General features: G+C 41.8%; 4 protein-coding genes and 1 pseudogene across 6 annotated transcripts; 2 read left to right on the top strand and 3 right to left on the bottom strand.

Moving 5' to 3' along the window:
* The first annotated feature begins 24,687 nt into the window (after positions 1-24,687).
* Positions 24,688-101,179, top strand: LOC120028829 (endothelial cell-selective adhesion molecule-like). 3 transcript variants are annotated; one of them, XM_038974075.1, is made up of 7 exons: positions 24,688-25,101; positions 87,463-87,608; positions 92,129-92,330; positions 92,696-92,851; positions 99,297-99,419; positions 99,517-99,646; positions 99,827-101,179. In XM_038974075.1, the coding sequence occupies exons 1-7, from the start codon at positions 25,047-25,049 to the stop codon at positions 100,728-100,730; spliced, it is 1,716 nt and encodes a 571-aa protein (XP_038830003.1). In that variant the 5' UTR covers positions 24,688-25,046; the 3' UTR covers positions 100,731-101,179. The 3 variants fall into 3 exon arrangements, with proteins under 3 accessions (XP_038830003.1, XP_038830004.1, XP_038830005.1); XM_038974076.1 differs by lacking the exon at positions 24,688-25,101 and adding an exon at positions 85,265-85,621; XM_038974077.1 differs by lacking the exon at positions 24,688-25,101 and adding an exon at positions 85,700-86,158.
* A 1,636-nt stretch (positions 101,180-102,815) lies between these two features.
* On the bottom strand, positions 102,816-118,101 carry acad8 (acyl-CoA dehydrogenase family, member 8). The gene is made up of 11 exons (XM_038973866.1): positions 117,945-118,101; positions 106,660-106,760; positions 106,267-106,436; positions 106,017-106,126; positions 105,823-105,899; positions 105,587-105,724; positions 105,230-105,365; positions 104,523-104,620; positions 104,288-104,440; positions 103,766-103,868; positions 102,816-103,598 (listed from the first exon to the last, which is right to left on the bottom strand). Exons 1-11 carry the CDS (start codon positions 118,057-118,059, stop codon positions 103,540-103,542), a joined length of 1,260 nt encoding a protein of 419 aa, XP_038829794.1. The 5' UTR covers positions 118,060-118,101; the 3' UTR covers positions 102,816-103,539.
* Positions 118,102-119,585: 1,484 nt separating this feature from the next.
* Positions 119,586-120,813, top strand: LOC120028443 (annotated as a pseudogene).
* On the bottom strand, positions 120,728-124,298 carry LOC120028713 (vacuolar protein sorting-associated protein 26B-like). The gene is made up of 6 exons (XM_038973937.1): positions 123,521-124,298; positions 123,187-123,343; positions 122,746-122,910; positions 122,379-122,554; positions 122,145-122,287; positions 120,728-121,920 (listed from the first exon to the last, which is right to left on the bottom strand). Exons 1-6 carry the CDS (start codon positions 123,741-123,743, stop codon positions 121,783-121,785), a joined length of 1,002 nt encoding a protein of 333 aa, XP_038829865.1. The 5' UTR covers positions 123,744-124,298; the 3' UTR covers positions 120,728-121,782.
* Positions 124,299-130,377: 6,079 nt separating this feature from the next.
* Positions 130,378-143,640, bottom strand: LOC120028442 (junctional adhesion molecule 3B-like). The gene is made up of 9 exons (XM_038973660.1): positions 143,571-143,640; positions 137,208-137,276; positions 136,970-137,083; positions 136,704-136,856; positions 136,150-136,352; positions 135,906-136,005; positions 132,891-133,023; positions 130,878-130,929; positions 130,378-130,727 (listed from the first exon to the last, which is right to left on the bottom strand). The coding sequence occupies exons 1-9, from the start codon at positions 143,638-143,640 to the stop codon at positions 130,692-130,694; spliced, it is 930 nt and encodes a 309-aa protein (XP_038829588.1). The 3' UTR covers positions 130,378-130,691.
* Between the last annotated feature and the right edge of the window lie 539 nt (positions 143,641-144,179).

Raw genomic sequence — 144,179 nt, 5'->3', positions numbered from 1 at the left:
TCCACGTTGTTACAAAATTTGGAGGCACATGGCGATGCGGAACGGAGCTCAATTAGGCCACCGCAAGCATTCGGAGGATCCACAATTGCATCACACCCTCCGTACTATATTACAAGAGCAAGGATAAATTAGCTTTAAAGCGCATGTGCCAATACCTCACTAAATAAACGCAACATTTTTTTGTGTGAGAAATGCATCAGCAGAGCTGAAAATGCGATGGAAACCCATTTAACTTATTTTTTATTCTGTACATGGGAATTTAAAGGAAAAATGTATTTTTATGTGCACTACGTCATCACACACAGCCTTTTATCTGCAACAAGTGAATTTGATGGTAACATCTCTGCTGGGAAAATGTGCCATTGTTTTTATGCAGATTTTAAAATATTCACATGAACATCTGTCTCCAATTGAATGGAAACCTAGCTAGTGACATGAACATATTCATTTCCTTTTTTATCAGTGATATAATTTATTTTTGGCTTGCAATAACTTTATATTAGTTTTTGTTTACAAATATAACATTTTGTCTATAATTACTGTTTTCCTCTCAATATGTTTAGGACTTTACAATATATTGAATGTTCCATTTAAAAATGAAAAAGTATTTTGACTCATGAAAAATAACTCACAATAATGTTTTAAAATCAAATGTGATTCCATACACTTCACACTGTAGAGCTATGTTTTGGATAAAAGCAGTGTTTTACAGTATAATACAGTGATTTGCATAACCTTGTGATGCATACCCTTGTGATATATAGCCTTTTAAAATAATAAATATAATGTAAAACAAAAATGAAGAGAAATCAACAGCTTGCATTACTGAATATTAATACCAATCAAAACATTGTTCCTTAGCCTAGCCTACAGGTAACTGCCAAAATAAGGTTACCTGTACTTGATGCATCGGCTACACGTAAAAGTTGAAAAGATGGAAGAGTTCATATTGTAGTTTCTCTCTTACCCAAGGCGGTACAGATGATTGATACCGCCAATAGCAAGATATGCGTGGTATGTGTCTCCAAATTCTTGTAGTTGGTCATTTTTGCGTAGTGACAGGTCTGTCTATGTCCAAACTGGTTTTCAACCCTCAGTCACATTCAGTATCCACATTTATCAAAGGTAAACAATTACAGTGCTTACTACGAGCTCAGCTGAATTTTATTCTAACGGTTAAAATTACCCCACAGAACTTCTTTGACAACAGCTCTCCGGACCCGTGACAATTTTGCCCGAAGAAATACATCGCCGCATCACTTCGCCCCGTACATTATGCACGCAAAATCACAATGAAATCATATTGTAGCGAAACGTCCTCAGCAAAACAAGAAATCGATACGTAAATATATTAATCTATAAAATATAAAGAAGACAGCTTCGTCAGAGAAGTTGCGCTCCCGCTCGCATCTCTGTATGTGTGCCTGGAATAAGAGACCACCACTTTACGAATGGCACCCGAAGCACATGCTGAATCAACTGCGTACACAGCTCTCAGCTACAAAACCACAAATACAAGGATGTATTCTTAAAGAGACAGGAGCGACATCTGTGCAGGCTCTGACCTTGCCACTTCATATCCCTCTGCTGCGCTACGCATGGCTAGATGACCGTGAGATGATTCACAACCTAAAGGTCTGTGTTTCAGCCATGTCAATCTTTACAGTAATTGCAGGTGTCAGTTTCCCCAACTCATATGGGTCTAACATCGTATGGCAAAGCAATTATAGGTCATTCAATAAACATAATCCTAGCCTGTCAATTGGCTGAAATGATTAATGTCATGTGTTGCCTTTAAGTAGGCTAACACAAATTGATGAAAACTACATCACAGAGGGCATATGTTGTTATTGACCAACAGAACTGTAATCAAGGGGATAATGATGAGGATTATTATGGTTGTGACTTTAATCTTTTACTGTTATCTCTGCTTCTCCTCCTGTTGAAGAGAATTATAATCATAATGATGATGATAAAGGATAATGATATTCTGCTGCTGCTACAGTACATGTACTGCTGATGATGATGAAGATAGCCTTCCACTGTGATCCACAGTCCAGAGCAGCTCAGCCCTTTAACACTGTCTGCCACCGAGCCTCCACAGACCCCAGATTCCATAGTGATTTATTAAACAGGTGCGGGTTCACACCCACTCCTCCTCTCTCTCATTGATCTGCAATCTGCCTCTCGCACAGCCTCTGGTGCCTGTACTCTCTGGGGAGAAGGACACCCTGCTCCCCAGGGCAGGCTCCATTTCTCTGCCTCCACCCCAGCTTCTGTGTGCCCCTGCCCCCTGCCCTCTCAATGCATTGTCTCCGTGTCTCTTACTGAGAGCCCAACATGATGGAGAGTGCTCATGGACAACCAGGCGCCTACTCTCCCTTTGTCCCCCTGAATTGGGCTGGAAATTGGGCAACAGAAGTGGTCCAGACGCCTGTCCCGGCAACAGCAGCATTAACCCCCAGCTCCAATGGAAGCGTGGACCCTATCAAAGTCTACAAAGCTAAATAGAGCAAATGGAAACATCTCATCAGGAGTCTTAGTGGCATAATTGGGTGTCAGTCAATATTTAAACAACAACAAATGGCACCAGTGGACACTGTCTCTTCAGGTGTTGGAGGTTATCCATGCACTCATGCCCAATTCTTAGGGATTTCACTCATGATGCAGTCAAAATAAATGCATTACTTTTTGTGCCTTTGTATATAATGTATATCATGTATATAAATGTTTATATATATATGTATTTTTACCTGAGAGCAGTTGTGTTGTTTACTTGGAATTCAGCAATGTGCATTTAGGTAGAGGCCATTGATGTATTTTCGATTTATGATAAAATAATGTTGTTCATTGTAATAACCAACAAGCTATGTTTAAAGTCAATTGATCCCTCTGCATGAGGTAGAGTATGTGGATGGTGGGGAAAGTGTGGCGGGGTACAGATGGTGGTGGGACAGGCTAGTGAGTTTGACTCCGGTAAAGAATGTGAGGTTCAGCTGTCCACCCTGAGCCCTGATCTCATGTCTCTCAGATCATCGTCTGGCTCCATACCATAACCTGGAAACCCAATCCAGAGATAAGACTCTACAGACAACTACATTTTCCCTTTTACACAAACTCTTCAGTATATCCCCCCAAAAAGATGGCGCCGACAGAGATGGTCGCCTCGCTTCACGTCCTTACGGAACTATGCAGTAATTCGCTTTTTTATGTATTATTTCTTACATTGTAAGCCCAGAAAATCTTAAGTGTTATTACATACAGCCAGGAAGAACTATTGAATATAAGAGCGACGTCAACTTAAGAACATTACGACCAGAAATACGACTTTCCCGAAGCGGATCCTTTGTTCGGACCTCCCCCCTGGACGTGGGATCTTATCCTAGAAGCCGACCCAAAACAACGTTGTTGCCGCAGGAGAGGCAGACGGAGCGGCCTCCTGGTCCGACTTAGAAGGCGAGCACACCATCCACCGCTTCTTAGCATATTAGTAGAATATCCAGTCTTTAGACAACAAGGTGGACGAAATTAGGGCACAAGTTGCCTTCCAGAGAAACATCAGAGATTGTAACATTCTCTGTTTCACGGAAACATGGCTCACTCGGGATATGTTGTCAGAGTCGGTACATCCACCGGGTTTCTTCATGCGTCGCACCAACAGAAACGAACATCTCTCTGGTAAGAAGAAAGGCAGGGGTGTATGCCTCATGATTAACGACTCATGGTGTAATCATAACAGCATACAGGAACTCAAGTCCTTTTGTTCACCTGACTCAGAATTCCTTACAATCAAATGCCGACCTCATTATCTCCCAAGAGAATTCTCGTTGATTATAGTCACAGCCGTGTTTATCCCCCCCAAGCAGATCCCTCGACGGCCCTGAAAGAACTTCACCGGACTCTATGTAAACTGGAAACCATATACAGTATCCTGAGGCTGCATTTACTGTAGCTGGAGATTTTAACACAGCTAATTTGAGAACAAGGCTACCTAAATTCTACAAGCACATTGATTGTAGTACCCGCTCGAGCAAATAACTGGACCACTGCTACTCTAACTTCCGCGATGCATACAAGGCCCTCCCCCGCCCTCCCTTCGGCAAATCTGACCATGACTCTATCTTGTTGCTCCTCTCCTATAGGCAGAAATTAAACCAGGAAGCGCCCGTGCTTAGGTCTATCCAATGCTGGTCTGACCAATCGGATCCAACGCTTCAAGATTGCTTCGATCACGTGGACTGGCATATGTTCCGGGTAGCCTCAGACAATAACATTGACGTATGCGCTGACTCGGTGAGTGAGTTTATTAGGAAGTGCATTGGAGATGTTGTACTCACTGTGACCATTAAAACCTTCCCTAACCAGAAACCGTAGATTGATGGTTTAGCAAAACTGAAACTGAAAGGGCGAACCACCGCATTTAATCATGGCAAGGCGACTGGAAACATGACCGAATCCAAAAAGTGTAGTTATTCCCTCCACAAGGCAATCAAACAAGCAGGCGTCAGTATAGAGACAAAGTAGAGTCGCAATTGAACGACTCAAACACGAGACGAATGTGGCAGGGTCTTCAGACAATCACAGATTACGAAAAGAAAACCAGCCCTGTTGCGGACATCGACGTCTTGCTCCCAGACAAATTAAACAACTTCTTTGCGCGCTTTGAGGACAATACAGTGCCACCGACACGGGCCGCTACCAAAGACTGTAGGCTCTCCTTCTCTGTGGCCGACATGAGTAAAACGTTTAGACGTGTTAACCCTCGCAAAGCTGCCGGCCCAGACGGCATCCCTAGCCGCGTCCTCAGAGCATGCGCAGACCAGCTGGCTGGTGTGTTTACGGACATATTCAATCAATCCCTATCCCAGTCTGCTGTCCCCACATGCTTCAAGATGGCCACCATTGTTCCTGTTCTCAAGAAAGCTAAGGTAACTGAACTAAATGACTATCGCCCCGCAGCACTCACTTCTGTCATCATGAAGAACTTTGAGAGACTAGTCAAAGATCATATCACCTCCACCCTACCTGATACCCTAGACCCACTCCAATTTGCTTAATGCCCCAATAGGTCCACAGATGATGCAATCGCCATCCCACTGCACACTGCCCTATCCCATCTGGACAAGAGGAATACCTATGTAAGAATGCTGTTCATTGACTACAGCTCAGCATTGAACACCATAGTACCCTCCATAGTACCCTCCCACTCATCATTAAGCTTGCGACCCTGGGTCTTGACCCCGCCCTGTGCAACTGGGACCTGGACTTTCTGACGGGCCGCCCCCAGGAGGTGAAGGTAGGAAACAACATCTCCACCCCGCTGATCCTCAACACTGGGGCACCACAAGGGTGCGTTCTCAGCCGTCTCCTGTACTCCCTGTCCACCCATGACTGCGTGGCCATGCACGCCTCCAACTCAATCATCAAGCTTGCAGATGACACTACAGTGGTAGGCTTTATTACCAACAACAACGAGACACCCTACAGGGAGGAGGTGAGGGCCCTCGGAGTGTGGTGCAAGAAAAATATCCTCTCACTCAATGTCAACAAAACAAGGGAGATGATTGTGGACTTCAGGAAACAGCAGAGGGAGCACCCCCCTATCCACATCGACAGAACAGTAGTGGAGAAGGTGGAAAGTTTTATGCTCCTCGGCGTACACATCACGGACAAACTGAAATGGTCCACCCACACAGACAGCGTGGTGAAGAAGGTATAACAGCGCCTCTTCAACCTCAGGAGGCTGAAGAAATTTGGCTTGTCATCAAAAACACTCAACACTTAAACACTTGTCATCTAAAACACACAAACTTTTACAGATGCACAATTGAGAGCATCCTGTCGGGCTGTATCACTGCCTGGTATGGCAACTGCGCCGCCCTCAACCGCAAGGTTCTCCAGACGGTAGTGTGGTCTGCACAACGCATCACCGGGGGCAAACTATCTGCCCTCCAGGACACCTACAGCACCAGATGTCACGGGAAGGCCAAAAAGATCATCAAGGACAACAACCACCCTAGCCACTGCCTGTTCACCCCGCTATCATCCAGGAGGCGAGGCCAGTACAGGTGCATCAAAGCTGGGACCGAGAGACTGAAAAACAGCTTCTATCTCAAGACCATCAGGCTGTTAAACAGCCGTCACTAACTCAGAGAGGCTGCTGCCAACATACAGACTCAAATCACTGGCCACTTTAATAAATGGATTTAATAAAGGTATCACTAGTCACTTTAAATAATGCCACTTGAATAATGTTTACATATCCTACATTACTCAACTCATATAACTCAACTTGTTGTTCAGGGGTGGCAGGTAGCCTAGTGGTTAGAGTGTTGAGCCAGTAACCGAAAGGTGGCTAGATCAAATCCCTGAGCTGACAAGGTAAAAATCTGTCGCTCTGCCCCTGAACAAGTCAGTTAACCCACTGTTCCTAGGGCGTCAATGTAATTAAGAATTTGTTCTTAACTGACTTGCCTAGTTACATTAAAAAAAATATGTATATACTGTATTTTATACCATCTATTGCATCTTGCCTATGCTTCATGGCCATCGCACATCCATATATTTATATTCTTATTCCATCCCCTTACATTGTGTGTAATGTAGTGTAACTAGTCGTTGTGAATTTGTTCGATTACTTGTTAGATATTACTGCACTGTCGGAACTAGAAGCTAAAGCATTTCGCTACACTCGCATTAACATCTGTTAACCATGTGTATGTGACCAATAAAAATTTATTTGATTTGAACCAGAAATGTACAACTCTAATGACAAATTAAACACAACTCTCAACCGCACTACAACTCTAAATGTGAGCCTCTGATCATGGTTGGTTGTTCCCTGTACAGTGTAGAAAGCTCCTTTAGGGATCCTAGTTTCTCTCTACCTGCCTCTCCTGGGCTCACCTCGTCACATACAGTACCTCCCTGTTTTTCTCCTCTCCCACAGAGAGGGTCCTTAGCTGTCAACCTCTGTGGTAACTGATCAGCCAGACTCATTAGTCACTGGTGTAGACCCTTTGTCTTCCCCTGCCTGCCTGCCTGGCTGTGTGAGGGACCTTCAGTCAGCCTGGAGGACTCAGGCTACATCCCAAATGGCACCCTATGCCCTTTGTAGTGTCCTACTTTTGACCAGGACCCATAGGTCACTGGTCAAAAGTAGTGCGCTACTGTATATAGGTAACAGGGTGACATTTGGGACACAACCTCAGCCTGGGGTTTATTTATAGACCTGGTGTCACTGCCATGCAGGGCCCTACGGCAGGCCATTTACATCCAATACAGTACAGTGCTAAGGTAAGCAACTAATTATACAGCTGCATTTGGCGGCCAGCCCATCTTTTCTCATTTCAGGCCTTTCAATATAGACAACGTGAAAGTACACCCTCTTATCATGCCCTCAAACATCAGTGGCAAATTGTAGGAGAGTTGTACTTGTATTGAGCCACCCCGGAGGGAATGAGGTGGTTTGTATTACTAATTATTCTTTCTCATCAGTCTACCTGACCAGGAGTGCTGACTGCTATTGGATCTCCTCCACTAAGTGTTCATGAGCCAAGGAAAACACTTACTTGCTCTTTCTCTGGCACAACTGACTGGCACAAGTCTTTCTCTGCTATATAGAGTGCCTTAAGAAAGTATTCACAACCCTTGACTTTCTCCACAAGTGGGATTAAAATTGATTTAATTTATGTTTTCTGTCAATGAACTACACAAAATACCATAATGTCAATTTTTTTAATATATAATTGGAAAATAAAACACTATCTTTATTAGATAAGTATTCAACCCCCTGAATCAATACATGTTATAATCACTTTTGGCAGCGATTACAGCTGTGAGTCTTTGCACACCTAGATTGTACAATATTTACCCATTATTCTTTAAAAAATTATTCAAGCTGTCAAGTTGGTTGTTGATCATTGCTAGACAGCCATTTTCAAGTCTTGCCATAGATTTTCAAGCCGATTTAAATCAAAACTGTAACTATGCCACTCAGGAACATTCAATGTCGTCTTGGTAAGCAACTCCAGTGTATATTTGGCCTTGTGTTTTCGGTAATTGTCCTGCTGAAAGGTGAAAAGTTTTACTCTAGGATTTTTTCCTGTGCTTAACTCTATTCCATTTCTTTTTATCCTAAAAACTCCATAGTTCCTGCTTATGACAAGCATACCCATAACATGATGCAGCCACCACCATGCTTGAAAATATGAAGAGTGGTACTCAGTCATGTGTTGTGTTAGATTTTCCCCATACAAATGTGTATTCAGGACAAAAAGTTTATTTTTTTCCCACATTTTTTGCAGTATTACTTTGCCTTATTGCAAAGAGCATGCATGTTTGGAATATGTTTATTCTATACAGGCTTTCTTATTTTAAGTCTGTCATTTATGTTAGCATTGTGGAGTAAATACAATGTTGTTGATCCATCCTCAGTTATCTCCTGTCGAAGCCATTAAACTCTGTAACTGTTTTAATATCACAATTGGCCTCATGGTCAGTCGTGGGAAAAGTACCCAATTGCCATACTTGAGTAAAAGTAAAGATACTTTAATGGAAAATGACTCAAGTAAAATACTACTTGAGTTAAAGTCTAAAAAGTAAAATAAATGTAATTACTAAAATATAGTTAACTATCAAAAGTAAATGTATAAACACTTTCTAATTTCTTCTATGAAGCAAACCAGATGGTACCATTTTCTTGTTTTTTTATTTATTTATGGACAGCCAGGGGCATGCTCCAACACTCACACTGTTTAGTGAGTCCACCAGATCAGAGGCAGTAGGGATGATCTCTTGATAAGCGTTGAAAATGCAACGAGTACTTTTGGGTGTCAGGGAAAATGTATGGAGTAAAAAGTACACTATTTTCTTTAGGAATGTAGTGAAGTAAAAGGAAAAGTTGTCAAAAATATAAATCGTAAAGTAAAGTACAGATGCCCCCAAAAAACTACTTAAGTAGTACTTTCAAGTATTTTTACTTAAGTACTTTACACCACTGCTCATGGTGAAATCCCTGAGCGGTTTCCTTCCTCTCCGGCAAATGAGTTAGGAAGGGCGTCTGTATCTTTGTAGTGATTGAGTGTATTGATACAAGTGTAATTATTAACACCACCATACTCAAAGGGATATTCCATATCTGTTTTTGTTTTTTTACACGTCTACCAATTTGTGCCCTTCGCGAAACCATTGGAAAACCCTCTGGTCTTTGTGGTTAAATCTGTGCTTGAAATTCACTGCTTGACTGAGGGACCTTACAGATAATTGTATGTGTGGGGTACAGAGATTGGATAGTCATTTAAAAAGCATGTTAAACACATATTGCACACAGAGTGAGTCCATGCAACTTATTATGTGACTTAAGTACATTTTTACTCCTGAACTTATTTATGTTTGCTATTACTAAGGGGTTGAATACTTAGTGACTCAAGACATTTCAGCTTTTTATTTTTTATTAATTTGTAAACATTTCTAGAAACATAAATCCTCTTTGACATTATGGGGTCTTGTTTGTAGATCAGTGACACAATCTAAATTTAATCAATTTTAAATTTAGGCTGTAACAACAAAATGTGGAAAAAGTCAAGGGGTGTGAATATTTTCTGAAGGCGCTGTAGTTGTTCCAGCTTTGGGAGTCTAAGTCTAAGTCTTGCTTGTATTAAAGATGCACTCTCAAACTTTTGTATAATTTCAGCCACTAGTTTTGAAAGTGGTGTTCAGGAGCCAAAACGGGTCCCAATATTTGTGTACTACGTCATCAAATTGTGTACTACATCATCTAATTGTGTACTACATCATCCATTTTGTGTGATATGTCACAAATTTTACAATATGTATGATGTGTGATTTTTTGCAATTAGTGTGATATGTTACGAATCCAATGTGTGCAATATGATACGAATTTGTTGTGCTTAAGATCCCGGAGTGTATTTTTAAGCAAGTGCAGCATACACCCAGGTGTGATTGAATTGCAGCCTCAAACATGTAATGGTTAAAGGGCTGTACTTGATTTTGCAGCCACAGTGCTGGAAGCAAGGCAGCTGAGGCTGTATAAGAAAACAATTATGTTTTTGTCACATACACCAGTTAGGTGCAGTGAAATGTGTAGTACAGTGCCTCTGGAGCTAATTATGATTAAGTGCCTTGCTCAAGGCACATCGACAGATTTTTCACCTTGTCGACTCGGGTGTTCAAACCAGTGACCTTTCGGTTACTGGCCCAATGCTCTAACCGCTAGGCTGCCGGCTGTCCCTAGAGAGAGAGATTGGATACATGGGGTTATAGTCGGTTATAGTCATTGTCACCATGTCCTTTCACACTGCTCAGATAGATAGACATATGTGCAGCACGTCATACCATACAATGCCATATGGGGCTAGTCAGGCCCAAACATATTACAACAGTTGAGAAAGATGTAGAACGTGATAGGGAGCAGGAGGGAGGGAGAAGGAGGGAGGGAGAAGGAGGCAGGGCACAGATAGTAGTGGAGGGGGAATAAATCACTAGGATCACTCTCAAAGGATTTCTCTTACGAAGTATATATGGCTCATAGTGCCATCTACTGGCCATTCTGCCCACATGCAGTCCTCTCATGGTAAATTCAACACATTGCCTTGTCATGAAATGTGAATAAGTTCCATATTATATGGAACGGTCCTAAAACAGTGTATATGGTAGCTTAATAAATGTACTTTATATTACAGTTCCCTTATTACTGTGTAATTATAATTACATTAACAAGTTTTGTAATTACCCATTGTTGCGCCGTACTTACATTGTATTTAGGGTTAGGTTTGGGCTAAGGTTATGGTTAGGATTAGGGTTGTGGTTGATGCTAGGGTTATGGTTGAACCAGGATGTGGACATGAAGCTAGGGTTAGGGTTAGGGTTGTGGTTGAAGCTAAGAGGTTAGGGTTGTGGTTGATGCTAGGGTTATGGTTGAACCAGGATGTGGACATGAAGCTAGGGTTAGGGTTAGGGTTGTGGTTGAAGCTAAGAGGTTAGGGTTGTGGTTGATGCTAGGGTTATGGTTGAACCAGGATGTGGACATGAAGCTAGGGTTAGGGTTAGGGTTGTGGTTGATGCTAGGGTTATGGTTGAACCAGGATGTGGACATGAAGCTAGGGTTAGGGTTAGGGTTGTGGTTGAAGCTAAGAGGTTAGGGTTGTGGTTGATGCTAGGGTTATGGTTGAACCAGGATGTGGACATGAAGCTAGGGTTAGGGTTAGGGTTGTGGTTGAAGCTAAGAGGTTAGGGTTGTGGTTGATGCTAGGGTTATGGTTGAACCAGGATGTGGACATGAAGTTAGGGTTAGGGATGTTGTAACAATGGGTAACCCCACTAGTAATTGTCTAACCTGAACAGAGAGAGATATGTTATTTTTTCACCGCTTTTTTTATGAGCCATCAGCGAGATCAACTCACCTGTATTATTCCAGTCTACCACTAGAGATCACAATAACACAATGTTTGGGAACCTTTCCACTAAGGGTTATCATCACCAGAAGGATCAAATTTATAAAGGCTTGGTATAATGTTTCCATTGTATGAATAAAAAAATAATATTATTATGTCATACACAAGTGGCAAAACAAAAACTGTAAACAGTCATGGACCTCAGTGCTGCATGCAACAAATTTCTCGACTTTAGAGGCCTGAGATGCACAGGAGGTTGGGGGCACCTTAATTGGAGAGGACGGGCTCATGGTAATAGCTGGAGTGGAATAGGTGGCATTCTTTCCAATATATCAAACGGTTTCCATGTGTTTCATGCCATTCCATTTGTTCTGTTCCAGCCATTATTATGCGCCGTCCTCCCCTCAGCAGCCTCCACTGCTGAGATGATAGGATTATTTGAAAATAATATACACTACCGGTCAAAAGTTTTAGAACACCTACTCATTCAAGGGTTTTTCTTTATTTTTACTATTATCTACATTGTAGAATAATAGTGAACACATCAAAACTATGAACTAACACATATGGAATCATCTAGTAAGCAAAAAAGTGTTATAGGAATCTAAATCTATTTTATATTTGAGATTTTTAAATAGCCACGCTTTGCACACTCTTGGCATTCTCTCAGCTATCTTCGTGAGGTAGTCACCTGGAATGCACTTCAATTAACAGTTGTGCCTTCTTAAAAGTGAATTTGTGGAATTTCTTTCCTTAATGCGTTTGAGCCAATCAGTTGTGTTGTGACAAGGTAGGGGGGTATACAGAAGATATCCCTATTTGGTAAAAGACCAAGTCCATATTATGACAAGAACAGCTCAAATAAGCAAAGAGAAACAACAGTCCATCATTACTTTATGTCACGCCCTGACCTTAGAGATCCTTTTTATGTCTCTATTTGGTTTGGTCAGGGTGTGATTTGGGGTGGGTATTCTATGTTCTTTAGTTCTATTATTTGTATTTCTATGCTTTGGCCGGGTAGTCAACCTCCCACAAAGACAGGTGGGAACAGGCTACCTAAGTATGGTTCTCAATCAGAGACAACGATAGACAGCTGCCTCTGATTGAGAACCACACACAGCCAAACACAAAGAAATAGACAACATAGAACACCAGACATAGAATGCACACCCCAACTCACGCCCTGACCAAACCGAAATAGAGAAATAAAAAAGGAACTAAGGTCAGGGCGTGACAGGTAAGGGACCCTGGAGGCAGGCTGGGGAGTATCGCCGTCCACGGGAGGAACTGGAGGAAGCGAAAGCAGAGCGGCAGCGTTACGACGGAACACGGCTAGCAAGGAAGCCCGAGAGGCAGCCCCAAAATGTTTTTTGGGGGGGCACACGAGGAGATTGGCTGAGTCAGGTTGGAGACCTGAGCCAACTCCTCGTGCTTACCGTAGCGAGCGTCGTACTGGTCAGGCACCGTGTTATGCGGTGGAGTGCACGGTGTCTCCAGTGCGCATTCACAGCCCGGTGCGCTACATCCCAGCTCCCCGCATCTGCCGGGCTAGGGTGAGCATCCAGCCAGGACGGGTTGTGCCAGCCCTGCTATCCAGACCTCCAGTGCACCTCCTCGGCCCAGTATATCCTGTGCCGGCTCTGCGCACTGTGTCTCCGATAGGTCTGCACAGCCCAGTGCGTCCTGTGCCAGCGCCCCGCATTTGCAGGGTGAAGATAACCACCTAGCCAGGACGGGTTGTGCAGGCTCTAAGCTCGAGACCTCCAGTGCGCCTCCACGGCCCAGTGTATCCAGTGCCTCTGGCAAGAACAAAGCCTCCTGTATGTCTCTCCAGTCTGGTGAGTCCTGTGCCTGCGCCCAGAACTAAGTCTCCTGTATGTCTCCCCAGCCTGGTGAGTCCTGTGCCTGCTGCCAGAACCAGGCCTCCTGTATGTCTCCCCAGCCTGGTGAGCCCTGTGGCAGATCCACGTACCAGACTGCCCATACGTCTCCTCACTCCAATGATGATCCATGGTAAGAAGCCTCCAGTGATGATCCATGGCACGAAGCCTCCAGTGATGATCCATGGCACGAAGCCTCCAGTGATGATCCATGGCAAGAAGCCTCCAGTGATGATCCATGGCAAGAAGCCTCCAGTGATGATCCATGGCACGAGGGTCCCCAGTCCGCGGTCGGCGACGAGGGTCCCCGCACCAGAGGTGCCACCAAAGTGGGGTGAGCCAGTGGTGGAGCGGGGTCTGCGTCCCGCACCTGAGCCGCCACCGCAGATAGATGCCCACCCAGACCCTCCCCTATAGGTTCAGGTTTTGCGTCCGGAGTCCGCACCTTTGGGGGGGGGGGGGGGGGGGGGGGGGGGTACTGTCACCCCAAATCACACCCTGACCAAACCAAATAGAGACATAAAAAGGATCTCTAAGGTCAGGGCGTGATTTGGGGTGGGTATTCTATGTTCTTTGGTTGTATTATTTGTATTTCTATGTTTTGGCCGGGTAGGGTTCTCAATTAGGGACAGCTGTCTATCGTTGTCTCTGATTGAGAACCATACTTAGGTATCCCTTTTTCCCACTTGTCTTTGTGGGAGGTTGACTTTGTTTGTGGCACATAGCCTTAAGCTTCACGGTTTGTTTTGTATTGTTTATTGTTTTGTCTGCGCCATTTCTAATAAAAAGAAAATGTACGCTCACCACGCTGCACCTTGGTCCACTTCATTCAACGGCCGTGACACTTTAAGACATGAAGGTCAGTCAACGCGGAAAATTTCAAGAACTTTGAATGTTTCTTCAAGTGCAGTCGCAAAAACCATCAAGAGGTATGATGAAACTGGCTCTCATGAGGACCGCCACAGGAATGGAAGACCCAGAGTTACCTCTGCTGCAGAGGATACGTTCATTAGAGTTACCACCCTCAGAAACTGCAGCCCAAATAAATGCTTCACAGAGTTTAAGTAACAGACACATCTCAAGATCAACCGTTCAGAGGAGACTGTGTGAATTAGGCCTTCATGGTCGAATTGCTGCAAGGAAACCACTACTAAAGGACACCAATATTAAGAAGAGACTTACTTGGACCAAGAAACATGATCAATGGACATTAGACCGGTGGAAATTTGTCCTTTGGTCTGGAGTCCATATTGGAGATGTTTGGTTCCAACCGCTGTGTCTTTGTGAGACGTGGTATGGGTGAACGGATGATCTCCACATGTGTATTTCCCACCGTAAAGCATGGAGGAGGAGGTGTTATGGTGTGGGGGTGCTTTGCTGGTGACACTGTCTGATTTATTTAGAATTCAAGGCACACTTAACCAGCATGGCTACCACAGCATTCTGCAACGATACGCCATCCCATCTGGATTGGGCTTAGTGGGACTATCACTTGTTTTTCAACAGGACAATGACCCAACACATTTCCAGGCGGTGTAAGGGCTATTTGACCAAGAAGGAGAGTGATGGAGTGCTGCATCAGATGACCTGGCCTCCACAATCCCCCGACCTCAACCAAATTGAGATGGTTTGGGATGAGTCGGACCGCAGACTGAAGGAAAAGCAGCCAACAAGTGCTCAGCATATGTGGGAACTCCTTCAAGACTGTTGGAAAAGCATTCCATGTGAAGCTGTTTGAGAGAATACCAAGAGTGTGCAAAGCTGTCATCAAGGCAAAGGGTGGCTACTTTGAAGAATCTCAAATATAAAATATATTTAGATTTGTTTAACAGTTTTTTGGTTACTACATGATTCCATTTGTGTTATTTCATTGTTTTGATGTCTTCACTATTATTCTACAATGTATAAAATAGTAAGAATAAAGAAAAACCCTTGAATGAGTAGGTGTTCTAAAACTTTTGACCGGTAGTGTATACTGAACAAAAATATAAAACGCAACAATTTCAAAGATTTTACTGAGTTACAGTTCATATAAGGAAATCAGTCAATTGAAATAAATGCATTCAGCCCTAATCTATCGATTTCACATAACTGGGCAGGGGCGCAGCCATGGGTGGACCTTCGAAGGCATAGGCCCACCCACTTGGCAGCCAGGCCCACCCACTGGGGAGCAAGGCCCAGCCAATCAGAAGGAGTTTTCCCCCACAAAAGGGCTTTATTACAGACAGAAATACTCCTCAACATCTCCTCTGGCTGCCCTCTCTGCTTCTGAGATGTCTCTTTGGCTCTGGGGAATAGGGCTATAATAGATAGCTAACAGACGGATGTATGCTGCCGGTTCCCCATAGACTGAGAGTGTGGGGGCCAATTCTATGTAGCTTATTATACACTGAACAAAAATATAAGCGCAAGTGTTGGTCCCATGTTTCACGAGCTGAAATAAAAGATCCCAGAAATTCTCCATATGCACAAAAAACGTATTTCTCTCAAATGTTTTGCACAAATTAGTTTACATCCCTGTTAGTGAGCATTTCTCCTTTGCCAAGATATTCAATCCACCTGACAGGTGCAGGTGTGGCATATCAAGAAGCTGATTAAACAGCATGATCATTAAGCAGGTGCACCTTGTGTTGGGGACAATAAAAGGCCAGTCTAAAATGTGCGGTTTTGTCACAACACAATGCCACAGTTTTGAGGGAGCATGCAATTGGCATGGTGACTGCAGAAATGTCCACCTGAGCTGTTGCCAGAGAATTGAATGTTAATTTCTCTACCATATGCCACCTCCAATGTAGTTTTAGAGAATTTGGCTGTACATCCAACCGGCCACACAACCGCAGACCACGTGTATGGCGTTGTGTTGAGCGAGCGGTTTGTTGATGTCAATGTTGTGAACAGTGCCCCATGGTGGCGGTGGGGTTATGGTATGGGTAGGCATAAGCTACGGGCTACGGGCAACGAGCATAATTGCATTTTATTGATGGCAATTTGAATGCACAGAGATACAGTGACGAGATCCTGAGGCCCATTGTCCAGCCAGTCATCCGCCACCATCACCTTATGTTTCAGCATGACAATGCACAGCCCCATGTCGAAAGGATCTGTACACAATTCTGTACACAATTCCAGTTCTTCCATGGCCTGCTTACTCACCAGACATGTCACCCATGGAGCAAGTTTGGGATGCTCTGGATCGACGTGTACGACACGGTGTTCCAGTTCCCGCCAATATCCAGCAACTTCGCACAGCCATTGAAGAGGAGTGGGACAACATTCCACAGGCCACAATCAACAGCCTGATCAACTCTATGCGAAGGAGATGTGTCGCGCTGCATGAGGCAAATAGTGTTCACACCAGATACTGACTGATTTTCTGATCCACATCCCTACATTTTTTTAAGGTACAGTATCTGTGACCAACAGATGCATATCTGTATTCCCAGTCATGTGAAATCCATAGATTAAGGCCTAATGAATTTATTTCAATTGACTGATTTCCTTATATGAACTATAACTCAGTAAAATATTTGCAATTCTTGCATGTAGCGTTTATATATTTTTTCAGTGTAGCACAGCAACTGGACAGACACACACACACACACACACACACACACACACACACACACACACACACACACACAGACACACACACACACACACGAACACACACACGAACGAGCATGCACGCATGCACACACGCCTAAACTGAAACAGAATAGTTGTGCTTTATACAGTCCACACTAATTAGGGTCCCACAGGAAACACTGACCAAAACTTAGGTTCCAACCCTGTCACAATAGGCTTGTTCGACATTGCAGCTGACAGTGCCAACTGATTAATCTACAAATCACTTTCCATCATAAATAACTACTCATAAGTAGAAACACAACCTTATGGAATAATCATTGGATAGCTTTTCAGAATTCATCGATAAATTGGCCCACATGGAAAAATAAAGGCATAGAAACCGTAAATGACTTGGTAATAGGAAATACATTTATTTCCATGACAGAGATAAAAAGTTATTTTGGACTGATCAATGTAGATAGTTTCAAATACATGCAACTTAAAAGTTACATATCACACAATTTTGATTTGAAATCTTTTGGATTTGAGTCAGAAAAGGATGTTCATATGATAGGGAAGTTCTACAAAACCTCGTAGAAAGCATATCCAAGTGAAAATCTCTTAGAAAAAATGATATACTATTGGAACCAAGACTTAACTCATAACTGCTATTGGCATAAGACGGCGGGAAAGTTGGAGCATAACTAACGAAGTTACAGTTAACAAAAATGTTAGCTTATTCCAGTATAAACTAATGTATAGAATTCATTATACAAGATACGCAATTCACAAGTTCTACAGCACGGCAGAGTCATGTCTCAAGTGTAAAACAAAAAATGACTCAATAATCCATGCTTTCTGGGAATGCTATAAAGTTTGGAAGTTGTGGGCAAAGCTATAAAAATTGTCAGAAGTATTACAATGTAACGTACTTTTAATCAATCTCTCTGCATATTTCAAGACATGACATATGGGGGTGTAGTGAGATACCCAATGGGCTGAACTATTCTTTTCTCATTACTCATTTTGAAAAAGCGTATACTAAAAATGTGGAAGTCAATCAATCCGCCATCATTGACACAATGGAAAAATCAAATGATGTATTATTTAAATATTGAAATAGGATGGGCAACCAAGAAAAACAAATTGGTACAATTTAATATCAATTGGAAAACAATAATGCAGGCAATAGGGATGGAAGTGTGAGCATGCGGGTCTGGGCAGATGAGATGTAGTCATTGTTTTATTTGTCTGTAAGTTATCGTTCGTATGTATACAGTACATTTGTTTTTGTTTTTGGAATGTAAAAAAAAAGAAAAGAAAAGGAAAAAGAGCTACTCATTATTATTTGTAGATCAGTCAGTCAGTCACAACACCCATGATACACTACAGTTTGATCCTCTCGAACACGGCCATTATCTCTCCTCTGGTGATTGCTCACAAACAGGGAGGCTACAGTCGTCAGGAACAGTAGTACTGTATATGTACAAGTGGGGGAGATATTGTATACATTTAGAGCACAGGGGAACATGATAAAGTGGATTGATGACAGAGAAACAGTCAGAGGTGTGAACATTGCGTTTTTCCCCTCTGTCCGACCTGTTGGAATGAGGGCGGGAAAAAGTGATGGTGGAAGGGAGAACAAAGATACACATATTTAGAAGGCTGTGCATTGATATGTATTGGAGACATAGAACCAGCCCATCCACTCTCCTAATAATCCTGGTGTCTCATTCATAGTCAAGTCATTCACATAGTCCCCTTTAGGGATTCAAGCACAGGAGGCTTTTGAGGGGAGTATGGCTCATAATTATGACCGGGGAAACCATGTGTTTGATGTATTTGATACCATTCCACCCATTCCGCTCCAGCCATTACCACGAGCCCGTCCTCCCCAATTAAGGTGCGAACAAACTCCTGTGGATTCAAGTATTGTGACCCTACTGTGACTGTGGGATCTGTATATTACGGCATAAAAGTACTGTCTGTGACTGTGATGCTGTACACTAATACATTATGAGGGCGCAGTTAAATGCATCACCCTAATAAATGCCACAGATGATGAGAGATATGGATATGATGCATTAAAATAGGTTACAATTCTAGTATGTTTAAAATCAACAGATTATTTTTATGTAATCACGGAATCCCGAACCAAATCTCACGTGTGCTGGACATGATAGTCTGTCACGAGAGACTGGTATTTACCTCTTTGGCATCTGTCTGTGTGAATAAAATACATTTTTCAGTGAAGAGATGCTTTTCAGAGAAAGATGTTGAGACTGAGGGTTCACACAACGAGATGATTGGGGGATATCCTCCTTGTAGATTATGTTTCTAGATTGAAGTCACCTCTCAATTTTACATTTAAATTAAAATACTGCAGACTATCGTCTGGTTGTGAAAACGAATACTCTTCACCTCTTGACCACTAGATGACACTAATCAATCATACATTAATAACAAACTAATTGGTGATAGATTCTCTGCTGCATTTGAGTTCCACTTGTTTAGAAAACGAGAAAGTAAACTGAGGAACAAGGCACAAAGAGTTGAATTGAGTCATTAATCGTGCCAGACCAGACACACTATCAAAGCATGGACACCACAGGTGAGGACAGAGAGGCCCATATAACACCTGGAATTGAGATCAGGGGTTATTCGCACATGAACATGTTTAACAAAGAACTTCTTCAGGGAGTCAACTGCAGCTCAAAGTGAAAAGATACCAAATAATTAGGGAGTACATGCCATTGAAATAAGCTATTATACAGAATGGATGGACAACAAGGAAGTACTTATTTAACCTCTACAGGATCGGTGTCGTCGTCGTCGTGTCGCACCCCCCCCCCCCCCCGCAGGAGATTGTAAGTAACAAGAACATTTCCCAGGACATAGACATATCTGATATATGCAGAAAGCTTAAATTCTTGTTAATCTAACTGAGCTGTCCAATTTACAGTAGCTATTACAGTGAAAGAATACCCTGCTATTGTTTGAGGAGAGTGTACAGTTATGAACTTGAAAATGTATTAATAAACCAATTAGGCACATTTGGGCAGTCTTGATACAACATTTTGAACAGAAATGCAATGGTTCATTGGATCATTCTAAAACTTTGCACATACACTGCTGCCATCTAGTGACCAAAATCTAAATTGCGCATTGATTCCTAAGTCATATATTGGCCTGTTTTTTTTGTTTGTATTATCTTTTACCAGATCTAATGGGTTATATTCTCCTACAATATTTTCACATTTCATCAAACGTCATAGTTTTTCCTTTCAAATGGTATCAAGAATATGCATATCCTTGCTTCAGGTCCTGAGCTACAGGCAGTTAGATTTGGGTATGTCATTTTAGGTGAAAACTTAAAAGGACCAGTGCAGTCAAAAACATGATTTCCTGTGTTTTATATATATTTCCACTCTACTTGGTTGGAATAATATTGTGAAATTGTGAACATGATGATAATGCTCTTTTAGTGTAAGAGCTGTTTGAAAACGCCTGAAAGTTCTGCCTGTTTTGGTGGGATGGAGTTTAAGTCTTCTATTGGGACATCATCCTGAGGAGAATTAGTTAACAAATGAATAAGAAAGACAGTTCCAAACCTCTCTGCCAATAACAGCTAGTTTTCAGTTTCCCCCTCCCCACTCAGACCACTCCCAGATAGTCCTAGCTAATTTCTTGCTTAAGAAACTGCCCTTTGCTAAGAAGCTATTTTTGTTTTTTGTATTTTACCCCCTTTTTCGTGATATCCAATTGCGATCCAGTCTCATCGCTGAGCCAAGTAAATCATAGTTGATCTCACGTGGGATATAGTGTACATTTTATGGTTCCTTAAACAAAGTAACAGTGATATAGAGGCCTACTCTACAAAGCTTGCCACACAATTTGAAAATCTGTTCTGGGAATATATGTGGAGTGAAAAATAGTGCAGGCTTAGAATGTTCCCACTGTGCAGTTTGAGATTAGTGCCTCTCTCCATATACCCACCATTAATTATCAATAATTTACACTAGCCATCAGCATAAAGTTTTCTTGGTATGTTAGTGTGAATAAGCTGGGGGGGGGGTTCAAATATTAGCTAAATCTTTTCAGTAGGCTTTTCAGATATCTTTGGGTTTTGTTCCAATCTAGTGAGAGTAAAATATGAGCATCAATTACATAGACAGGTCATTGTGAGGTCATGTCAGGGTCTCTCTCATTTACCTATACCTGTCTACTGGAGGACGATGCTCAGAGCCTCAGACAGTCACATTTGACCTCCATTCAGACTAGCTAGCGACTCTGTCTGGTGTAACATAACAACTCATGTTATTAATTGAAGCTCTATTTTATAGCCAGTGAAAATCTTCTTCGTAAGCTATGACCTCTGTCAAATTGGCTGGCAATGTTAAAAAGCAGGAAAAGCAGGACCGAAAATATGAGGCCATGAAAAATTCAAGAGTCTGCCAGTCAATTATTAACTCTAAGTCCTGGAACACACAGGTCTGATGTGATGAGGTAGTGGGGTGAGGTTAGCAGTGGTGGCGGTCATGGTCGTTGTGTACTTCACTGCAGGTCGAGGTGAGGACAGATCAGTCTAAAAGATGCTGGATATGATATCATGTAATAAATCCATTACATCCAACAACTAAAACAACACATTGGCCACGCAGACATTAATATTTCACCTGACAACCCATTTATGAGCTGAGGCAGGACCTCAGACTTACACTACAACTTAAAAGCCTAGCTCGTGCTCCTATCTGTCCTCTCACACAACTATCTGTTAGAGTTTCCTGGGGATTTTTACATGCGAAAGAAGTGTGTCCTATATGTAAACTTTAAAATGAGACTAAGGTAATGCACTTTAACTGATTTCGCATCTGTATAGACTTTATCTGGAATAAATTTCAGTATGAACTAAATCCCTGAAATGTTTTATCTATGGCATTGACCTGAATATACATTTCAGTACAAATCAGGAATAATCTTCTCCATGCTCATTCACATCATTATTCCATACACACTATCCCTTCAGAAGACAGGCCACTGCCATGCTTATCTTCTTAAATCTTTGACAAGCCTGTAGGCCAATGCTTGTATCCCCTTAGCACTTGACCTTAAAGGTCCAATGCAGCCATTTATATTTCAATATAAAATCATTTTTGGGCAACAATTAAGTACCTTACTGTGATTGTTTTCAATTAAAAGGGTCAAAAATAAACAAAAACAGCTTCTTAGCAATGAGCAATTTATATAGAAATAATTTTGCTAGGACTGTCTGGGAGTGGTCTGAGTGAGGAGGGGAAAACTGAAAACTAGCTGCTATTGGCAGAGAGGTTTGGAACTCTCTTTCTTATTGGTCTATTAACTAATTTACCACCCGGTGATGTCTGGTGATCCAGGTTGAAATTTCAGCTGGTCTTTTCAAACAGTTCTTACACTAAAAGGGCATTATCATCAATTTCACAATTTCACACCTACTCATTCAAGGGTTTTTCTTAATTTTTACAATTTTCTACATTGTAGAATAATAGTGAAGACATCAAAACTATGAAATAACACACATGGAATCATGTAGTAACCAAAAAAGTGTTAAACAAATCAAAATATACAGTGGGGAGAACAAGTATTTGATACACTGCCGATTTTGCAGGTTTTCCTACTTACAAAGCATGTAGAGGTCTGTAATTTTTTATCATAGGTACACTTCAACTGTGAGTGACGGAATCTAAAACAAAATTCCAGAAAATCACATTGTATGATTTTTAAGTAATTAATTTGCATTTTATTGCATGACATAAGTATTTGATACATCAGAAAAGCAGAACTTAATATTTGGTACATAAACCTTTGTTTGCAATTACAGAGATCATACGTTTCCTGTAGTTCTTGACCAGGTTTGCACACACTGCAGCAGGGATTTTGGCCCACTCCTCCATACAGACCTTCTCCAGATCCTTCAGGTTTTGGGGCTGTCGCTGGGCAATACGGACTTTCAGCTCCCTCCAAAGATTTTCTATTGGGTTCAGGTCTGGAGACTGGCTAGGCCACTCCAGGACCTTGAGATGCTTCTTACGAAGCCACTCCTTAGTTGCCCTGGCTGTGTGTTTCGGGTCGTTGTCATGCTGGAAGACCCAGCCACGACCCATCTTCAATGCTCTTACTGAGGGAAGTAAAAGACCAAGTCCATATTATGTAAGAAACAGCTCAAATAAGCTAAGAGAAACAACAGTCCATCATTACTTGAAGACATGAAGGTCAGTCAGAGGTCAAGAACTTTGAAAGTTTCCTCAAGTGAGGTTGCAAAACCCCTCAAGCGCTATGATGAAACTGGCTCTCATGAGGACCGCCACAGGAAAGGAAGACCCAGAGTTACCTCTGCTGCAGAGGATACGTTCATTAGAGTTACCAGCCTCAGATTGCAGCCCAAATAAATGCATCACAGAGTTCAAGTAACAGACACATCTCAACATCAACTGTTTAGAGGAGACTGTGTGAATCAGGCCTTCATGGTCGAATTGCTGCAAGGAAACCACTACTAAAGGACACCAATAATAAGAAGAGAATTGCTTGGGCCAAGAAACACGAGCAATGGACATTAGACCGGTGCAAATCTGTCCTTTGGTCTGATGAATCTAAATTTGAGATTTTTAGTTCCAACCACTGTGTATTTGTGAGATGTAGAGTAGTTGAACGGATGACCTCTGCATGTGTGGTTCCCACCGTGAAACATGGAGGAGGAGGTGTGATGGTGTGGGGGTGCTTTGCTAGTGACACTGTCAATTATTTATTTAGAATTCAAGGCACACTTAACCAGCATGGCTACCACAGCATTCTGCAACGATACGCCATCCCATCCGGTTTGCGCTTAGTGGGACTATCATTTGTTTTTCAACAGGACAATGACCCAAAACACACCTCCAGGCTGTGTAAGGGCTATTTGACCAAGAAGGAGAGTGATGGAGTGCTGCATCAGATGCCCTGGCCTCCACAATCCCCCGACCTCAACCCAAATGAGATGGTTTGTTATGAGTTGGACCGCAGAGTGAAAAGCAGCCAACAAGTGCTCAGCATATGTGGGAACTCTTTCAAGACTGTTGGAAAAGCATTCCTAATGAAGCTGGTTGAGAGAATGCCAAGAGTGTGCAAAGCTGTCGTCAAGGCAAATGGCGGCTACTTTGAACAATCTCAAATATATATTTGTTTAACACTATTTTGGTTACTACATGATTCCATATGTGTTATTTCATAGTTTTGATGTCTTCACTATTATTCTACGATGTAGAAAATAGTAAAAGGAAAGAAAAGCCCTTGAATGAGTAGTAGTGTCCAAACCTTTGACTGGTACAGTATATATATATACCGTATACCAGTATACTTTTTTACTCTTTATATATATATATATATATATATATATATATATATATATATATATATATATATATATATATATACCGTATACCAGTATACTTTTTTACTCTTTATATATATATATATATATATATATATCGTATACCAGTATACTGTACCAGTATATATATATATGAAAAAAAACACAGGCAAATCACTTTTTTTGAACGCACTGGGCCTTTAATAACTTTTTTCCACAGTTAATAAGGCTTCATTACAAGCCTTAGTTCATAGTAATTAGTACTATAGATTATGAATCTTGTGTAGAGATGTTACAGAGTAGAAAGTATAAAAACAACCAGTGCAAAATTAAACCATGCCCATAATGATAGGGGGCGGGGCGTTTCATGTACGCACAGGTGCAGTCGGGCAGGTGACCCGTTATAACGGTCCACTTCGAGGGTAAGGAGGGGAGACTACTGTCTACATTTCAACTCTGGAGAGAGAGGGGCCGCAGCACATATGTAAGGGTTTCAGGAGTGACGGGTAAAGTCAAGGGAAACAGAGCGTCGATTTCTCGACAAATGTACGGTGTACGGTGGAAGTGTACCAGCGCCAGTTCTCTGCAATGTTTGCTCGGCGGACGGGAAAACTGAAATAATTAATAAACCATTACCTTTCTATACTGTCTAAGTTCTGCTTCCCGCGTTCACTTTGGCCAGAAGTGGAGCGGATGAGAGCCCACTGAACAGGAGACGAACTTCAAAAAGACAACAGACGCCCACTCCCTTTAGACAAGTTTGCTGTTCGTCTTGCACCGGGCACGTGCGGTTCATGTTGGGCAATGGCGATGTCTGGGAGAGTCCGAGCGCTCCTGTTGTTGTTATGGATTTTTCAAGGTAAGATCATTTTGTGCCGCAACTATTCTATTTACTCTTTTGTTTTTTTGGATTATGTAAACAAGTGACACATTTTCCACTATTTCAATCATTATTGTCGTTCCAGGCTCTATGCGTCATTTATTTACACATACAGACTGTTAGGTTACGGTCTTGTGGTATACGTTATTTTTCACATTTAGTGGTTCTGTGTAGCTTTCAGAAGATGCGGCATTGGAAAATTCCTCAGGCAATTTCACATTGTTTATAAGATGTCGAACTGCTATGGCTATACGGCAGGCTACCACCTGTTTTATAATTATGATGTAGCCAATGAATACCTAAAGCATGTGTGAAGACCTCGCTCTCTAGTGTTCTAGCATGACGAAAAACAGATCTTGGCTCTAAATCGGCAGTATTTGATATCAATAGATATATGATATTGATTAGACATGTGGGATCCACTGTCTGGCCCAAAAGCATGTGCATGTTGTTACAATAGTGTTGTAATGTAGTTTGTAGAAATTGCCTCCTGAGATGTGGCCCCTGAAGTGAAAATGTATCTAGTACAGGGAATAATAAGATATATCTACATGTTTTTTAGGTGGCTATTATTTTTCAAAGCACAATTGAACCAGGTGTTGGTTTCTTCAATAGTGGAGGGGAGAAAGGTGTGGTGTGCTCATAGGTTACTACATACATCCATTCACCTGTCAGGACAGTTCAAACTATCAAATTGCATTGTTATTCTGATGGTAGAGATGTCGTTTTTAATCAGCTAGATTCAGACGCAGGCCGATTTTGTTTTCTTGAGCGGATGGTTAGGGGACCTGAACATAATTACAAATAATTTTGTGCAAATTGACCGCAATAACCCCAAACAGATCATATTTGATTAAAACAATCACTTGAAATATTGTTAAAATTTGTGTACCCTCACACACATCTCTGTGTGGGAATACTTTGGAAAATATTTCCCAAATAAAAATAGCTTGGTGCTGATTTGCTTTTTTTTTAAATTTATTTTTTTTTTAAATTTTGTTTCTCAAGCTTGGGGAGCCAAGTGAAATCACCTGCATGCCACCAGTTGGGGAACAAAATAAACATGTTTTATATTGTAACTTATTTTGTGTTGAGGAAACCCCCATACTAGATTGACTTCTAGCAGCAGCACAGTGAGATGAGCATTGTGGTTGTCGCTAAGCTGTCCAGCCCACGCTGCTGAAGTCAAAGGAGGTTGTAATCCTCTGATTTGCCCTGGCGTTTTAACAAGGCAAGGACAAGGTACAGATTCACCGGCCGGCCCGGGTGGCGGTCTTGGTTGATGAGATTAAAACGCGAGTGATGACGACAGACTGGCTAAGGGACTGGTTTCACGTCAGGCTGGGATTAAAATGGCAAACATGGAGTTGGAGTGTGTTCATCATGACACTATCCATTCAGCCTGGAGTAAACCCTGTGTTGAAGGATAGGCCACGGCCAACATGAACTCATCAACTCACAGCATTATTTTACTTCCGTCTGTCCTACTTCCATAGGATGTCAGGGGATTGACAGCAACCATTGGCTCCTCCAGTCAGAGAGGATTTATCATCTATGCCGTAGGACAGGACACCTGGGTGGAGTTTGATCAATTAGGATAACAGTATATAAGGGTGGACAACTGAACTGCATGAGCCAAAAAAGGCATTTCCCTTTTGTTAGTCTTAAATACATCCCTCAAATTTAATTCTGGACCTCGAAGCCAGTTCCACTGCTTTGTTCATTCGTTTTTCATTCTGCCCCTCTAATCATTGACTGATGTAGACCTTGGACACTAGGTGGGAGCAATTCATTATCAGGTAAAACAGAAAACTAGCAGTGCTCCAGACCTCTTAGGGTAAGATTTGAGTACTCCAAATCAGTCCTTGATTAGAGGGGAAGAACAGGGGGGAGAAACAGTGGAACTGGTTTAGAGGTCCAGATATGAATTTGAGGGCTCAAGGCTAGGGATTTTAAAACCTCTCCTCGGTGACCCCCAGCCGTTCCATGTATTTTAACTATTCCACAGCTAGCACACCTGATTCAACTGGTCAACTAATCATCAAGTCCTTGATTAGGTGAGTTAGTTCAGGGCTACAACAAAATGGTGAGACGTTTGGTGGTCGCAGAGGATATTTTTGAAAACCACTGCTCTGGGCTATCAGTTATAACCGCTCAACTCGGCCCCCATAACGTTCTGCAGATGTCAGACCATGATACTGCAGTTTGCTGCTAGATAAGGAAGGTGATTACACTGTGTTGCTAGTTTATGGGTGTGTATGGGTATATCTCTGTGTGTGTGCTTAATGCGAGCACATGATGGGGCCTATTAAATGCTCACCCAGCTGAAGCTGTTGCCTCCTAACATTAACTAAGCCTACTGTCAATGGAGAGCTTCCATTTATAAAACAAAATGTCATTAAAGTTTTCATTAGTTTTTGCATGTTTTTATCACCGTTGCTATGCTCAGATTAGGACAGAATGATCTGTGGAATAGTATTTCATACCCAAGCTATTTAGAGGGAGAAGTAACAAATCCTGTTTCTTTGTATTATGATGCTACTCTGTGTTAGCCATTAGTGTCTCCTGTCGCTGTATCTGTACCTTGTGGAGGAGCAGGCGTTAATGTGATCTATGAGCTTCTTTTTTCCTCGCTGGGGAGGAAAAGCAGTAAAATTAGGCTAGGGGTCTATTGGATTGAGGAAGCCTCTTGTCAATAAACACACTGACAGGGTTGACAGCTAGTGCAAATGTCACATTTTAACTTAAACTGGCCAATTAGGCCTGACAGAAGAGATATGACGATAACATTGCTATGTGACAGTTTTCTTTGTTTGAGACAGCTGATTCGACAAACATTATCTCTATGTAAATACACTGTTAATGATATGTTAGAGAACGACCTCAATGAACGAGTCAGAACGTGAAGAATTATATTTGTCTTGGTAAAATGTATTTTATAACATAAGGAAGTGAAATTTCATCACCAACGTGCATTTTCACCCACTCTTGGCAGACCCAACTCTTTCTGTCAAACCATAATAGGAGATACACTGAAATATGTGAATTTATGTTGGGTCCATGTGAGCAATTAATCACTAAGTAGTGCTTTATGGTAGGCAAAACTCTTTGGTATTAAAGTTGATCGAACAGTAGTACTGTCCCCACCCCCAGGGGTTTTTACTTGTGTTCACTATTGTCTAAATGTGAAGTTAGCAAAATCACATGTGTTCCATAGTAACAGTGGGCACGGAGGGAGCCAGTGCCTCGGAGTCGGCTCCTCTCTCAGCAGAGATCATTAGCAAGGCTAGTGCCAAGCTAGCTGGGGCAATTTATTATTGTTATTATATATATACCCCCCACAATGCAGCCAGGACATGTAGCACCTACAGTCAATATTTCACCTCATTAACTCCTACTACTGACAGTGAATGGGTGAACATGTTACACTGAGTTTTAATATTTGAATATGTATTGTAATATAGACTCCTGTGTTTCTTTCCATTCTGTTTGAGCTCCCTTCAGAATAGCATACAGTAACCTTTTATACACTGTCAATCTGCTGATGGGTCTGACCTGAATTAGCAGCAAGACAAAAGTAGCATACAATGGTTGTTTAATGGGTTGAAAATAGGCCTGTCTTTGTGGCACGATAATACTCAGTCAAACATACAGTACAGTGATTTCTGATTGTATTTTACTACGGTACAGTGTGACTCTGTGGGGAAGGAAACAGAGCGGTTCTGATGATGAAGCCGAGTGTGGCAGTGAAGCGAGCTGAGGCACACAGACTGCAGTAAAGGTGGCGGTGTGGGTGCTGCCACAGCTGCAGTTTGACAGGAGCACTTCACCACCAACACATCTAGATCCTGTCCTTATGTGACTAATGATGCAGGGGTGGGAAGGTGGAGGAGAGAGGGCAGGTGAGAGGGCAGGCATCAGGCGGGGGAGGTCAGGTATTGAAGGCAGGGGAGTGGGGGGAACGGAAGGCTTAGGTGGCCAGTGAGAGGAGTTGGAACACAGGCCAGTGAGGCCACGCCACTATCACCCCACTGCCAATTACTGACTGAGACAGTGGAGGCTCCTCAGGGGAGGACCTTCCTCCTCAGTAAATTTCATAAAATTTGGAAAACATTTAAAGTTATCCTTTTTAGATAAAACTATATATTCACATGTCGTCAAATAATTTATTAAAACACGCTGTTTTTTAATGAAGGTCTACAGTATCCTCAACAGCACTCTGTAGGGTGGCAATTTGGTGTAGCCGGAGGACAGCTAGTTTCCGTCCTCTGGGTACATTGACTTAAATACAAAACCTATGAGGCGCATGGTTCTCACCCCCTTCCATAGACTTACACAGTAATTATGACAACTTCCGGAGGACGTCCTCAAACATATATCAGAGCTCTTGCAGCATTGACTGGCATGTTGTCCACCCAATCAAAGGATCAGATAATTAGTCTATCACTGAAACCATAAGCTTCAGCTAACACTGCAGTGCAAAAAATGTGGTGAGTAGTTGTCTCAAAGAGAAAGACAATAGTTTAACATTTTTGAACAAATTAATTTATTCAAAAATGAAGGAGAAGCAAGAGTGGTGGAGAGATTTAATAATTCTAGCCTATTTAGCCCTGGCTCAAACAGAGGGATGCTATGTTAGCTAGTTGGCTATATCCAACAGAACACTGGTACTCTTCCAAGTCAAGGTAAGCTTTTGGTTTTACAAATGTATTGCCATCGGGGCCCGCTGGTGTAACTGCCTGCTAAACTGCGTACTGACTATACACTGTAACATTACTGCATAATTGTAGCGGCTTTACTAACGCGTTAGTTCTATTAGCTATGTTGACTATGACGTTACTTTAACTAAAATGGTGACAACAGTGTAGGCTGTGTGTAGTGGTTATGATATGGTTTGGGAAAGGTTTTCACCTGGTCACATACAGCTGAGATATTGTGCATTTGAAGTTCACAAACAAAGGGTAAAGGTGAGAGGAGGGGAGTGCATAGATGCGAGAAGGGATACAATGTGGCTGCTATGAGAGTGAACTGTGTTTGTGTGTTCAGGGGTGTATTCATTCTGCCGATTCTGTTAAAATATTTCTTAAGCAGAAGCAAAGGGGATAAACATACCTGAATTTGTCCAATAGAAACTGTTGTTTACAAATGTTGGACTAATGATTACACCCTAGATCAGCTAGATGCAGGCAAGGGTGTGCAAGGCGGTATTGAATGTGTCACTGTCTGTAACATCAAATCTTTATCTCGACCTGTGTGCATCTACTTCGTAAACTTTAATTCATAGGCTAGGTTGTAGCAACCTCATAGTGGGTATAGGGAAAATTGGAAAATAATTTACAGTAGTAGCCTTAACCTATCGATGTTACTTCGAACTGTGTGAATAAAATATGAATGACAGTCATCCAATAATCTGTAATAGATATAAGGCCGTGCTCATAAAAAAAATTAAGTCCTCCTTGCTTTGGCCTCAAAAGTTTCAGTTCACTTATTCACCTTTTTAGTATTGACTTTTATGTCGTTTGGCTCAATTTCACTTTCATACAATGCATGTCAGTTGGAGTACTTGATGTCCAGGGGTTAACGGTATCACGGTGTCAATCATAAATGGCAGATCTCTGAGCAAGCGACGTGCCATTTGCTCCCTGGCTTCGGGTGGTGATTTAGGCCAGGTGCATCCTGGGAAAATAACATGCACTAATGGGGTAGAATCTCCTTTCGCTCAAACAGACAAACTGACAGCAGTGTGGGATTCAGAGATCGAAACAATCAATGGAAGATCACAAACCAACACATTTTTATGAATCATCCCTGTTAGTGTATACTACCATACATGTCATGAACAAATCCACATTCTGCACATAGTGTTGCATTTTCTTTTGCAGTTCATCACAATCAGGTTGAGCCTAGTGGGAGGCTGTGGTGGTCTAGTCTCAGCTGTAGAACTGTTATTCCCCCTCATGTACCAACACAAACAGCCCTTTGTTAAAACCGAAACCTCTAAAAGCATCTTTCATTGACATTTTAAAATGGCTTGCCATTGATTTCCGAGGTAGGGTATAAAGGCGTGGAAAGTGGTGGTCTGTCCGGAAAGCCTACCTTTATTCTGTCGGCTTTGTTGTGCAAGTAGGAGACGGGTTACCGGGTCGAAGTGAAGAGTTTTGTAGTGAGCGAGTGGAAGATTAGTTGTTTGTGTGTAATTGTAGAGCGACGTGATCCGGGGGTGTAATGGCAGAGGATGGGTCTGTGTTAGAGAGCTGTTGGAGATTGGTTTGCTCTGTAATGATGGATGATAGGCTTGCAGAGTAAAGCTAGATGGGTTTGTCAGGGGAAAAGGGCAGAAGATGGCTGTGTTGGAACGGAGGAGGGAGATTGATGGTTTTGGCTGTGGGGAGATGAGAGATTAATATTCATTGAGGAGTGAGAGCGAGGCATGCTTCATCCTCTCTGCTGGCTGCAGGCCTTGGGCCAGGTGGATGGGGTAAATCAGGAGGGGTGTGACCTGGTCTTAGAAGGTGCTGTCAGGCTTTAGCCTCACAACCTGGCTTGTAAGGTCTAAGGACCTTCTAAGGAGGCTACTGCAAGGGATTGATCAGCACAGGGTATGGCTGTTGTCCAATGCCGATTACAGCCAGCTAAGTATGCTTCTCTCTCATGAGTGAGACTTCGTGGCAAACAGTTATTCTGGGGTCAAAATTGACGACAACATGTAAATAGGATAATTTTGGTCATAAAGTCAGTCTTGGCTTAAACTGAGTTTGGAACATCCGTGTGTCACAATGGGTAACTGAAGGTTGGGTTTTGATTTAACGATGTCCATTTGCCAACTAACATGGGGTGAACAGCTACAATGATTGATCTCTGTCCAATAGCATAGACAGTGAGACAGACCTGCCCAGCAGCTCTAAATTTGTTTACGTAAGACAACACGTCTTACTTGAGAAATACTGCACCAAACACCTTCAACTCAGATGTGAAATTGTGCAACTAAAACATCCTCTGCAAAAACATCAACTCAAGAAATCTGTAATTCATTTTTATCTTAGATTCAATCTGGGGATTTTGAGAAAGGGAAATGGGCTTCTATAGTGCCTCGTGGGGGGAAAAACATAATTAACCAAACGCACAATCGGTCAGGAAATACAGCTCAGACTGAAATCTTGTTTTTCTAATGATCAACAGAAAAACACATGCCAATCGGTGTGTTCAGTTTTAAGTGGGATGCAGCTTTCTTCCACAATATGCTTTTCATTAGTCGTCTGCAGTTTCAATTGACCTCTTAATAAAGACCCTTTACTTCTTAATTGGACTGACTCCCTAACAATGTTCTCTAAGTCAATAAGGAATTACAGAATATAAACATGTTAGATCTCAGATCAGGGAATTGGATACAACTTGCTCTTCAATTATCCTGTCTCCAGCGGTACGTAATCATGGAAATCAGACCAATAGATTTATAAGTGCCATTCCAGGCAACCTGCTTTGGTAATTACTGTTGGCTATTGGAATTACCAGGTTTTAAGTCCCCCTGAGTCAAGACATTTGACATTACTAAGAGCCTTACTAAGTCCTGGTAGATTATATTACCTTTATGGACGTGCAACACAACCTTATTGGCTGAATGGAGAATGTCTAATCAAACCAAATACATTTATTTGCGCTGTCATTGGCTCCTAGTAACGTTTCATCAGAGTGATATATATGATAACAGGAGAAATTAGGTTACATATCGGGGGAAAATAAACAGTGATTTTTATTAGATGTTCTTGGGAGTGGAACTTTTGAGCTTTTCTCATTTCTATTTCAAGCCCTGAGGTCGCCTGGTTGGCTCTCTAAATTGATGCGAGCAGGGCTGCTTCTCAGAAACCTGCTTCGACCTGATAAGCCCAGTAACCATTGGCATTTTCAGAGGGCTTGCTCAGGCTCCCTTAAAGTATTTTCCGGTTCAGGTGCTAAGATGTCCTAGTATGCACTCAATTCACGTGGTATGGCATCTACCATACCTCAGGTCCATCAAATATGGAACTCATTTTGAAAATATAGGGACATATTTGTTCGTTTGATAGTTTCAAATCTGAAACTGACGCCATTTTTCTGTTCAGTTGTCTCAAATCATTCTGTTATTTAACAGGCTGCAATTATTCTAAATGGCTTTACTTCTAAAATAATTATCTCAGTGGGTATTCTGCTCTCTGATATTTCTAATGGATCACTACTATTAGTCCATGTTTTCAATACAGAATGAGGCATCATGTACTCAGAGTAGCAGACGTCTCCTTTGTCAGACATGGATAACCAAATGTACATTTTTGGGTTTGATGATTCAGATGCATACAGAGAGTCTGTTATGTGTAAAATAGACAATTTAAGGGTTGTGGGGAATTGATTTACTGGTTCTGAATGTCTGTGGCCAGTCAGGCCTGACACAGATCTTTAGGTTCTGTATCATAGTCAGCGGCATTTTCAGACAGGCAGGTTCAGGTCACATACTGTAAAACCAGTGCCACGTTCAGTTGCCAAACATTGCAGATAGAAATGCCGTGAACAAAGCCGACATGATTCCTTGTTCTGCATGTTGGAAAGATGTTTGTTCTACATAACATATTTCCATCTGAACGTTCCAAAACAGTGTGTCCTGCTGAACATGCCCCAGGTCTAGAGGCTCGTGATCTGCATAAACAGAGTCTACCTCTGTGACTGGTGTTTGAAGCCCCCCTGTATTCTTTCAAGGGTGCAGTCACACAAACAATTGCACTCACCGAGCATGTCAGTATTTATTGGCGTTTTCATCCACCATATAAATGGAGCAATTGTCTGAAAGCAGATACGGATTGTGGCTAGGCATTCATAGAATTTCTCATACTTTAGTGGAGATCACTACCATATTCATCAGCCATGTGCACTGCTATACTAGGATGTCTGGACCTATTGGAAATGACTGAATTGGTCTCAAGCCACAGACAGCTGGTCAGAATTCTCTGCAGCACTTTACCAGCAATGGATTCTGAAAATTGTATATAAGGTTGTCACTTTCTGTCTCATAACTTTCAACCAGTTTCTTCTCACTCTTTGAGAAGTCACATTGGAATTTTACAAGGTTAATGAAATTCTTTGTTCAAATTCCACACCTGGAGTACCTATCCACAGCAGAAAGTCTTCAAGTAACTTCCATCTCAAACCTTCCATATCCGAGGCAGCCCGCAATCCTAGATAACCATTCCCTTGCTGCAATCCACTGAAGCTATTCCAGTGTCTTTTTGGTCTTGTCTCCTTCGCTTCTTCTGTTCTGTGTACACCTTCCTACACATACACCAAACCTCTCAAATCAAATTTATTTGTCACATACACATGGTTAGCAGGTGTTAATGCAAGTGTAGCGAAATGCTTGTGCTTCTAGTTCCGACCATGCAGTAATATAACCTAACAATTTCACAACAACTACCTTATACACACAAGTGTAAAGGAATGAATATGTACATAAAAATATATAAATGAGTGATGGCCGAACGGCATAGGCAAGATGCAGTAGATGGTATAGAGTACAGTATATACATATGAGATGAGGAATGTAGGGTAAGTAAACATTATATAATATGAAGTGGCTAGTGATAAATTGATTACATCAATTTTTCCATTATTAAAGTGGCTGGAGTTGAGTCAGTATGTTGGCAGCAGCCACTCAATGATAGTGATGGCTGTTTAACAGTCTGATGGCCTTGAGAGAGAAGCTGTTTTACAGTCTCTCGTACCCCGCTTTGATGCAGCTGTACTGACCTCGCCTTCTGAATGACAGCGGGGTGAACAGGCAGTGACTCGGGTGGTTGTTGTCCTTGATGACCTTTATGGCCTTCCTGTGACATCGGGTGGTGTAGGTGTCCTGTAGGGCAGGTAGTTTGCACCCGGTGATGTGTTGTGCAGACCTCACTACCCTCTGGAGAGCCTTCCGGTTATGGGCGGAGCAGCTGCCGTACCAGGCGGTGATACAGCCCGACAGGATGCTCTCGATTGTGCATCTATAAAAGTTTGAGTGTTTTTGGTGACAAGTTGAATTTCTTCAGCCTCCTGAGGTTGAAGAGGCGCTGCTGCGCCTTCTTCACCACGCTGTCTGTGTGGGTGGACCATTTCAGTTCGTCTGTGATGTGTATGCCGAGGAATTTAAAACTCTCCACCATCTCCACTACTGTCCTGTCAATGTAGATAGGGGGCTGCTCCCTCTGCTGTTTCCTGAAGTCCACGATCATCTCCTTTGTTTTGTTGACATTGAGTGTGAGGTTATTTTCCTGACACCACACTCCGAGGGCCCTCACCTCCTCCCTGTAGGCCGTCTCGTCGTTGTTGGTAATCAAGCCTACCACTGTAGTGTCGTCCGCAAACTTGATGATTGAGTTGGAGGCGTGCATGGCCACGCAGTCGTGGGTGAACAGGGAGTACAGGAGAGGGCTGAGAACGCACCCTTGTGTGGCCCCAGTGTTGAGGATCAGCGGGGTGGAGATGTTACCTACCCTTACCACCTGGGGGCGGCCCGTCAGGAAGTCCAGGAACCAGTTGCACAGGGTGGGGTCGAGACAGAGGGTCTCGAGCTTAATGACGAGTTTGGAGGGTACTATGGTGTTAAATGCTGAGCTGTAGTCGATGAACAGCATTCTTACATAAGTATTCCTCTTGTCCAGAGGGGTTAGTGCAGTGTGATGGCGATTGCGTCGTCTGTGGACCTATTGGAGTGGGTCTAGGGTGTCAGGTAGGGTGGAGGTGATATAGTCCTTGACTAGTCTCTCAAAGCAATTCATGATGACGGAAGTGAGTGCTACAGGGCGGTAGTCATTTAGCTCAGTTACCTTAGCTTTCTTGGGAACAGGAACAATGGTGGCCCTCTTGAAGCATGTGGGGACAGCAGACTGGGATACGGCTTGATTGAATATGTCTGTAAACACACCAGCCAGCTGGTTCTGCGCATACTCTGAGGATGCGGCCGGGGATGCCGTCTGGGCCTGCAGCCTTGCGAGGGTTAACACGTTTAAATGTTTTACTCACGTTGGCTACAGTGAAGGAGAGCCCGCAGGTTTTGGTAGCGGAACGTGTCAGTGGCACTGTATTGTCCTCAAAGCGAGCAAAGAAGTTGTTTAGTCTGTCTGGGAGCAAGGCATCGTGATCTGCGACGGGGCTGGTTTTCTTTTGTAGTCCGTGATTGACTGTAGACCCTGCCACATACCTCGTGTCTGAGCCGTTGAATTGCGACTCCACTTTGTCTCTGTACTGACGCTTAGCTAGTTTGATTGCCTTGCGGAGGGAATAGCTACACTGTTTGTATTTGGTCATGTTTCCGGTCACCTTGCCCTGATTTAAAAGCAGTGGTTCGCGCGTTCAGTTTTGCGCGAATGCTGCCATCAATCCACGGTTTCTGGTTGGGGAATGTTTTAATAGACACTGTGGGTACAACATCACCAATGCACTTGTTAATAAACTCGCACACTGAATCAGCGTATTCGTCGATGTTGTTCGGCGCAATGCGGAACATATCCCAGTCCACGTGATCGAACCAATCTTGAAGCGTGGAATCCGATTGGTCGGACCAGCGTTGAACAGACCTGAGCGCGGGTGCTTCCTGTTTTAGTTTCTGTCTATAGGCTGGGAGCAACAAAATGGAGTCGTGGTCAGCTTTTCCGAAGGGAGGGTGGGGGAGGGCCTTATTTGCATCGCAGAAGTTAGAATAACAGTGGTGTAGGGTCTTGCCAGCTCTGGTTGCACAATCGATATGCTGAGAGAATTTGGGGAGCCTTGTTTTCAGATTAGCCTTGTTAAAATCCCCGGCTACAATAAATGCAGCCTCAGGATTTGTGGTTTCCAGTTTACAATGAAGTTCTTTCAGGGCCGTCGATGTGTCTGCTTGGGGGGGAATATACACGACTGTGATTAGGATCGAAGAGAATTCTCTTGGTAGATAATACGGTCGGCATTTGATTGTGAGGAATTCTAAGTCAGGTGAACAAAAGGACTTGAGTTCCTGTATGTTATGTTCACACCGCGTCACCTTAATCATAAGGCATACACCCCCGCCCTTCTTCTTACCAGAGAGATGCTTGTTTCTGTCGGCGCGATGCGTGAAGAAACCAGGTGGCTGTACCGACTCAGATAGCGTGTCTCGAATGAGCCATGTTTCCGTGAAACAAAGAACGTTACAGTCTCGGATGTCTCTTTGGAATGCTACCCTTGCTCGGATTTCATCTACCTTGTTGTCAAGAGACTGGACATTGGCGAGTAGTATGCTCAGGAGCAGTGTGTGATGTGCCCGTCTACGGAGCCTGACCAGAAGACCGCTCCGTCTGCCCCTTCTACGATGTCGTTGTTTTGGGTCGCTGGCTGGGATCCGATCCATTGTCCTGGGTGGTAGGCCAAACCGAGGATCCGCTTCGGGAAAGTCGTATTCCTGGTCGTAATGTTGGTGAGTTGACGGGTAACCTAAGATTACCTGGGGTAAGAAATAACACGTAAAAAAACAAAATACTGCATAGTTTCCTAGGAACGCGAAGCAAGGCGGCCATCTCTGTCGGCGCCGGAAGTTACTTTTTTCCTCTTCCTGCCACTCAAAACAACAAAGATGAAAGTTAACTTCTTTTTGACACAGTTTTAACTCTGTTTGCATTTGAGGTTTTGTCAAATATAATCGGTCATTTGGACACCGAAAGACATTGAGACAATATTTCTCTGTAATAGAGAGCATTGTCATATATTTTTGCATTGTAATTTCACAAAATCTCCATATATCAGTAGTAATAGTGGAATGTTCACACCCCAAAAATATGTTGGTCCCATATAAAAATCACATTCTGAAAATGTGTAACGGTTCTCTTCCGTTGGTGAAGGAGAGGACCAAAATGCAGCGCGGCTAGTGTTCAACATGTTTAATACACAAAGAGACGATAACGTGAACACTATACAAAATAACAAACGTGAAAACCGAGACAGTCCTATCTGGTGCAGAACACAAAGACAGAAGACAACCACCCACAAACCCCAACACAAAACAAGCCACCTAAATAGAGACAACACAAAACACCTGCCTCTGATTGAGAACCATATTAGGCCAAACATAGAAACAGACAAACTAGACACACAACATAGAATGCCCACCCAGCTCACGTCCTGACCAACACTAAAACAAGTAAAACACACAAGAACTATGGTCAGAACGTGACAAAATGCAGCATTTCTATTTGACGATTTTATTGGTCCATCTTCTGTTGTCAAATGGGAAAGCTGCACCCTCCATCTCTTCCATCGGCGTCACTGAGGCGTGGACACCTCCTTGAGCAGAAATAGCGACGTGAAGTTTGGCTAATTTTACTGACTCTGATCTTTTTGACTAAATGCAAATTAACTACTTAAAAATCATACAATGTGATTTTCTGGATTTTTGTTTTAGATTCCGTCTGTCACAGTTGAAGTGTACCTATGATAAAAATTACATAGTGGGGCAAAAAAGTATTTAGTCAGCCACCAATTGTGCAAGTTCTCCCACTTAAAAAGATGAGGCCTGTAATGTTCATCATAGGTACACTATGACAGACAAAATGAGAAGGAAAAAATCCAGAAAATCACATTGTTGGATTTTTAATTAATTTATTTGCAAATTATGGTGGAAAATAAGTATTTGGTCACCTACAAACAAGCAAGATTTCTGGCTCTCACAGACCTGTAACTTCTTCTTTAAGAGGCTCCTCTGTCCACTCATTACCTGTATTAATGGCACCTGTTTGAACTTGTTATCAGTATAAAAGACACCTGTCCACAACCTCACACAGTCACACTCCAAACTCCACTATGGCCAAGACCAAAGAGCTGTCAAAGGACACCAGAAACAAAATTGTAGACCTGCACCAGGCTGGGAAGACTGAATCTGCAATAGGTAAGCAGCTTGGTTTGAAGAAATCAACGGTGGGAGCAATTATTAGGAAATGGAAGACATACAAGACCACTGATAATCTCCCTCGATCTGGGGCTCCACGCAAGATCTCACCCCGTGGGGTCAAAATGATCACAAGAACAGTGAGCAAAAATCCCAGAACCACACGGGGGGACCTAGTGAATGACCTGCAGAGAGCTGGGACCAAAGTAACAAAGCCTACCATCAGTAACACACTACGCCGCCAGGGACTCAAATCCTGCAGTGCCAGACGTGTCCCCTTGCTTAAGCCAGTACATGTCCAGGCCCGTCTGAAGTTTGCTAGAGAGCATTTGGATGATCCAGAAGAAGATTGGGAGAATGTCATATGGTCAGATGAAACCAAAATATAACTTTTTGGTAAAAACTCATCGTGTTTGGAGGACAAAGAATGCTGAGTTGCATCCAAAGAACACCATACCTACTGTGAAGCATGGGGGTGGAAACATCATGCTTTGGGGCTGTTTTTCTGCAAAGGGACCAGGACGACTGATCCGTGTAAAGGAAAGAATGAATGGGGCCATGTATAGTGAGATTTTGAGTGAAAACCTCCTTCCATCAGCAAGGGCATTGAAGATGAAACGTGGCTGGGTCTTTCAGCATGACAATGATCCCAAACACACCGCCCGGGCAACGAAGGAGTGGCTTCGTAAGAAGCATTTCAAGGTCCTGGAGTGGCCTAGCCAGTCTCCAGATCTCAACCCCATAGAAAATCTTTGGAGGGAGTTGAAAGTCTGTGTTGCCCAGCAACAGCCCCAAAACATCACTGCTCTAGAGGAGATCTGCATGGAGGAATGGGCCAAAATACCAGCAACAGTGTGTGAAAACCTTGTGAAGACTTACAGAAAACGTTTGACCTCTGTCATTGCCAACAAAGGGTATATAACAAAGTATTGAGAAACTTTTGTTATTGACCAAATACTTATTTTCCACCATAATTTGCAAATAAATTCATTAGAAATCCTACAATGTGATTTTCTGGATTTTCTTTCTCATTTTGTCTGTCATAGTTGAAGTGTACCTATGATGAAAATTACAGGCCTCTCTCATCTTTTTAAGTGGGAGAACTTGCACAATTGGTGGCTGACTAAATACTTTTTTGCCCCACTGTACCTCTACATGCTTTGTAAGTAGGAAAAACTGCAAAATCGGCAGTGTATCAAATACTTGTTCTCCCCACTGTGTATGTGTGTATATATGTATGTGTGTGTGTGTATATATATATATACATACACACACAGTGGGGAGAACAAGTATTTAGTCAGCCACCAATTGTGCAAGTTCTCCCACTTAAAAAGATGAGGCCTGTAATGTTCATCATAGGTACACTTTTTTTTGAGCAGTGTATATATATATATTGAGTAGGTGTCCATTTTTGACTAGTACTGTATAGCCATTTGTCAATGTTTCAACAAAATCTACAAAGCAAAAAAACACTAATGGCATATGTACACGTTCACCCTTTCCCAGAACAAAAAAAGAAACCCAATTCAGGCATGTACCGAAATAATATCTAGCAGTTTATCCATACCATCTGCTTTGTGCTGTTTCACAACACCAATAGCTGCATGGTTCGGTGAGGCCATTTGAGAGCCCATTTTAAAATGCATCACTGTTGCGCACGATGAAGGCATAGATAAGAGTTGTAGCTGGTATGTGCTTTTTATATATATATATATATATATATATACTGCTCAAAAAAATAAAGGGAACACTTAAACAACACAATGTAACTCCAAGTCAATCACACTTCTGTGAAATCAAACTGTCCACTTAGGAAGCAACACTGATTGACAATACATTTCACATGCTGTTGTGCAAATGGAATAGACAAAAGGTGGAAATTATAGGCAATTAGCAAGACACCCCCAATAAAGGAGTGGTTCTGCAGGTGGTGACCACAGACCACTTCTCAGTTCCTATGCTTCCTGGCTGATGTTTTGGTCACTTTTGAATGCTGGCGGTGCTTTCACTCTAGTGGTAGCATGAGACTGCGTCTACAACCCACACAAGGCTCAGGTAGTGCACCGTGCACCAGTCACCATGACTGACCCACCGCCAAACCGGTCATGCTGGAGGATGTTGCAGGCAGCAGAAATTTCTCCACGGCGTCTCCAGACTCTGTCACGTGCTCATGTGCTCAGTGTGAACCTGCTTTCATCTGTGAAGAGCACAGGGCGCCAGTGGCGAATTTGCCAATCTTGGTGTTCTCTGGCAAATGCCAAACGTCCTGCACGGTGTTGGGCTGTAAGCACAACCCCCACCTGTGGACGTCGGGCCCTCATACCACCCTCATGGAGTCTGTTTCTGACCGTTTGAGCAGACACATGCACATTTGTGACCTGCTGGAGGTCATTTTGCCCCAGTGATGTATTGGGTCGTACGCACTAACCTTTGTAGTGCCTTGCGGTCGGAGGCCAAGCAGTTGCCATACCAGGCAGTGACGCAACCAGTCAGGATGCTCTCGATGTTGCAGCTGTAGAACCTTCTGAGGACCCATGCCAAATCTTTTTAGTTCCCTAAGGGGGAATAGGCATTGTCGTGCCCTCTTCACGACTGTCTTGGTGTGTTTGGACCATGATAGTTTGTTGATGTGTACACCATGGAACTTGACTCTCTCAACCTGCTCCACTACAGCCCTGTCGATGAGAATGGGGGTGTGTTCGGTCCTCCTTTTCCTGTAGTACACAATCATCTCCGTCTTGGTTACGTTGAGGGATAGGTTGTTATCCTGGCACCACCCGGCCAGGTCTCTGACCTCCTCCCTATAGGCTGTCTTGTTGTTGTCGGTGAACAGGCCACTGTTTGGTCGTCTGCAAACTTAGTGATGGTTTGAGTCGTGCCTTGCCACGCAGTTGTGGGTGAACAGGGAGTACAGGAGGGGACTGAGCACGCACCCCTGAGGGGCTCCAGTGTTGAGGATCAGCGTGGCAGATGTGTTGCTACCGAACCCTCACCACCTGGGGGTGGTCCGTCAGGAAGTCCAGGATCTAGTTACAGAGGGAGGTGTTTAGTCCCAGGATCCTTAGTGATGAGCTTTGAGGGTACTATGGTGAACGCTGAGCTGTAGCCACTGAATAGCGTTCTCACGTAGGTGTTCCTTTTGTCCAGGTGGGAAAGGGCAGTGTGGAGTGCAATAGAGATTGCATTATCTGTTGGGGTGGTATGCAAATTGGAGTGGGTCTAGAGTTTCTGGGTTAATGGTGTTGATGTGAGCCATTACCAGCTGCGCAAAGCACTTCATGGCTACGGTCGTGAGTGCTACGGGCCTGTAGTCATTTAGGCAGGTTGCCTTCGTGTTCTTGGGCACAGGAACTATGGTGGTCTGCTTGAAATATGTTGGTATTACAGACTCGATCAGGGACAGGTTGAAAATGTCAGTGAAGACACTTGCCAGTTGGTCAGCACATGCCTGGAGCACACATCCTGGTAATCTGTCTGGCCTTGTGAATGTTGACCTGTTGAAAGGTCTTACTCACGTCGGCTACGGAGAGCGTACTCAGTCATCCGGAACAGTTTGTGCTCTCATGCATGCCTCAGTGTTGCTTGCCTTGAAGCAAGCATAGAAGTGATTTAGCTTGTCTGGTAGGCTCGTGTCACTGGGCAGCTCGCGGCCTTTGTAGTCTGTAATAGTTTGTAAGCCCTGCCACATAAGACAAGCTTTGGCGCCGGTGTAGTATGATTCAATCTTAGCCCTGTATTCGCACTTTGCCTGTTTGATGGTTCGTCGGAGGGCATAGCAGGATTTCTTATAAGCTTCCGGGTTAGAGTCCCGCACCTTGAAAGCGGCAGCTCTACCCTTTAGCTCAGTGCGAATGTTGCCTGTAATCCATGGCTTCTGGTTGGGATATGTACGTACAGTCACTGGAGACGACGTCCTTGATGCACTTATTGATAAAGCCAGTGACTGATGTGGTGTACTCCTCAATGCCATCAGAAGAATCCCGGAACATATTTCAGTCTGTGATAGCAAAACAGTCCTGTAGTTTAGCATCTGCTTCATCTGACCACTTTTTTTTATTGACTGAGTCACTGGTGCTTCCTGCTTTGATTTTTACTTGTAAGCAGGAATCAAGAGGATATAATTGTGGTCAGATTTACCAAATTGAGGGTGAGGGAGAGCTTTGTACGCGTCTGTGTGTGGAGTACAGGTTATCTAGATTTTTTTTTTTAAATCCCTCTGATTTTGCATTTAACAGGTTGATTGAGATTAGGTAAAACTGATTAAGTTTCTCTGCATTAAAGTCTCCGGCCACTAGGAGCTCCGCCTCTGGGTGGGTGGTTTCCTGTTTGCTTATTTCCTTATACAGCTGACCAAGTGCGGTCTTAGTGCCAGCATCCATCTGTGGTGGTAAATAAACAGCATGAAAAGTATAGATGAAACTGTAGACCAAACGATTTGCCAAGAGTTATTATAAAATACTCTACTTCAGGTGAGCAAATTCTAGAGACTTCCTTAGATTTCGTGCACCAGCTGTTTGCAAATATGCACAGACACCCCACCCCTTCATCTTACCGGACGGAGTGTGCTGTTCTATCTAGCCGGTGCAGCTTATATCCTGCTAGCTGAATATCCATGTCATCATTCAGCCACGTTTCCGTGAAACATAAACTGTTACAGTTTTTGATGTCCCGTTGGTAGGCTATTCGTGATCGTACCTCGTCTAATTTATTGTCCAATGATTGTACGTTGGTGAGTAATATTGACGGTAACTGCAGCTTTCCCACTCGCCTTCTGCGTATCCTTACGAGGCACCCCACTCTGTGTCCTCTGAACCTGCGTCTTTCTCTTGCCATTAACGGGGATGTTAACAGTATGTCCTGCTTGTTGAAATTTTTTTTGTTGTTGTCTAATCTGAGGTGAGTGATCGCTGTCCTGATACAGTGGCAGAAACATTATGTACAAAATAAGTTACAAATAAGGCAACAAAAAACACATACTAGCACAATTGGTTCGGCGCCCGTAAAACTGCTGCCATTTCTTCCGGCGCCATTTTAAAGTGTGGCGCCATTTTAAAACAACCTCATTGATGGGGCTCTAGGGGAGCAGGTCGAGAGCTTTGAGTTCCTCTGCGTTAACACGGTCCACACACACAGTTGTAAAGAGGGCACGTCAGCACCTCTTCCTCCTCAGGAGGCTGAAAATATTTGGCATGGGCCCTCAGAGAGATTAGGGCCTGCCCACTTTATCTCCATATTAGATCTGACCAAGGGGTACTGGTAGATACCCCTGACAGAAGCTGCCGAAGAAAAGTTGGCTATCGCGTCCTTCTGTTCGGGGGGGCACAGAGCTCCATGAGTATCCAGCAGCCTAACTGGCTGACATAATCATTCATAGTTCAGAATGGACCACCCATCTATCATGGCTGGATGCAGTCTTGAGGGCCCTTACAAGAGGCCAGCTTCATGGCCAACCCCAGAAAATACAGGCTTGGCCTAAATGATATCTGAATATCTGGGCTAAATATCTGGGCTACACTGAATATCTGGGCTACAGCTGAATATCTGGGCTACACGATTGGCCGGAGGAGCGTACAAACCTCTGCAGCGAAAGGTGGAGGCAAATTTCAACCTGGCCGAAGCCCACCACAAAGAAGCAGGTAAACTTTCCTTTGGTTGGTGGAGTATTATCAACGGTTTATTCCCCAGTTTGTCACAACTGCTGCCCCTCTCCATGACATGACCAGACAACACCTGCCCCACCACGTCACTCGGACCAGGCTTTCTCGACCCTGCAGCAGGCTCTGTGTGTGGAACTGGTACTCGTCACTCCCAACTTTCAGGAGCCCTTTGTGGTCCGTACCAATGCCTCAGAGGTGGGCCTTGGTGCCGTGCTGTCTCAGATTCGAGGGGGCAAGGAGCATCCCGTGACATACATCAGCCGTAAGTTACTCAAACATGAGAAACTATTCGACCCGAGAACAATTGTCTGTCTATAAAATGGGCCTTAATGAAGCTCAAGTACTATGTACTGGGGAGGAAATGTACCTTCATGTAGATCATGCCCACCTCAAATGGATGGCCATGCCCAAAGATGGTAATGCCTGTGTCACTAGATGGTTTTTGGAGTTGCAAGCCTTTAACTTTATCGTGGAGCACAGGTCCGGGAAATCCCATTGGAATGCCGATGCCCCGTCCAGGAGGGATGCAATGGGCCACCCTTGTTCCTGTTCCCAAGAAAGCTAAGGTAACTGAGCTAAATGACTATCGCCCTGTAGCACTCACTTCTGTCATCATAAAGTGCTTTGAGAGACTAGTCAAGGATCATATCACCTCCACCCTAGACCCACTCCAATTTGCTTACCGCCCCAATAGATCCACAGACGACTCAATCGCCGACCCCCACCCTGTGCAACTGGGTCCTGGACTTTGACAGGCCACCCCCAGGTGGTGAGTGTAGGAAACATCACCCCGCTGATCCTCAACACTGGGGCCCCACAAAGGTGCGTTCTCAGCCCTCTCCTGTACTCCCTGTTCACCCATGACTGTGTGGCCATGCACGCCTCCAACTCAATCATCAAGTTTGCAGACGACACTACAGTGGTAGGCTTGATTACAAACAAAGAGCGCCTACATGGAGGAGGTGAGGGCCCTTGGAGTGTGGTGTCAGGAAAATAACCTCCCACTCAAAGTCAACAAAACAAAGGAGATGATTGTGGCCTTCAGGAAACAGCAGAGGGAGCACCCCCCCATCCACATTGACGGGACAGTAGTGGAGAAGTTGGAAAGTTTTAAGCTCCTCGGTGTACACATCATGGACAAACTGAAATGGTCCACCCACACAGACAGTGGTGAAGGCGGCACAACAGCGCCTCTTCAACCTCAGGAGGCTGAATAAATTTGGCTTGTCACCAAAAACCCTCACAAACGTTTACAGATGCACAATCGAGAGTATCCTGTCGGGCTGTATCACTGCCTGGTACGGCAATTGCTCCACCCACAACCGTAAGGCTCTCCAGAGGGTAGTGTGGTCTGCACAACACATCACCGGGGGCAAACTACCTGCCCTCCTGGATACCTACATCACCCGATGTCACAGGAAGGCCAAAAAGATCAAGGACAACCACACAAGCCACTGCCTGCTCACCCCGCTATCATCCAGAAGGCGAGGTCAGTACAGGTGCATCAAAGCTGGGACCGAGAGACAGAGGCTGTTTTTCAATCGCAAGGCCATCAGACTGTTAAACAGCCATCAATAACATTGAGTGGCTGCTGCCAACATACAGACTCAAATCTCTAGTCACTTTAATAAATGTACCACTAGTCACTTTAAACCATGCCACTTAATATAATGTTTACATACTCATATGTATATACTGTACTCTATACCATCTACTGCATCTTGCCTATGCTGCACGGCCATCGCTCATCCACATATTTATATGTACATATTCTTATTCATCCCTTTACAGTTGTGTATAAGGTAGTTGTTGTGAAATTGTTAGATATTACTGCACTATCGGAACTAGAAGCACAAGCATTTCGCTACACTTGCATTAACATCTGCTAACCATGTGTATGTGACCAATAAAATTTGATTTAGTTGATCGACAGCCCACCAGAAGGCTATGAGCTTGAGGTGTATGTGGCAACCTGGGGGCCAGGAGGGAGCTACAAAGGAAGGAGAAGGACCTTGGTCAGCTCCAGAGTGCTAGAGAGGCCAAGGGGAGTCGGCACCATGGACAGCTCTACAGGCACCAACTGGGGCTGGTGTCAACACCAATACTACCCTGTCCAGGTGCTGCAATCAATTGGCACCTGGAATTGGTCTCACCTGTCCCCCGTTTCTCCAAATGGGTATAAGTAGAGGTGCAGTTACTCTGGCACTTGGGCAGACAGGCAGAGGGTAAGCTTAGACTTCAGAAGAACCGGCGTGCATATGATGGGCACCTCGATCAGACGCCAAAGAAGATACTAGGCAATGTTTGACTCGTCTGTCTCTCGCTCTCCCTTTTCTTTGGGCCAAAGGCAGAGGACCCATTCCCGGGCAGCAACACCCCTGGTGCAAGTATTGAAACCCCAGACTCATCGCTCTCTGTTTTGTTCATTAACACCGACGGTCCAAGGAGCCGCCACGCCAGACAGTGACTCACCCGTTTCAGTTGTATTTCTCACCAACCTTTATTAAAGATAAACTTTTGTTTGAGCATCACAAAACGTTCTCCCGCTGTCTTATTTAATTGGGAGTTTCACCTCGTGACCCCTGGGCTGCCACAATACATTCAGTGACATAATAAGACTATTCCTGAAAAGTGTGGGGTCAGCACAACATCAGACCAAAAAATTACAAGGGTTTGAGTCAGGACTAACCGGTGTATTTGGAACACAACCTTGCATCCCCAGCCATCACACACTTACTGTTTACTCAAGCCAAAAAGCAGTTAATTTATTAATCTCAATCTGGGTCATGTGGGCATGATTTGAAAGCTTGTCCTATTGTCAACATGACTAGCTAAGTTATAAAATACAATCTTTATGTTAGGCTTTCACAAGGCAATTGAGAGAAACGCATTGTATTTTTGGTGCGCGTAGAATGGAATCATGAGTGCATTCAGATGCGTGCATTCACTGGTGTTTGGCTTGCTTGCGCTGTTTTATTATAATCCTCAGTCTCATCTTTAAAAATACATTTAGTCTTTTATTTACAGCATTCCCCTTACTCAGACAAAACATTAGCAAAAGTTGCCCAATTGCCAGGAAAGATGGGGCCAACTTCTTATTGCGCATGGTGCTTAAGTTCAGAATGGCTGTCAGTCAAACCCATACAGAGCTGTGAAGTGCAGAATCGGAGCTCTGATATGTGTAAGCATGTTACAGTACAGGCATTATGTTCTAATTTAGACGCTTTATTAGGGCCGTTTTTCAAACCGTATACCATACCCTTTTTGTCTCCACTCTCAAAATTGATGGAGAGCAGACCCTACTAAAGCGGGAGTATCAATTCTGGCAAATGTATTCTCAATTTCTGTCGTACATGGCAGCATTTTAGCCACAGAATGTTATGTGCTGGCAGTCTGTGTGTAAAATAAATAAATTCACATTTTATATTGGCAACTTGTTCTCATTCTAAGAAATAAACATATTCTTATACAGGTACAGTAGGCCACTTGAAGCATCTTAACAAAGTGGACAGGCTAGTATGCTGTTCAAACATTTGAAGACCGGCAGGAAGGTTTTCATCAGTTCTACTTTGTTAGCTAGCAAATAGTTGGCTAGACTTGAAATATAAAGATTAGCTGGCTACGTAAAAGCTTGAGAGCTTGTTTGAGACGTGTGTTCTTTTTCTATGCCTGCTATTGGTCATTATTAGTGGATGTGTGGTTCTGTTAATTTATTTGACAAAAAAGCCATTTTTTTATAGACTTGAAAGCCAGATGAGTGATTTATTGTTAAAAAAAGCAGCTTAAACTATTTTGATGAAATGGTGGGAAAGAGAGAATGGCGCCGGAGGAGAGGGCTGACATTTTACGGGCTCCTAACCAATTGTGCTATTGTGTTTTTTGCATTATTTGTAACTTATTTTGTAAATAATATTTCTGTCACGGTCTCTTATGACCGAAAAGAGCTTCTGGATTTCAGGACAGCGATTCTCACATTGTAATGGATGAAGTTTTTTCTTTTAACGAGTTGGATGTGAAGGATTTACTTCAGACACCTGACAAGGCCCAAATCACCGTCATTCGCAGACCGAGATATCGGAGATGTTGGTCGTGGTGCCTTGTAAGGATCTGACGGCGAGTGAGTAATCCTCCTCTACCATCAGTCCTATTAACCAAAGTGCAATCATTGAATAACAAAATGGATGAGCTCCGATCAAGAAGGAGCGGGACTCTAACCCAGACACTTATAAGAAATCCTGCTATGCCCTCTGACGAAACATCAAAGCGTCAATACAGGACTAAGATTGAATCGTACTACACTTGCTCCGGCGCTCGTCGGATGTGGCAGGGCTTGCAAGCGATTTACGGACTACAAAGGGAAGCACAGCCGAGAGCTGCCCAGGGACATGAGCCTACCAGATGCGATAAATAACTTCTATGCTTGCTTCGAGGCAAATAACACTGAAGCATGAATGAGAGCATCAGCTGTTCTGGATGACTGTGTGATCACGCTCTCCGTAGCCGACGTGAGTAAGACCTTTTAAACAGGTCAACATTCACAAGGCCGCAGGGCCAGACGGAATACCAGGACGTGTACTCCGAGCATGCGCTGACCAACTGGCAAGTGTCTTTACTGACATTTTCGACCTGTCCCTGACTGAGTCTGTAGTACCAACATGTTTCAAGCAGACCACCATAGTTCCTGTGCCCAAGAACACGAAGGCAACCTGCCTAAATGGCACTCACGTCTGTAGCCATGAACACGACCCATGGCACTCACGTCTGTAGCCATGAAGTGCTTTGAAAGGCTGGTAATGGCTCACATCAACACCATTATCCCAGAAACCCTACACCCACTCCAATTTGCATACCACCCCAACAGATCCACAGATAATACAATCTCTATTGCACTCCACACTGCCCTTTCCCACCTGGACAAAAGGAACACCTACGTGAGAATGCTATTCAGTGACTACAGCTCAGCGTTCACCATAGTACCCTCAAAGCTCATCACTAAGCTAAGGACCCTGGGACTAAACACCACCCTCTGCAACTGGATCCTATACTTCCTGACGGGTCGCCCCCTCAGGTGGTAAGGGTAGGTAAAAACACATCTGCCATGCTGATCCTCAACACAGGGGCCCCTCAGGGGTGTTTTGCTCAGTCCCTTCCTGTACTCCCTGTTCAACCATGACTGCATGGCCAAGCACAACTCCAACGACATCAAGTTTGCTGACGACATAAGTGGTAGGCCTGATCACCGACAACGACGAGACAGCCTATAGGGAGGAGGTCAGAGACCTGGCACTGTGGTACCAGGATAAACGCACCCTCAACATGATCAAGATTAAGGAGATGATTGTGGACTACAGAAAAAGGAGGACCGAGCATGCTCCCATTCTCATCGACAGGGCTGTAGTGGAATAGGTTGAGAGCTTCAAGTTCCTTGGTGTCCACATCACCAACAAACTATCATGGTCCAAACACACTAAGACAGTTGTGAAGAGGGCACGACAATGCCTATTCCCCCTCCAGGAGACTGAAAAGATTTGGGATGGGGTCCTCAGATCCTCAAAGTTATACAGCTGCACCATCGAGCGCGTCCTGACTGGTTGCATCACTGCCTGGTATGGCAACTGCTCGGACTCCGACCGCAAGGCACTACAGAGGGTAGTGCATACGACCTAGTACATCATTGAGGCCAAGCTTCCTGCCATCCAGGACCTCTATACCAGACAGGAAGGCCCCAAAAAAGCTTCTACTCCCAAGCCGTAAGACTCCTCAACAGCTAATGAAATGGCTACCCAGAGTATTTGCAAAGTACCTTGTGAATATGCTGGAGGAAACCGGTACAAAAGTATCTATAGCCACAGAACCTGAAAGGCCGCTCAGCAAGGAAGAAGCCACTGCTCCAAAACTGCCATAAAAAAGCCAGACTACGGTTTGCAACTGCACATGGGGACAAAGATCGTACTCTGGTCTGATGAAACAAAAATAGAACTGTTTGGCCATAATGACCATTGTTTTGTTTGGAGGAAAAAGGTGAGGCTTGCAAGCCGAAGAACACCATACCAACCGCGAAGCACAAGGGTGGCAGCAACATGTTGTGGGGGTGCTTTGCTGCAGGAGGGACTGGTGCACTTCACAAAATAGATGGCATCATGAGGGAAAATGGTGAATATATTGAAGCAACAGCTCAAGACATCAGTCAGGAAGTTAGAGCTTGGTCGCAAATGGGTCTTTCAAATGGACATTGACCCCAAGCATACTTCCAAAGTTGTGGCAAAATGGCTTAAGGACAACAAAGTCAAGGCATTGGAGTGGCCATCACAAAGCCCTGACCTCAGTCCCATAGAACATTTTTGGTCAGAACTGAAAAAGCGTGTGTGAGCAAGGAGGCCTACAAACCTGACTCAGTTACACCAGCTCTGTCAGGAGGAATGGGACAAAATTCACCCAACTTATTGTGGGAAGCTTGTGGAAGGCTATCTGAAAAGTTTGACCCAAGTTAAACCATTTAAAGGCAATGCTACCAAATACTAATTGAGTGCATGTAAACTTCTGACCCACTGGGAATGTGATGAAAGAAATAAAAGCTTAAATAAATAATTTTCTCTACTATTATTCTGACATTTCACATTCTTAAAATAAAGTGGTGATCCTAACTGACCTAAGACAGGGAATTTTTACTAGGATTAAATGTCAGGAATTGTGAAACTGAGTTTAAATGTATTTGGCTAAGGTGTATGTAAACTTCCGACTTCAACTGTAGGTACATTGTTTACCTAGCTAGCAAGCTATAGGTCTTAAGCTAAAGTGTGATGTTAGCTAGCTAGCTTTTGTTAGCTGTCTGGCTCCCTAGCTGACATTATTTGTTTCCCAGAGCCGTGTGCTGTTCTAGTTAGAGCCTAATGTTAGCTAGCTAACATTGAACATGGTTGGTTAGCTCTCAGCACTGTGGCATTGTTGGCACTGTTTATTGTTTAACTAGCTAACGTTGCGTGACGTGTGTACAACACCTGTTGAATATGGCTGGTGTCAGTAAACTTCTGCAAAACAGCGTAATGAAATTGTTGCCAGCAGAGCTGGTTCAGCTGTTTTCATTTTATCCAGAGTTTAAACAAATAATCGGCCAGTGCGTCAAGTGTGCGCCTCGAGTGACACGAGATGGGTGAGGTTAAAGCTTAGGGTGAAGGTGTGAACGATGCCGAATGGGTGTCGGTAGACAAAGAAGAGCTCTTCACTAGATAGCAAAACATTCAAAGGTAATTTTCTCAAAATTGAGTTTACAAATTGATCAACTTTCAAAGCAAAATTACTTTCCCATTGTTCCTCAAATACAGTGTATTATATACCATTTTGTAGCTGTTCTGAGTCTCTACTTTTATATAATGTAAAAAAACATTTCAAATGTTGCTTCATAAGACCGAATCCAGGTGGTGAGTCATCCAAACTCAGCAAAAAAAGAAACGGCCCTTTTTCAGGACCCTGTCTTTCAAAGATGATTTGTAAAAATCCAAATATCTTCACATATCTTCATTGTAAGGGGTTTAAACACTTTCCCATACTTGTTCAATGAACCATAAACAATGAACATGCACCTGTGGAACGATCAATAAGACACTACCAGCTTACAGACGGTAGGCAATTAAGGTCACAGTCATGAAAACTTAGGACACTAAAGAGGCCTTTCTACGGACCCTGGAAAAACACCAAAAGAAAGATTCCCAGGGTCCCTGCTCATCTGCGTGAACGTGCCTTAGGCATGCTGCAAGGAGGCATGAGGACTGCATATGTAGCCAGGGCAATAAATTGCAATGTCTGTACTGTGAAACGCCTAAACAGCACTACAGGGAGACAGAACGGACAGCTGATCGTCCTCGCAGTGGCAAACCGTGTAACAACACCTGCACAGGATCGGTACGTCCGAACATCACACCTGCGGGACAGGTAGAGGATGGCAACAACAACAACTGCCCGAGTTACACCAGGAACGCACAATCCCTCCGGTGCTCAGACTGTCTGCAATAGGCTGAGAGAGGCTGGACTGAGGGCTTGTAGGCCTGTTGTAAGGCAGGTCCTCACCAGACATCACCGGCAACAACGTCGCCTATGGGCACAAACCCACCGTCGCTGGACCAGACAGGACTGGCAAAAAGTGCTCTTCACTGACGAGTCATGGTTTTGTCTCAACAGGGGGGATGGTCAGATTCGCGTTTATCGTCGAAGGAATGAGCGTTACACCGAGGCCTGTACTCTGGAGCGGGATTGAGGTGGAGCGGTCCGTCATGGTCTGGGGCGGAGTGTCACAGCATCATTGGACTGAGCTGGTTGTCATTGCAGGCAATCGCAACGCTGTGCGTTACAGGGAAGACATCCTCCTCTCATGTGGTACCCTTCCTGCAGGCTCATCCTGACATGACCCTCCAGCATGACAATGCCACCAGCCATACTGCTCGTTCTGTGCGTGGTTTCCTGCAAGACAGGAATGTCAGTGTTCTGCCATGGCCAGCGGAGAGCCCGGTTCTCAATCCCATTGAGCATGCCTGGCCCCCCCCCCCCCCCCCCTCTAGAAATGTCCAGGAACTTGCAGGTGCCTTGGTGGAAGAGTGGGGTAACATCTCACAGCAAGAACTGGCAAATCTGGTGCAGTCCATGAGGAGGAGATGCACTGCAGTACTTAATGCAGCTGGTGGCCACACCAGATACTGACTGTTACTTTTAATTTTAACCCCCCCCCCCCCCCCCCCTCTTGTTCAGGGACACATTATTCAATTTCTGTTAGTCACATGTCTGTGGAACTTGTTCCGTTTATGTCTCAGTTGTGTAAATATTTGCATGAAAATAAGATTCAGTATGTTAAGTTTGCTGAAAATAAATGCAGTTGACAGAGGACTTTTCTTTTTTTGCTGCGTTTATATCATTAATCGACCATGAATTGGAAAAAATCTATGTATTTTACGCCATATTGCCCAGCCCCAATTTAGAGACTGTAAAACAACATGGGTTGTTTTGGAGACATGGATATAACTGTTCCATTAGGTTCTCAGAACTAATTAGAACTGCCTTTTCCTTGAATTTGCTACAAGGGATTGATAGACAGGCAAGTTTAATCAAATTAGTAATGGCACAAGGTACACTCTGTGTGTGTACACACTATGCCTTGGAAGGTAGTCACATGATCTGTTTGCATTTCCCACTAATACTATATATTTGGATTGTCTCCCAACCAAATCAAATTGTCTTTCTGGACTACAATAGTTAATTTTGTATGAACTTGAATGTATTTGGACTTGATGGTTCCAAGCTGATGTGTTATTTGAATGGGGGCTGCTTTCTCCAAGGTAAACCATGAATAGCGTAGATTACATGACGTAAAACATTGGTAATAGCTTATGAAAAGGGTATCCACCCACCCACGCAGCCAGCCAGGCCCCGTTGCCTAATGCAACTGTTGGGAATCAATGCGCAGCGCAGTGGCCAGATTAAGACGTGTTCTCTGTACAGTTGGGATCAGCCTGTCCCAAACTCCCTGCCTCTCCCTTAAAGCCAGCTTGGGCTGAAAATAAGATTAGAGTGTGGAGAGACAGCTTAGCGACCTGGACTAAGATACATCAGCCAACCCTCATCTCTGAGTGGCACAGGATCAAGCAGACTGGCTGGGGATGGGTTGGCTCAGAGATGGAGTTGGGGTTAAGAGCAGTAAACCCCTCTACTCAGCCTTTACATACAAGCATATGCTAATGTAGGCTTGGGCGATATACCGTACCGTATACTGGGGTATTTGGAAATAGACACAGGATGTTTGTGCAGTACCGTGTAATTTTTGTTTTTAAATCAATACATTTTTATATTTGTTGCTACTTTTAAATTTTTTAAAGTTTATTTTTATTTTTTAAGTACGCTATACAAAAATGTAAACACAAAATGTAATGTCTTGGTCCCATGTTTCATGAGCTCAAAATAAAAGATCTCAGAAATGTTCCATATGCACAAAAAGCCTATTTCTCTCATGTTGTGCACATTTGTTTACATCCCTGTTAGTGAGCATTTCTCCTTTTCCAAGATAATCCATCCACCTGACAGGTGTGGCATATCAAGAAGCATGATCATTACACAGGTACACCTTGTGCTGGGGACAATAAAAGGCCACTCCAAAACGTGCAGTTTTGTCACGCAACACAATGCCACAGATGTTTGGAGGGAGCGTGCAGTTGGAATGCTGACTGTAGGAATGTCCACCAGAGCTGTTGCCATATGGAGAAATGAACATTCAATTATCATAAGCCGGGGCCAACATAGTTTTAGAGAATCTGGCATTACGTCCAACCGACCTCACAACCGCAGACCACGTTCATGGCGTTGTGTGGGCGAGCGGTTTACTGATGACCATGTTGTGAACGGAGTGTCCCGTGGTGGGGCTATGGTATGGGTAGGCACAAGCTACAGACAACAAACATAATTGCATTTTATTGATGGCAATTGGAATGCACAGATACTGTGACGAGATCCTGAGGCCCATTTTTTTTTTTTTTAAGTTATGTGATCAACAGATGCATATCTATATTAGAGGTCGACCGATTAATCGGAATGGCCGATTAATCGGGGCCGATTTCAAGTTTTCATAACAATCGGAAATCGGTATTTTTGGGCGCCGATTTTTATTTTATTTAATAAAAAAAACAAAAAAAAAACATTTACACCTTTTATTTAATCTTTATTTAACTAGGCAAGTCAGTTAAGAACAAATTCTTATTTTCAATGATGGCCTAGGAACGTTCTGCCTCGTTCAGGGGCAGAACGACAGATTTTTAACCTTGTCAGCTCGGGAGATCCAATCTTGCAACCTTTCAGTTAACTAGTCCAATGCTCTAACACTGGTTACATTGCACTCCACGAGGAGCCTGCCTGTGCCGCGAATGCAGTAAGGTAAATTGCTAGCTAGCATTAAACTTATCTTATAAAAAACAATCAATCAATGACTGTCATTGCTCCAATGTGTACTTAACCATAAACATCAATGCCTTTCTTAAAATCAATACACAAGTATATATTTTTAAACCTGCATATTTAGCTAAAAGAAATCCAGGTTAGCAGGCAATATTAACCAGGTGAAATTGTGTCATTTCTCTTGCGTTCATTGCACGCAGAGTCAGGGTATATGCAACAGTTTGGGCCGCCTGGCTCTTTGCGAACTAATTTGCCAGAATTTTACGTAATTATGACATAACATTGAAGGTTATGCAATGTAACAGGAATATTTAGACTCATGGATGCCACCCGTTACATAAAATACGGAACGGAATAAACGTTTTGTTTTCGAGGTGATAGTTTCCGGATTAGTCAAAGGTATATGGTTTAGAGAGAAATAGTCGACGCGTTATAATTCCTGTAATAACTTGCGGCTGAATTTGAAAGGGGTTCCTTCGTTATTTTACCGTTCATGTCTTCCATAGAGAATGTCTTGATCTACTTCAAATAAGGTCTGTGTTTCGTGCAGGCTTAAACCACCTCGACATTTTGATACCCGTGTAAATCTCACTAGGATAAGGAAACGTTTGTCAACATATTTTCATAAATCCACTCTACAAAAAAAAATGATCTTCGCTTATATTTAGCCAATATTGATCAGAGTTACCTTGTCCTATGGATATCTACACAGTTATAAAATTGGCAAGGTGGTGTAAGCCTACACGAAACACAGACCTTATTTTAAGTGAATCTAAAAATATCATATGGAATAAATGAAGGAACCGCTTTTCAGATTTTGCTAGAAGGTGTCATGGGAATTATGACTCGCACTTTGGTCGTCAATTCTTACCATGCACATTATTAAAATAGGATTTCCTGCATATAGAAATTAAAGTTTTTGTTTTCAACATTCATCACAGGTAACTTAAACTCTATTTTTATTCAAACAGTTGAGAGTGTTTGTCTCCTAAGCAGACTCTTCAGTATCATTGTCACTTCAGAGCTGTGTGTGTGTATTTATGTATTATATTATTTAAAATAAAAGTGTTCATTCAGTATTGTTGCAATTGTCATTATTACAAAAATGTGTGTGTTATATATAACTTTATATTTTTATATAAATCGTCCGATTAATCGGTATCGGCTTTTTTTTGTCCTCCAATAATCGGTATCGGCGTTGAAAAATCATAATCGGTCGACCTCTAATCTGTATTCCAGTCATGTGAAATCCATAGATTAGGGCCTAATGAATTTATTTAAATTGACTGATTTCCTCATATGAACTGTAACTCAGTAAAATCTTTTAAATGGTTGTATTTTTGTTCAGTATAAATGCCGGCAGTCAACTTGTGCAATACGTTAGGAGATAAAGCATTTTTCATTCATGGCCCGTGCTGGGCTCGGTGGGGGCTGGTCCGTGCTGGGCTCGGTGGGGGTTAGCCCGTGCTGGGCTCGGTGTGGGCTAGCCCGTGCTGGGCTAGACTGTATTGATCTGATGTGGGATTGCTGTGGTGTAGTCCCTGCCTACTTACCCACCAAATACGGTTTCCACTAGATAGCACAGCCACAAAGTCAAAATGGTCTATATCGTAAAAATAGCTTTTTGATCTTAATTTAAGGTTAGGGTTAGGCAAAAGGTTAGCAGTGTGGTTAAAGGGAAATTTCACCACTGCTCTTTCACTATATATACCTTTTTTTATTTACCTTTTTATTTAACTAGGCAAGTCAGTTAAGAACAAATTCTTATTTATAATGACGAACTACCAAAAGGCCTCCTGCGCTGGGATGGGGGCTGGGATTAAAAATAAAGAAATGGGACACAACACGACAAGAGACAACACTATCATCAGGGTTCGTCAACTAGGTTTGGCCCCGGGCCACTTTCTTCTCTGAGATAATAGTCAGCAGGTCAGAACATTATTAGTACAATTTAATTGACCTACACTACAAATAAAACATTTTTAACACATACGATTAGTACATAAGAAATTCAGTGACCATAACATAATACTTTCGATCTGGTTACTCTCATAAAATCGCCATGTCTCTCTTCAAATATTCTTTTCTATTTCTCTGTGCATTGATTGGTGAGAAACGGGTCTACGTAGCCTACTGTAGGTTACACTACTTTTTTATAATGTCAACATTCATTCAGAACAATTATCTTGATGGCAAGAGAATGTCGCTCTCAAAAAGTATCTAAAGAAAGGTGGATAATGAAAATAGAAGTTTCAGGGAAGAATGTACAGAGATGCGTTCATCTTATATTTTCCCAATGCCAAGCCACTGTCTTATTTGCATTGAAAATATCGCTTCTTGCAAGTAATTTAATCTCAGACATCATTACGAATCTAAGCATAGAACTTTCAAAGTTGCCTTCCCGCCCCAGACAAAGGCCAGACGCAGAAACATTTAAGTGTTAATTTAACCCCTTAGCGCAACCGTCCTATACCGGGACGGTTGCGCTAACGTGCGCTAATGTGATTAGCATGACAGTTGTAAGTAACAGTAAACTTTCCAGGACATGGACATGTCTAATATGGGCAGAAAGCTTAAATTCTTGTTAATCTAACGGCACTGTCCAATTTACAGTGAAAAATACCAGAGTGCACAACAACATAACGTGTCACTGCAACTGGTTTGATACATTCACCTCTGAAGGTAAATAATGTAATTACATTCAGTAATCTTGCTCTGATTTGTCATCCTGAGGGTTCTAGAGATAAAATGTAGCATCATTTTGTTTTAAAATCCATTTTTATAATCAAATGTAGGAACAGGGTTCTACAGTTTGAACCCCTGCGGTCTGACTCCACACCCACCCCACCCGGCCATCTAGATGTGTGAAAGTTAGTGTATAAGCTAATCCATCATGTATGATATTCCTGGGAGTGTAAACAAAACAAAAATATTACCATATTGTTTTCGTGTGTTCTCTATAGTTATGTACTTGAAAATGTATCAATTGACCAATTTGGCACAAAGAAAATAGAAAACACATGTTTTTTTTACCAGATCTATATTAATTTCACATTTCCACAAACTTCAGTGTTTCCTTTCAAATGGTATCAAGAATATGCATATCTTTGCTTCAGGTCCTGAGCTCCAGGCAGTTAGATTTGGGTATGTCATTTTAGGTGGAAATTGAAGAAGAAAAAGGGATACGATCCTTAAGATGTTGTAACTGCAAGCTACACACACACACAGCTTTTTTGGCTGACATTCTGTCACTTAAAACTTCTTAGGGCTGCAATGGGATCGATATGACAACAGCCAGTGAAAGTGCAGGGCGGCAAATTAAAACAGAAATCTCATAATTAAAATTCCTCAAGCATACAAGTATTTCACACCATTTTAAAGATACACTTCTTGTTAATCCCACCACAGTGTCCAATTTCAAAAAGGCTTTACAGCGAAAGCACCACAAACGATTGTTAGGTCACCACCAAATCACAGAAAAACACAGCCATTTTCCCAGCCTAAAACAGGAGTCACAAAAAGCAGAAATAGAGATAAAATGAATTACTAACCTTTGATCTTCATCGGATGACACTCATAGGACTTCATGTTACAAAATACATATGTTTTGTTCGATAAAGTTCATATTTATATCCAAAAACCTCAGTTTACATTGGCGCCATGTTCAGAAATGCCTCCAGAATATCTGGAGAAATTGCAGAGCCACATCAAATAACAGAAATACTCATCATAAACTTTGATGAAAGATACATGTTTTACATAGAATTAAAGATAAACTTGTTCTTAATGCAACCGCTGTGTCAGATAAAAAAAAAAAAAAAAAAAAAAGAAGCTTTACGGCAAACGCACAATATTCAATAATCTGAGAACAGAGTTCAGCCACAAAAGCAAGCCATACAGTTACCCGCTAAATTGTGGAGTCAACAAAAGTCATAAATAGCATTATAAATCTTCACTTACCTTTGCTGATCTTCATCGGAATGCACTCCCAGGACTCCCACTTCCACAAGAAATGTTCGGTAATGTCCATCATTTATGTCCAAATAGCTACTTTTGTTAGCGCGTTTGGTAAACAAATCCAAAGTCACGAAGCGCGTTTACTAAAAGCAGACGAAATGTCAAAAAGTTCCGGAACAGTCAGTAGAAACATGTCAAACGATGTATTGAATCAATCTTTAGGATGTTTTTAACATAAATCTTCAATAATGTTCCAACCGGAGAATGCGATAGAACAGAGCTCGCTCTCACATGAACGCGCATGGTCAGCGCATGTTCAGCTCATGATAACCTTTACTCAATCCCCTCCCCTTCGGCCCCACTTCACAGTAGAAGCATCAGACAAGGTTCTAAAGACTGTTGACATTTAGTGGAAGCCGTAGGAAGTGCAAACTGACCCATATCCCACTGTGTATTCGATAGGCGATGAGTTGAAAACCTACAAACCTCAGATTTCCCACTTCCTGGTTGGATTTTCTTCTCAGGTTTTTGTCTGCCATATGAGTTCTGTTATACTCACAGACATCATTCAAACAGTTTTAGAAACTTCAGAGTGTTTTTCTATACAATACTACTAATAATATGCATATATTAGCAACTGGGACTGAGGAGCAGGCAGTTTACTCTGGGCACCTTTTCATCCAAGCTACTCAATACTGCCTCTGCAGCCATAAGAAGTTAAACGGGTTAAATCTCCAGTTCCAAGGAAGAGGGAAAACGGTCCTGGACATGGAGAAAACTTGGGGCCTTTACTAGAAGCTTGAGTTGTTAGATTTGGACTTGTCATCTGAAAGGCTACTGCACTTCAGGACACTGAAGAAATGACAGGCAATTGTAAGTAGGCCTAAAAATCCCTCTTCTATTAAGTAATATTTTTTTTTCTTGTGAAAGATGCTGTTCAGCCTCATAGCCAGTTAAATTATTTAATATAGGTTTAGGCTCGGAAGAAATAGTCTGGTGAATTACTTGACTGGTGTATAGTTTTTTTTTTTTCATCTGTTGCTGTTCAACACTTGCATAACCAGTTATATTCTCTGTACCAGGCACTGTTGACCTCCTATTGATTGCGCTGCGATTGCGGCTTTACGTTTCAGCACCACAAAATGGTCCGCTGCCTGCCTTATTAGTTGACTGTCTCCGGCATTCTCTCTCCTCATGAATGATAATTTTTAATTCATTTTGGGAGCTTTGGGGGGCCACATAATATTGCTGGCGGGACAGGTTTGGGGAACCCTGCACTATATATACAAAAGTATGTAGACACCCCTTCAAATGACTGGATTTGGCTATTTCAGCCACATCGTTGCTGACAGGTGTATAGAATTGAGCACACAGCCATGCAATCTCCATAGACAAACATTGGCAATAGAATGGCCTTACTGAAGAGCTCAGTGACTGTCAACGTGGCACCGTCTTCCAACAAGTCATTTCGCCAAATTTCTGCCCTGCTAGAGCTACCCCGGGTCAACTGTAAGTGCTGTTATTGTGAAGTGGAAACGTCTAGGAGCAACAACGGCTCAGCCGCGAAGTTGTAGGCCACACAAGCTCACAGAGCGGGACGGCCGAGTGCTGAAGCGTGTAGTGCTTTAAAATCGTCTGTCCTCGGTTGCAACACTCCCTACCGGGTTTCAAACTGCTTCTGGTAGGAAAGTCAGCACAAGAACTGTTCGTCAGGGGAGCTTCATGAAATAAGTTTCCATGGACGAGCAGCCGCACACAAGCTTGATCACCATGCGCAATGCCAAGCGTCGGCTGGAGTGGTGTAAAGCTTGCCACCATTGGACTCTGGAGCAGTGGAAACGCGTTCTCTGGAGTGATGAATTACGCTTCACCATCTGGCAGTCTGATGGATAAATCTGGATTTGGCAGATGCCAAGAACACGACCTGCCTGATGCGGAGTGCCAACTGTAAAGTTTGGAGGAGGAATAATGGTCTGGGGCTGATTTTCATGGTTCGAGCTAGGCCCCTTAATTCCAGTGAAGGGAAATCTTAACGCTACAGCATTCAGTGCGTTTGGAAAGTATTCAGACCCCTTCACTTTTTTCACATTTTGTTACGTTGCAGCCTTATTCTAAAATGTATTAAATGTCGCCCCCCATCAATCTACACACAATACCCCATAATGACAAAGTAAAAACAGGTTTTGGGAAATTTTGGCACATTTATTAAAAATAAAAATCTATCACATTTCCATAAGTATTCAGACCCTTTAATCAGTACTTTGTTGAAGCACCTTTGGCAGCAATTACAGCCGTGAGTCTTCTGAGTATGAGGCTACAAGCTTGGTATTTGTTCTGAGTGGCATAATTGACAGATTCTGCCTGCTCAGGGACAGTGTTAATCTTTTTTTTAATTGGATCTTCGTAATTTTCACTTGCCTTGCATATATTTTTCATATTAATTTCATGTATGGTGCCTGGCACCAGATTTGACTGAAGAGACGTTGCAGGCTTTCCGTCCTCGCTCATTTGTTCCACTTGTTTGCGTTTATCCGACAGCGATTATATTGTCCTCATACCTTATCCTCTTTTCCGTAGCGCTTGGCTTTGGGTTCATTTCTCTGACACCATGTTAATGTGAATAACTCTCGTCGGAGAGTTAGATGAGATGCAAGCATAATCCTTTACTCAGGTGTTACCGGTCACGACATCTTAATCAGACAATCATAATGCACCTGTTTATCTATCCTAGATAGGTGCCCCCACTAGCACCATCTCAGGATTGGCCTAATGCCGTTATCTCAACACTGACCAATGCCCTTCTTCCCCATTTGGCCGGGCGACCAGCTTTAGGAAGAGTCTTGGTGGTTCCAAACTTCTTCAATTTAAGAATGATGGAGGCCACTGTGTTCTTGGGAAATTTCAATGCTGCAGACATTTTTTGGTACCCTTCCCCAGATTTGTGCCTCGACACAATCCTGTCTCGGAGCTCTACGGACAATTCCTTCAACCGGTTGGGCGTACTGCCAGATTCTCTAAAACGACGTGGAAGGCGGCTTATGGTAGAGAAATTAACATTCAATTCTCTGGTGGACATTCCTGCAATCAGCATGCCAATTGCACGCTCCCTCAAAACATGAGACATCTGTGGCATTGTGTTTTGTGATAAAACGGCACATTTTAGATTGGCCTTTTATTGTCAGCACAACGTGCACCTGTGTAATGATCATGCTGTTTAATCAGCTTCTTGATATCCCACACCTATCAGCTGGATGGACCAATTATCTTGGCAAAGAAGAAATGCTAACTAACAGGGATGTTAACAAATTCGTGCACAAAATAATAAGCTTTTTGTGCGTATGGAAAATTTCTGGGATCTTTTATTTCAGCTCATGAAACATGCGACCAACATTTTACATGTTGCATTTATATTTTTGTTCAGTGTAAATAGCACAACAGGAGAAAGCGGGAGCAGGTCCAGAGTCCACCTGTGTATTGACAGGGGTCGTGTTATATATTGAAAATCACATTTAGTTTTTGCTTCAATAGAGTGATCAGGGATGTGCAACTATAGTTCTTTCACAGAAAATACGTTAGTGCATCACATTCGGCAGACAATTGCTTCATTGTCATCAGATGACAACAGAAGTGAAACACTATTTGGCTGTCAGCCACACAAGTAAATGCGCTTACAATAAAAAAGCAAGGTCTTTTTTGCAAAAGAGATGCATGGCCATCATATTTCATCATATAAAGAATGTAACCAGCTACATTTCCTAATATTTTGCTTAAAGTTAATCTTGCATTTTACCAGAAAAAAGTAGGCTGGACTCACTGAAGTGTAGCTTTTCTCCAGGTACATCAGTGTGCTGTCTTTTGATAGAATGCCCGTTCCTGAATTCTCATCCAAGTGGAGCGGTGCAACTGAAGTACAATTTGTTTGCTGACCCAAAATTACAATAAGAAGCATTTTAGATCTGCGTTTACTTTTACAGCAAGGTATTTCTTGTATGTTTTTTATTTTTCTTGCTTGGGAAAAACAAATAATTTCTGTTAGGGCAACCCCTGAGTTTAACTTACTAGTTATCTAAGTAAGTGACTGAATTAGTACGGTCACGGGGCATCATTTTGTGGTAACTTCTGTGAGAAGTCATAACCCTTTTTGATGAGTTATCTGTACAGCTGCAACTGCAGCTTGATTTCCTTGTGTTTTTTCTCCTCTCCATTCTGGGCCCATCTGCTCCTTCTCCAAGCAGAGCAGGCAGACCTGTTGCCCTAGCAACTCCCAGACTCCACACAGACCGTGTGTACACACTACTGTTCTTTCTTCAGACAAGCATGTCAAAACTTTGTTCGTTTGCACCAATGTCTCTCATTCACACTTGCTTGTAAATGTCCAAACTCACCAAAAATAACATTTGGTAGCTCCAAGGCATTCAGTTGTACAACTGACAAGGTACCATTTCTGTTTCCTTTCCTACTTATATATGTATAACTTTATGAGCTGGATTGTTGGTCTTTGCAATTTGTTCATTTTCGTTTGCTCTCATTAGCATATTTAGCGAAGCCTCCATTGAAATTTGTGATTACTTGTGCTCATTTTGTTAGCATTCCCCCATTTTTACACTGCTGCTACTGTTTATTATCCATGCGTAGTCACTTTACCGCTACCTATATGGGCATACTTCAATTGCCTCGACTAACCTGTGCCCCCTCACATTGTACCGGTACCCCCTGACTCTGTACCGCTATCCCCTGTATATAGCCTCGCTACTGTTATTTTATTTTTGCTCCTTATTTGTTATTTTTCTTTATCTGCTTTATTTTTTACTTCAGTTTATTTTAGCAAATACTTAACCAACAATGCAGTTAAGAAAAATAAGTGTTAGGGGCTTGTAAGTATGCATTTCACTGTAAGGTCTACACCTGGCGCATGTGACAAATAAAATTTGATTTGATTTAAATAGACGCCCAATGGGAATTTTTCCCCCTTGTGTACTAAGCTGGTAATGCCGTAAATCCTGGTGTGAGAGAAGGACGATAATGAGGATATAAAAATCTGGATACCGCCCAACCAAACCATATGTGAACACACTGTATGGACACGTGTGTTTAGGTGCACAGCGTAGACTTCTTCAGACACACCTCACACAAACTTTATCCCACATACTCACATTATATGCATTCACACACTTGACACACACAAACACTCCCACTAATCTCTACGAATTATCACACACACACACAGTGAACTTACCCCCAACACGACAGGTTTCAAACTTATCTGCCCTGTTAAACTGTGGGAGAATTAAAGACTTAACCCCTCTACCGCCAACTGTCAGACTGTTGTCACACAACCTGTCAGTAATGGGATGTTTTTAATAAATTTCATCAGCAAGCTTTATCGAGACAGAGTATATTAGTGTTTTTTTATTTTATTATATTTTATTTTTGCATTTTCCAATTAACAACATTCAAGACAAACGTGAAAAGATATTAGACAACAATAGGACAAAGTGACAATAACAGATGAGCATAACAAAGAAAGAAAAAATAAAACAAATTATAATTATATATACAGACATACAATAAAAAAAAAATTATAATGAGACATTGGTTCATATGGTCACCTGCCGTAGGCTACATATTATACGTTACGTGTGAAACATTATATAAGGATAATATAGAGATTCATTCAATGTGATGTGGGGGGAGATTCTCCATATAGTCAATAAAAGGTTGCCAAATTCTGTAAAATGTATTTAACTTATTCCTCAAGCGGTAAGTAATTTTCTCCAGTGGGATACAACTATTAACTTCTGATAGCCACATTGCAACTGGCAGGGGGGAATCCATTTTCCATTTCAAGGCGATACATTTCTTGGCAATCGCTAGCAATATTTCTGTTAGCTTTATAGTATGGCTTTGCCTAAGATTGGTGTTAGTAAAGTTGAGTATATTAGTGTTTACAGTAAACGAGTAAACTATACTGTAACTCGTATCTTTGATTATGCCAGGTGCATGCATGTTCACTCTGACAGCTGCATATACAGCTGAAGTTTACATACACTTAGGTTGGAGTCAATAAAACTCGTTTTTCAACCACTTCACAAATTTCTTGTTAACAAACTATAGTTTTGGCAAGTCGGTTAGGACATCTACTTTGTGCGTGACACAAATACTTTTTCCAACAATTGTTTACAGACAGATTATTTCACTTATAATTCACTATCACAATTCCAGTGGGTCAGAAGTTTACATACACTAAGTTGACTGCCTTTAAACAGCTTGGGAAATTCCAGAAAATGATGTCATGGCTTTAGAAGCTTCTGATAGGCTAATTGACATCATGGGAAAATCAAAAGAAATTAGTCAAGACTTCAGAAAAACAGTTGTAGACCTCCAAGTCTGGTTTATCCTTGGGAGCAATTTCCAAACACCTGAAGGTACCACGCTCATCTGTACAAAAGAGTACGCAAGTATAAACACCATGGGACCACGCAGCTGTCATACTGCTCAGGAAGGAGATGCGTTCTGTCTCCTAGAGATGAACGTACTTTGGTGCAAAAAGTGCAAATCAATCCCAGAACAACAGCAAAGGACCTTCGGAAGATGCTGGAGGAAACGGATACAAAAGTATCTCTCTCCACAGTAAAACGAGTCCTATATCGACATAACCTGAAAGGCCGCTCAGCAAGGAAGAAGCCACTGCCCCAAAACCGCCATTAAAAAAGCCAGACTACGGTTTGCAACTGCACATGGGGACAAAGATGGTACTTTTTGGAGAAAAGTCCCCTGGGCTGATGAAACAAAAATAGAACTGTTTGGCCATAATGACCATCATTATGTATGGAGGAAAAAAGGGGAGGCTTGCAAGCTGAAGAACACCATCCCAACCGTGAAGCACGGGGGTGGCAGAATCATGTTGTGGGGGTGCTTTTCTGCAGGAGGGACTGGTGCACTTCACAAAATAGATGGCATCATGAGGAAGGATAATTGTGGATATATTTAAGGAACATCTCGACCTCAGTCGGGAAGTTAAAGCTTGGTCGCAAATGGGTCTTCCAAATGGACATTGACCCTAAGCATACTTCCAAAGTTGTGGCAAAATGTCTTAAGGACAACAAAGTCAAGATATTGGAGTGGCCATCACAAAGCCCTGACCTCAATCCTATAGAAAATTTGTGGGCAGAACTGAAAAAGCATGTGCGAGCAAGGAGGCCTACACACCAGCTCTGTCAGGAGGATTGGGCCAGAATTCACCCAATTTATTGTGAAAGGCTACCCGCAACGTTTGACCCAAGTTAAACAATTTAAAGACAATGCTACCAAATACGAATTGAGTGTCTGTAAACTGCTGACCCACTGGGAATGTGATGAAAGAAATAAAAGCTGAAATAAATCATTCTCTCTACTATTATTCTGACATTTCACATTCTTAAAATAGTGGTGATCCTAACTGACCTAAAACAGGGAATTTTTACTGGGATTAAATGTCAGGAATTGTGAAACTGAGTTTCAATGTAGTTGGCTAAGGTGTATGTAAACTTCTGACTTCAACTGTATATGCATACAGAAAGTCTCCTCTGAGTAGTAAGGGCTAGTGAAACTACAGCACACTGTACAGTAGCTTTTGTTTTATGTATGTGTGCACTCTGCTGTAAGATTACCCTCATATGACCCTGTGTCAAGTGATTGATTGTGTTCCAGGTGTGTGTGGGGTCTGTCCATCACACCTGTTAAAAAAAAAGAAAAGCTTCTCACCATCAGGCAGCTGAATAGCCACCACTAGGCAGCTATCTGCCCCCCTGCCCCCTGGACTTCCTACCCCCACACCCCAACGGACATTTATCATTGTTACTGTCACAAATGTATTTATTATTATTTGTATTATTGTTTCATTCACTTCTCTTTTTGACCTGCACTGTTGTAGCACAGCAATTAAGAATGTCACTGTACTCTGCAATTACATCTGTGACCCTGTTCATGTGACTAATAAACTCCTCTCTCCTCAGTGGTGGCCTATTGACCTGTAAATCCCATGTGCCCGTGTCTCTCCAGCTCTGGAGTTGGATGGACAGACGGCTGAGCGTCAATAATGGCTGCCTACCCAGTACACCTGCAGCATATTCAGTGCCAATTGTAGAGAGGGGAATATTAGATGTTTGAACACAACATGTTATGATAATAGCCTCTTATAGTCTGTAGCTAATATTTTCTATATCAGATAGGTAGGCAATGCTGTTGCTTCATTCTTCTCTCAGTTGTTGGTCTTGTCGACAACTTGCAAGCTTGTCTCTAAATGTAAAATAAGAGCACAGCGAAGTTCTTTGATTCTTACATCCCAAGGATGTGGTCCCGTGTGGCTCAGTTGGTAGAGCATGGCGCTTGCAACGCCAGGGTTGTGGGTTCATTTCCCACGGGGGGACCAGGGTTCAATTCCCACGGGGGGACCAGGATGAATATGTATGAACTTTCCAATTTGTAAGTCGCTCTGGATAAGAGCGTCTGCTAAATGACTTAAATGTAAATGTAAATGTAATGTTTGCTTTTCTGTGTACATTTTATTTTTGTGCAAAGTACATGTTTCAAAAAATGATATATACATAAGCTATAAATTACCATATACATGTCAGCATGCATATGAATGCTAACATTAATTTGTTTCTTGGGTGGCTGCATCTCATCTCCTGACAGAACGGAGTTTTGTCTCCAATCCTCGTCTGACACTGTTATAGCACAGCCTGTTGATCGATTAAATCACTGCTAGATGTGGCACTTTCCCCTTCTGGTATCATATGTTAAAGTTTTCAATGTTGCCCTACCTATCTGTACCCGCCCTTACAGAAATACCTAATGATTTCACATTTGGAAAATGACACAATTTCACATGTGAAAATGTGTTTTTGGAACACTGTATGTGACCAGGTTTTCACAAGTGTAGTTTCATGTTATCACATTAAGATCACGTGATTCACTAGTACTTTTCAAATCACCCAGTAATTGCTATCTGCAGTGTTAGTTCTCAGGTAAATGTTCCAAATCTTCAGCCATTGTCACGTTGGTCGTCTGTAGAAGGAGAGGAGGACCAATGTGCAGCGTGATATGAATACATCGTTACTTTTATTAACGAAGAACACTGAATAAACTTACAAAACAATAAAACAAACGTGAAGCTATATATAATAAGTGCAGACACAAGCAACTAACACATAGACAATCACCCACGAAATACTCAAGGAATATGGCTGCCTAAATATGGTTCCCAATCAGAGACAACGATAAACAGCTGCCTCTAATTGAGAACCAATCTAGGCAACCATAGACATATAACTACCTAGACTAGTCAAAAACCCATAGACATACAAAAACCCCTAGACAAGACAAAACTAAACAAACCACCCCTTGTCACACCCTGACCTAACCAAAATAATAAAGAAAACAAAGAATACTAAGGTCAGGGCGTGACAGCCATTCCCTGGACCTTTGACCAAAAATGAGCTACATATGGACAGTACCAAAATAAATTATCTAATGACTGCCTCCTCGCAGCAAAATCTGCAGAGCTGGGAAAATGTATTTTATATATATATACACTGCTCAAAAAAATAAAGGGAACACTTAAACAACACAATGTAACTCCAAGTCAATCACACTTCTGTGAAATCAAACTGTCCACTTAGGAAGCAACACTGATTGACAATACATTTCACATGCTGTTGTGCAAATGGAATAGACAAAAGGTGGAAATTATAGGCAATTAGCAAGACACTTGCTTCCTAAGTGGACAGTTTGATTTCACAGAAGTGTGATTGACTTGGAGTTACATTGTGTTGTTTAAGTGTTCCCTTTATTTTTTTGAGCAGTGTATATATATATATATATATATGGGACACATTCTATTGGTTGCAAGAATTTTGTATAATTTTTAGTTTTGAATCATGTGTTTTGCGTGTCAATTCATAAACCATGTGCCATGGAATCGGTACATCAAATCTCTTCCCAACTATTTTGCAATTTATATGGCACGGCTGTCAATTTTTTTTGGTCCTTAAATGTAATTGGTATATTTTTTATTTGTCATGGTTAAAGAAAACTATTTATGGTCTTAATGCAGGGCCGACAGACAAGTTGCTTACTTTTTACCCTTTCTATTTGCCTGTTCCATTTTTGTGGTAATGCTGCAATTAGTTGATTGTAATTTTGGGTAGAGCAGACATATCCATATGTCTGTGTTCGCTGCATGTGTGACACAACTCCACCAGTCGTATTTATATAATTTACAAAAATGATACCTTTAAAAAAAAATCTATTAGTAGATTTGAGTTTAACCACTATTTGTTGTATTTGTTCTGTCTTTTCAGGTGGATTAAACTGCATTTGCAACCAACTTTGTAAGGCTTGTTTAAAAAATAACGATATTTTAGAGATTTCTTTTACAACTGCTTACTTTTGGTTGTTTGAAATCTGAATAAAGGGAAAAAGGCCATTCTTGAACATGGGGTGAGACATTCTTACTAATTTACTAGAGAACCATTTCAGATTTAAGTATGACTGATGCCTTTAGTGCCAGGTCTATTGCTTTAGTATTTAAACATGTCTGCCCTCACAATTCATATTCATTATATAAATAGGCCCTTTTAATTTTGTCTGGCTTGCCATTCCAAATAAAATGGAATATATTTTTGCTCATATAATTTAAAAAACAGGTCGCTAGGTGTATGAAAGACCATAAGCAAATAGGTTAACTGTGAGATGACTAAAGAGTTAATTAGGGTGATAATTTTTTTTTTTTTTTAAGAATTCCCACAAATAGACAGGTATTTTCCTTTCCATGGTAGCAAGATCTTATCTATTTTTGCTAACTTTATATAAAAATTTATTGGAGTGAGATAATTTCTTTCTTTTGGGACTTGTATACAGAGTATGTCCACATCCCCATCAGACCATTTTATTGGTAAACTACACGGTCATGTAAAAGTAGCATTTTTTTTAGTGATCCAATACCTAATATAATATATACTTATCATAATTTGGTTTTAATCCAGAGAGGATAGCAAAATATCTACATACTCTGAGGCTGTGGAGGGATTCTAATTGTGGTTTTAAAAGAAAACGTGAATCATCAGTGTACAATGACACCTTTGTTTTTAAGCCACGGATTTCTAATCCCTTAATATTATTGTTGGATCTAAATTTAACATTTTGACGGCACTAATAGATATGCCGATAGTGGACAACCTTGTTTTACTCCTATTGACAATTTAAAACTTTCTGAGATGTAGCCATTATTTATTATTTTACACCTAGGGTTACTATACATAACTTCAACCCATTTAATAAGATATTCTCAAAAAATGAAATATTCTATGCATTTATATATAAACTCCAGTCGTACTTTATCAAAATTATTTTCAAAATCTGCTCTGAAAACCAGGCCTGGTTTCCCCGATATTTCATAGTATTCTATTGTTTCCAGTACTTGTCTTATATTATCTCCAATGTATCGTCCATGTAAAAAAACGGTCTGATTTAGGATGAATAATGCTTGACAATAAATGGAACGGCTCTTTATATATACTACTAGGATCCTGTTTCAGTAGTAATGAAATCAGACCTTGTTGCGTGTCCAATACTCTGCAGTTTATATAGGAGTGGTTAAAACATGCTAATAATGGTCCTCTGAGTATATAAGAAAAAGTGTAGTATACTTCCACTAGTATGCCATCCAGCCCTGGAGTTTTTCCAGCCTTAAAGGCTTTAATTGCATGAAGAAGTTCCTCTAATTTGGCCTTCACATTAGTCTTTCTGTACAGATGTTAATTTTACATGTATTAATAGGTAAAAAAACGTACAACTTAGCTTCAGTTAGTGGAGATGGAGGAGACTGTTTAAGAATGAAACAAAGTACTACCTCTTTGAAACAAACATTCTTAAAGTACTACCTCTTTCAAAATATAATTCAGTGAATCATGCATGACTCCATTTTGTAACAAGTTTCAATTTAAAAAAATCCCCCCCCCCCCATATTCCATCCGGTTCGCTTTATTTTTTATAATATACTACACTGGATCTTTCTTGAATAAGTTCCTCCATTTATTTTTGTTTTTCCTCTAACTTATTCTGTTCCTCTATGGTACAGTTTTTATTACTATCTAACTGTACTGTTGGTCCTTCAATTTCCTTTGTTAATATGGACTCTTTTGATCTAAATAGCTTTTGTTTTATAGATGAGTACTGAATTGCATGGCCTCTAAAGGCACATTTAAGTGTTCCATACAATAAGGGGGATCTGCTGTACCTAAGTTGTCGGAAAAAGTCAGTTAGAAATTATTCTGTTCTTGTTATAAACAAGTTATCATCCAGTAGGCTTTGATTCAATTTCCAATATCCTCGCCCACATGGAAATTCTGTAACAGTAATATATATGCCAATTATGTGATGATCGGACCGCATTCTGTCCCCTATCAACAATTATTATTATTATTTTTTTTTTTTTTACTTTTGGTGCCAGAGAGAATGACATAAGTAATCAAGATGACTAGCTTGATTTAAGCCTCCGCCATGTATACCTCACTACGTCAGGGTATGTAAGCCTCCATATATCCACTAATTCCAATATATTCATGATTTCCTTAAGTGCCTGAGGGTGATGGTTTGTAGTGTGATTTTCTTTACGGTCCATAGAGGTATTTAAAACCGTATTAAAATCCCCCACCGTAATAAGAGTTGATTGTTGCTTGTAGAGTTGATAAGTTCTTATATATTTTCTAAGAAGATCATCATTATTTGGACCGTATATGTTAATAAGCCATATGTTTGTCCAATGACATATTTAAAATAATCCATCTACCTTGATCTGTTTGGACAATTTGCGCATTTTTATCAAAATTACTGTTAATTAATATCATCAGCCCTTTTGAATGTCTTTGACCATGGGAGAAATATATATTTTTCCCCCCCCCCAGACCTTTTCCCACAAAACTTTCCCATTGTTTCCTGTAAACAATAGCTATTATATTCCTTCTTGTTTAGCCAGGTACTGGTTGTCTTTTCTTATTATCTGCTAAGCCATTACAATTATAACTGGCTATGCTTATTTCACCACTTAACATAATGAGACACAAGTTTAAATTCTATTTATCAAAATATATGTTTGTAAACGTACCATTAAAAAGTAAGATGATGATTGAGTGTCTGTGGCTGTACCATGATATTTGCATTGCTACTAAGGTAACCTCCAATTGGACCCCACAATTCCACCTGCTAAAACCCCTCATCCCAAGTTGGGTTGTCATCCCAATGTCTGGCAGACCGATCCCATAGCCCCGGAGAGACTGGGACCCATTCTTCAAAAAGAGCACACAGTGCCACCCACGAAACAGAAGCAGATCAAATGCATTTCTATCGCCCTCACCTCGATTTGTATGATATATAGCCATTAAAATATCTATCTTTCTTTTTCCATAATTAGCTATTCATATTTGTAGTAATTTATGCAAAGGATTTTTACCTCTCACCATTACCAAAATTACATTATGGCAAGCAATTATTATATTAGCCAACAATTATTGTGAATCATCCTATATTGTCCCTAACATCTTTTACTCCAACAGTTGTGGGACACACACACTCAACCCCTTTCCCCCACAACAACCATAGATTCTCAACAGTTGCACCATCCCAGAGCCCAACTCAAGAAAGGTCTTGATTTACGAATGCAAATAAAGTTGCAGCTGTATGAGAAGGCCTGCAAAACTGAGCAAAAAAATGTAGAGGTTTGATTAACCATTGTCATGTCCTAGATGATGGTCACATATACCCCCTTCCCCTGAAACAACCACATGGTCCCCCATAGTGACCATATTCCCAAGCATCTCCGTGCAGTCAGACCTTTGATTTTGTTAGCCTAGCCACAGTTAAAGACAGTGTGAGACCCAAGAGGCTTTAAAAGCCTGTCTCTGTTAAAACATTTGAATCCATTTAGGCTGTGACAATCTATACAGATTACACTCCTCTCACCACAACGATTTACACCCCCCCCCCTCCCCAAATTTAGTTTGAAAGGCTATTAGGGATTATTATTATTAGCCGTCTCGTTTGTCACAGTTAAATCAAGGAGGTAAACAATGTGCAGTCATGGGCTGTGCCAATGTGCATATAACATACTGTGCACCTTTGTAAAATAGTATGCAAACTTGTTATATCAAACATCAAGTGCAGGATTAGACCTCGCTTCAATCTTCGATATAGAATTATCCCCAGTGCCATTTACATGTAAAGTGGCCCCTATGGATTCTTGGGTGAGCGCTGGTCACCCAAGAATGAAATGTATAATCAGTGAAATGTATAATCAGTGAGTGACAGTCCTTGGCGATGTCCCTCCTTACCAACCCCATTGATTATCCCTCCTCTACAGTACGCTCCTAGAGATTGACAGACTGAGCAAAGGTCCTCTTAAATCTTTTGAATTAACGTTCTTATCACATATTCCATTGATCTATAATTAGGACCTCGCCAAGTTTGTTTATTTCAATATTAAACACCACAAAACAAATGCAAAACTGTGCTTTGAAAACTGCCTGGGAACAGAGTAGCAGCAGCAGTCTGGGGTTATGAGGCTGCAGGGCTCAGGTGGGGCCATGACTGACAACATTTCCAGTGTTTTCTAAGTACTAGGCTAAGTGCTGTGTTATGTCTCTCAGTGCTGGCTAAACTCCACTGTGGGGTACACATCATGGACACACATATTTGGTTGTGTGTTTGTCTACTGGATTTGAGTTCTGGCTTGGCATTGATCTCGCTGTGTGTGTGTGTGTGTGTGTGTGTGCGTACACTGGCTTGGCACTGACCATGGTGCAGGGCCACCTGAGCCCTGGTCCTAGGGTTTTGCTACATCCCAGATAACAATTCTAGGGAGAGAGAGAATGTTTTGATGTTTACGTGTCCAGTTTTCCATTAGAATCTTCCCCTAACTATCTATGTTAGCAAAAATCTTTTGAGAACCTTTTTAGCATATGTTGGTGATGAAGGTAGAACATTCCCTTCATGTCAAGCAGAACTAATCTTGAAGGTGGTTACAATGTTCTCAGAATATACAATATTAATGTTCTAGAAGTGATTTATGGGACTTTGCAAGAACATTCATGTGTCCAGTTTTCTGAGGGTTAGGAGAATATTCCATCAACGTCACATCAAGCATACACAGAACATGGTTGCCATGTTCTCAGAATATACTATATGAATTTTCTAGACACGTTTCATGGGAAAGTTGCAAGAACATTTCTGTGTAGCAGTTGTCAAGAAGTCACCTGATGGTCCCATAGAAATGTTCTCCCACCCAAAAATTTTGGGTGGGAGAACATTTTGGGTCACCTTAATTGGTGAACCACACATCCATTCACAGCTCTTTTTGTCTGTTGGCAATGTTAGGGATATTCAGACACAGTGCTTCTAGCATAGTGTTTTCAACTGACATATTTGACACACTTTGAGATACCGGATTACATTGTGCATGTTCATTTATACAGTAATTATTATTCACCATGTCCTCACCTGGGATTTGAACTCACAACCTCTTAGTTCACACCATTCAGATCTTCCTGCTATGCCACCATGTCTGTCAGGTATCAGTATTTTACCTTTATTGAACTAGGCAAGTCAGTTAAGAACAAATTCTTATTTTCAATGACGGCCTAGGAACAGTGGGTTAACTACCTTGTTCGGGGGCAGAACGACAGATTTGAACTTGCAACCTTTCGGTTACTTGCCCAACACTCTAACCACTAGGCTACCCTGCCACCCCAGTTAATTTGACTATTCTCTCATTGGTTTAATTGAGTTATTTAAACAATTTAAGGGCTTTCTTTATAGTTGTCTAATGTTGGTGGGGTATATTAACCTATTTTAGTGATACTCCTGAATCACTATGATCAATATTAAGAAAATGACAAAAACTGTTAAATCCCCTTGGATTGTCGAGGAATTGAAAAATTGTATGGTTGAGAGGAATGAGGCAAAAGGTATGGCAAATAAGTCTGGCAGCCCAACTGATTAGCAAACATACTGCAAATTTAAGAAATCATGTTACTAAATTAAAGAAAAATAAACTATACTATGAAACAAAAATAAATGATATAAAGAATGATAGTAAAAAGCTTTGAAGCACCTTAAATGACATTTTGGGGGAAAAAAGCCAACTCGGCTCCATCATTCATTGAATCAGATGGCTCATTCGTCACAAAACCCACTGATATTGTCAACTACTTTAATTACTTTTTCATTGGCAAAATAAGCAAACTTAGGGATGACATGCCAACAACAAATGCTGACACTACACATCCAAGTATATCTGACCAAATTATGAAAGACAAGAATTGTACTTTTGAGTTCTGTAAAGTCAGTGTGGAAGAGGTGGAACAATTATTGTTGTCTATCAACAATGACAACAATGGAATATTATCCTAACCCACAGAACTTGACACATGAATGTTCTTGCACCATTCCCATGAAACGTGTGTAGAACATTCATATTTTAAGTTCTAAGAACTTGGTAACCACATTCTGGGTAAGTTCTATTTGACATTAATGGAACGGTCTCTTGGAAACATTCCTTGCACATCACAGGAACATTCTTATGAAAACATTAAGTTAATGACCAAATGAGACTCTTTAAAGTTGTGGGAACGATTGTTGTTAGCTGGGATGCCTGTCTCTTCAGGACTTTCATCACAGTCTTTTATCTAGATAGCATTAAATCATCACATCTCTTTCGTCTCTCACAATGATTCACATACATACACTCAAACCATTCCTCAACCCACACTATCTATCCTCACTCAAACGCCACCATAATATTGGTCTATCTCTATCGGTGATGTGAGATGTTTACCATGTATCTAATGAGGACTGCCTTGTTCGACTTGTTTAAACCTCGAAACAATTGAGACCTGTATTGTGTATGTGTGCCATTCAGAGGGTGAAAGGGCAAGACAAAATATTGAAGTGCCTTTGTACGGCATGTGTTAGTAGGTGCTGAGTTTTTCACGCTCAACAGTTTCCCGTGTGTATCAAGAATGGTCCACCACGCAAAGGACATCCAGCCGATTTGACACAACTGTGGAGTGAACATGGGCCAGAATCCTTGTGGAACGCTTTTGAACCTTGTAGAGTCCATTCCCCGATTAATTGACTGTTCATAGTGCAAAAAGGGGGGGTGCAACTCAATATTAGGAAGGTGTTCCTAATGTTTGGTATACTCAGTGTGTATAATCCCTAGCTTTCACAGTATAGTGTTAATTCTTTATGACCTAATTTCCATGGACTGGAGAAATGGAGTCATGAACATGACTTGAGCTGCAGGGAACATGTATTCTTGTCAAACTGACACTGTCCTGAATTCTGATAGTAGCTTGTGCCCACATAGCCAATAGTAGTCCCTTACAGTAAACATATTGACCGTAGAGGCCTACTGTATTTGCGCAAATCCAAAATACTGGAATATTTAGGTTAGAATTCTAAACAGAAGATCTGATACACACAGTTGGTGAAATTCCAGGAATAATCAATGAGGATCCTTCTAAAGTATCAGCTGAAGGTTTATTCCTTGGCCTGGCATAGATTAGTAAGAATACTATGAAATTCTTAGTATTCACAATGCCATTCATATGGACAGGATTAACCATTAATACAAATCTATATGAATGTCTTTGTGGATTCAGCGTGTAGGTGGAACTCGGGACAAGATTCCTGTGTTTAGATTTGCCATCCACCACCTCTCTAGGTTAAAGACTCATAAGCAAAGTAGATATTTGTCCTGCTGCCATAGGTCATGTTCTTGAGGTTCTGAAAGGCCACTCTATTGTGTTCAAGGGCTAAAGGTACACACACCTCCCCGTCTGGAGCAACATAGTCATCCAGAGGAAGCCATAACTCTATGGAGGCAGCTGCCTGGCTGTCGGCCTTTTATTCCTGCTCCTACCTCCTGACTGTCTCCTCTCCTGCTGGTTTCCTAACCCAACCTGCCTGCACAATGGAGATGAAGCTGCCGCTTACCGTCACTGAGGGGAAAGGTTGTTCCCTGGCAGGTTCTAAGACATTGTGGTGGGGTTTTGCTTCCCCATCAGCACACTAACTCCTTCAAAGGCAACATCTCTTTCATCTTCAACATTTCTGTAATATTGTAAAACATTGTGACATGCATGCAGATATCTAATGTTTTCTATGCTTGAGAGGCTTTCGAGGATTGCATGATGGGCCCTGTAATTCCTCTCAGATAAGAGCTCAGTGGAAATCTGAAATCAGATCACATCTTCTTAATTACAGGCCTGCATTAACCTGTGCTGTGCTCATCAGGGCTCCACGGTGCGTTATGCACTTAGGCAGAGAAGTGGCGAGGTAGAGACGGACTCCCCCAGCCAGCACTGACTCTCTCTGTCACTAGTCAGCCTGTCAGCACTGCGGCCCTCTCTCTTGGATATAAAAGGGCCAACCCGTGCCCTCCCGATTCCTCCCCCCCCCCCCCGCTACACTAATGACTTATAAATATCTCCTTCAGAGCCCAAGATGGTGGGCTGCCTGCTGCTCTGGTGGTGTAACAGTGCAGACCAGAGCCATTTAGGTCCACAGCCTTCCTTTCATGCCCTGCCATCATTCCTGCCAGAGAGCCAGGCCCAGGCCCGTGTGGGCTGTTAGATGATGGACAGCTGTTCTGATGAGGCCACTGACATGAGACAAGACTGCTGGGCGGTATACCGTATTTTATGATATACCGGTATTGATGCACGGACTGGTTTGGGTTTTTACTTTACCTTCTATAACGATATTTGAATGTTTGGTTTGTTAAATGTGATACACCGTGTGTAACGTCCATTTTTATAGTTTACTTCGCTACTTGAGTCATCTCTCCCTGCTATCTCTCTGCGCTTTCCATACAGACCTAGCCCGGCCCACTCAAGGAGCGCATTTCTTGTTCCTCGACCACGAGACACTTGAGTTCGATCTGCATGGTCAATGCAGCACATGCAACAATGTTGATAACGATGCTGTTTTCACTTTGCTTCTTAATATAAATCAACTTCCGTTCTATAATTACACTATCAGTTTGTGTTTCTTATATCTGCAAACAGCTAGTTTGTCTTTTCCTAGCAAGTTAGGTCTAAATCTTGTTAGCTGCTAATGCTAATCGCTAGCTAGAGAATAAATGTACTGAGTCAGCACAAACGTAATTAGCTATACAGCCTGATAATATGGTGTGGACATAAATCAGCATGTTGTTTTTGCAACAGTATCGTCTAAATCAAAGAGGAATAGGCAAAGGAAGGATATGTTATCTACATAAAGTCCCTAAGAGAGAACATTTAATGTAGCCAAAGATTATAGTTCCCCCAGGAAACACTAAACACTTTGGTTCCTACCCTGTCACAATAACTCCTCCCTGGCATTTTCATTCGTTGTCATGTCAAACAACACAGTGCCCACTATTATATTCTAACTATAGAATAATCATTCTATTTCCATGATTGCAACAGTTCACCCAAGTGTTTTGCTCCAAATCACAAGTCAAATCGCAATTGCAACATTTGATTAAAAATAAGGCCCATATTGTGCAGCGCTACATGGCAGTGTGAAAATGACCTAAAATGAGTGCAGAAAATGCCTGAAATTGATGAAAATGCAGAAAATTCTTTTTGATTTTAATTTAACGGTATAAAACAATCAGAATGGAGAAAGACCCATTGGAATAACTTAGAATGTATAATACTCATAATGCAAATGTATAACTTTTATTATATAAAAACATCAAATACCGCCCCATTTTTTAAAAATATGGTATTTTGGCCATATCGCCCAACCCTCCACTTCCATTAAACTAGTAGTCTTGACTTGCACACTATGGTGTTAAACAGCTGCACCTGTTTTTGTTTACACACATTAAAGGATTTACACACACACAATGCATTTTCCCATTGCAAATTATTATTTATTCAGCTTTGCCTTCAATGTTGTCACAATGGTGTTAAGCTCTTATCAGGGGGCATGGCTGCTGTATTGTAGTGTATCTGTGTACATCAAAACGTCTCATATCCCTGCCATATCCCTGGTAAGGAATCTACACCACTGTTCAAAAGTTTGGGGTCACTTAGAAATGTCCTTGTTTTTGAAAGAAAACCAAATGTTTTTCCATTAAAATATCATCAAATTGATCAGAAATACAGTGTAGACATTGTTAATGTTGTAAATGACTATTGTAGCTGGAAACAGCTGATTTTTTATGGAATATCTACATAGGCATACAGAGGCCCATAATCATCAACCATCACTCCTTTGTTCCAATGGCACATTGTGTTAGCTAATCCAAGTTTATAATTTTAAAAGGCTAATTGAACATTAGAAAACCCTTTTGGAATTATGTTAACACAGCTGAAAACTGTTGTTCTGATTAAAGAAGCAATTAAACTGGCCTCACAAGTCCTCAACTGGCAGCTTCATTAAATAGTACCCACAAAACACCAGTCTCAATGTCAACAGTGAAGAGGCAACTCCAGGATGCTGGCCTTCCTCTGTCCAGTGTCTGTGTTCTTTTTCTTTTTCTCATGCAGTTTCCAAGCAGACAAAGTAAACAAAGATGAAAAGACAAGGCACTAAGCAAACAGGAGCAGCATCGTGCAAAGATTAGACACCCATGAACTGCACTGGGCCCTAGTCCAAACACAGTTCTGACTGTTGACAAGCATCAGTCCTGTAGAGTGGAACAGACAAGTTACCCTCCAAAAGGCACCATAGTAGAATACCATCAGTCAAAACTGACCTCTGTCTTCAGCCTACAGGATCTCTCTTGATATGTGAAAGATGAAGGATTACTGTCTACTGTTATTAATTACTGTCTTAATTCAAGCCCTATCCACTATGTTCTACAACTCACTCGCTCTTTATCAGTGTAAGTAGGTCATGGTTTATGGTTTATGACAGTGATCAATGGAGATATGAATATTAACTATTGTAGTGGTCATGATCTGGTCGTTAATGATGATATAACGGTCATGAGGTAATGGTCATTAGTGATCGAGGGGAAGCTCCTTTCCTTCACGTTGACTGGGCCTAACACTCTCTTATTTGGATTAGCCAAAATGCATTATTCAAGTCCAATCCATCTGTCTCTGTGTGTGTGTGTGTGTGGTGGTGGGGGGGGGGGTGATATAGGGAGGGGGACTTTGTCCTAGTGCCACAGGCAGTGAGGAGATTTAGAGTGTTCGTTTTTCAGTCCAGTTTAGTGTTTAAAAGGACTGCTCTGATTGATGGCCCTCTATATAGAATAGCCCAATGTGGTTTCATAGAGTCTCTGAAGACATAGAGGACTATTTCGACATCAATCATGCATCTCCCCACATGGGCCAGCGGAATAATGTGTCCACTTTGGGGTGGCAAAGGTTTAATAGTCTTATCTTATTCTCCCCATTCTCATGAACAAATTGATATGAAACCCACTCCAAAAAAAGTCGCTTTCTATGTTTTTCACACCTGCTAAGTGACTGAAATGCACCAGTTCTGTGTCTATAGAGAAGATCTGTTAGCTTCTACCGTTCAAAAGTTAGAGCCAGATTTGTAGAAAGAAAACAAAAACCATTGAATATTTGTCACACCATCGCAGCAGCTCAAAAGATTCAGGGCTGACCCAAAACCCAGGTCCTGGTGATGTCCCTGTAATGCTGTATTCCATTACCTTTTCCTCTCGTACAACCTCAATGCCTGTATCCAACCTCGCCAATGTACACGGTTAAAGACCTGAAAAATAGGGATCTAAAATCAGCTTAGCTGGTCAAATGTGTTTCTCTCTGAAGTGCTCTTCCTTAAGTTTTTTTTTCCATTGATCAATTTATTATGTGATGAGAGAGTGAGAGAGAGAGACTAGGTGAGAGGGAGAGAGAGACCATACCAGTACTGTATGTGGTGGAGAGACCGGGGGTGTGGGAGTTAGAGCCCATGTTTGCATACAGAATCAATTTGAACACAGTCAAAACTTGAGGAATTAAAGCTCCTGTGTTGCGATGGCATACTCAAAATGGTTTAAAATAGCTTCAGAGATTACGCTAATGTAATCCAATTTAAAGGAGCCTCCAAATATTTATTATTTAAGCACCATCTGTTTGAAGCCCCAGGGGTCAGCCACAAACAGTATATGCACAAAGTATTCCACAAAAGAGGGCTATCTCATTGTCCTACATCACAAACTGTCTCCGCACCATCCAGAACCCAACTCACTCCTCATATACCCTCCATATCCTCACTTTACCTTAATCCTCTTTTTACATACAGGCTTAGCTTTGTGGACTGGGTACTGTATCAGGACACGTTTTGTAATGAAGCCTCATATTTTCCCATCATTGAATGCCACTCAGTCTGAGATGTTACATCGGTCACGGCCCATTTGTGAACTGTAGCCCCCCTGCCACTCACTGTGCTGTCAGACAGTCTTTCCTAGTCATTGCCCTGTGAATCCTTCCCTCTTTCCTGTGAAGACCTTCAGCCCCTCCGGAGCGTGCTACTGCAACTTTCACCAGCAGCTTCAGATTAGTGGTTCATTTGAAGGCTGTCTCAGTCAGCACAGGAGAGATAGTGGGGGCTGTGCTGTAGCTTGAACACAGGACCCTCAGGAGATAAAGACTACGGTGAAACGAGAGATTATAGTGAAAGATAAGTGGTTCTGTTTAATGAGAGTTGGTTTATCTTCTGCCTGAGGCTTGAAGGCTGGAGGGTGGGCATGGTTGTGTGTTTCAGCTGGGGACTGGAATCATTTGATTGTCTTATAAGCCATTTGTATTTTTCAAGGAGCCTATGGTGGTGTTTAAAACATAGGGAATATCCATTTGTTGTTTTTCATTGTGGATTTCAGGTGTTAAGCCTATATTTTAACATACTTGCTTTGATATCATTTAATTACTATCATGGATTATTATGGGTTATTGATCATCTAAAAATGGAGGCACTAAACATTTTGCCTGGCTACCCATCCACATCGCTCTGGCCAAATGCCACGCCCACTAACATTTCTTCTCCACGATGAGTCTGGATTTGATCTCCTCTCCGAAAACTTCTCGAATGCGAACACATTCAAACCGTTTTGATTGGTCCCTGAAACCTATGGGTTGTGCCAGAGCCTGAATGTAATAGTTTAGCTTCCGTCCCTCTCCTCGCCCCTACCTGGGCTCGAACCAGGGACCCTCTGCACACATCAACAACTGACACCCACGAAGCATCGTTACCCATCGCTTAACAAAAGCTGCGGCCCTTGCAGAGCAAGGGGAACAACTACTTCAGGTCTCAGAGCGAGTGACGTCACCGATTGAAACGCTATTAGCGCGCACCACCGCTAACTAGCTAGCCATTTCACATCGGTTACATGAACACACATAGGTAGAGCTTAGTTTCGGAAGTAGTCATTGGCTTTGATACTCTAATAGATACTCTAATAGATACTCTAATAGATACTCTAATAGATACTAATAGATACTTTGATACTCTAGAGACGATCCAATCGCTGATGACTTGTTTTGTACAACTCCCCTCACTTTGACGTCAGCAGAAAATGACTTCTATCATTGCAGGCTAGCGATAGGTGGAGCATTGGAATTAAATTCAGTATGAGTCATCAGGCTATCAAACATTGGCCATTGATTTTTAAATGACTCCACTACATCCATGTGATTCTAGTCTTTTGCTTAGTTGGTGATTCTCATAGATTTGCTGCCCCCTCTTGGCTGCTCATGGTAACTGACATATTCTCAGTGTGCTCTATTTTGAACACCAGCTTGGTAGCCTCATTCGACCATCCTGATGGATCAGGCCAACAGCTTGGCATGGCCATGACAGTTTTTGCTGAGATATTTTTTCCCATAGATTTTAGAACTCTCCAAAAAGGCCCACTATACTAATGTCTATCATACATTTTTGGGGAACAGATGAGTCTAGTTGTATTTCAAAGGCAAGATGCATCTTCTTTTTTAAACACCCACATTGTTCGTGTAAAAACATGGTAGTTATTAAACAATCCAGTTGACAGTGATGCCCCGCCTACATTGTGTTCTACAGTGGCAGCTTTTCAAGGGTTTATCTGTTGATAGATGTAGATTAATGATACCCATATCCACACCTAGTGTGTCTCATCTGTCTGCAGCAACACACAACCCAGATGGAGAGTGGAGACAGAGCCAGGGATTAGGGAAGATTTTCCTTCATTTAATAAACAATTGAATGGCACAGTTCGGAGGATAAACCAAGCCCAAGAAAAAGCGGTAAGAATAGTCACGGGAATATAGAGCATTATCGTGCATTAAGGTGCAGTGTATCATTTAAAAGAACCATTCCCATTCATCATCATTCTAATCTACAACACAGTCCAATACTCCTTCACATTAGGATACACTGTATTATTATTATCCCCAAAAGTCTGGAGGGCTTAGACTTAGCTGCACATAGTTGTATAGAATTTTTCCCATAGGTATGTAGACTATGATAAAAATTCAGGGTCATAAAGTATCACTTTGAATTACTTTTTTCAAAGTGACGCAATCCATCCTAATCCAATCACATCCTACATCCGTTTTCCCATAGGAAGAACAGTTATATATTCCTCATCCTCATCTATATACTCTTAGAAATGTTTGGGGTTCCATGTAGAGTCCTCTGTGGAAATTGTTCTATATATAACATAAAAGGGTTCTACATGGAACCAAAAAGGGTTATTCAGAGTTCTCCTATGGGGACAGCCAAAGAACCCTTTTAGGTTCTAGATAGCCCCTTTTTTTCTAAGAGTGTAGCACTGCTCTTTTCAAACACACTCATCATTTCTCAGTAAAGATGATGCCCCCATTGACTTCCAACTAATGAAATAGCCCACCCCCTCACCTTTAAATCTGCCATCTCAAGCAGAAACATTTGTTTCTATCCCTAGCAGGATTAGAGACAAAGTGCAAGCCAAATCAGAAAAACCAATCCAGGGTCTATTATGTTGTGGAATAACAGAATGGCTAATACAATGAGGATGCTATTAAATCCACTTCAGTCAGTCTGACAGCATCAGCTGTGATTACTGTTTTGGCAAGTTGGACTTTCATTGGCACAAGAGTAGATGTTGCATTTTCCATTGGCACATTGGTTCTCATTTGCCTTAGGAATTTCTGTGGAACAACAATTTTGAATAAACTTGTAAGTTCAATGCAAGTTCAAGTTCAGGACATGAATCAAGTAGTTTTATTTAGGCCTATCTGTTTCTGTTAGTATATGTTTTGAAAACCTATGCAGGCAAAGAGAAGTGATTGAGCTACAAATATGAGAATGAGAATCCAGTCATAACAACAGTCAGCGCAGAGACAGTTGTCAAAGTGACCATGTGTTAGCCTACCTCATCTGTGTCCAGCCGAGCTGCTGTACTTGGGTCACGTGAAGCAAGAGTCAGAGTCAGGGTTGAAGGATTGAGCCAGGGATTGTTTAGGGATTAGTCAATAGGAGCTTCACGGCAGAAATTAAACAAGGGACACCATAGCAATGGGGTCACGTGATACCAGAGGCAATAAGAAAGCATAGAGTCACTGCGACTATAATCCAAGAACAACATGCCAGCCCTGACGCCAGACAGATGCCCAGTTGCTCTCTCTCTCTCTCACTCCCCCTCCCACTCAATCACTCTCGCTCTCGTTCTCTCTCTAATTCACCCAGCTGAATAGTTTCATTCCAGAAAGAAATTAACCGGTGTGCTGTCACACTGCAGCTGTTGAGCAGCCCCTGGCCTAGCTAGATGTATGTGTGTGTACGGACTTGACCGTCTTGCTGAATGTGTGTTTGTGTTTATTGGGACTGGGGGTTAAGACCCTCCTCTTATAGGGCTAGTGTTTTTGCGGACTAGGGATTTGAGACCCTCGCCACGTCACGCTGAGGGGGTTGTCTGTGTGTGTGTGGAGAGGGGTTATTCTGTGTGTGTGCGTGGGACCTAGCGCCAAGCTGGCGGAGGGCGAGGACTACGATTGCTGGGATCAGATGATCCATCTTCAGCTGACCAGCTCAGGGGACTGGCCAGCACCATGTGAGTGAGCCTGCCCACCACCATACTCTAGTTCAATTTCTCCTCTTTTTCTCCTTCTCTTATCTCTCTCATTTCATTCTCATCCATTCATTCAATTCTCATCATCTGATCTCTCTCATTCCAACTTTCATGCTCCTCTACACCTTAATTTTATAATCTGCCTCTTCTTCCTCAACCTCTTTTCAATGCTTTGGTTGTAGGCTGCTGGAGGATACTTTAGGTTTTATTGCTCTGCCTTATGTCTTTATGATTATCCTAAGTGTAGTTATATGGGTTATTTCTTGGCATATAGTCTTGATATTTTGCAGGAGGAGATATGGGTTAGACCTGGTCATTAAATGTGAACTAGTAAGCACTTAAGTCCTCAGACAGTTAAATCAACTAAATGCTTGAGATTATTTTATGCATATCCAGATATTCCAATCATTTCTAATGCTTGACATTAGCGAATGTCTCTTTTAGAAAGTTCAATCAACTCAAATGTTTGATTTTACCTTATGTTTTTTATGGATATCCCAAATGGCTCAAACGCTCAAGGTAAGCTTATGAATGTATTTTTTCTGAAAAGTGTAATTTTGTTTGAGGTTGTTGGCTATATCATCAATATAACTATGTTACAGTTCAAGTTTACTGCAAACAATTCAGGGTTGTCTGACCACACACAGTAGGAACAAACAGAACTCTGGTAACCAAGTACAACATCCCAAATGTGGGTAAATTATTGATTTGTGAGATCTGTTATCTCCATTTTGGTCTGTCAGAAACTTTGTGGAGCCGAGTCCAGCTGAATGTTGCCCAGGTTACTTAAAAGCCCTCTCAAACAGCTGTGGGGGATGACAGATCTTTATCCAATATTAATCAAGGCACTGTCATTATTCTGCTTTTGATCTCATTTTTCTAATGTGCTCCATCTTCCCCTTCCATTGATCTCATCTGGGCTTTGCAGGTTTACATCTGGCCAGTGTTTGTAGTGTTAGGGGGATTACCAGTATCGCTGTTGAATTATGATGGGTGAATACAAACAGATTGCAAGAGAGGGCTATGCAGATGTCAAGGAGATGTCAAGGAAGACCTGAATGGGCTTCAAGGCTTGGCCATTATGTGAAGCATGCTGTGACAAGTAGGGCTGGCATAATTACCGTATAACCGTGTAACCAACGGTTATGGATGAAGACCATCATGAAAATAAAATGTATTTTTATTGTGGAATGAACAGCTGACTGAAGATGGGACGGCCAGGCATTCGTGTGGTTGAGTCTGTCTCTGTTGTAACATGGACTCTACAACGTGATGAAACGTTTGTTGCACCTTGCTGAAAACAAGCAAGATGTTGTAGCAAACAAGTCATCAGTTGTCGAAGCAACGCCCCCCTCCTTGCAGCAGTAGCACCTGCAGTAAGGAGCATAGGAAAGAACAAAATGTGCGTCTTATATTTAAATTTTTTCAAACTGTTAGTACGGTGACCACAGTTATTTGGCTGACCAATAACCATCATCCAAAATTCCATGACCGTCACAGCCCTAGTGGCAATTGACATCATACTTTTTGACATCATACAATTGACATCGTATATAAAACTGAACTGATTAGATTGGAAGAGTTTTGTTGACTGCAATTCGCTCCCTACCCCTTCCTATAACCCTTCAATGTTGGCAGATCTGTGGAAGCAATATTGTGGAAGCTTCACAACTAAATCGCTTATACCTATCCAGAGCCTTCACATCTGCAAACACTGAAGGGTTAGCACGAAGGGGGTAGGGAGTGTATTGGAACCGGCTGTGCGTTGGTGCTGTGTCAGGTGAGTTTTGGTGACTGTGTCTCTGTGTGTTTGCTGTGTCAAGGTGACTCCCAGCGGGTGGAGATGCCCAGGAGAGAGATGGAGGTGGTGAAGGGTCAGATGGTGGTCCTGCAGGCCTGGTACAGCCCCACATCTGATATCGGCAGGAACAGTGTCATCTGGAACTTCATGGCCAACGACTCCAAGCAGGTATGTAAGCCATCTCCTCTTCTTCAGACATGCATGGTTTCCACTAGAGGTCGACCGATTAATCAGCATGGCCGATTTTCAAGTTTTCATAACAATCGGTAATCTGCCTTTTTGGATGCCGATTACATTGCAATCCACGAGGAAACTGTGTGGCAGGCTGATCACCTTTTACACGAGTGCAGCGTCAAAAGGACCTTGTGGCTGCAAGAAGCCAAGGTAAGTTGCTAGCTAGCATTAAACGTATAAAAAAACAATCAATCTTCACAACTACACATGGTTGATGATATTACTAGGTTAACTAGCTTGTCCTGCGTTGCATATAATCAATGTGTTGCCTGTTAATTTATCATCAAATCACAGCCTACTTCAACTTCGCCAAATGGGTGGTGATTTAATAAAAGCGCATTTGCGAAAAAAGCTGAATCGTTGCACAAATGTACCTAACCATAAACATCAATGCCTTTCTTAAAATCAATACACAGAAGTATATACCTGCATATTTAGTTAAAAAGAAATTCATGTTAGCAGGCAATATTAACTAGGGAAATTGTGTCACTTCTCTTGCGTTCAGTGCAAGCAGAGTCAGAGTATATGCAACAGTTTGGGCCGCCTGGCTCGTTGCGAACTGTGTGAAGACCATAATTAATATGCCAGAATTTTACATAATTATGACATAACATTGAAGGTTGTGCAATGTAACAGCAATATTTAGACTTAGGGTTGCCATCCGTTCGATAAAATACGGAACGGTTCCGAATTTCACTGAAAGAAGAAAGTTTTGTTTTCGAAATGATAGTTTCCGGATTTGACCATATTAATGACCAAAGGCTCGTATTTCTGTGTTTATTATATTATAATTAAGTCTGATTTGATAGAGCAGTCTGACTGAGCGGTGGTAGGTAGCAGCAGGCTCGTAAGCATTCATTCAAACAGCACTTTACTGCATTTGCCAGCAGCTCTTAGCAATGCTTGAAGCACTGTTTATGACTTCAAGCCTATCAACTCTTGAGATTAGGATGGCAATACTAAAGTGCCTATAAGAACATCCAATAGTCAAAGGTATATGAAAAACAAATGGTATAGAGAGAAATAGTTGACGCGTCATAATTCCTATAATAACTACAACCTAAAACGTCTTAACTGGGAATATTGAACCACCAGCTTTCATATGTTCTCATGTTCTGAGCAAGGAACTTAAACGTTAGCTTTTTTACACGGCACATATTGCACTTTTACTTTCTTCTCCTACACTGTGTTTTGCATTATTTAAACCAAATTGAACATGTTTCATTATTTATTTGAGACAAAATAGAATTTATTTATGTATTATATTAAGTTAAAATAAGTGTTCATTGTTCATTCAGTATTGTTGTAATTGTCATTGTTACAAATATATATATATATACATACAGTTGAAGTCGGAAGTTTACATACACTTAGGTTGGAGTCATTAAATCTCGTTTTTTCAACCACTCCACAAATTTCTTGTTAGCAAACTATAGTTTTGGCAAGTCGGTTAGGACATCTACTTTGTGCATGACACATACTTTTTCCAACAATTGTTTACAGACAGATTATTTCACATATATATCACTGTATCACAATTCCAGTGGGTCAGAAGTTTACATACACTAAGTTGACTGTGCCTTTAAACAGCTTGGGAAATTCCAGAAAATGTCATGGCTTTAGAAGCTTCTGATAGGCTAATTGACATAATTTGAGTCAATTGGATGTGTATCTGTGGATGTATTTCAAGGCCTACCTTCAAACTCAGTGCCTCTTTGCTTGACATCATGGGAAAATCAAAAGAAATCAGCCAAGACCTCAGAAAACAAATTGTAGACCTCCAAATCTGGTTCATCCTTGGGTGCAATTTCCACACGCCTGAAAGTACCATGTTCATCTGTACAAACAATAGTACGCAAGTATAAACACCATGGGACCACGCAGCCGTCATACTCCTCAGGAAGGAGACGTGTTCTGTCTCCTAGAGATGAACGTACTTTGGTGCGAAAAGTGCAAATCAATCCCTGAACAGCAGCAAAGGACCTTGTGAAGAAGCTGGAGGAAACAGGTACAAAAGTATATATATCCACAGTAAAACGAGTCCTATATCGACATAACCTGAAAGGCCGCTCAGCAAGGAAGAAGCCACTGCTCCAAAACCTCCATAAGAAAGCCAGACTACGGTTTGCAACTGCACATGGTGACAAAGATTTAACCTTTTGGAGAAATGTCCTCTGGTCTGATGAAACAAAAATAGAACTGTTTGACCATAATGACCATCGTTATGTTTGGGGAAAAAGGGGGAGGCTTGCAAGCCGAAAGAACACCATCCCAACCGTGAAGCACGGGGGTGGCAGCATCATGTTGTGGGGGTGCTTTGCTGCAGGAGGGACTGGTGCACTTCACAAAATAGATGGCATCACAAGGAAGGAAAATTATGTGGATATATTGAAGCAACATCTCAAGATTTCATTCAGGAAGTTAAAGCTTGGTCGCAGATGGGTCTTGCAAATGGACAATGACCCCAAGCACACTTCCAAAGTTGTGGCAAAATGGCTTAAGGACAACAAAGTCAAGGTATTGGAGTGGCCATCACAAAGCCGTGACCTCAATCCTATAGAAAATCTGTGGGCAGAACTGAAAAAGCGTGTGCGAGCAAGGAGGCCTACAAACCTGACTCGGTTACATCAGCTCTGTCAGGAGGAATGGGCCAAAATTCACCCAATTTATTTTGGGAAACTGGTGGAAGGCTATCTGAAACGTTTGACCCAAGTTAAACAATTTAAAGGCAATGCTACAAAATACTACTGGGAATGTGATGAAAGAAATAAAAGCTTAAATAAATAATTTTCTCTACTATTATTCTGACATTTCACATTCTTAAAATAAAGTGGTGATCCTACCTAACCTAAAACAGGGAATTTTTACTGGGATTAAATGTCAGGAATTGTGAAAAACTGAGTTTAAATGTATTTGGCTAAGGTGTATGTAAACTACCGCCTTCAACTGTATATACATCGGTATCGGCATTAAAAAATCAAAATCGGTCGACCTCTAGTTTCCACAGAAACCACTGTTGCTGGATGTTTTCTCATGAACTTTTCCCTGAAGTGTTATGTCTCCCTAGTTGGTGATTAGTTGGTGTGCGGTCTGAAGGAACAGACTTGTGTTGAAGAAGCTGTTGATAAACTGTTGAAGAAGCCGTTTGATTATTTCAGGGCTGGGAGCGGCTCTGCTCAGGTTTCAGACAGTTTTACTTTGTTCTCCGAAGTACCGGACCAACCTCCCATTCTCAGTAATCCAATCTCCTTCTAGTAATCCCAGATCTGGCCACATCTCACAGGCATTTCAGCCATGCGGCAGGTAGCCTAGTGGTTAGAGGGGCGAGCCAGCAACCCGAGGGATGCCAGTTCGAATCCCGTGTCCAACTGGAAAAAGCTGGTGGGAAGTGAGCTGGCAACTAGAGGGTTGCTGGTATCAAATCCTGGATGCCATTGCCTGCCATTGTGCCCTGAGCAAAGCATTTAACCCCCTACAACAACAGGTGCCCAGTGTGGCAGCCCCCTGCACTTCTCAAAAACCGGTATGTCTGTCTTTTGGAGGACAATAAAGTAATCTTAATTTTAATGGCATATAGAAATTCTACACCCCCTTGAACTTTTTTTCACATTTTGCTTCCTTAAAATTAAATCTAAAAAGGGATTCAATTAGATTTCTTTCCTATACATCCAGACAACCTCCACATTTTCAAAGTGAAAGAAAGTTATAGTACATTTTCCAAATTAAGAAAAAAAAGAACTGAAGTATCATAATTGGATAAGTCTCCACCCCCCTAAATTAATACTTGGTGGAAGCTCCTTTGGCATCCATTACAGCTGTGAATAATTTTCATTAAGATTCTACTAACTTTGTAACCATATGTCACTAACGGTGTGGTTGTGTTGCATGTATCTCCTGTATGTTTAGAAAACCTCTGGATGTGTGTGTGCGTGGCTTCTTCAGTGATTACGATAATCTCAGTAGTTTCACTGGCCATGGCCTGTGAGCTTATCTCTAACAGTCTAAAAATTCTAACTCCCATCTGCACATACATATCAGGATTATCTGAAGGACATTGACTTTTGTTATATGGTAAAATTGTGTGGCTATAGATGGCACCAAAAAAATCGTATTTCAGCTCAATATATCAGTATTGTATATTTAGAGAACTGGTATTTCTGTAGTTACTTGCATTGGTTTTCATTACAACAAATCCGCTCGTGCAGTGTTGCAAAAATGCTAGTCTCTCTCCTCGACAAGCAACACAAATGCTGGCTTGAAAAAGGCTAACAATATGTAGAGTTTATATACAGTATGCTGTCGCAAATAGAGGGCTTCTATGGAATGGAGTGCTCATCCGGGTAAAATCCTATCATTGCTGACAGTACATTTGGTTCCTGAACTGCGAAAAGGAACACAATCTACCGTAGCGTTCCCTATTGTGAAGTATTTCCCTTGTCTGTCTGTATGTGCAGGTCATCTCCTACAGTAACGGTGAGCCAGGGATAGGTAGTCCTGAGTTCAGGAAGCGTGTTGGGTTCAGCCTGTCCATGCCCTCGGCCAATCTCTCCATCTACATCAACAACACCCAGGAGTCAGACTCGGGACGATACTTCTGCAATGTCATCATCCCTGGAGCCGCCGGACTCTCTGGAGAAATGCGCCTTAATGTCAAAGGTACCATTCGGACCGGACGCCTTGTTTCTGGCACTTTCCAAAAATACTCGACTGTTTTTTGGGACAACACTCAGAGATGGAATCACAAAAGTGTAAACTGTACTGCAGTTTGTAAATATGCACTGGGTTGTCTCTATAATATTTTCCTTCAGCTTCAACAGATGGAGAGTGTGTGTTGGCACATTTCCATTACCTTGTGCAGTGTGGCCAGTATTCTTGGAAATACAGTACCCTGTTCAATTGAAATGGATTAATACAATACTTCAGGAGGTCAATTGGGGGTCAATTGTAGTAGACCAAATCCTTTAATTTGTTTCTCTCATAGCTCTTCTGTTGTTTCTAACTATCTGTTCTCTCTCACTCAGTCCCTCCCTCGCCTCCAGTGTGCTTGATGACTGGGTCATCTGTGCTGAACGGCAACGTGACACTGAGCTGTAAGTCCAGCTCGGGCAAACCCATCCCTCAGTACAAGTGGACCAAGAATGCCCCCATGTCAGAGGTCTTCTTTTCCCCCATGCAGAGTGAGTACTCCTTTATATCTGTACCAATAATGTTAGCCAATCACATTACCTCTCTTACTCAGTTAAGTTTAATCATAATATGAGTAGTCCCCATCAGAATGGATTGAATCCTTATTGAATATACACAGAGTAAAAAACATTAAACACCTTCCTAATATTGAGTTGCACCCCTATTTGCCACCAGAACAGCCTCAATTCGTCGGAGCATGGACTCTACAAGGTGTCTAAAGCGTTCCACAGGGATGCTGGCCCATGTTGACTCCAATGCTTCCCACAGTTGTGTCAAGTTGGCTGGATGTCCTTTGGGTGGTGGACCATTTATGATAGACACAGGAAACGGTTGAGCATGAAAAATCCAGCAGCGTTGCAGTTCTTGACACACTCAAACCGGTGCGTCTGGCACCTACTACCATAACTTGTTCAAAGGCACTTCAATCTTTTGTCTTACCCATTCAGCCTCTGAATGGTATACATACACAATTCATGTTTCAATCGTCTCAATTGTCTCAGGTGACAACAATAAGGAATCATAGCTTTCACCTGGTCAGTATATGTCATGGAAAGAGTTCCTAATGTTTTGTACACTCAGTGTATGTACTGTACTGTATGATATAAGGATTACAAAGGATAGCTCACCTCCATCCATCGCCGATGTATAGCACTCAACCATGTGATGCAGAGTAACCACTACTAACCAGCACTGAAAACACCTGCCACTACTGTGAATTGGTGCAATATCATTTTAGTCAATGCAAGCTGTCATTGTCCTCTTCACAGCAGCTTTATATGGGTTATTGTAGTAAGGAGCCCTGCCTGTCACTAAGATTGTCAAAATGAGAGCTAAAATAGATACATTGATAGACTCTAAGTAATACCTAGCTTTTAAATAGCCATTGACATAAGATGGAGATGATTCCAAATGAATAACAAATATATAGTTCAGAGAGCCTATAATTATGATCATTTTTTCCCACTAATTGGTCTTTTGACCAATCAGATCCGCTCCTTTGCCAATAGAAATATAATTGGGCTGACTGTGTAAACACAGCCATAGTATCTCCCATGTTTTTACTGGTAGATCTGTTAAGAAAACCCATTCAGGGTGCATTCTCCCATATGGTGTTATCTCTCCTAACCTTCTCCTCTGGAATGTATTGCCAGGGGTTCGCTTGTTAACTCTGAGTCGGGCTAAATGTTGAGGACAAATGTCATTTAAATCCAGTGATTTATAAAGTTCTCAATGAATATGTACAGTTTTCATATATAAATAGGACATATGGAATGTCATTTACACAAACACAAGGCAGGTAAAGGTAGAGCACATCCTCCGATAATTCTTATTTAGATATCATTCAATAATTATTTACTTAAAAAAAAAAGTCATAGGTTAAGGCCTGAGATTACAGACTAGTACTAAAACACTTGAAGTAGGCATTCTAGAGTTAAGTCAACAAGTTACTATATCATTGTGTTTACTTGATAGCTACCTACACAAATAGCTAGCTAGAACAAAGTGTTAAGATTTAAAAAATAATTTAATTGGCGATGGGATTGCAGATCCTAATTTCTCTCTCTTTTTTTCACTCTGGTGACTGAGTTTTTTCTTTGAAATGCCACAACATGCATCACTTAATCCTCTTTAAAGAATGGGAAACGTTCACGACGTACACACTGCATGCTCATGTCAGACTTGCCGAGAGCGAGAGAAAAATATTAAATCAAGGTTTATTTTTCTTACTTTACTGCACATATGCCTTTTATATTGTATTATTTTGTGAAGATACAGTGGAAACAATTATTGTGAAAGCACCAGCTGTTTCTGAGCAACAATGAGGCTTACACTGATTGACCAAGTATTGGAATAGCTCCTCCTCTGATCTCTGATCCCCTTGCTTCTTCTATAGATTACCCAACAAATAATACACTTTATCTGTTTCACTGCCTTATTGACTCAATGTCCAGGACTGTGGGTTTGAATGCACCACCAAACACACACCGACAAACCTGCAAAATCTCTAGAACACTCTGATCCTCTGTTTTTCTCTTTGACCTGGCACATGCTCTCTGTGACATTGAGCCTCCACCCCTGTGTTCTACTGGCATTCTAAAGGACACAACTGTCGACTGAGCGTAAGGGCTTGGTATTATCAAACTCAAGTGATCATTTTGATTGTTTTGGTCCAGCAGTAGCAGTAGGCAAATTATTTTCTGCTACTGAAAAATTTGGCAAGTTTCAGTTGTTTATGGTAGTAACTTTGTCAGTGGTGGCACATTGCTTAGCCTAAATTGCCCGTATGGAACAAGAGATGTGATTTACAACACCATGTGACCTGATCCTACCTACTGTAGAAACATTGAAGTTGTTATTATAAAATGAGTCTTTGTTTTTATTTTATTATATTAAAAACCAAGCTTATGTAAATGATTATCTTTCGTAATGCTATACCAACCTAACTGAAAATGTAATCTTGCTTATTTAACATTTGACATGTCCATACATGGTTCGCACATGATGCAACACAATTTAGCCTAATGTAGCCTATGTAAGGTATTTTCTACTTATGAAAGTGCTGTGTAAGATAATTCCATATTGAAGCCAATTACCTACTTACAATGTAGACTACATACATTTTTTACATATTTAGCAAAAAACTACATACATTTTTGTTATTGCTATTATGGCCTATTAGGTCACTGTTGGTTTTGTGAAAAAAATAACTATACTCCACAAATCACAATAGACTAAGACGAACATTCATGCCCTCCCACTGAATTGGAGTGCATGACAACACACAACGTCAAAGACCGTGCGTGACTTGAAGCCACCAAATATTAGCTATTGATTGTCAAGCCCTTGCCACACCTACAACTTCTTCATTCATCAAAAGCCAGACCTTTTACGACACCTCCAGGTATTTCATCCTGCCGTGAAAATGGCAACCATATTTTCTGACACACCCCATGAGCTATTTTAGTTTGTCAATACAGCGAGCTTCCCTCAAATAATCAGCATGTCTCTCTCGCTTCATTCTAAGATGCTGTGTTTCTATTGTTCCTGGTCTCTACTTCTCTCCTGCCTCTGTCTCATCACTCTTTTCTTGCAAACTTTTGCAGCTATCAACACCTTACAACTCCCTTCTAAGGGCTAGGGGTTGATGTCTCTCTTCCCTAATCACTCTCTGCACCAGCCCTTCTTCTCTCAGTCACTATCTCTGCCACTTTTCTATCCTGCATGACCACAGAATGGAGAGCCTGCCCCTCGCCCTTGCTTGTTCTAGGGTTCATGGGTAAGGGTTTCACACATACATCCTCAACCCATCACAACCCCCCTAGGACTCAGAAGCCTGTAGAGCCCCACAGCCTATATAATGTTAGATCTCGCCGGCTTGTAGTCCTAAAAAACGGAAATTAGTTACCTCTGGTTTGTTCAGCCATTCCTATAGGGGAATTAATGAGGAAGGAATGGGGTTTTGGGATAAATGCCAAAAATAAGGTCTGAGGTTAACACAGGCTTAGGAGATCTTATACCTTTTTGTTCTATGATATATCAGTCAGTTAACATGGCCTTTATTAATTATGAAGCCTTTATGTGCATTAAGTGCTTGTTTTGATTAAATAAGTGCTTCAACATTCACAATAGTGGCATTAGCTGACAGCTGACAATGTTTATCTCATAGAACAAACTCTATAAAATATGCTGAGCCTGTGTTTACCACAGACATTATTTTTTGACGTTTATCCAAAAACCCACCAAAAAACCCATTCATCCCTCCATAGGCATTGGCCAATGAGCCATGGCGGAGTTTGTGCCTACAAAAAGATGCTATTGCTCTCTATAATCTTGCTGGTGTCACCCCAACCCCCCCGTCCCCAGGTAAACTCCCCTGACCCACCACTGGACAGACACAGATATAAAGTTGAACCTTTAGAAGAATTGTATATGTTATTCATCCAAAGGTATGTCTTTATTAATCCTCACCAATGACTTTGCCTTGAATACATCTGCACATCTGCATTGCCCTTTATAAACTCAGTCGATCTGAGATTACATGTCTTTGACAAGGCTGGTTAGACTTGCGTGATATAAAATGTTTCCTTTAGTATGGATCAACTGATACGAGCCCTTGGCCCTTAGACATCTGGCCTGAAGATGAAACTACTTCATAACATAGCAACCACTATACTGTAGGTTAACCTCTTCATAACATGCTCAAATAACATAATATAAAAGTACGAAAGTCCACAGTAATCAATATGCTAATATAAAATAAATGGTAAATGACTGTAAAGGTAACAATGAAGTCAAGTAGTGAATGTAAAGGCTACATATCAAGGCCATAGAGAAAGCCTGGACTTTCGCACAATGGCTGTCATTGGTCCATTGCATCAAATGACACATTCAATACTATGATTGCAAGGTCCACTCTGCTGCGTTTGCTGAGGTCATTGAGCTTTAATTTAATCCAGAATAAGTGTTTTGTTTTTGTCTTGTACGTAGACTAAGATTGTGTCTTAACATTCTGAATATGTATGAAACATGAAGGTGCACAAATACTGTGAGTTTGTTTGTGTGTTCTTGCGTTCTTAGATCTTTCCAGTAGAAATGTTTGTGATAGTCACTTGCTACTGTAGTTAGTTATTTCATGGTTTGATTTCAGTGTATTTTGATCAGTACAATACTTTCTTGGTATATAGAGATTGGTGATGTCTTTGGATCTTGATTGCAGTGCAATTTAGAAAATCTGCTAAATTTAAGAATGGGCGGATCTGTCGTTAATCTGTAGCAATTCTGTCTGGCTCCTCTGGGTTACTAATGTCAGGTGCCTATTATACACACCTATAGGCACGTCCATCCGCAAATGATATCTTCTCCAAGAGGTTTTGTTTATTCTGAAATTTAAAGTATGAGTTAGCAGTAGCACCGTTGCTTTGCAGAGTTTGTGTGCTTTGCGTGCCTAATGATTTGCCCCCACCCTCCCAGAGAGAACAGCAGATGGTGCATGCTGAGGTTATCAAACAAGAATCCCAGCCAGCAGTTCATTCCTAGACTTTGGGACAGGAACAAACAGCTGTTTGTCACAATGAAAATTTAGGACAGAGGACATCATTCGCCATAGTTTATTTATAGGATTTTCTAGTCTGGTTATTAGTAAAGGTACTGACTTCATATTGTGAACTTTAGCTTCTCTGCTTGAGTTGAGCTGGTTGAGTCACTGGGTTGTTTTGAATCTCCATTTATGATATGCCTCAGAATATATGATGAAGATATATCTATTTGTTTTCCCCCTTGATCCTTTATATTGGTATATATGGGTAGAGGCCCCAGCCACCCAAGTCATAGACGGTTCTATCTGCCACTGCACAGCAAGCGGTACCGATGTACCAAGTCTGGAACCAACAGGACCTTGAACAGCTTCTACCTCCAAGCCATAAGACTGCTAAATAGTTAGCCTATTTTGACTCATCACATATTCTGCTGCTACTGCTTATTATCTATCCTGTTGCCTAGTCACTTTACCCCTACCCATATGTACATATCTATCTCAATTACCTCATACCCCTGCACATTGACTCAGTACTGGTACCCTGTGTATAAAGTTAGCGTTACTCATTGTGTATTTATTCCTTGTTATCTTTATATTATTAATCAATTTTTCTCTCTGCATTGTTGGAAAGGGCCCGTAAGTAAGCATTTCACTGTTAGTCTACACCTGTTGTTTATGACGCATGTGACAAATAAAATGCTATTTAATTTGAAAACACATCTGATGAAAATATTCTCTTGTGACGTTTCCAATCGGATTTTGAGGGGATTTGCTTGATAAGAGCTGCCCCACATGTTTATTATTCTCTAGTGCCCCCAGTGCTACATACTTACAATAGAGCATCCCCACGCCAGCTATGACAAGTGGACCACAGCAACTAGGATTATGTCAACTGATGAAGTCCAGCTGTGAAAAGCCACAGGTTCTGATTCATCATTGTTGAGACTCCTTGTCTGGTGTTTAACCATTTGCTAGTGAGGTCTCTCCATACAACCTCATTATTTATGCCCGGGACAGAAAGGAGTGATATCATCAAAGAGGATCTGTACTTGTATAAAGAAAACCAACAGCCCATCCCACTGGGCACACACTGGTTGAATCAACATTGTTTCCACGTGGAATAGACATTGAATTGACATCTGTGCCCAGTCGGATTTGACTCCCTAGGACCAGGATACCCCTCAATACTTATAGCTTCAGAACCAAGAGAATATTGTACTTAGTAGAGTGTGTAGTCTAATTATGTTTGTATACATACTGTAGCTACCCTTGTGTTACCTAGTGTAACTGTCAACATTACTGTAGATGGAGATTGTGTATAACGTTCTGTGCACTGTACAGTACATGAATATGTTCTTGATGTAGAGCCAAGAGTGTGTAACACTGTCTTTCTCTTTCAGATGAGAGGCAAGGCACCCTCAGGCTGAGTAACCTCACTAAGAGCATGTCAGGGAAATATGTGTGCCGAGCTAGCAACACTGCCGGCTCTGACACTTGCTCTATCAACCTGGAGGTCTTCACCTGTATGTATAGGAAGTAAACACACATAATCTCATACTAGTATATACAGACTGCTCTTGTTTCCTGTTCTAATCCTCTCTGTGGTGTCCTCTTCCACAGCCTCTAATGCTGGAGCCATTGTTGCTGCTACTCTGGGGTCCATCGTGGCACTGGTAGCCATCATACTCTTCCTCATCTTCATACTGAGGAGGAGAGACCACGAAGAGGAGGAGCTAGCCAATGATATCAAGTGAGATTTTGTCATTGGAAAACAGGTACAGTTGTTAAACATCACAGGATGTACAACTACTAGTACTCCACCATGGACAGTGTTCTAATTCAGTTTCTGCAGGTTGGTGATTGGAGGATGTGTGTAGCATGTGATATGATCTTGGTTTGTGTTTTCTCATTGGCTGTCTATCCATTACAGGGAGGATGCCCAGGCACCCAAGCGTGTTTCCTGGGCAAAGAGCGGCACAGGCTCAGACATTCTCTCCAAAAATGGCACGCTGTCCTCCATAGCCACGAGCCCGCATCTACGAGACCCCCAGCAGCCCAACAACTTCCGCTACCCCTACCCCACTGCTCCGGCCTCTGACACAGGCTCTGTGCTCAACGCCTACCGCCTTCGGCCTGGAGAGCCCAACCCCCTGCAGGGCCTCCCAGGGTACATCAGTGGCACACCTCCACCCAGGCACACCAGACCCCTCTGTGTTGCAAACAACATTGATGCCACCTCTCCACACAGGCACAGTCGACCCCCCAGTTCGAACCACATCAGTGGGACTCTACCCCCTGGCCTTACCCGGCCCCTCAGCACTAGTATCATTGTTGACACCCCTCCCCATGGGTTCAGTCAACCCCCCAGTCCTAACCATGTTGGTGTCACCTCTCCACATGGGCACAGCAGACCCACTATTTCTAACAACATTGGTACCCCCTCCCCATATGGGAACAGTCAACCCCCAAGTTCTAACAATATCGGTGCCCCCTCTCCACATGGGCACAGCAGACCACCAAGCTCGAACCACATTGGCGGTAGCGCTCCACACAGGCACAGTCGACCTCCCAGTTCCAAGCACAGTCGACCCCCCAGTTCTAACCACAGCCGACCTCCCAGCATCAGTAGCATACCTCACTATGGACACAGCAGAACCTCCAGTTCCAACGGTGCCCTACCCGGCCATATGGTCACAGACCCCGACAAGACTGAGAGGGCCCAGCCCCAGGTGCCACGCCCTCTCACCTCGCCAATCAGCTCCACCACCCTGGCCCATATAGGTGCTGTGCCCGTCATGGTGCCCGCTCAGAGCCAGGCTGGATCACTGGTATAGCCCACTGGAGTGTCTCACGTTTTACTTTTGAACACAAACTGAAGCAAATGGATAAAGACTTCCTCAAAGGCTATAGAGAGAAGGATTTGCTACAAATTAAAATCACTTTTTTTATTGCAGTTGTTCAAAGTAGAATGAAGAACTCATGCTAAAGAAGACAAATGAGAAAATATGACACTTGTGGAATCTACACTATTCAAGTCTGCACAAGTTAAGACTTGTTTTATTATTTTTGTTGTTTTCAAATGCCATGATCAGATTCTTTAAGGTTAAAACAAGGCCTATTCTCAAAAAAAATATTTGTGAACAAGTTGTTTGTGAATCCATATATTTGACAGTTTTGACTTATTCTCAAAACCTTTGGCCACGACTGACACAAATATTAATTTCCACAAAGTTTGCTGCGTCAGTGTCTTTAGATATTTTTGTCAGATGTTACTATGGAATACTGCAGTATAATTACAAGCATTTCATAAGTGTCAAAGGCTTTTATTGACAATTACAGGAAGTTGATGCAAAGAGTCAATATGTGCAGTGTTGACCATTCTTTTTCAGGACCTCTGCAATCCGCCCTGGCATGGTGTCAATTAACTTCTGGGCCACATCCTGACTGATGGCAGCCTATTCTGCAATAATCAATGCTTGGAGTTTGTTATAATTTGTGGGTTTTTGTTTGTCCACCCGCCTCTTGAGGATTGACCACAAGTTCTCAATGGGATTAAGGGCTAAGGAGTTTCCTGGCCATGGACCCAAAATATCTATGTTTTGTTCCCCGAGCAACTTAGTTATCACATTTGCCTTATGGCAAGGTGCTCCATCATGCTGGAAAAGGCATTGTTCGTCACCAAACTGTTCTTGGATGGTTGGGAGAAGTTGCTCTCGGAGGATGTGTTGGTACTATTCTTTATTCATGGCTGTGTTCTTAGGCAAAATTGTGAGTGAGCCCACTCCCTTGGCTGAGAAGCAACCCCACACATGAAGGGTCTCAGGATGCTTTACTGTTGGCATGACACAGGACTGACGGTAGCGCTCACCTGGTCTTCTCCGGACACGCTTTTTTTCCAGATGCCCCAAACAATCGGAAAGGGGATTCATTAGAGAAAATGACTTTACCCCAGTCCTCAGCAGTCCAATCCCTGTACCTTTTGCAGAATATCAGTCTGTCCCTGATGTTTTTCCTGGAGAGAAGTGGCTTCTTTGCTGCCCTTCTTGACACCAGGCTATCCTCCAAAAGTCTTCACCTCACTGTGCGTGCAGATGCACTCACACCTGCCTGCTGCCATTCCTGAGCAAGCTCTGTACTGGTGGTGCCCCGATCCCGCAGCTGAATCAACTGTAAGAGACGGTCCTGGCGCTTGCTGGACTTTCTTGGGCGCCCTGAAGCCTTCTTCACAACAATTGAACCGCTCTCCTTGAAGTTCTTGATGATCTGATAATTGCCTGTGAAGCCCTTTTTGTGCTTCCTTGCAGGTAACCATGATTGACAGAGGAAGAACAATGATTCCAAGCACCACCCTCCAGTCTGTTATTCGAACTCAATCCGCATGACAGAGTGATCTTCAGCCTTGTCCTCGTCAACACTCACACCTGCGTTAACGAGAGAATCACTGACATGTCAGGTGGTCCTTTTGTGGCAGGGCTGAAATGCAGTGGAAATGTTTTGGGGGGATTCAGTTCATTTGCATGGCAAAGAGGGACTTTGCTATTAATTGCAATTCATCTGATCACTTTTCATAACATTCTGGAGTATATGCAAATTGGCATCATACAAACTCAGGCAGCAGAATTTGTGAAAATTAATATTTGTGTCACTCAACTTTTGGCCATGACTTTATATACGCCAGTTACAACAATTGACGAGGGTTTGCCTGGAGAGAATGTGTGCTCATCAACTCACACCATCATGTTGACACTAAGCACATTACTGCTCATAGAAATGTAAAGCATTCTTCTCAGGCCAACTGTTCATGTGGAGTTGTGATCACCCCAGTAGAACAGGCCATTTTATAGAATTTCAATACTGGAAATGTTTAAAGACAAAGTGTCAACCCATACTTGTATCTAATAAGAACGACTTACAGAATATTTGTGGTTTTATGACATTTATGTACACAGAGAATATATCACTAATCTCAATTAGGTAGCTGGAACGTATAATTTGTCAATGACTGAGATCTGGGTTTTAAATATTCTTCCCTTAACGGCTAAAGGTCTAGTGCAGTCAATCGTGAGTTCCTGTGTTTTGAGGTTGGAATACTGTGAAATTATAATGGCCATTTAGTGTAAGAGCTGTTTGAGAAATTGGTCATTGTTTTCAATAAAAAATTTGCAACATCATTGTTATCCAGAAATTATTTGATAGAGATACAGCTGCATTGTACCTTTTAAAACATGATTCTTATAATGCAGTACCAAATATTTTATAAAACCTGTCATCCAACCCACCTAGATGATACATTTAATTGTGTTTTATGATTAAACTGAAACATGGTGGCAACGTTTGGTTTTCATAACTGAATGTGCAGGAGAGGCTGTGATGTCATCGAACTAATCATCTGATATAGATAACCAAAAACCTTCACCCCAATACTGATCCACAAAATACGACATATCTAATATGGTTCCACTTCCATATCCCTCAATGAGCAGCTGTTATTCCACAAACAGGAAAGGACCTAATTATAGTTTTCCCCCTATAAAAAGTGGGGTTCAAGACACTTGAGGGATACAGTCAAACAACAAGAAGCCTGCCACCACACCATCCCTTCAAGACAGGAGAAAGTCCAGTTTTGGCCAGCCCATGGCATATTTATCCAGACTCTGACAGTAAACTTCTGGCAATTATCATCCGCATCACTTCATTTGTTCCTGAAAGAGAAAATATAAAAGGGTAAATCAGTAATTTGTCAATGCAACAGTGGCTAGTGATCACAAGTTTATAAAGATGTGTGTGCCATTAAAATACTGAACCATTACATTATAAAGTACAATTTCACAAGGACAGCTTTGTCATAGTAAGAGCGGTGTATACACACCCTCCAGTATCTGGTGTACTCTGATGTCCCGGACAAACTGCTGAACAGCGTAGTCTTTCAGGTAACCGTATCCACCATGCATCTGGAGTGCCTGGTTACAGATCTGTTGAGAGAGAGCAGAGATACCGATGTGTGTGAGAGATGTGCAGCTACATCTGATAACTAGACTTCTACATCATTACCAGTGCGTAAAAGGAGACCACTTACTGTAAAACATTGAGTCTCCAACATGCACTGGTCCTTTTTAATGGTTGGGCATCGTTTCACAGTTTAGCAAAGAAACACTGGCCTACAATACGCTCTGGGTCCCAAAAAAAAGTGTCATTGTGCTGCAGTGGAATTCCACTGCACCTCTACCTTGCGTTGAATGACTGATCCCTACATGTCAAAACGCAAGTCTGCTGCAGTTGAAACAAATACACTTCCAGGCTAATAGCTAGCTAATGGAAGTTTTACAGTAAATACTCAAATAACACAGTATCCCTAAGAACCATTTTAAAGAGGAACAACGAATTAACTCACGTTGAAGCACTCGTCAGTGACAAAGAGTTTGGCCATGGAGCAGAGGGACACAGCGTCAGACCTGCCCTCCTGCAGTGCCAGTGCAGCCTCACGCACCAACAGACGCGACGCCACTAGCTTGGTGGCCATCTCTGCCAACTTAAACTGCAGGAACTACAAAAGGAACCCAGAGGGAAACCGTCAAACACAGTATCACTAAAGGTCTTTCCCAATTCAAAGCTGATGGAATGTTTACCTGGTTGCTTGAGAGGGTCTCTCCAAACTGCTTGCGTACTAACAGGTGATCTCTCGCCAGCTGTACACATGCATGGGCCGCCCCAAGAGAACAAGATGCTGCAGGCAGATAATGCACAGTAAGTTAATGTAGCAGACACCTGAGCCTTGGTTGTGTTTTCAAAACGTGAGAAGTAAATGGGTTAAGCAAAAAAACACACACATATATATACATATACATATACATACATATATACATATACATATATATATATATAGTGGGGAGAACAAATATTTGATAACCTGCAAAATCGGCAGTGTTTCCTACTTACAAAGCATGTAGAGGTCTGTAATTTTTATCATAGGTACACTTCAACTGTGTATATATACATGTATATATATATACACATACATACACATACATATATACACACACATATATATATATATAAAATGCAAATTAATTACTTAAAAATCATACAATGTGATTTTCTGGATTTTTGTTTTAGATTCCGTCTCTCACAGTTGAAGTGTACCTATGATAAAAATTACAGACCTCTACATGCTTTGTCAGTAGGAAAACCTGCAAAATCGGCAGTGTATCAAATACTTGTTCTCCCCACTGTATATACACACACACACACACATATATATATACACATACATATGCCCATCAAATAACAAACCATTAAATAACCAACCAAAAAGGTAAAACTTTTGCCACCTCACCAATATTGATCCTGCCTCCATTCAGGCCTCTCATAGCGATGTTAAAGCCCTGTCCCTCCTGACCCAGCCGACTGGTCACTGGGACATGGCAGTCCTCTAAGATCACTGCTCTGGTTGGCTGAGAGTTCCATCCCACCTGTAGAGAGAGAGAACAGAGGCCTCCGTTGGAGAATCACTGCATCCCTCAGGGCTTCAACTCAACTATGCCCCCTTGTGGGCATGGCTTCACTTAGACTTGTGGAAATGAACTATATACCATGTAAGTTTGTAGGCTCCTGCTTCACAGTTTATTAGACATAAGGATTGTATTAAAAATGACCAATTTAAGACTATCAACATCAATCAAATGCCAGCTACCTTCTTCTCCTTCTTGCCAAAGCTGAGTCCTGGAGTGTCTTTCTCCACCACCACACAGGAGATCCCCTTGGGACCTTTCCCACCCGTCCGACACATTACTATGTACACGTCTGTGTCTCCTCCTCCACTGATGAAGGCCTGCAGCAGGACAAACACAGTGAGAGCGATACCTTCACTTTATATTACAATTTATTCTTTCATATCAGCTACAGTAAGGAGATGAATATAAACAGTACCTTGGACCCATTGAGGACATAATGGTCTCCTTCCAACTTTGCAGTAGTGAGTAACGAAGCAGCATCACTGCCACTGCCTGAAACATGAACGGGAAATGAGATTTAAAAAGACAAAGGATAGCCACACTATACAGGTTCATGGTGCTAATGCATGACGCCATCACATAATAGAAAAATTAGGACAAAATACCAACCTGGCTCAGTCAGACAATAAGAGGCAAACTTGTCCATCGTACAAAGCTCAGGGCAGTACTTCTCCCTCTGTTCAGTGTTGCCGAAGGTGTCAATCATCCAGTTACACATGCTGCACAGAAATGAGCATCTATTAATGAACACCTGATACTTACTCCTGCTTTCAATTAATATCTAGTCAATTGTCTATATGTGATGTTTGGTGCATCTCTTGAGAGGTTGTGGTGATTGCTGGCATTTGCCACGCCTTACTTGTGAATGCTGAGGTAGGCTGTGGTGCTAACGCAGCCTGTCGATAAGGCCTCAAAGATGAGTGAGGTGTCCAGACGAGACAGACCAGATCCCCCCACCTCCGGCTGTACATAGATTCCCCCAAACCCCAGCTGGGCAGCCTTACGCAAGGTCTCCACCGGGAAGATTTCCTGAACAATGAAAGTTGCTTTTTACGTTCATACAAATGCCCTCTCACAAAAAAAGGGGTTTAGTGATTGCAGAGGAGGCTGGTGGGAGGAGCTAATGGCTGGAATGGCATTCATGGATAGGAGTCAAACAGGTAGTTTCCATGTTTGATACTGTTCCATTTATTCCATTGACATGTATGGGTTGAAAGGGAATAGCTAAACAAGCTGCACTGCACAGTAATACCTTTTCATCCCACTCAGCCATGTGTGGAGACATTTCATTTGCTGCGAAGTCAAAGGCCATCTTCTGAAACTCTTTCTGTTCATCACTGAGGCCATGAGCAGCTGCAAGGAGGGAGTTACGAATAGAGTCATGCAGGTGTAACAGTTGTTAAAGTACAGTGTTAATTTCACCAGGTTCATATATTAATATTTTGATTTGTTATTATGCATGCCTGCATCCTGGGAGTAGGGGAGTGTGTACTTACGTTTTGCCCTGCGTGCTCGTGCTCAAATCATTTTGATGCACTATGAGAGGTAGACACGCTTTTTCTGTCGTCTTCAGAAAAGTTTGATTATTTTAAGCACAAAGTCATACACAGTGTTTTGTTCATGAATAATGTTGTATATTTAGAGGTTACTCATAAGTGGATGGTATTGTTAAGATGCACTTGTAACTGTAGTTTTTAGAATGATATTAACATTCTGAATTCAACATGTGGTTAATAGCTAGCTAAGGTATTAGCAGGCTATTTATTGTATGTGTGAACGATGGCTAGCTCTTCAAATGATCCCAGTCCCTTGTATTGTGCATCTGTTGTAGAAAGAGGCTACGATTCGCAGAACATATGTGCTTTACAAATGTTTTATTTTCTTTTGGATGCAGATGCAGGATGCAAATAGTGAATTCTGCTTAATTAAAACAACCTGATCTCCAAAGTCCACGTCTAGTCTCAATCAACCACACACAACGCAGAGTTATAGCGGTGCAGTACAGGGCACATATTGTGTAAGAAATTGTATTAGATATTGGTAACTTGTTTTAACAACTTCTCAACACTAGCTATACTTGACACAACATGCACACACCCCCTCTTTCTCTTGGACATATGCTGGTCTCATTAGACACCAACCACCGACACACACAACTCCCCTCCCCCATGACAACCATCGACACACACAACTCCCCTCCCCCATGACAACCACAGACACACACAACTCAAGGTTGGAGCACAAGACAAAGGACTGTGGGAAGAGCCAATGGAATGTCGACATCAGGCCCGGACAGGACAACCCACGACCCAGATCAACCAATCGGAAGGCCAGACTACAAGATCAACCTACTTTGCTAGTTGCCTATATAATCTGTATGTACTGTTTAGAGCGTTCTCTTTTCCTGACGATTCCATACGAATCAGACAGAAGGGGGCCGTGCTGCACGATGTACTAAGATATCTTTACATGTAATTAAACGGCCTTATTATACAAATATCCACCTCGTCCTATGTCTCCACTTGATCTCCTGTCTCCAGTAAACGTTTTATCAACAAAACTTGGTAAGCAGAGGATGGTAATAGACACCTTTGAATTCGGTCCAATAGAAAGTTGATAAGACAGGAGGCGAGGGGGAGAAAGATTCCAGAAGGAGAGGTGACCTGTTCGAAGGAGAATCACGATTCAACTCACCCAGGAAACTGATCAAGAGCTCGAAAATATAGGTAAGCAGATGCCTGTTTAATCAAAATCTGTATATTGTATTATAGCCAATATCTAAATTGTGATCAGAAGTACTGGGGTGAGTGTGAAATGTTGTTAAATTTATGTGGAATTGTTTAGAATCTAAGGCATTGTGTAAAGATATCTAAGTATTAATAGGTCAAAGACTTGTTCACATAGTCTGGCACTACTCGGTATGCTGATCGAGTAGGTGTACAGTGAAGAATAAGCTTTATAAGGATTCACATAGTCGGGCCATAGGTGAAAGTTGACCGTCTAGGGGTTACCGTGAGGAGTCCACAAAATAAAAATAAAAAAGGGGATTCATACAGTCGGGCCATAGCTGACAGTCGATCAGTTAGGGGTTACCGTGAAGAATCCATAAATAGAAGATGAGATCCAGATAGTCGGGCAATAGTTAGATTGGCAATCAGCTAGGTGTTACCGTGAGGACCCATAAAAAATAATATATATAAAAAAATATATATAAATACGATTCAAATAGTCGGGCAATAGATTGATCAGCTAGGTGTTACCGTGAAGAATCTAATGTGATATTGTATGTTCAAGTTGTGTTGGCGCAATGTGGGTGGTTGAGCGTTCCACGAGACCGATGGCTACTAATTAGCCATATGCTAAGTTGAGGCTGTGTTTAAAGTGACCGCCGAGTCAGAATGTGTGAGCTGCTGTGAAGCAGCTATTTTCTGCTGATAAGTTGACCTGATTTTTCCCTCTCGTGCTGTTGGTAAATCCTTAAGGGTTAGAATTAATTTGACAATTATTTTAGAAGCGCTAGAATATACTAGTATATTGTCCCAAAAGGAAATTTCTGAAATGTTTTGGCAAAGTATTTAATTAATCGAAAAAAGTTCAAATTAATCGAAAAAGTTAAAAGCAATAATAACTTTCGAATAAAAGATCCTATAATTGTCATTCCAATTATATCAGGAGCGCTTGAATTCATTAGTATATTGTACCAAAAGGACAGTTCTGAAATATTTTGCCAAAGTATTTAATTAATTGAATAAGCGAAAAGCAATAATAATTTTTGAATATAAGTACCTAAAATTGTCATTCCAATTATATCAGGAGCGCGTGAATATATTAGTATATTGTTCCAAAAGGATATAGCTGAAATATTGTTGGAAAACGAAAAATAATTCATCGAATACACGGTAATAAAATTCTTTGTGCACGCGGGTCGGACACGAGATTGGTCGGTGTTAGAGCCAAGGACACTTCGCTGGTTTCGATCAGTGACGGGCTAAAGTATACAAAGATATTAATAGACCCAGACATAGCTTAACGACAAAATGACCACGACCATCGTCCCCAAACACAAATTCAATGAATACTTAGATCAGAGAATGAAAGACAGAGCAGGGGGGAGAATACAATATAAAGCCATTAAAAAGATCTGGGAAAAAGTGAGGCTAAAATGGACGCAGGCAGGTTACCTTAGTGGGGCGGCCCCATCAAAAGGGCAACTCCTCACTATGGAGAAAGAATTAGAGGAAGCAGTGAAGGAAGGGATAGAAAGTGAAGTTGAAAAGAATAAGAGTCACTTATTTAAAAAGGAAGGAACAAAGCATAGGGAAAGAGCAGAGGCTGAGCTAAAAATAGGCATGTGGGCGATTGAAGAAATCAGGAGAGCACTCCCTTACAGGAAACCTGACATGATGGGGGTGGTCACTGGAGCCCCATCTGACACCAAAGAGGGCAGGCCCAACAATAATGACGCCCCACCTACCACCACAGCAGCCCCATCGGCCCCAACCCATCTCAGGGGCACTGTGGGGTTAATGGCACTTCCCCAGGCTCAGTTCAACTCCCATGTGCATCACCACATCACCCAATACAATAAGGATAAGGGAGGGGCTGAAACACAAATCCAGTCCCTACAGGTACAACTTTTGAAACTACAATTGAAAGAGGCCCAGAAAGGAGAGAAACCCAAGAAACAGATGGTGGCTGAAGACCAACAAGAAATCTCACAAATTATTGAAAAAACTGTTTCCCGAATGATACAGCAACAACAACTACCCATCTTCACCCAGCAGGGACCACCTATACACCCACCCCAGGAGCAGCCATTCCAACTGCCGTATGCCTACCCGCTTCAGCCATACCCTTCGTCGGAACCACCACTACAACCCTACTACCCACTACCACAATCAAACTATTCACCCACATGGGGACAGCCCCAGAGGTACTCTGGATCTTATGGAAGCTGTCATAATTGTAAACAAGCTGGGCACATGGTGCGACAGTGTCCGCACCCAATAACCCCGGCCCAAAGCCAGTTTCTGGCCAATAGGGGACGAGGATACGCCCCTAGACTAAGAGGGGGAGAGTAGAGTGTTGATGTATCACTCCTACAAACTGGACCACATTGAACTAGGACAAACCACATGCTCCAGGTATGTAGCTGCAGTGGCAAAAGCTATTGAAAAAACAGCCCACTTGGTAATGTGCCATCCATTAGAAATCCACACCCACCATGGAGTTGCAGCATATCTGATGAGCAAAGAATTCACGTTCAGCGCTGAAAGAAAAACGAAAATCCAGAATAAATGCACACAATCACACATCACATTTGTCAACACTGACAAAAACATGGCAGACGCACTCAATGCTGAAGAAGGTCTACCCCACTCCTGTGCAGAAAGAGCTGCACAAGAACTGAAACTGAGACCTGACCTGGGGAACGAACCACTCACCAACCCGGACCTATGGTTATACACAGATGGATGCTGCTATAGAGGAGAGGAAGGGAACATAGCAGCATACGCAGTGGTGCAGCAGCTCCCGGATAGATCACATGTGACTTTGGAATCTGCCATCATCCCACAACCTGCATCAGCCCAATTAGCTGAAATCATAGGTTTGACGCAAGCTCTGGAAAGAGCTGAAGGAAAGACTGTAAACATCTACACCGACTCAGCGTATGCTCATGGAGCAGTCCATACTGATGGACCACAATGGGTTAGACGCAACTTCACCATAAAGGACATCAACAACTGAAAAACAGAGTCAGCGAGGGAAATGGTGCAGCTGACAAAGCAGCCAAGAAAGCTGGTGGATACACCCCGAGACAAATTATACTTCAGATCCAACCAGCTCGGACTGAGCTCACAGGGCAACACATAAAAGAACTCCAGTTTTCAGCAGGACCCTATGAATACTCAGTATGGGGACAGAAAGGGGCCACCAAAGGACCTGATGAACTGTGGAGATGCCATGATGGCAGACTAGTGGCCCCTGCAAACCTCTGTCCAGAACTAATACGAGAAGCTCATGGGCCCACACACGAAAGCAAACTGAAGACTTTACAAAAGGTGTCCCACATCTGGTGGCACCCCCACATGAAAGACATGACAGATTTGTTTTGTGACGAGTGTAGCATTTGTGGTAGCCACAATCCAAAGAAACCATATCAAACGCCCATGGGTTCATACCCAGTCCCAAATGCTTGTTTTCAGGACATCAGCATAGATTACACAGATATGGGGCAAGACAATGTGACAAATGGAAAAAGGTACCTGTTAGTTATGGTAGACAGGTTCTCTAAATGGGTTGAGGCAATACCAACAGCAAGGGAGGATGCAAAATCGGTCATTAAGTGGCTGCAAACCGAACTCATACCAAGGTATGGAGTTCCAAGGCAAATCCGATCCGACAAACGGGTCCCATTTCAGTAACCAACACCTGAGACAGGTGGAGGAAAGATTGGGTATTGTGCACAAGTTTGGGTTAGTGTACAGGCCACAATCTCAAAAGTCTCGTGGAACGCGCCAATCAAATGTATGTGCAGGTTTGAAGTTGATTTGGGTTGAAGCCCTGCCCCTGGCGTTGCTGGCCATGAGAGCCTCTCCAGGTGCAGGCACCCATCTCTCTCCTCATGAGATAATGGCTGGAAGAGTCATGCTTGGTCCACCAAGGGAGGGAGGTCATATGCCCGCCCTTGATGTATAACAAATTGTAATGTCTGATAATTTACGGAACTTTCTGCAGCTCTCTCCACACAGATTCACAAGGTCCAAATGGGGGAGCTGACGGGAGATCCGCCATCACTGAAGGTAAAAATTGGTGACTGGGTGGGGTAAAAGTCCACAAGAGAAAGTGGCTGGAACCCAGGTGGACTGAACTGTACGAAGTGAAGGAGGTTACTTCACACTCAGTTCAGGTCAAAGGTAAATCAGGCGCACCTTGGCACCACCTCACACATTGCACTCCAGCTCCAATTCCTTCTAGAACACTGACAGAAGTCAGAGCTGATTTAAACAGCTAAATTCGATTTTAAATGAAGACATTCCTGACTCAGGGGATGCGGCATCAAACTCCGCCTCCCCTGCAAAAAGAAACCTCGCCCAGTTAGAGGGACATTTCTCCCTCCCTGGGCAAGGCTAGGGATATCTGGCCCCTTATTTGTGATATTCCTACTGATATTTGGGGTGTCCCTGGGCACTTTCACATGGTTAATAGAATAACTATAACCGGATCCCCATGGATGTATGTCACGGACACTCTAGTCTAACTAGGTAATAACAGATCAAAAAAAAAAAAAAAAAAAAATCAAAATTTGTAAAACAACAGTTAAAATAAGAAACTAATATGGCTCAAATTGAGAAGGTTGAATAAGAGTGGGTGGAGAGCTGTGCAGAGAATGGACAGAAGATGGCAGTATTGCAGCACTCAACGGTCTCCCAGCCGACGGGGAGCCTGGTTGAGTGCTGGTGACATAATTTTGTTTTTTGGAGTAAACATTAAGGTTAAGGGTTTCCGTGTTCCCAGAGATAAGATATCTTAAAGAAGTACACTTATATATATATTAGGAGGATTATTTTTTGAGTTTTATTTAGACAAGGGATTTTTTAAGATAAATGGTTCTTTTAGTATGTCTAGATATAGTATGGAACACGAATGTAAGGAGGTGATGTAACCTTTTGACCTATCTTCATTGCATTTTCCGGTGACTTGATCACTCACGGGGAAATGTAGTGAGAATAATGAAATTGTGTCATTTGGGATACTAGTTTTGAGGTAAATTGATTATAATAAAGTTTATAACTCTTGACCATAAGGTTAGCATTTGTATTGGCCATTAGAAGATAGAGATAGGTTAATTAAGGTTATGTAAGGACTTTAGAGATTGACACTATAAGACATGTTGTTATTTTTAAATCCATGATTTCAGATAAAGTCAAAACAGTGAGACACTTAGTTAATATTGCAAAGGAACACATAGTTGTTATTGACTATTATAAAAAAAAAAAAAGGCAGACAGAGGGGTCTACCCCGCACTGTTGAGACCTTGAAGGTTTGAGAGCAGAGTGGGGAGGGTGGACCAGGAAATGAGCAAGGTAGGCTGTGAAATAAGATAGGAGAGAAAGGGTTTAACATATATAAGCAGCACAGATACATTTCAAAGTAGATAAGTCACTTGACAGAGAATTGGAAAAGAATAGATATGAATGTACGCCCAAGGGAGAATTGGATATGCGGCGAATAAAAGGGACGTTCCTATAATATGATGTACTAAGTCATTATTTAGAGTAGGTAAGGTTGATACCTGGCCAGAGCCAGGTATCAAACGGGGGAGGGTACATTGTGGTCTAGGATAGGATGGGGCCTATTGGATAATAAACTTATTTAAAATTAAAAATTTCTAGCGAAAAAATAGGCATAGAAGTTAAATATATAATCAGACAGAACAAATGAGAAACTGTTTGTTAACCAAACCTGTATGTCCAAGATTTTATGCATTGCAGGTGAATTAAGGGAGAAGGTGATTCACTCGACCTGGGGGCATATCGCACTTGGAGGGTGAGACACACTGACACTGCCGAATGATCACAGAGTTAAGGAGAAGAACCGTTACTAATAGAGTTCGGGGATCAACTCCTTAATGAAGAATTCCCTGCCCCCGACCTTTCCTCACTGTGTACGTTCATATAAGTGAAAGTGTTGCTTGATCTCTGGCTGGTGATGTGTGCTCTGGGAGAGGATGGGGCTTTACAGGACTGCTTGGGGTCCTGAGCTGTCTGTTTGGGATACGATGGGGATGATACTATCACAGTACCGCCAGTTCCAACAGACCAGGGTTCAGCCGGCCTCCTCCACCACTTCAAGACCAAGTCCCACGCCATCACCTAAAGCTCTCCAATCTGGTACAGATAATAAATATAAAAGACATCTCAGATAGTGAACAATTGGGGACTGAAACTGGTTATGAGGAAAGGGAGAATATGTGGTTGGCCTACAAAACACAATAGAAAGGACTGTGTCGTATGTGGACATGCCAGACCTATTCTGGCTGCTCACCCATTTGCCCTAAGTAATGGGGAAGGTTGGATGTGTATATCGGAAAGTTTAAGCCAAATTCAACCCTGTGTAAAACTCTGAGTTTTGTGTTCCCAGAAGTCCCTCCCCAGAAGGTACCGTGGGGAGTTAAGGCATATGGGGGATATTACAGCTGTATCACTGGTACAGGTAGGGGTATAGACTATGGGAGGCTCCCTACTACTACCTGCATCACTAATGCCACTATTAACTAGAGGTGTTGCTGATGTATGGTGGATGTATGGACCTGCCAGGCGGTTGACCCCATTTTGAAAGGAAATTGTCGTTGCACATGTGTTTTGGCCAGTCTGATACCACCATTGCCTATTATTGAGGTTATGGCTAACCAACTTCTGGGAGCTGCACATGACACAGAGACTCGGTACCAACCCAGGAGACGGCAGAACCGTGACGCTCCTTGGTCCGAGGGTACAGATAACATGCACACCAACCTGTTGGGGTCCCAATAGGGGTCCCCCACGAATATCAGACATCAAACAGGAATGATGGCCTGTGGCATTTATTGCCCATTTTTGGCCCCGCTATTGTTGATGCTAAGCAGAATGCCTGGATCAATTATATCTACTATAATCAACAATGATTTGTTAACTACACCCACACAGTACTTACGGGAATGGCTGAACGATTGGATGCTGCCTCTCAAACCAGTAGACAAAATAGACTAGAATTGGACATGATTCTGCCCAACCAGGGAGTTGTATGTAAAATGATTGTAGAACAGTGTTGCACGTTTGTTCCTAACAATACTAGTCCGGATGGGAGCATTTCAAAAGCTCTGAGTGGGTTGGCAAGGTTATCAGTGGAGATGAAGGGTCTTGCAGGTGTGGAGGAGAGTGGACTGTTCCCCTGGCTGGGTGGTTGTTTTGGTAAGTACACTGCAATGATGATTACTGGATTTCTGACACTAGTTGTTGTTTTTCATTTCTGTGTTGCCTGTATCATACCTTGTTTGAAGAAGTCTGTTACAGATGTGTAAGGGGCCTCTGGTATGATGCCGTTGCTTGATGCTCCAGTTGGAGAGGCTGATACGAAAACAAGCTTCCGCAGGAGAGTGGGCTGGACAGAGGTGGACCCTTGGTTTGCTGTAGTTGATGTTGTCGAATGAATAAAAAGTGATGTTTGTCCTCCCTGTTGTGAAGGTTTGAAGTTCCCGGGTGGCGACGAGCCCACCTGGTACAGGTTGTATAGAGGGATGGACCTGAGGGTTTAACATTTTCTCGATTTTTGGGTTACTAATGTGTGGTTGGCCACTCCAGGTGTAGTTATTGGAGTGGTCTCCTTTTTGGTCCTTGCTCATTTACGACTCAACTTACATTGATGCTATTGGTGTCCCTAGGGGGTGCCAGATGAATATAAACTGGTGGACCAAGTGACAGCTGGGTTTGAATCTTCTGTCTGTTGGTGGTGTACAGTTAATAAAAATGTGGACAGAATTAACTACATTCATTTTAATGTCCAGAAACTGGGCAATTGGACTCAACAAGGCTTCGAGGCGGTCCATGGACAATTGGCAGCCACATCCCTGATGGCATTTCAAAATAGAATCGCGGTTGATATGTTATTGGCTGAACGCGGGGGGGTCTGTGCAATGTTTGGTGAGCAGTGTTGTACTTTCATTCCCAATAACACAGCTACGGATGGGAGTCTGACTGTAGCATTGGAGGGACTTCGTACCCTTAATGGTAAGATGAAACAGCATTCTGGAGTGGACACTTCTATGTGGGACTCATGGATGGATGTTTTTGGTAAATATAAGATGCTGGTTTCCTCTATCCTAGTATCTATTTCCGTTTTTGCAGGCATTCTTGTACTTTGTGGATGCTGTTGCATTCCATGTGCGCGCACGCTTGCTAGCCGTGTTATCACTGCCGCCATAGACCCTAATCAGGAAAGGGCCCAAATGTTCCCATTGCTTGATGATGGGGAAGCTGGACCTGTCTATCTATTTGAGGACTAAGAAACTTTTATGTCACGTCTCTTGTGAGACGTGAAGAGGGGGAATCAAAAATTTGTCTTCTGACAAATTTTATCCCATAGCTTTGTCTTTTTTACTTTTATGTCACGTCTCTTGTGAGACGTGAAGAGGGGGAATCAAAATTTGTCTTCTGACAAATTTTAACTAGTTTATTCACGTCTATAAGACGTGAAGAGGGGGATTTGTAAGAAATTGTATTAGATATTGGTAACTTGTTTTAACAACTTCTCAACACTAGCTATACTTGACATAACATGCACACACCCCCTCTTTCTCTTGGACATATGCTGGTCTCATTAGACACCAACCACCGACACACACAACTCCCCTCCCCCATGACAACCATCGACACACACAACTCCCCTCCCCCATGACAACCACAGACACACACAACTCAAGGTTGGAGCACAAGACAAAGGACTGTGGGAAGAGCCAATGGAATGTCGACATCAGGCCCGGACAGGACAACCCACGACCCAGATCAACCAATCGGAAGGCCAGACTACAAGATCAACCTACTTTGCTAGTTGCCTATATAATCTGTATGTACTGTTTAGAGCGTTCTCTTTTCCTGACGATTCCATACGAATCAGACAGAAGGGGGCCGTGCTGCACGATGTACTAAGATATCTTTACATGTAATTAAACGGCCTTATTATACAAATATCCACCTCGTCCTATGTCTCCACTTGATCTCCTGTCTCCAGTAAACGTTTTATCAACAATTGCATAAAAACTAGCAGTGTTAAGAATAGAGTCACGCAGGGCACATACTGCATAAAGCCTAGCGGTGTTAGACAATGGTAGTACTGTAGAGTACGGCATAATTACCAGAATAATTTTAAACACTTTTATATGAAGATAAATAGTTGAAACAACCATTGAACATGACACACACATCACATCTGTCAAGTCAACGTAGATCAGGACAGAAGCCCACCCCAAGGCAGGGCCGTAGAACACACACCCCTGCCTCAGAAGCATTTCGCTACGCTCGCATTAACATCTGCTAACCATGTGTATGACCAATACAATTTGATTTGAGAGGTGGAAAGGAGACATGGCTGACCAATAGGAATCAAGTGGCTATCCTCAAGTAAGCCTGTCTGTACACCACAATGCATTCTTAAAATGCATCACAATGCATCAACACGACTACTTTAGCTGCAAAATAATGATTGAGTATCACTTGACCACCAGAGGTTGTTACATAGCTAGTTGGGTAGTACAGTATAACGTTACCAACAGAGGTCAATATGACTAAGTAGTACATAAGTAGCAATGCATTTCTGGAAAATGCACACTTAGCAATGAAAGACACTTTATGCAGTAATTTACCTACTAGTCAGCTAACTAGTTTAGCGAGCAATTCTGCTCATAACCAACTAACTCATGTTAACGCGTCAGATGACTAGCAGTGCAAGTCCGCATTACTCTACCAACGATTTGAAACCCAAATTGCTCATGGAACTTACGGTCAACGCATGACGCTATTCCTCGTCTCTTTTCGCTGTTCGATATTAAACGACATCTTCTGCCAATGCATAAACTCAGTCTGGCAACTCTAGAGAACGTTCCAACGGCCGCCATGTTGGTCACTGGTTAATTCACGCTGGTGCTGTAGGGAAATGTAGTTCCGTTACATAACCTAAGTGTAGTTCTTAGATTGTGCAGGTCCAGGTTAGTTTTCTTCGATCCTTTTTCAGGAAAAGGCAAATTTTTCTCATAATTTCATTAACCACCGAAATATACCCTAAGGTCAATTGCTTGCTTAAACCATAGACATTAAGGAGGCCTAAACAGAGAAATCAAACCTAAGTGAACTGTTTCTACATCACGTGCCTTTGACACACGTCACTAGCGCGGGAGTTATTCATTATTCAGCGTCCTTCTTTTTGCAGTGTTCAGAGTTTAATGACGTTCGCATCTTTATAACATACAAGTAAGTAACAATGTAATCCTTTGCATAGTTATCTGATTTAATGAAACACGTTCTTTATTTGCTTTAAATCAAATGTCACCTACTGTCACGTACACAGAATGGTTAGGCATCATTGGAATTGGACTTTGAGGTTCAATTTCTTTCAAGCCAACCACTATTTCGTCATCTCTCAGACATGACAGGTAAACCGAGAACTCGTGGAACCACAAGAACACTACAATCCAGTAAGTAAAAGCATTCACATTTCTGTACAATACATGACATGCAATTGCATGGTTTTTCAACGTCCCTGAAACTGTTTCACAATCACTTTACTACCACTATGATTTGACTTTCAAATGGCTATTAATAAGTGAATGTATTTTATGTACTGTAAACCAGTCAACGCTGAAGAGACAAAAAATTGTCCCAGCAGTGAGGATTCCCTATTGGAGATTGGTCAGGCAGTCCGAGGGAAGAGGAAAAGCTCAGGGAAGACTTGAAAACAGGACTTCAAAGGAAGAAAAATCACCTGAATGACAATTGGAACGCTCCAACAGGAATCTGTTCCCAAAACTTCATAAATAACAAGGTTGTCAACAAACAAGCAAACAAAGTTGTATAGCGGCAGAATAAGATACCGGGTAGGGAGTGGGCTATTTCATTAAGTTTTTCACTCACCATGTTTATTCTGAAAAATGTCTGTGCTCACTCTGGTAGGCTATGGACAAACATTAAGAATAAGCTACGTGGTGAGTTGATGTCTATTCAGCAGCTAGTTAGCAAGGTGAATTGATCTAATTTGTATGCGTTGTTTTTGGCAACCTTGTACTTTACAAAGTTTTTGGCACAGATTCCTGTTGGAACGTTCCAATTATACCCACCCCCACAGTACTGTCACAGAGCCAGAGAGATGCTTTGAAAATGGCATAAATGTCAAGATATTCTGTTCTCCTTAATAATAGGATGGTGTCATCTATGGCTATTCCATGTCAGGCTTTGTGGTTAATGTGTCCACCCTTAGATTGGAAGGTTGGGGGTTCAATCCCCAGTCAAGTTATACCAAAGACTCAAATGAGACCTGATGGATCTGCTTGGCTTTCAGCACTAAGGAAATGGATTGGGGGTAAGGCCCTGCGGCAGACTAGCATCCTGTCTAGGGGGTATACTTTTACATCAAGCTGCCTAACGATATACAGAAACAGGAGATAGGCTCTTGCCCTATGGGTCGTTATGGCTTGTTAAGGCTTACTTACTTTTACTATGCCAGTTTGGGATCAAGGATTTGAAGACTCTTCAACCAAACTGGGTGTTGGGATGTTGTTTGGAACTACCGGGCCTGTAACTTCATGCGAGACATGAAAGCGGGGCAGCAAGTATTCTTCTAGCACAGTAACTGCAAGGAGCCTGGAATATCTGGAGTTATGAAGGTGAGCCTCTACCTGTTCCTATTTCTGTTGGTTGTATTTCAGGTATGGTGCCTCTCACCTGCTTTCTCTTTTCCAGATTGTAAAGGAGTCCTATGTGGACCACAGTCAGTTTGACAAGAAAGATGTCCATTACGACACCTCCAGCAAGGCAGACAACCCCAGATGGAGTATGGTATGAATGATTTCATGTTTACATTTGTTTGTGTTCCAAATGGCTTGAGATCAAGATACATCACTGATATGTAACAGGCTTTTTTTTTTAAATCACAATCCAATTTAGTCTGTACTAGTACTCTGCTGGCTTGTTTAATGTTTGACTGCTAGGTTGGTGTCCAGTTTGAGAGGATGTTGAAGTGCTTTATTCCTCTGTCTGAGTTGAAGAAGACCCACCTGCAGCACAAGGCGGGCCCCTGAATGGCATGGCTCTCTTCACCAGGGCCAGGCTGTCTGTCCAGCCCCTCACCAGTGTTATGTGGAGATCAGTGACACTAAGTAATATGGTTGTCAGATCTCCACCTCATCATATTTTACAAAGCTTTTGTCTAAGTAAAATCATATATTTAAAGAAATTCAAATGAGTTTGGAGGACAAAGACCCACTGAAGATTTGGACAAGATGATGATGATGCTGCTGATGCTAATATGATGTTTACTGTCTATTGAACCATTGTGCTTGTATTGAATGAAAATTGGCTCAAGGTTTCTGTTTGTCAGACACCCTGGATGGAGTTTATTTCTAATATAATATGTTTATATTAAGACAGTTCATGTGTTTGCCCTCACTATCTATAAAGGAGATAATTTCAGTCTAAACATGCAACATTTTCATTTCCAAGGTAATCGATCATTCCATCAGTCCATTGAAATATTTATCAGGTGCAAGCAAATTATTTCTATAGCAAAACAAGTCTGTGGATAACAATGCATATGGCATCAATTTATTTCAGTTTTGGGGAAGGGGCTATAATTAGTAATTTGCAGAGCACAAAAAAATACAGAAATTTCAGGCTAAAAGAAGTGTTAAACGTATTGAGGCAACAGGATTTAATTCGCTAGATACACTTAGGCACGACATTTCAAGTCTAACGTGGACGATACAGAAGACTTCTTAATATCAGACCTCAAATACAAGCACTTACAATCCCTGCCTAACAGTATTGGAATGCTTAAGTAAAGCATGTGAATTTAATGGTCATATTGTGACCATCTGTATGCTATTCACTGTACATGATGGTATAAGAGGGTGAGAGTTCTATAGCTCTTATTTGCAGGACTTTAAAATTAATGGGTTAGTAATACTTTATCTAGCCCTCTCACTCAAAGAAATTGGATGACACTTCCAATGCAGTAGAAACCTTCCATTGATCTCACTGCAATCATTACATAAGGACTGAGAGGAGAATGTGTATGTGGAGAAGCAATGGACATATCTGTGCAAAGATACAATTTCAGATTTCATTATGACAGACCACATTAAAATGTCAGGAATGCATTTGACTGGGTATGGAATGTTTTCAAAATGCATTGCTGTTACTCATGACTAACTCCCTATGACAATAGTGTTGTATACGGAGTTAGAATCCATTCATATAAAGCTAAAGCTAGAAATATATTTTGTGACAAAGAAAGTTGATAGATTGATGACAGATAACAGGGTATAATATTCAATTTCTAGGGTATCACGCACAGGGGGAGATCTAAAGTGGCCGGCTTTACTTTCACCGGATATGTGTGTTGATGGAGTTGACCTGCAGCGGAATTTTAGGCCCCTGTAATGCCTCATGCAGGCTTCTTTTTCATTGTTCAGGTGTTTACCTCTAGACTTCCCTTCATCCTTCCTTTATTCAGCAGCCCTAATAAACAGAGGGCTACTTTATCAGTGATCATGTGAGCTGACAGGTGACCCCACTACTTTTCCACAGACACTGCCAGTCTTCTGCGAGGAGAATGAGTGGAGGCAGCTTTAGGCGCTGTCTTCCCTAGCCGCCTTCTCCAGAGCACTCTCTGAGCTGACTGAGCCCTCGAACCGCTGGGCTCCGATGGTGGCCTGGCTCGACATGCTCTTCCTCACCACATCCCCTTTCCTCCACAGTGTGATTTCCTGATTGAGAAGGAAGTGATCATGAACTCATTGTCTTAATCACTAAATCATTTCCATAGGGACACATTTACTGCTAGGTAGGAATGCAATATATAATGTGCATCACAGTGAACAATGGATACACCATGTTGAACCTGACACCTGATAAATTCCCTCTATAAGGACACACAATTTCATCTGGGATCACTGCTAACAGTTACCCATCAGAAGCCACTGTTCTATACCTGCTGTTTGAAGTAGCGTCTCTCCTCCTCATCAATCAGCACCAGATTAAGGTAGTAACGCACAGAGAACTTCTTATTGATATCTCGCATGGTAGGGGTCATCTCATAGCCAGCCAGAAACAACCGGATTGGAATTGACTCTCCTTAAACATAATTAAAACACCCAGTTAGACCTGATAGGTAGTTTGAGTATTGCAATTTTCAAAAGCATACAATCTTCACTATATCCTTTACCTCGGACAGGAGCTCCATCCATGATCTCATATTTGGCGATGGTGTCATTTTCATGGTATACACTAGGACCGGTGCCAGTTGTCTCCCTTTTGATTATGTCAATCTCCATGTGCTTGATTTTAATCCGCACCAGCAGGAAGTAGATCTTACCCACAATGACGTCTTTCAGGTGGTACCTGTGAAAGACAGGAAGGATTGTCACAGGACTGCTCTGCCGCAAAGACAAATAGTCAAAGGAAAGGTTCTAAGCTACAATGATTTCTGCATGTTCCTGTGACTAGGAGAGGTGGCATTTTGTTATTTTGTAAATTCACAAAAAAAATTGAGGTGACAGGGTACTGAAAAAATGTATCTCTTTCAGCCTTACTTGGATTTGTTGTACTCAAACTCAATGTGGAGACAGTCTTCGATCCCAACTTCCATTTTTATTGACGAGTTGAGCTCTGGGTAAGTGCTGAGTGTGTGCACCACAATATCCATCTCTTTACTGATGTCATTCAGTCTCCTGCTCACCGTAGCGCGCAGAAAATACCTGCAAGTACAACCAACAGACACTGAGCAAACCTGCTGTAATCTCAACAGATGTCATCCAACAACATATCTCATTGCCCCCATTATCATAACCACTAATCATGATTTGTGTGTGTAATGCAAGACATTGAGCATATGAAGCACACAAACATTACTCTTGCTGAGGATGTAGTGCTAGGCACATGACTGACGGGTCAAAGGGGATCTCGGGTTAAAAAGTGAGCCATAAGGTAGTAGTTATTTTGGCAGAGAATGTTCAGGCTGAATGTTTCCTTACCGTAGCTTCACATTCTGGCCTGTGTATGACTCATAGGGCTTCTCAACATGGGTGAACTCAAAGTCGAAGGTCTGTGACTGAGTAAGCTCACCAGGCCTTGCCAGATCTTTCACCAGGGAGACAAACTCATGATGGTTTCCTCTGTCGTAGTACAGCTCTGTGAAGGAAGGACAGGTATACACTTCAGACATTGCAAAATAATCACTCCCATAGAAGAATGCATCTAGGCCTATTGGCACACTGTTGTTAACTAAAAAGTACAACATAAAGCGACATTGCATTTATTATGATTCATTTGGAATAGATATCACTGCATTAAACTAAGAACACTCACCAATCTGGCCTACAAATTCGATTTTGATGCCTTGATGTTCCAGTCTTTTCCCAGGGTTCTTCAGTGTAACGTTGACCTTTCCTGCCACAGTCTCCCCATCATAAAATAAGAAATATTTGTCCTTCTTCCCATCTTCAGTCTTATGTTCAGCCTTTTTTCTCGTCTCAGCATCAGTCAGAACTACATCAATTTCTGCACTTTGGCCAAAACTGAAGAAACTCATGCTTGTTATTTTCTGGCCCGTTTTATGAACAAGGTTAAGATTGATCGGGTCTGAACAGATCTTTTAAGACCAATTTAGGTGACACTTTCAGTGACCTATTTCTTACTGAAGTAAATTCTGTCGTTCATTCGAAATGACGGAAAGTGCAAAAACACCGACTTGTTTGTTACCAGCAATGATCACAGAACGTAGTAATTCTGCTTATAGTCAGCACATGCAGATGGGAGGTCTGGACAAATATGCAAATGTTATCGTTATTTTACCTTTATATTTCTTCTCAAATTCAATTGAATTAAATTACACACAGCACCATGTCTTCATATCCCTTTCGATGAAATAGCCTAAATACTACAAAACATGTCGCATGGTGATATCCACAAACACTGAAGAATGTTGCGTTTCCCTCGAACTCAAGATGTATCCGTCATTCAGACACCGATTAACAATGTAGTGAGTCTTGATTGTTTCCTTTAGAACGTTATTCACGTTAAATTGTATATTTCCTGAAAAAGCATAATATTGCAAGCGATCATTTCCTATGTTGTTGCACTTCCGGGGTTGTCTGGTTGACTGCATTATTTTTCAAAATAAAAGTTAAACTCTTCTGTAGTCATTTGCAAAACAAAAGTCTCAACAATACAATAAATACAGTTACTAATGTTATTTGTGTCTTTATTGACAAAATGAAGTAAGCATAACAGTATCCATTACTTGCACTACAACGAACATTTTACATTTTACAACAGTTCCTGAGTAGTGTTATTTAACAAAATAACCATGTTTCAAAAAGTCATTTTTAACAATTTCAATTTGAAACATTGTTTCATACTTATATATTGTTACTGATAAACATGTATGTGTAGACATTTGTTTCTAAAAAAGTTGTATTGCCTGTATATCCATTAATATTGTATATTGTGTTCATAAAGAAAATACAGTTAATTGTGAGTCAAAACTGGACAATATGTCCAATATTCATAAAGTACGTAATTAGTAAGCAAAGAAGGTCACTTATACAGACACGGCACTCTGAAAAAAATCATAATTACTTGATATAATCATAATAATACATCTTAACTAGCAGCATTATTATGGGATTATACTGTATAACTGTAATATGTTTCTTTGTTATTCTGAACGCAGAGAATAAAGTCAGTTGGCTTTTAAGCACAACAGACAGTTTCATTGTGCCCCTTGGCTCTGCATGTAAAATATTTCATCAGCTTTTTAAACATGCCCCACTCATTATCTGTATGTATGTACAGTGGGGCAAAAAAGTATTTAGTCAGCCACCAATTGTGCAAGTTCTCCCACTTAAAAAGATGAGAGAGGCCTGTAATTTTCATCATAGGTACACTTCAACTATGACAGACAAAATGAGAAAAAATAATCCAGAAAATCACATTGTAGGATTTTTAATGAATTTATTTGCAAATTATGGTGGAAAATAAGTATTTGGTCACCTACAAACAAGCAAGATTTCTGGCTCTCACAGACCTGTAACTTCTTCTTTAAGAGGCTCCTCTGTCCACTCATTACCTGTATTAATGGCACCTGTTTGAACTTGTTATCAGTATAAAAGACACTTGTCCACAACCTCAAACAGTCACACTCCAAACTCCACTATGGCCAAGACCAAAGAGCTGTCAAAGGACACCAGAAACAAAATTGTAGACCTGCACCAGGCTGGGAAGACTGAATCTGCAATAGGTAAGCAGCTTGGTTTGAAGAAATCAACTGTGGGAGCAATTATTAGGAAATGGAAGACATACAAGACCACTGATAATCTCCCTCGATCTGGGGCTCCACGCAAGATCTCACCCCGTGGGGTCAAAATGATCACAAGAACGGTGAGCAAAAATCCCAGAACCACACGGGGGGACCTAGTGAATGACCTGCAGAGAGCTGGGACCAAAGTAACAAAGCCTACCATCAGCAAGGGCATTGAAAATGAAATGTGGCTGGGTCTTACAGCATGACAATGATCCCAAACACACCGCCCGGGCGAAGGAGTGGCTGCGTAAGAAGCATTTCAAGGTCCTGGAGTCTCCAGATCTCAACCCCATAGAAAATCTTTGGAGAGAGTTGAAAGTCCGTGTTGCCCAGCAACAGCCCCAAAACATCACTGCTCTAGAGGAGATCTGCATGGAGGAATGGGCCAAAATACCAGCAACAGTGTGTGAAAACCTTGTGAAGATTTACAGAAAACGTTTGACCTCTGTCATTGCCAACAAAGGGTATATAACAAAGTATTGAGATAAACTTTTGTTATTGACCAAATACTTATTTTCCACCATAATTTGCAAATAAATTCATTAAAAATCCTACAATGTGATTTTCTGGATTTTTGTTTTCTCATTTTGTCTGTCATAGTTGAAGTGTAACTATGATGAATTACAGGCCTCTCTCATCTTTTTAAGTGGGAGAACTTGCACAATTGGTGGCTGACTAAATACTTTCTTGCCCCACTGTATGTACAGTTGAACTTGAAAGTGTACATACACCTTAGCCAAATACATTTAAACTAAGTTTTTCACAATTCCTGACATTTAATCCTAGTAAAAATACCCTGTTTTAGGTCAGTTAGATCCACTTTATTTTAAGAATGTGAAATGCCAGAATAATAGTAGAGAATGATTTATTTCAGATTTTATTTCTTTCATCACATTCCCAGTGGGTCAGAAGTTTACATACACTCAATTAGTATTTGGTAGCATTGCCTTTAAATTGTTTAACCTGGGTCAAATGTTTCGGATAGCCTTCCACAAGCTTCCCACAATATGTTGGGTGAATTTTGGCCCATTCCTCCTGACAGAGGTGGTGTAACTGAGTCAGGTTTGTAGGCCTCCTTGCTCGCACACGCTTTTTCAGTTCTGCCCACAAATTATCTATAGGATTGAGGTCAGGGCTTTGTGATGGCCACTCCAATACCTTGACTTTGTTGTCCTTAAGCAATTTTGCCACAACGTTGGAAGTGTGCTTGGGGTCAATGTCCATTTGGAAGACCCATTTGCGACTAAGCTTTAACTTCCTGACATATCTTGAGATGTTGCTTCAATATATCCACATAATTTTCCTACCTCATGATGCCATCTATTTTGTGAAGTGCACCAGTCCCTCCTGCAGCAAAGCACCCCCACAACATGATGCTGCCACCCCCGTGCTTCACGGTTGGAATGGTGCTCTTCGGCTTGCAAGCCTCCCCCTTTTTCCTCCAAACATAACGATGGTCATTATGGCCAAACAGTTCTATTTTTGTTTCATCAGACCAGAGGACTTTTCTACAAAAAGTACGATCTTTGTCCCCATGTGCAGTTGCAAAACTTAGTCTGGCTTTTTTAATGGCGGTTTTGGAGAAGTTGCTTCTTCCTTGCTGAGCGGCCTTTCAGGTTGTGTCGATATAGGACTCATTTTACTGTGGATATAGATACTTTTATACCTGTTTCCTCCAGCATCTTCACAAGGTCCTTTGCTGTTGTTCTGGGATTGATTTGCACTTTTCGCACCAAAGTACGTTCATCTCTTGGAGACAGAACACGTCTCCTTCCTTAGCGGTATGACGGCTGCGTGGTCTCATGGTGTTTATACTTGCGTACTATTGTTTGTACAGATGGTTCATCCTCTCAAGGATGAAACAGACTAGTGGAAGTCTACAAAAAAAATTATGAGGTCTTGGCTGATTGCTTTTGATTTTCCCATGATGTCAAGCAAAGAGGCACTGAGTTTGAAGGTAGGCCTTGAAATACATCCACAGGTACACATCCAATTGACTCAAATTATGTCAATTAGCCGATCAGAAGCTTCTAAAGCCATGACAACATTTTCTGGAATTTTCCAAGCTGTTCAAAGGCACAGTCAACTTAGTGTATGAAAACTTCTGACCCACTGGAATTGTGATACAGTGAATTATAAGTGTAATAATCTGTCTGTAAACAATTGTTGGAAAAATGACTTGTGTCATGCACAAAGTAGATGTCCTAACTGACCAAAACTATAGTTTGTTAACAAGAAATTTGTGGAGTGGTTGAAATACGAGTTTTAATGACTCCAACCTAAGTGTATGTAAACTTCCGACTTCAACTGTATGTATGTATGTATGTATGTATGTATGTATGTATGTATGTATGTATGTATGTATGTATGTATGTATGTATGTATGCAGGTATGTATGTATATATGTATGTATGTATGTATGTATGTATGTATGTATGTATGTACGTACATATACATTACAAGTCGAAAGTTTGGACACTTACTCATTACAGGGTTTTTCTTTATTTTTGCTATTTTCTACATTGTAGAATAATAGTGAAGACATCAAAAATAAGAAATAACACATATGGAATCATGTAGTAACCCAAAAGGTGTTCAACAAATCAAAATATATTTTATATTTGAGATTCTTCAAAGTAGCCACCCTTTGCCTTGATGGCAGCTTTGAAAACTCTTGGCATTCTCTCAACCAGCTTCATGAGGTAGTCACCTAGAATGCATTTCAATGAACAGGTGTGCCTTGTTAAAAGTTAATTTGTGGAATTTCTTTCCTTCTTAATGTATTTGAGCCAATCAGTTGTGTTGTAACACGGTAGGTATACAGAAGACAGCCCTATTTGGTAATAGACCAAGTCCATATTATGGCAAGAACAGCTCAAATAAGCAAAGAGAGAGAAAGGACAGTCCATCATTACTTTAAGACATGAAGGTCAGTCAATACGGAACATTTGAAGAACTTCGAAAGTTTCTTCAAGTGCAGTCGCAAAAACCATCAAGTGCTATGATGAAACTGTCTCTCATGAGGACCGCCACAGGAAAGGAAGACCCAGAGTTACCTCTGCTACAGAGGATAAGTTCATTAGAGTTAGCAGACTCAGAAATTGCAGCCCAAATAAATGCTTCACAGAGTTCAAGTAACAGACACGTCTCAACATCAACTGTTCAGAGGTGACTGCGTGAATCAGGCCTTCTTGGTCGAATTGCTGCAAAGAAACCACTACTAAAAGACACCAATAATAAGAAGAGACTTGCTTGAGCCAAGAAACATGAGCAATGGACATTAGACCGGTGTAAATCTGTCCATTGGTCTGATGGGTCCAAATTTTAGATATTTGATTCCAACCGCCATGTCTTTGTGAGACAGAGTAGGTGAACGGATGATCTCCGCATGTGTAGTTCCCACCGTGAAACATGGAGGAGGTGTGATGGTGCTTTGCTGGTGACACTGTTAGGGATTTAGAATTCAAGGCACACTTAACCAGCATGGCTACCACAGCATTCTGCAGCGATAAACCTTCCCATCTGGTTTGCGCATAGTCCCACTATCATTTGTTTTTCAACAGGACAATGACCCAACACACCTCCAGGCTGTGTAAGGGCTATTTGATCAAGAAGGAAAGTGATGGAGTGCTGCATCAGATGACCTGGCCTCCATTAATCACCCGACCTCAACCCTATTGAGATGGTTTGGGATGAGATGGACCGCAAAGTGGAAAAGCAGCAAGTGCTCAGTATATGTGGGAACTCCTTCAAGACTGTTGGAAAAGCATTCCAGGTGAAGCTGGTTGAGAGAATGCCAAGCGTGTGCAAAGCTGTCATCAAGGCAAAGGTGGCTACTTTGAAGAATCTAAAATATATTTTGATTTGTTCAACACTTTTTTGGTTACTACATGATTCCATATGTGTTATTTAATAGTTTTGATGACTTCACTATTACTCTACATTGTAGAAAATAGTAAAAATAAAGAAAAACACTTCAATGAGTAGGTGTGTCCAAACTGGTACTACATACATACATATATAAATACATACATACATACATACATACATACATACATACATACATACATACATGCATACATACATACATGCATGCATACATGCATACAGCTGTTCAAAAGTTTGAGGTCACTTAGAAATGTTCTTGTTCTTGAAAGAATGCACTTTTTTTTGTCCATTAAAATAACATAAAATTGATCCCACAAATAATGATGCTCCAGATACTCAACTAGTCTAAAGAAGGCCAGTTTTATCGCTTCTTTAATCAGAACAACAGTTTTCAGCTGTGCTAACATAATTGTAAAAGGGTTTTATAATGATCAATTAGCCTTTTAAAATGATAAACTTGGATTAGCTAACACAACGTGCCATTGGACCACAGGAGTGATGGTTAATGATAATGGGCATTTGTACGCCTATTTAGATATTCCATAAAAAATCAGCCGTTTCCAGCTACAATAGTCATTTACAACATGAACAGTGTCTACACTGTATTTCTGATCAATTTGATGTTATTTTAATGGACAAAAAAATTGCATTTCTTTCAAAAACAAGGACATTTCTGTGACTCCAAACTTTTGAACGGTAGTGTATATATAAAACTATTGACACAACCTACCTTCATATTAACATAAACTAGTCCAGCTTGCATTCAGAGGTTATGAAATACTGTTTTTTTAAAACAGGTTTGTTGTACTTTGTAGAAATTTTAGGAAGTAAAAAACCTTGTTCGTCTAAAAACAGTATGGGGGAATGTTCCAGCATCAGTTAAGATGAACATGCTGGTGGAAGTTCAAAAGTCACAGCTTTAAAAAAAATCGTACTGTAATTGTAGTTACAGTAATGACTGAGGACAAAACATATTTGTGCTACAAAAAAAAGTAAACAGTGTACTAACAGGGACATGACGTTACAGTTGCCTATCAGAAAGCAAGATTGAAATAATGATTGATCTTTTTCATTATGATAACTTTGGCAAGCTTGTAGGTTCATGTGCAATGTTACAGCTCAAATTTCTCACACGAAGCCCCATTATGGGATTTGGCACGCTTTTGACTTCAGTGGGTCTCCTCTTCAGAGTGTCTCCTCTTCAGTGTGTCTCCTCTTCAGTGTGTCTCCTCTTCCTCTTCAGTGTGTCTCCGCTTCCTCTTCAGTGTGTCTCCTCTATCTCAGATGTCAAATGATAAATGATGATTTGTGACGGAAGTGACCCTGATGGAAATATAAATTATCAAAAAAATACATCCATCTGCAGTTGATAATTCTTTTCGTTTGTCATTTTTAATAATACATTGTGATTACACTTTAGCTCAATAATAATAATAATAATATAGAAAACACAATTAAGTTAATTTTATTCACCTCATCTGCTTCGGCATAGTCAACGCCATCATCCTGCGCTGGAAGTTTGTAGCTAAAACACACAATAAATCCTTAATTTCCACACAAAGATGTACTAAGCAAATCACTTCACATAATATGTCACTATTAAACTGGTCCATTTAGCTTTAAAAGCCCTGTACAGAACAATGGATGTCGATTAAGGCAGCCCCCCACACCTCTCTGATTCAGAGGGTTTGGGTTCAATGCGGATGACACATTTCAATTGCATGCATTCTGTTGCACAACTGACTAGGTATCCCCCTTTCCCTTTCAACCTATATCGTACTTTTTGGGTTAATTTTTACATTTCATTTTTAATAAAATGTTCTATTATGATCTATATTACTATTATTTTCACTGCATTGTTGGAAAGAGCTCTCAAGGTAAGAATTTCCCTGTACTGTTTTACACCTGTTGTATCCTGTGCACGTGGCAAATAAACTTTGAAACTTGAAACTAGAGGTCGACCGATTATGATTTTTCAACGCCGATACCGATTACTGGAGGACCAAAAAAAAGCCGATACCGATTAATCGGCCGATTTATATATATATATATATATATATATATAATGACAATTACAACAATGATGACAAATACAACAATACTGAATGAACAATAAACACTTTTATTTTAACTTAATAGAATACACAAATAAAATCTATTTGGTCTCAAATAAATAATGAAACATGTTCAATTTGGTTTAAATAATGCAAAAACACAGTGTTGGAGAAGAAAGTAAAAGTGCAATATGTGCCATGTAAATAAGCTAACGTTTAAGTTCCTTGCTCAGAACATGAGAACATATGAAAGCTGGTGGTTCAATATTCCCAGTTCTTCAATATTCCCAGTTCAGAAGTTTTAGGTTGTAGTTATTATAGGAATTAAGACGCGTCGACTATTTCTCTCTATACCATTTGTATTTCATATACCTTTGACTATTGGATGTTCGTATAGGCACTTTAGTATTGCCAGCCTAACCTCGGGAGTTGATAAGCTTGAAGTCAAACAGCGCTGTGCTTCAAGCATTGCTAAGAGCTGCTGGCAAACGCAGTAAAGTGATGTTTGAATGAATGCTTACGAGCCTGCTGGTGCCTACCACCGCTCAGTCAGACTGCTCTATCAAATATCAAATCAGACTTAATTATAATAGAATTAACACAGAAATACGAGCCTTTGGTCATTAATATGGTCAAATCCGGAAACTATAATTTAGAAAACAAAACGTTTATTCTTTCAGTGAAATACGGAACCGTTCTGTATTTTATCGAATGGGTGGCAACCCTAAGTCTAAATATTGCTGTTACATTGCACAACCTTCAATGTTATGTCATAATTATGTAAAAATCTGGCAAATTAATTACGATCTTCACACAGTTCGCAACGAGCCAGGCGGCCCAAACTGTTGAAGTGACATCATTTCCCTGTTAATATTGCCTGCTAACATGAATTTCTTTTAACTAAATATGCAGGTTTAAAAATATATACTTCTGTGTATTGATTTTAAGAAGGGCATTGATGTTTATGGTTAGGTACATTTGTGAAACGATTGTGCTTTTCTCGCGAATGCGCTTTTGTTAAATCATCACCCATTTGGCGAAGTTGAAGTAGGCTGTGATTCGATGATAAATTAACAGGCCCCACATTGATCATATGCAAAGCAGGACAAGCTAGTTAACCTAGTAATATCATCAACCATGTGTAGTTAACTAGTGATTATGAAGATTGATTGTTTTTTTATAAGATAAGTTTAATGCTAGCTAGCAACTTACCTTGGCTTCTTGCAGCCACAAGGTCCATTTGACGCTGCACTCGCGTAATAGGTGGTCAGCCTGCCACACAGTTTCCATGTGGAGTGCAATGTAATCGTCCATAATCGGCGTCCAAAAAGGCCGATTACCGATTGTTATGAAAACTTGAAATTGGCCCTAATGAATCGGCCATGCCGATTAATCGGTCGACCTCTATTTCAAACTGCATAGCCCTACTTACTTGGTTCCTGTGTGATCCTTGCCGGAGGAGAAGCAGTGATGTTTGTGTGCATGACAAACCCCCACCATCACAACAATGAATCCAGCCAATGCCGCCAACACCTTCAGGAAAATCCCCACAATGTCGACATCATCTGAAAATACAAACAGGGCATTTTGAGATGAGATCTGGGTAACATAAACCCAAACCCAAACCCATAAACACAATGCAGATAGCCCGGTTAGCCAATGTGCGGGAGCACTGGTTGGTCGGGCCAATTGAGGTAGTATGTACATGAATGTATAGTTAAAGTGACTATGCATATATGATAAACAGAGAGTAGCAGCAGCGTAAGAGGGGTTGGGGGGGGCACACAATACAAAAAGTCTGGGCAGCCCTTTGATTACCTGTTCAGGAGTCTTATGGATTGGGGGTAAAAACTGTTGGGAAGCCTTTTTGTTCTAGACTTGGCACTCCGGTACCTCTTGCCATGCGGTAGTAGAGAGAACAGTCTATGACTGGGGTGGCTGGGGTCTTTAACAATTTTTAGGGCCTTCCTCTGACACCGCCTGGTGTACAGGTCCTGGATGGCAGGCAGCTTAGCCCCAGTGATGTACTGGGCCGTACGCACTACCCTCTGTAGTGCCTTGCGGTCAGAGGCCGAGCAATTGCCGTACTAGGCAGTGATGCAACCAGTCAGGATGCTCTCGATGGTGCAGCTGTAGAACCTTTAAAGGATCTCAGGACCCATGCCAAATCTTTTTAGTTTCCTGAGGGGGAATAGGCTTTGTTGTGCCCTCTTCACGACTGTCTTGGTGTGTTTGGACCATTCTAGTTTGTTGTTGATGTGGACACCAAGGAACTTGAAACTCTCAACCTGCTCCACTACAGCCCCGTCGATGAGAATGGGGGCGTGCTCGGTCCTCCTTTTCCTGTAGTCCACAATCATATCCTTAGTCTTGGTTACGTTGAGGGATAGGTTGTTATTCTGGCACCACCCAGCCAGGTCTCTGACCTCCTCTCTATAGGCTGTCTCGTCGTTGTCGGTGATCAGGCCTACCACTGTTGTGTCGTCTGCAAACTTAATGATGGTGTTGGAGTCGTGCCTGGTCATGCAGTCGTGGGTGAACAGGAAGTACAGGAGGGGACTGAGCACGCACCCCTGCGGAGCTCCAGTGTTGAGGATCAGCATGGCAGATGTGTTGCTACCTACCCTCACCACCTGGGGGCGGCCCGTCAGGAAGTCCAGGATCCAGTTGCAGGGGGAGGTGTTCAGTCCCAGGATCCTTAGCTTAGAGATTGCATCATCTGTGGATCTGTTTGGGCGGTATGCAAACTGGAGTGGGTCTAGGGTTTCTGGGATAATGGTGTTGACGTGAACAATGACCAGCCTTTCAAAGCACTTCATGGCTACGGACGTGAGTGCTACGGGTCTGTAGTAATTTAGGCAGGTTGCCTTTGTGTTCTTGGGCACAGGGACTATGGTGGTCTGCTTGAAACATGTTGGTATTACAGACTCAATCAGGGACATGTTGAAAATGTCAGTGAAGACACCTGCCAGTTGGTCAGCACATGCCCGGAGCACACGTCCTGGTAATCTGTCTGGCCCCGCAGCCTTGTGTATGTTGACCTGTTTAAAGGTCTTACTCACGTCGGCTACGGAGAGCGTGATCACACAGTCGTCCGGAACAGCTGATGCTCTCATGCATGCCTCAGTGTTGCTTGCCTCGAAGCGAGCATAGAAGTGATTTAGCTCGTCTGGTAGGCTCGTGTCACTGGGCAGCAAGCGGCTGTGCTTCCCTTTGTAGTCTGTAATAGTTTGCAAGCCCTGCCACATAAGACGAGCGTCGGAGCCGGTGTAGTATGATTCAATATTAGCCCTGTATTGACACTTTGCATGTTTGATGGTTCGTCGCAGGGCATAGCAGGATTTCTAGAGTCCCGCACCTTGAAAGCGGCAGCTCTACCCTTTAGCTCAGTGCGAATGTTGCCTGTAATCCATGGCTTCTGGTTGGGGTATGTACGTACAGTCACTGTGGAGATGACGTCCTCGATGCACTTATTGATAAAGCCAGTGACTGATGTGGTGTACTCCTCAATGCCATCGGAAGAATCCCGGAACATGTTCCAGTTTGGGATAGCAAAACAGTCCTGTAGTTTAGCATCTGCTTCATCTGACCACTTTTTTATAGACCGAGTCACTGGTGCTTCCTGCTTTAATTTTTGCTTGTAAGCAGGAATCAGGAGGATAGAATTGTGGTCAGATTTACCAAATGGAGGGGGAGAGCTTTGTACGCGTCTCTGTGTGTGGAGTACAGGTGATCTAGAATTTTTTTCCCTCTGGTTGCACATTTAACATGTTGATAGAAATTTGTTAGAAATTATTTCAGTTTCCCTGCATTAAAGTCTCCGGCCTGTAGGAGCGCCGCCCCTGGGTGAGTGCTTTCCTGTTTGCCTATTTCCTTATACAGCTGACTGAGTGCGGTCTTAGTGCCAGTATCTGTCTGTGGTTGTAAATAAACAGCCACGAAAAGTATAGCTGAAAACTCTCTAGGCAAGTAGTTTATCACAATATACTCTACTTCAGGCGAGCAAAATCTAGAGACTTCCTTAGATTTCATGCACCAGCTGTTGTTTACAAATATGCACAGACCGCCCCCCCCCTCGTCTTACGGAGTGTGCTGTTCTATCTTGCCGGTGCAGCATATATCCCGCTAGCTGAATATCCATGTCGTCATTCAGCCACGAGTCCGTGAAACATAGGATATTACAGTTTTTGATGTCCCGTTGGTAGGATATTCGTGATCGTACCTCGTCTAATTTATTGTCCAATGAATGCACGTTGGCGAGTAGTATTGATGGTAACGGCAGCTTTCCCACTCGCCTTCTCCGGGTCCTGACAAGGCATCCGGCTCTTTGTCCTCTGTACCTGGGTCGCTTCCTCTTGCAAATAACGGGGATGTAACGGGGATGTAAACAATACATAGTTGCAGTAAGAATGTCAGTTGGGTGTTTAGCGCAGGATGGCCTACTCACAGACGTCCATCAGCTGTGTGGGACACTGTGCATGTCCAGCTACATTCTTTGCCTGGCAGTAATACTCCCCCGCATCCTCCTTTCTCATCCGGCGGAATTTCTGGAGGGAAAAACGCCAAAATCAACCCCAATACATCATACAGCTTTTCTCTTGTACCAACATCATCCAACAGTTGGATCTACTGTCTCATTAAACATGATATTCATGTATCTAGTTTCCGTTCAATCTCCATTGATTCCTTACCAGACCACCCGTGTCAGCGTTAATGGAGTAGGTGGAGTTGATGAACTTAGGGCTGCTCTTTGGGTCCTGGGGAAGCTCCTCGTTGTTACGGAACCAGCGGTACTGTGAGGCAGGGAAGCCCTCGTTCTCCAGGCAGCGCAGCTCAGAGGACGTGCCAACAGTCACCGCCACAGGCACACTGCACCTGGGCACCACAGGCTTTACTGCACAGACAATAAATAAATAATAATTGTACACAATGGTCCGACAGAAATTCGACTTCTGCTTTTTCCCAACTGCTCTGGAAGACACACATACACATAGGCAAAGGGCAGAGGTCATACTACGGCACCCAAAGAACAGTTTTCTTTCGAGAGAGAGTGAGCACACTTTACTTAGAAATAGACAACACTGAAAAAACACAGCAAACTCTACTACAGGATTAAAACATCGGTCAACAACACACTAGGCCTATACTGAGATTGACCAGCGGACACACATATATCTCAGGCTAATGACAAGGTGGGAGCTCTGCATTGGTTAAGTGACACGGGAATATGACAATACGACCTCACCCCTGACAGCAAGACTGATTAGAATTTCATCAAAGTGTTTGTGGTCATCAATGGCAGCGACCTCACAGCGGTACTCTGCAGTGTCTGCACGGCTGGTGTTGAGGATCAGTAGGTTGGCTGGCTGGATCAGCTGGGCTCTGTGCTCCAAGTCCCCTAATAGAGAGGCAAAAACACACTCCAATCTCTCATTTACTTACAGAGAATAATAACACAGTTCTTAGGCCAATATGGTGTTGGTAAGGTGCTTAAAAAAATAATAATCTTACCCGAAATTTGATTTTGAAAGTACACATAACTAGGGACGCCGTTTTGGATTTTCTTCCATTCGATTCTGGGGTTGTTTGTTGAGATGGACTCTATCAAGCAGGTCAACTCAATAGCTGGAAAGAAAACCGTGATACTACGATGTCAAAATACCGGCAGACAACAGAAGAGACTGGCAGACAGACGGGCAATGGAAGAAAAATAATTCAGAGAGAATTAGTCAGTGTTTCAGTGACTTACGTTCAAATTCATTTGCCCACACAGTCTTGTCTGTGGTTCGGAGGATTACCCCAAGTGATGGAATGTAGCCTGTAAAAGTCAACAAATAAGTGAGAAAAAAAAATTCGGACTGACAATCTTCAGAATTTTCATTCCAGGACAGTGCCAATTTTGCCAATGCCCGTTAAACAGATAGGCCTAAAGGATTAGAGGGTCAGGAGGTGTAGGCCTATAGCTACAGAGAGGGTGAGAAAGAGCCTTAGGGTCCAAATTAACAATTTCTCCAGAATAATTTATCATGTCTAGGTGGAGACAGGTGGAGCACATCTCAAGGGGAGCACAAGTCTCAGGATTAGTGTCGTTTCGTCACTTATCCTAACTCTACCAAACACTCTCAAATGAAACAATTGGGGGATATTTTAGTAACTCTTAAGTCTCCCTAAGTATAACACACAGTGAGTAATAAAAACAGTCCCTCCTTCTGTGTGGGCGTCAGCGATATTAAGGATTCCTAATGAGGGGTGAAATCAAGACTGAAATGTATTGGAGCACAATTCATCTGTGTATTAAGGACTTCCAAGGTATAATCCAGACAGATAAAAGCACTGCAGCTGATTTAAAATGTCTCTGGTTATCAATTCATGATGCACATGAAAGACAATTCCCTCGTATGCAAGATGGGCCTGTACTCCAATAACCTGGCGGTTTGGTGGAGAATAGGCTAGTTTTATTGTACGTCCCTCTCAGAGACTGTGAGAACACGTGTAAGCTTTTAGGATGGGTTTGAACACTGCCTCAAAGGCTTCAGCCAGCCCTGAGAGTGGAGAAAACATGTGTCCTGCCAAAGTGGAGCACTCAGTCATATTAGCTCAGCTGTGAGCGCTGATGAGATCCGACTCTCAGCTTCCGTCACAGCGACGGACTTTCAAACCCCTGTACATCATGAGCTATTTTTACAACAAAAAGTGACTGGCCATCCTGAGAGATACGAGGAGAGCTTGTCCAGCAAATCTTCCTCTGGTAAACAGAGCAGGGACAGCCTATCCCTGTAAAACCACTCATTAACCTCCAATTCCTTTACAATATACTTAGACTGAACATAATATGAATTACTAGTCTATAAATAGCTTAAACTACATGTCTCATTTTTTGCTGCCTACAAACAGACAGGCAGACCGTGTCCAAGCTTCACTGTATCCCCCCACCTGCATGAGGCTTTGTTGACCCAGACAGTTTTCAGACTGTGGGAGAGAATCTGTGGTTAATTAAGAAGACAATGGCTGATTGCTATTGTGTGCCTGGAATAAAAGCATGCCATAGCCGAAAGCTTTCCACTGTGTAGCCTACATAAAGAAAGGGATCTCTCTCTCAAAAGACCCAAGCTGTTGATCCAGTGCATCCATCCATCTATCTATATATTTTTTTTTAAACCCCTTTCCCAGACATTCCAGCACAGCCACTGTAAAAGCAGCCAAATCAAATTGTATTTGTCACATGCTTTGTAGACAGTAAAATGCTTACTTATGGATCCCCTGCGGATGAGTAAAAAGATAGAAAAAATGTAACAATTTTTTTTGTTGAAATAGTGACACAGTGAATAACAAATAAAAAGAATGAGTAAAAATAGCATGGCTATATATAGGGAGTGAAAACGAACATGGCGATATACAGGGAGTACCAGTGCTGAGTCTGTGTGTACACTATATATACAAATGTATACACCCCTTCAAATTAGTGGATTCGGCTATTTCAGCCACAGCCGTTACTGACAGGTGAATATAATCAAGCACACAGCTATCCAATCTCCATAGACAAACATTGGCACCATGCTCAATGCCAAGCATCGACTGGAGTGGTGTAAAGCTTGCCGCCATTGGACTCTGGAGCAGAGGAAACGAGTTCTCTGGAGTGATGAATCACGCTTCACCATCTGGCAGTCTGATGAACTAATCTGGGTTTGGCGGATGCCAGGAGAAGGCTTCCTGCCCCAATGCATAGTGACAACCGTAAAGTTTGGTGGAGGAGGAATAATGGTCTGGGGCTGTTTTTCATGGTTTGGGCTAGGCCCCTTAGTTCCAATTAAGGAAAATCTTAGCGCTACATCACACAATGATGTTCTAGATTAGTATGTGCTTCCAACTTCCAACTTCAGCATGACAATGTGCCCGTGCACAAAGCGAGGCTCATACAGCAATGGTTTTTTGAGGTCAGTATGAAAGAACTTGACTGGCCTGCACAGAGAACTGACCTCAACCCCATCAAACACCTTTGGGATGAATTGGAACGCCTAATTGCCCAACATCAGTACCCGACCTCACTAATGAAATTGTGGCTAAATGGAAGCAAGTCCCAGCAGCAATGTTCCAACCTCTAGTGGAAAGCCTTCCCAGAAGAGTGGAGGCTGTTATAGCAGCAAAGGGGGGACCAACTCCATATTAATGCCCATGCTTTTGGAATGAGATGTTCAACGAGCAGTGTCCACATACTTTTGGCCATGTAGTGTATGTGTGTGGGTATAGAGTCAGTGCAAGAGAGTCAATGCAGGTAATCCCGGTAGCCATTTGGTTAGCTATTTAGCAGACTTGTTTAGAATTCTTCTGGCTTAGGGGTAGAAGCTGTTCAGGGTCCTGTTGGTTCAACACTTGGTGCATTGGTACCGCTTGCCGTGCGGTAGCAGAGTCTTTAGCAGAATAAAATAATTCATACAATGAAATGTAGGCCTACCTGACAGCTTGGATGGAAATAACGGTTGACATCATCACATTTTGAGCGACAGATGAAGAGAGCTCAACGTTAGAAGATGCAAAAGCAGTGTGTACAACCTGTTCTCTATTTAAATATTAATGAAAAACTGCTGAGGATTGTGTGAGCGTTTCAATGTGATTATAACGCATGTATAAAGAAAATTAATTACCATCTAATAATTGTGTGGCTCATCCTCAGCATGTTTACACCCGGCCAAGCTACTACTAGTATGCTAGGATAGTAGGAAAACCGTTTAGCTAGTCAGCGCGATCATTTTCATAAAAAAAGCATTGCCATGTCTGCGAATGAATACATTTGCGATGCACAACATGTACCGTTACACTACACCTTATCTTAGTGGAAATGAAAATAACTTACCAAGAATCGAGTAAAGGATGAAAAAAGACATCAGTCGTTGTAACGCCATCTTGAAACGTCTGATTTATCGGTAATTCTGGCACACATAAACCATCTAGCTAGCTACATCACACGCAGTGCCTGGTCTGAAAGGGTGAACAGGCTGGTGGACGTTTCCATAGCTACAAGGGCATCAGGGCGGAAAAGGCATCGTCCCGAAACCGGAAATGCCTTTACATCTGTTTTATAATGATGGTGTCCAATAATGCAATTTCCTTAATGTGCAAAACAAGATTCATGCTCCTTAATTCTCTCTGATATATCCCATACGCAGCTTTGACCCCGAGAACGAATCAATGCAAATGTGATTCTCTGTGAACATGACAGGTTAAGGTGAGAGAAACGGTACACACTCTTTTCACAGCCATTTCGCCGGGTGGGTGGTGCTATACGTCACGGTGGGCGTGGGTTTCAAAGTGCTAGGACTGTCGGATGCGCGTCCACGTTCATCCGAGAACCCTCCACCTAGGACGTAATTCATAAATATAACTATGGTGGGTTTATAGTTTACAGTTGCACTTTAATATGAGTACATCATGTTGCTTTATTTGTACTAACAATAGCTAGCTACCAAGTGGCTGGACCAGTTTCCCCCAAAGTTAATTTGTAACGTCAAGTTTTGCTTGCTAGCCAACCAACAACGTCAATGCCGCTATCAAGCCAACCTACAAAATTTACTTGAATGAAATATATGAAACTGATCATGACTAAATTTAATCTAATTTCAATGCGATTATTTTGTCAACATATAAAAATTCCAGTATTGTGTCAATCACTAAGATTAATTATTTGCGTTGCTGGTTTAATTAAAAAACTCTTAATCTGATGGATTTTGGATGACCTTGGTTTTATTTATTTGTTTGAGAGCATATGCATGAGGCCAACGTTACCATATTATTTTTGAGGCACACATACACACCCAGTCTCACGATGATAGGCCATTTCTCAATTTTAAACAATGCGAAATTTGAATACAAAATATTTGTTTAGCATCTTTCTATTCTGTGGCTGCATGAAATAGCAAACATAATTACACTTGTTTACTTCATCTTTGTGTCTCCCTGATAAAACAGTAACATCCATTAATGTAGTTAGGCTTGGCCAAATTGCCAACCTGTGCTCTATGGCTTTAGTTGTGTGTTGAATAGATTCCATGATATGGATATATGATCCGCTGTCATTTTCTACATGACACCAGTCTTGTTCTTGACACTATGTGCAACCGTATGCGTGATGAAATCTATGCCAACTGTGATGTATAGCACCGAAATGGCATGAAAATTGTGTGCCCCTGAGAAAACCAAATGTTTGACTTTGTTCCATTCCAGCCATTACAATGACCCAATCCTCCTATAGCTCCTCCCACCTGCCTCCACTGATTTACGATATGTTACGAATTCCAATTTGTTGTGCTAACATTAGCTAGGTGTCTAACGCTAACTAGGTGGCTAACATTAGCTAGGCTGGGGGTTAGGGGTTAAAGTTAGGGGAAGGGTTAGCTAACATGCTAAGTAGTTGCAAAGTAACAGAAATCTAGTAAGTAGTTGCAAAGTTGCTAAAATGCTAAAGTTATCCGTGATTAGATTCAAACAGGCAACCTTTGGGTTGCTAGACCTTTGCTTAATATGCCCACCCATACATTTACTATGCTACGTCCAATCTATGAGACCAGGTTGTAAAATAAGATAAATGTGGACTGTCAAAGCAAAATATATTGTTGCCAGAATCTGGTCACACGTCTTCATTCTCTCATAAATCCACCAGGTGGAAGTATATGACCAAACATCACTGATTGTCATTCAATCATTATACTGTGTCATGTGTCACTCCAAACACACCCCACATACAGCACAATTCCTCTGTACTGTAGTCCCAATCAACACCCAGTGAATCATCTGCCCTTGTGCGAATTGCCTTAGGTCAGATAATATTATTAAGGGTTAATACGTGATTATTACAGTGTTATTGTAAACCAATGGTTTATAGTGGGGATTAGTTTATGGTTTATATCCCTTTACTCATAGGCTATATGCAAATCCATCAAATGATAGGCCTCGCTGACTTCCCCATTATTCTCAACAATCAATCTACAGTTGAAGTCGGAAGTTTACATACACCTTAGCCAAATACATTTCAACTCAGATTTTCACAATTCCTGAGATTTAATCCTAGTAAAAATTCACTGTTTTAGGTCAGTTAGGATCACCACTATTTTAAGAATGAGATCACCGCTATTTTAATAAATGTCAGAATAATAGTAGAGAGAATGATTTATTTCAGCTTTTATTTGTTTCATCACATTCCCAGTGGGTCAGAATTTTCATACACTCAATTAGTATTTGGTAGCATTGCCTGTTACGAGAATTATGTTCTCAATGTTCATAAACCCAATTCAATTAAACTACTCAGTCTGCAACCCGGAATTTGTAAGATACTGGTTGAATGAAACAGATGGAGGCCCAGCTATGATAGTCAAAATGTTTATTCACGGGCGCGCTAGTTCGTTGTACAAAACCATTCATTTTATACTAGCTCCTTACGTACATACTTTTGCACACAAACAGTAGGTATCCTACGCACATACTGTATCAATACCCAGCCGACAAAGATTAGGAACCGTGAGAAGCACTCACTGTCCTCCCTCAAATCTCTCAGTGGCCCCTAGCCAAGGTCGGCACCGAATCTTGCTCAGACAGTCTGTGTTTAAGATACTATAGAGACATATTGTACAGATATATTGTTTTACCCTAATTCTGACTAAAACTACACACATACTTTATTATAATTTTACTGACTAAGACTACACACATCATTAATAATAATTTGATGATTCTAATGTATTTCATTGATGATTCTAATCAATTACATACAATTATATAGTTTCAGGTAAAATATTCTAATCATTCATTTAAACATATAAATTCCATCAACAATCCACCGTTAATGACTAAATAATACACCCTGATACATCAATTGTATACAAGGATAATCCAAACCAATACATGTATGTACATTCGATATTCATCAATGACTGTTACAGGCCTATATCCAATCATAACGCTTCCTGTTAGGATTTTTATTACAATCTTCATAAAAAAACAGTCTAAACAATCCTATATAGTCTCATCCAACATTGGCTCCTCGTAGTTAAAAGAAACGGAGCCATCTCCTAGGCCTGGAGTCATCCCACTGGCCGGAGCTCGGAATCGGTCCGTAACTCACCATCTGTTGCGTCATTGACCTCTCCAGAGTCCTTGTAATCAAACCTTTCACACAGGGGACCAAACAACATCCACACAGAACCAAAACACTCATACAGGTGAAAGTTGCCCACAACACAGTGATGACATTTTTCCATTTCCCAAACATACTGTCAAACCAATTTGTAAGAGAATTATCCACCCCAGAGTTCTCTGCTAATTCGTGAGCTAATGTGGTTAAACCAGCCAGGGCCTTGGTCACTGATCCGTCTGGAGCTGTGTTATTAAAAAATAAACGTACAGCAATGAACCCCAATCATTCTACATACCCCACCCTTTTCTGCCAATGAACATATCGAGAGTCAGTCTATTTTACCAGGTCATGAGGGAGGTGGCAGATAATTGGTCAGAGAACCCCTTTACTGCATCCCCAGTCTCAGTCCCAAAAGAACGTAGTGGTAAAGTCTTCACCCATTTGATTCATAGCTTTGTATTAATCTGTGACTTCCCTGAGGATACCAATAGCATCCATCTAGACAAAGCTACTCCCATCCTGGTCAAAACTCCTCCTGTGCCTACTTTAGCCTCCTATAACTGGTCTCTGATGACTAACTCGAACTGGTTGGACCAA

Source organism: Salvelinus namaycush, chromosome 34 (assembly GCF_016432855.1).
Source record: "Salvelinus namaycush isolate Seneca chromosome 34, SaNama_1.0, whole genome shotgun sequence".
Taxonomy (NCBI): Eukaryota; Metazoa; Chordata; class Actinopteri; order Salmoniformes; family Salmonidae; genus Salvelinus; species Salvelinus namaycush.
Note: the sequence above shows the minus strand (reverse complement) of the source record. Positions and strands in the feature narration are given on the sequence as shown.

Coding starts and splice junctions, on each gene's coding strand:
- LOC120028829 (XM_038974075.1), top strand. CDS start 25,047: ATGGCGATGTCTGGGAGAGTCCGAGCGCTCCTGTTGTTGTTATGGATT. Junction 99,420..99,516: donor CAACCTGGAGGTCTTCACCT/GTATGTATAGGA, acceptor CCTCTTCCACAG/CCTCTAATGCTGGAGCCATT. Junction 99,647..99,826: donor GAGCTAGCCAATGATATCAA/GTGAGATTTTGT, acceptor TATCCATTACAG/GGAGGATGCCCAGGCACCCA.
- acad8 (XM_038973866.1), bottom strand. CDS start 118,059: ATGGCGGCCGTTGGAACGTTCTCTAGAGTTGCCAGACTGAGTTTATGC. Junction 103,869..104,287: donor TCACTGACGAGTGCTTCAAC/GTGAGTTAATTC, acceptor CTCTCTCAACAG/ATCTGTAACCAGGCACTCCA. Junction 103,599..103,765: donor AGTACACCAGATACTGGAGG/GTGTGTATACAC, acceptor TTTCTCTTTCAG/GAACAAATGAAGTGATGCGG.
- LOC120028713 (XM_038973937.1), bottom strand. CDS start 123,743: ATGAGTTTCTTCAGTTTTGGCCAAAGTGCAGAAATTGATGTAGTTCTG. Junction 123,344..123,520: donor CGAATTTGTAGGCCAGATTG/GTGAGTGTTCTT, acceptor CTTCCTTCACAG/AGCTGTACTACGACAGAGGA. Junction 121,921..122,144: donor GACGCTACTTCAAACAGCAG/GTATAGAACAGT, acceptor CTTCTCAATCAG/GAAATCACACTGTGGAGGAA.
- LOC120028442 (XM_038973660.1), bottom strand. CDS start 143,640: ATGTTGTTTGGTCCCCTGTGTGAAAGGTTTGATTACAAGGACTCTGGA. Junction 137,084..137,207: donor GTGGGCAAATGAATTTGAAC/GTAAGTCACTGA, acceptor TTTTCTTTCCAG/CTATTGAGTTGACCTGCTTG. Junction 136,353..136,703: donor AATCAGTCTTGCTGTCAGGG/GTGAGGTCGTAT, acceptor TTGTCTGTGCAG/TAAAGCCTGTGGTGCCCAGG.